This window comes from Dipodomys merriami, unplaced genomic scaffold (assembly GCF_024711535.1).
Source record: "Dipodomys merriami isolate MVZ:Mamm:240054 unplaced genomic scaffold, mDipMer1.0.p SCAF_122, whole genome shotgun sequence".
In the NCBI taxonomy this organism is placed as follows: domain Eukaryota; kingdom Metazoa; phylum Chordata; class Mammalia; order Rodentia; family Heteromyidae; genus Dipodomys; species Dipodomys merriami.
Window position 1 is genome coordinate 2,856,630 of NW_027202516.1, and position 140,107 is coordinate 2,996,736.

Sequence of the window (140,107 nt, forward strand, 5' to 3'; positions counted from 1 at the left end):
ACTTTTTTTGTATCTATTTTTAATATATATATATATATATTTATTGTAAAAACACTGTACAACGGTGTTACAGTTATGAGTAAGGTAATGAGTATACTTCCTATTGAGCATTGTTAACTCCTCCTTTGTTTTTCTCTTATGATCCCTTTCCTCCCCACCTCCCCAGCTTCTCCCTCCCTTCTCCCCCCCCCCCCCCCTGCCAGCTGTGAATTTTTTTTCCTTCTTTGCTGGTCCTGGGCCCTGTCCCTGAGCTTTTGTGATCAAGGCTAGTGCTGTACTATTTGAGCCACAGCTCCACTTCTGGCCTTTTGTGCTTAATGGAAAATGAGTCTCATAGACTTGTCTGCAAGGCTAACTTTAAACTGAGATCCTTAGGCCTCAACTTCATGAGTAGCTCAGGATTATAGGCGTGAGCCACTGGTGCCTAACCTAGGTTGGGTTATGGAGTTTATTACATCTTTGCCCAAGGCTTGACACCTAAAGTTTCAATGCTAAGAGACTGACAACAACTTCACTTTATGGAGGGAAATTCCCAGCACACTATCTTCATCTGTTACGGCAAACAAGTGTGCTGTTAGGAGGAATCATCTGAAATACAGATACTCAGTTTTGACCCGTATGAAGAAGCCAGATTCTTAGGGCTCAAGGTAACTGACTTGTTGCAAGTTGAAAATCTGGATTCATCTGCCTTCAGAGAGAGGAAATCCAGGTATTGGGGGGTTCTTGATCTTTTGATTCTTCACTGGACTTTAAGCCAACCCTGAGTGTCTCGATGTTGACGACGGTTTAGTTCAGTACAACACACTAGCCAAGGTCTCATTTCCCTGAGTCAGTGAGGGGGAATGAAAGACCTTCCCCCAACGACCGTGGAAAATGTAACCAGGCAAGCAGGAAGGAGAGCAACTGCAGGAGGCGCACCCCCGGCAGAAGGAGCACCCCTGCAGGAGGAGCACCCCTGCAGGAGCACCCCCGCAGGAGGAGCACCCCTGCAGGAGGAGCACCCCTGCAGGAGCACGCCCGCAGAAGGAGCACCCCTGCAGGAGCACCCCCGCAGAAGGAGCACCCCTGCAGAGGGAGCACCCCCGCAGAGGGAGCACCCCTGCAGGAGGGGCACCCCTGCAGGAGGGGCACCCCTGCAGAGCACCTCGGCAGAGGGAGCACCTCGGCAGAGGGAGCACCTCGGCAGAGGGAGCACCTCGGCAGAGGGAGCACCTCGGCAGAGGGAGCACCTCGGCAGAGGGAGCACCTCGGCAGAGGGAGCACCTCGGCAGAGGGAGCACCTCGGCAGAGGGAGCACCTCCGCAGAGGGAGCACCTCGGCAGAGGGAGCACCTCCGCAGGGACGCCACCCAGCCTCAGCCGCGCCCCACGGCGGGAACTCGTGTGCACGCAGAAGTGACGGCCAAGGACACCGCCCGCCCCGCGTCCGCCCCGCGTCCCCGCACACGAAGCCCGCCTTTGTCCCGCCGGCGTGGCGCGGGCTCGGCGTCCGGGGCAGGGCCCTCCTCGCCCGCGCCGCGGCTCGCCCGGCCCGGCCCCGCGCCCCGCAGCCCGCGCCCCGGGGACCTCGGGCCGCCCGCGGCCGCCGCAGCCTCCCCGGCCCGGCCCGGCCCTTCCCCGGGAGGAAGAGGCGCGGAGCGGGCGGGGGACCCCTGACCCACTTCCGGGCGCCGCCGCCTCCGTCTCGGCCCCTTCCCGGCGCGTGCGGCGGCCGGCCCGGCCCCGGGGCGTGCGGCGCGGCGCTGGCGCGGGGAAGGGGACCCCGGGCCCAGGCCGCCGCGCCCAGGCCGCCGCGCTAGGCCGCCCGGGAGGGGCGGGGCCCGCTGCGTGTCGGCCGCGGTGGAGGGAGGGGGCGGGGCCAGGAGGCGGGGCCTGGCGGGCCAGGCGCGCGGAGTGCGCGACGCGGCTGAGAAGGGGCGGGGCCGGGCCAGCCCGGCGCGTCGAGTGCGGGCCGCGGCCGGGGAGGGGGCGTGGCTTCGAGGGGCGGGACCTGAGGGCCTTCCGCGTTGAGCGCGTTCGGCGGCCGGCCGGGAAGGAGGCGGGGCCGGGCGCGCCAGCGCGCCGGGTGCGTGCGGGCCGCGGCCGAGGAGGCGGCTGCGGCCGAGGGCGGTTCCGGGCGGCGGGGCGGAGGCGGGCGGAGGAAGGGGGCGGGGCGCAGAAGTTGTTCCGCGCTGGGCGGGCGGACGGGCGGGCGGACGGGCGGGCGCGCGGCGGGGCGAGCGGGCGGCGGGCCGGCGGGCGGGCGGGCGGGCGGACGGACGGACGGACGACGCGGCCGGGGCTGGCGAAGTTTGCGCTGCGGCGGGGGAGCGCGGGTGCGGGCCCCGCCGGCCGCGCGCGCCCGCTGCCATGGCTTTCCGCAGGAGGACGAAAAGTTACCCGCTCTTCAGCCAGGAGTTCGTCATCCACAACCACGCGGACATCGGCTTCTGCCTGGTGCTGTGCGTCCTCATCGGGCTGATGTTCGAGGTGAGCCCGCGGCCCGGGGCCCGGCGCCGGCTCCGTGCGCGGCCCCGGCGGCCCGAGCCCGGGTGCGCTCCGCCGCCGCCCGGGGCCGGCCTCGAACCCGCGGCCGCCCGGCCGCTCCGGCCCCGCGCGCCCAGGGCTTCCTCCCCGGGGCCCGGCCCGACGCCGCCGCCGCCGCGTGGGGCCCGCCGGCGGGAGGGCCCCGGGCCCCGGCCCACTCCCCTCCGGGCGCCGTCCGCGGCGCCCCGGGCCGGCCTCGGCCTCTCCGCCGCAGCCTGTTGCACCCCGCGGCGGCCCTGCATCCACGTGCGGGGAAGGGGAGGCCCGCGAGGGGCCGGCAGCTGGGGGCTGCGGGGCGGCAGTGGCCCGGAGCACCGCGCTCCTCCGGGGAGGAGGAGGAGGAGGAGGAGGAGGGCTGGGGAAACTCGGGTGTGGGTTGGCCGCGGCATATCTTGTCTCCCAGCGAGATATGTGGCGGCACTCCCCTGTCTCCCGGCTCTTCGGAGGAGGCTCCTTGTCCGCTGGTCCGGAGACTTGCTTATCTGCGTCCTGGGACCCGTGTCACCACGCTGTGACCGCCTAACAGCCGGGGTGGAGATGGAGGGGCCCTTCTTCTCCCAGGCCCCCTGCCCCTTGGGTCCCTCATCTCCTGTCTAGGTCAGCTGTGATGAGCTGTCCTCTACCTGAGGACATTCTTGTGGCCGGGTCGAGGTTGGACGGGGGGCGTGCGTCGTTGGCCGAGCCTCAGGGTCTGTAGGAAATACCCTGGGACTGGGGTCTCCCCTTGCTTCTCCAGGGACCCCCCCCCACCATGGCTGTCCCAGGACAGGACTGTGTCCCACTCCCTAACCTCTGTCCCTCATCTCCCAGGAAAACTAGTTACAGCCTCAGTTTCCCCTATCAGTGCAGGAGTTGGCAGAGCCTGCCTTCCTCGCAGGGTGATTGTAAAGTTTAGCCCAGATCACAGCAACAAACGTTGTCATGCATCCTATGAACGTGAGAACCAATTTCTTGCCTCTAGAACACTGTTACTATGAAGTTAATGAGAAATCAGAGGGTTGGTTTAACCCACTCGGTATCTTTCTGTCTGTATTTACCATCCTCCACTCCAGTGCCGGACCCCTAGTCTGGAGGATATGGTTACAAAGACACATGTGTTGGCCATGAACTTCATAGCCACCAGCTTGCAGCTCGCCAAGTTTCTCACCTGGTCTGTGGCTGTCTGTTGTGCTGTAGTATTTGTTAAAGTTTTTGGCTATACCTGCTTTAGTCTGGTGCCAAGAGAGCTGCCTAGCAATTGAATTCCCCACCTCCTTCCTTTTCTGCCTTTCTTATGGAAAGCCTTGCGCTTTAAACCTTGCAACCTGTGGAAGTTGAGATGTGTTAGGAGGGAGGAGAAAGGACCCAAATGAGAAAAACAAAAAAACAACTGCTGTCCCTCCCCGCTAGGAATGGGCCAGGGAAGGTGGAAAGGCACCTCTGTTCTCAAAACACCTCTGCCCCATGGGACTTGTAGGGCTGGCATCTCCTGCGAGATGCCAGGATGGTCAGTCTGTAACATCCTGGCAGGAAGAAGGCTTTGTCTCAGATCTCCACTGGGAAGAACTCCTGCGCGTGCTGGGTGCACGGTAGCTCCTCACAGTCTATTCCTGCTGACCACCTCCGTTCAGAGATCCTCTTTGTGGGGAGGTGTGGGCATGGAACTTTGCCACCCCTCCCAAATGAGAGCAGAAACATGTAGGAACTTCAGAGGGACCAATGGTGGGGCTTAAGGGACTGGAGGGGGGAAGACTGAGTAGGTATTACTTAGGGTCTGCCACGTGCCCCCTGGAGGTGTGTGTATGTGTATACAGGGAAGCATACAGTGGAAAGGTCGGTCCAGAACCTGATGTGGGGTTTCCTAGAAGTGGGACAGAAAGAGGCGCAGGAGGAATGGGGAGAAAGAGGAAAGAAAACCATCCCAGCATCGGATCTTCTGTCTTGAGCCAGGCTAGGGCCCCTTTATTCAGAAGCTGGGTGTGGAAAGCTCAGTTATGATTCTTCCCTTCTTGGCCAGTCCTCCCTCTGGGACCCCTGCCCAGCCTTTGCCAGTGAGCTGAGCCCCATCTCCCCCAAACTGTTCAGGGCCACCTAAGCCTTGCCTCAGTGATCTCCTCTGCAGACCTTCACAGAGCTTCCTTTTCCCTCTCAGGACCTCTGGGGCTTTAGCTTTCTGTCTGGGAGATGTTGACTTTGAATTCCTTCCCTTGGGATCACTTCCTCTTGGGAATGCACATGAAAGGCTGTCTGGCCTCCACAAATCACACACACACACACACACACACACACGCACACATTTTGGTTTAGTTTTGGGCCATCCAGTTCCCAAGGCACGGGCAGGTTCTTCCCCGCAGCCTGGCTTTCTCTTCGTCCTAGGGGTATTTGGAATAGAGCTGTACTGTTCAGCCACAGCACTTGGCTAAAAAATGTCAGGAATGTGGAACTTTATTTCCCCCCCTCCTTTTCCAGCTTCTCTTTCTTAACTCTGCTTTTGGGAGAGGTGGTGCCCCAGGTTTTCTCTACCTTCAGTCCTCTCTTAGGTGGAGTGTGCCTGCGGGTCCTCCCGGTGTGGGGTGAGTTGGGGTGTTGTGTAGGTGTCACACTTGAAAGTAGCCCTCCCCTCTCCTTTCCCCTTTGCTTTCCAGTGTCCTGTGCCACGTTTCCGACTGAAACAGGCAGGGAGAGGAGTACTTTTTTCATTAGCCAATAGAGAGTGAGCAGAAGAGGCCGTCTGGAAGAAAGAGGAAGCGATTTATACACTACCTTTAAAATGTCATTTTCAGACAGAAACTTTTGTTGGTTTTCTTTCTCCCGTCTCTGCAGCTGTGAAGAAATGTTGCTGAGATTCTGAGCCTGTCAGTTGTAGGTCTGTGGTGACTTGCTTTTGCTTTTTGATTGTTTTGGAAGCAGGTTGGTTCTCCTTTGTCCAGCAGCCACCTTCTTTCCCAGCGGGACTGTGATGGACTCTGGAGGATTGTACAAATGCAAGCCCATCTCGTAGGTCACAGCCATTAGTCCACAGGGCTGGGGGCACGTTCACATCCTCCAGCTACCTGTGAAATCAACCTGTTCCCCTTGTACTGATGCTGGGGCTGCAACCCAGGGTGTGGGTGCCGTTCCTGAGCTTTCTCCCCTCAAGGCTGGTGCTTTACCATTTGAGACATAGCTCTTCTTCCAGGTTGTTGTTTTTTTTTTTGTTTTTGTTTTTTTTTTTTGCTGGTTAATTGGAGATAAGAGTCTCACAGACTTTTCTTCTCCAGCCTGGTTTGGAACCTTGATCATCAGATCTCAACCTCCTGACTAGCTGGGATGACAGGCCCAAGCCACTGGTTCCTGGCTTGGTCCTGTCTTTTAATGTTAAGTTGCAGAATGATTGTGCTTTAGCCAGGAATGGTGGCTTACACTGGCTACTGGGAGGCAGAGATAGGGGGTTCTCAGTTGGAGCCTGCTGGGGCCTCCAAGCCTGGTCTGGTGATTCCTGCCTGTGATCCCAGCAATGTGGGAGGTAAGGAGGGCCACAGTCTAAGGGTGGCTCTTGAGCAAAAAATCCCAAGAGGCCCTATCTGCAAAGTAGGACATTAGAAAGGGCGAGGGGAGGCAAAATATGGCTCAGCAGTAGAGTGTGTGCCAAGCAAGCATGAGGCTCTGAGTTCAGTCCCCAGTACTTAAAAACACACACACACACACTTTTTCTATTGTGTTAATAGAAAAAGAATGTTAATGGAACAGACATATACATGCCGATGTAAGTTGTTTTTCTGTGACTAACTTGTGATACACTTGGAAGAAGTTCATTGGATACCCCCCTGGTTGCAGTTCATTGTAAGATGACTAGTCCTCCAGAACTAGCTGTCTACTGTCTACTCTCCATGTGGGACGGTCCTGATGCTCTTCCTCCCCAGGGAACGCTGGTACAGCTGCCCCCTGCAGAGCACTGACATTCATCTTACTAGGACCCAGCCTTGAGTAGTGGGCAGGTCTTGGGGCTGCCTCTCCTCAGCTTTGTGGAGAAGTAGAGACCATGAGGAGACTGCCCTGCAAGCTAAATAGGTGCCGCTTCTCTTGCCTGCTGTTGTCTGCACCGAGTGGCTCGTTTCTCAGAGGCGGGATCCAGACTGGTCCCAACAGTGCGCCTTAGTCCTGACTGTTTGTAGAATAACATGTGTTGCTATGGTGAGAGTTTCGCTCTGGCAGGCACGAACTCTTTTTTGATCTGCTTCTTCACAGGCAGAGGCCCCAGAAATCACTCCGTTGCATAGCTGATGTACCTTGCATTCCCACCCTGATAAGTGATGAAGCCAGAGGGTTGATAAGAGCAGATTCAAGTTCCCAAATGACACAAGTGCTTTCTAATCAGCCAGAGTGCTATTAGCTGGGCTTTGGTGGGGAACTTGGCCGATCGTATCTCTGAACCTCTTTGTCCAGTGCTGTGTATCTGGTATCCATTCGTACCTAATGGTTAAAGAAAGGAGGAGGGAAAAAAAAGAAAACAGTAAAACGAACACAGTTCTTGAACAGCCCATCTTACTTCAGGAGTAGACCTTTATCTGTTTCTTTTTTACACTCGGTTACTTTGCCTTGATTTACCTGCACTGTCTCAAGTGTCCTGCCGTAGGGGAGAGCCGGGCCTAACTTATTCACAGTTGGTTGATGTTGGGAATTCATCATGTGCTTTAATGAGCTTTGCAAGGGGCTCTTCTGGATGGTGTAAGTTTCTCCTGGCTTTCCTCACTTTCTAGCACAGGAATTGGGCCTAGAGTAGAGAGCCCTGAGGCCTCTGGGCCCTCCACCCAAGCCATATTGTCTCCTGATGGCTTCATCATTTGGGTGGAGGCGTTGGCTGCATTTTACGGCTGAGAAAGGCCTTACTGTAACTGGGATGGTTTATGGAAGGTGTCATGCCCATCTAGAACTTGGCTTCAAGAGAAGAGGCTTGGCCAGGGACCATCCAGTCCACATTGAGAATCTGAGCCAAAGTAAGCATTCAGCAGTGTCTGGCTCACGTTTAGAGCTCAGACCTGATGCTTCCAGGCATGAGGAGTCTACGGAATGCAGCCCCAGGTTGCTCTTCTTTATCTGAGTAGAATCTGTTTATTACCTGGAAGTAATGTTTGGGGTCTGTTCCACATAGAGACTTTTCTGCCTGGCATAATAAAATCATTGAAATTTATGTCTCCAAGAAAGAGACCACAGGGAATGAATGACCCAGAGACAGGTCATCAGAAGTGAGCCTAGGCGAACAGACAGAGCTTTACCTACCACTGAAATTACTGCCTGCTGTTACCCTTCAGTGTCTGTCCAAGATAAGGGGCGTCTGAAGGCCCTAGGTCCACTGCCCTTATCAGGTTGATGTCCTGGTTGTCTGCAGAGCTGAGCTTCCAGAAGAGGGGAAGTTGGTTCCCTGCAGAGGGGTGGAGGTTTGCCCAGGACAGTAGAGTGAGTTTTTGGCAAAACTGGGACCATGTCTTCTGATCCATCCTTCATCCACTTCCTGAAATCTAGACTCTCTTGGAATACCAGTCTATATGTGGACGTCTTAAACTTGGTGTATCTTTCTCCAGAGCTCTATGCTTGTTATTCTGCAGCTGTTTGTTGGGTGTCTGTGCACTTGCTGTTTGCCTGTGTTGAGCCGTGGGAATGCAGAGGTGAATAAGTGGGTCCTCACCCTCAGAGAGGTCACTGCGTGCCAGCTTGAAGCTGGGTAGGAGTCAGGTCTTAAGCTTGACCCGAGTAGCCGGTGCAACCTCAGACCCTTGAGTCTAACCTGAGCCATTGCTCCTGGTTGAAGGGATGGTTTGCTTGTTTATCTATCGGTTGTGGGGCTTGAACTCTGGGCCTGGGTGCTGTCCCTGAGCTCTTCAACTCAAGGCTCTACCACTAGAGCCACAGTGCCACTTCCCATTTTCTGAATTGTTTATTGGAGATAAGAGTCTCATGGACTTTCCTGCTGGGGCTGGCTTTGAACCATGATCCTCAGATCTCAGCCTCCTTAGTAGCTAGGATTACAGGTGTGAGCTGGCATAAGGGAAGGTTTATTAAGTTGAGACTTAAAAGGTTGTGCTGTCGGGATTCAGAAAAGAGCATTGGTCACTCCTAGAGAGCTTGCCAGGCACAGCTGAAACTTTGGTGCATATATTACTTCTTAAAGGCAGTCTGCTGGAGTGACTGGGGTAAGTAACCAACATTTATTGCTCATGCAACTGGCATTTGTGCAACTCTAAGATAAGGCCCTGGCAGATTCAGCATTGGGGAGCATTTACACCCTGGCTCTTGGTAGCCATCTTTTCTTCGCATCCTCTTGGACCACAGAAATGGAAGGGAGAGAATGGGGAAGAGAAAGATTAATATCCCAGCTGTGGTGTATGTATGTGCGTGTGTCTGTCACCCCTCTCCCCTGCCCTCAGTACTGAGATTGAACCCAGGTCTTATCAGTCCAGCCAGGCCCTTTGGCTCTTAGATTTTTTTTTTTTCCGGATTTGTTGTTGTTGCTGCTGTTTTGAATTTAGGTAGAGTCTTGAGCTAGGTGCCTGGCCCTGTCTCAAACCTTGATGCTGCTAGCTCTGCCTTCTGCATAGCTGTGTACCATGCCAGGCCCTCCAGGGTCTCCGTTACAAGGACAGTAATCCCATTCATAAGGATGCTGCTCTTAGGACTGATGACTTCCTACTAATGTCATTGCATTGCAGATAGAATTTCAATCTGGGAGTTTGGGGAGTGGTGCGATGCAAACACTGTGTCCATAAGAGGCAGTGTGTGTAAGTGTGTGCACACGCATGTGCAGGCTGTTTTTAGTCCTGGCAAGCCCTTATTGATCCAGACCCTGGCGGAGGTTAGGAGAATTTGGCTGTGTGGTCTCTGAAGGTTTTAAACAGCAAGCCTCAGTGTGATCACAGCGATCCTTTTGGGTGGGTGGAGTGATGATTGTACCACTGGGGTGGGGACATGCTCCCAGGCACCCGTCCCGCCTTGGAACAGGGAGAAGACCTCCAAATGAAGCTCCAGAAATTTGCAAGGGAAGAGCATTGTTTCACATAGTTTGGAAAGGTATATAGATGTAGATAGATAGATACTCGCTCCTAGGGAACTGTTAACCTTTCTTTTTATAGGGAATTTGAAAAGTCGTATTATTTGACCTAATACCATTAGGAAGACTTGTGTGGCCGTTGAGAAGGGAGAAGAACATGTCTCCTTTGGGACCGTGGATAGAGAGAGAATTCACACCACTGCTGACCTCCATCTCTGTGGAAATACGGCCTAGGACCAGGCTCCTCAGTCAGCAGAGGTGGGCATCTGGCGGGTGAGCTTCGTACAGTGCCAGAGGAAGCGAAGTTGAGTCTCAGTGAAAGTCTGCCATGGGTTCAGAGGTGCCAGGGATGTCTGGGCACTCCTGACCTGGAAGTGCAATCCTTGCATAAATAGCCATGCTCCCAGCAGTCCCTGGAGCCCTGCAGGAAACCACAGGTCCTGTTCCACAATGCCTGGTTTCCGGCTGAGAAGAATTCCTTAGAACTTGGAGTAGAATTGAACTCTTAGACCTTCCACTTGTGCAGTTGGGAGTATGTTTTTTAGCTCACAGTCTGACTTTGTACTGGATCAACTTTTGACCTCAACGGGCAGGGAATGGCTTGTTTGTACGGATTTTGTGACTGCTGTTTGGAAGAGGGATGTTGAAGTGGAAAGGAATGGGGGATTTTCTTTTTAATAGCAGTTTTGTCTCTGGTTTGTCTGTGAAGGCTAGAACATGTGCACTTCTTCTAGAATCTTCCAAGATTCTGGAGTGGGAGCTAGGCCCTGGATTCTTTCAGTAACTTGCTGGGTGGCCTACGAAAGATGCTTTATTGCTTTGGACTGCTTCATGGGTATGTCTGTTCCCTTGGTGGGCAAGTGTAGCAGGGACCGGGAATGTGCCTGGGATTCAAGGTGCCGCAAGTAACAGGAGAGTAAGGGAAGAGCCTCTTCCAACACGCACACTGAGAGGTGCCGCTGAAGCTGTGCACTACATCACATCTTGACACCTCTCTCAACTTAAAGCTAGTGCTGTGTCACTTGGGTTACCGCTCTACTTCTGGCTTTTTGCTGGCTACAGATAAGAGCCTTTCTGATTCGTCTGTGCCACCTTTCAGACCTGCAGATCTTAATCTGCAAAGCTGGGATTTCAGGTGTGAGCCACCGATGCTTACCTTGACTTCGTTTCTTATCTGAGGTGAAGCCAGGTTTGAGCCCAAACTTGGGTTTGGCATCTACTTAGTGGAACCAAGGTTGATAAGGAGAAGATCCATTTATTAGAATTTTGTTTGGCCTAGGGATGGGGATTAACTTTCACATGTGAGGCCCTTTAGCCTCTCCAAGGCTGACCAGGGGCCGGGGAAGAGGTCATACCTACCTGGGCAGATTGGGGAAGAGGTCATACCTACCTGGGCAGATTGGGGAAGAGGTCATACCTACCTGGGCAGATTGGGGAAGAGGTCATACCTACCTGGGCAGATTGGGGAAGAGGTCATACCTACCTGGGCAGATTGGGGAAGAGGTCATACCTACCTGGGCAGATTGGGGAAGAGGTCATACCTACCTGGGCAGATTGGGGAAGAGGTCATACCTACCTGGGCAGATCGGCTCACGTCTTCTGGTCAGCCAGGTGAAGTTTTGTTACCTGCTCTCTGAATGTCTTGACACTCTGGGCTTGAGATTCTTTTTTCTTCTTTCCATATTTGATGCTATAGTAATCATATATGCACAGATGCACTTTATAGATGTGGCTTTTTTTTTTTTTTTTTTTTTGGTCAGTTGTGGGGCTTGAACTCTGGGCCCAAGTGCTGCCCCTGAGCTCTTCAGCTCAAGGCGAGCGCTCTACCACTCGAGCCACAGCGCCACTTCCAGTTTTCTGGTGGTTAATTGGAGATAAGAGTCTCACAGACTTTCCTGCCCAGTCTGGCTTTGAACCACAATCCTCAGATCTCAGCCTCCTGAATAGTTAGGAGTGAGCCACCAGTGCCCGGATTGTGGCTTGTTTTTGAGATCAGTGGTTGAGCCTAGCATCTGAATCTGGCTGTGGCACACTTCCTGTAGCACTCTGCAGACTTTGCTCACCAGTGAATAGTGCCATTTTGGTAAGTTTTCACCCTCAGCAGCCCTGGCCAGCAGTGGCATGCTTTCTTCTTCGTAATACTGGAGCAACATGTGGAGCTGTGTGGAGGTGTACCAGTATCCAATTATGTTATTCTGATGCCTAGTTTCAAGTAGGAATTGACCATTAGTTAATTCCCAAATTGATTAAGATTTTTTACTTACCTGTGCTAACTTGATACAAGGGGTAGTAGGCCCTGTTTGGCTGTTCATTGCTGTAAAGGATTTAAACTCAAGTAGTAGATAGATAATTATTTTGATGACCACGGAAAGTTCTATTAGACTGTGCTGGTGTGCAGTCACAGATAGTAAGAGGCCCTTGTGATCTGGCCATGTTAGGAAATTGTAAAAGGATGTGGATTACAGAGGTGAAGGTCATACATTGCCTTACAGCTATACTGCCCAATTCTCAATTTTGTCCTAGCAGTACCTCTTTGGCATATTATTTAAACACCTTTGTGCCTCAGTATCCTCATCAAAAAATGGAGTTAATATGAGAGATTGAGCTGAGAATACTGTAAATAAGAATATAAATAGATGGCTGGAATTGTGGCTTAGTGATAGAGTGTTTGCCTAGCATACACTTCCTCAGTACCACATAAGTAGAAAAGGCTGGAAGTAGTGCTGTGGCTCAAGTGGTAGAGTGCTAGCACTGAGCACAGAGATGCTCAGGGGCAGAGCCCAGGCCCTAAGTTCAAGCCCCAGGACTGGCCAAAAAAATAAATAAATAAAAAATAAATAAAAAAATATATACACATATAGAACATTTAGGAGTGGGGTTGGTACAAGTAATGACCCATAGACGTTACCTATGGTTATTAAAATAAAAATTAAAAATATGAATAAAAATATGTAAAGTGGATATGAACTGTGTATGAATTTTGGACTTGGGTCTCCTTTTAGTATGTCATTATATATATATATATATATATATATATATATGTATATGTATATGTATATGCAGACATTCCAAGTTCTGAAAGAATCTGAACCCAGAACACTTTATTCTACATATAGATTTTTTTGTTTTTGTTTTTGTTTTTGTTTTTTGGGTCCGGTTATGGGGCCTGAACTCTGGGCCTGGGTGCTGTCCCTCAGCTCTTCAGCTCAAGGCTAGTGCTCTACCACTGGAGCCACAGCGCCACTTCTGGCTTTTTTCTTTTTGCTTATGTGGTGCTGAGGAATCGAACCCAGGGCCTCAGGCATGCAAGGCAAACGCTCTACCACTGAGCCACCTTCCCAGCCCTCTACATATAGATTATTATAAAGATATATATCCACAGTTTGAAAGTTTCAAACATATCTGGGGTAATATGGAAAAATTTGTCTATCTGGAATGATTCATCTCCAAAAATTTCTGGGGAGTATCAGTTTTATAGCCCTGACCTGATTTACTCTATAGTCATGTTCATTATGGAAGAAAATGGAAAAGAGCGTTTTCTATATTCTTACCTCAGTCTGCGAAATACCAACACTATCCAGTCACCTGGCTTTTCAAAAATTAAAAAAAAAAACAACTTTGCAGTAAATACACTTGCTCTGTGCACAGTTCTGAGATCTGACATGGAAGCAGCTGAAATATTTATGGGTATAGCTTGCTCTGCGTGGCCATCGTTGGAGCTGGGAAGGGGAAAATGTCATGCCTCTTGGCCACTCTTCTCTGAGTTTCTTGGGTCAGGATAATGCCAGGCATGACAGTCACAGCCTTGTCAGATGATCACTGGCAGCCTCTACACCTTTAGCCTTTATCTGTAGGGGAGCGACATATAACTTGACCAGTGTTGCTGGCCTCTCCTTCTCACTTTTCCTGTTGTGGCTTACATGGCCTTAGGGGAGAGTTTGGACTGAGCTGATTCTTGCCCCTCATTCTGTAAATATCGATCACATATGTTTTTGTGAGAGCTATTCACCATGATAAGAGCAGAGGGAAAAGCACAGTGCTTTATCTCAAGGATTTTCCTTCTGTCTAGTGAGCAAGACAGAGGACCAGCAAGTACTGTCATTACAAAGGATGCTCCAATTGAGCCATCATGTTGGTCCTGTGTCTGGCACGCAGTGGTCTTCAGTAGGTACTGAGCTTCTAGCAGAGATAGGTACTTTGGGAGCCTGGGGGTGGGGCTCCTAGTTCCAGATTGGGTTGGCAGATCCTAAGGCCAGAGATAGAAATTGTGGGAGGGTAGGGGAACCTTTTTCCTGACAGGGACCACTTGGATATTTATGACATCATTTGAGGATCCTAGAAAATTATCCATACAGGCAGATGGCTGTGGGGAAGCATTGTCTGTCTGTCCTGTCTTGTATCAAATGATTCCACTGGCCTTTATATGGCTCGAGGGCTGGATGCCCCCATGATGGAGGAAGCCAGGCCTTTCCAGGAGGCAGCAGGGAACAGGGTAGAGCTGGTTGCCTGGTGGGTGCGATAGGTGTGCATGAGGCTGGTCAGGAGGCTGTGGCATCGATCCATCTAAGAAAGTCTCCCCCACCCCCCACCTGTCTCCTTCACCTCCAGCCAGAAAGCAAGCCTGGGAAACCACTGAAATCCACCCATCTGCATGCTGCCTGGTTGTTCTCCACTCTTTCCCCCATACGTTGTGGTTAATGTGACACAGGTGAGCAGTGGGGCACAGGGCTTCAGTGTGCTGGGGCACAGGCAGTTTCAGATGGAGGGAAGAACAGCTTTTCTGCAGACCTAATTATAACCCTAAGGCTACATTGATGCGTATCTTACCCTTGAACATGAATATCTTCCTATCTCATTGTCCTGTGTTGCTTTTACATGCCTTTACCACGAGGTATTCTTCAGACTTATTACAAAGCTATTTGCTTGTATGTAATGTGATTCTGGATTTTTTAGAAGGGCGGACTTTTTTTTGCTTCGGGTTGGCTTAGAACCTTAATCTTCCAGGTCTTAGCCTCCTGAGTAGCTAGGATAACAGACATTAACCACCTATTTCCAGCTATAGTGCCACATTTTTTTTTCTTTTTCTTTTTTTTTTAAATTTAATTTTATTTTATTTGAGAACATACTGTACAGAGGGGCTACAATTACATGGGCAGGATAATGCATACATTTCTTACCAAGCATTGCAGCCTCCTCCTTTGTTTACCCTTCACCTCCCTTCCCAGCCTCCCCCCTCCCCCCACCCAATTATACCCCCCTCCCCCCCCCACACCGACATTGTAAAGTTGGTTTTGACATGACATTTTGTACTTCTCATTATAGTGCCACATTTTGAACACACCGTTATCACATTCCAACCATGTCCATTATTCTCCCAAGGGACTTACTAGTATTACTTCTCTGCTACCCCTTTCTCCACTCCAGCAACCTCTTCAGTGGATCTACTTGTTCTAAACACTTCATGTAAGTGAAATCATACACTGGATGGCTTCTCTTAATGTTATGTTGTAGAGATTCATCCATGTTATAGCATATATCCGAACTTTACTCATTTTCATTACTAATCATTTCATGTGTGGAGGCCTCAGGTTTATTATGTGGCAGTCTCGTGTTATTTTGTGGAAGTATGTTTATTATGTGGACATCTCACTGTGTGGAGGTACTTTCGCTGTGTGGAGATCTCAGGTTTATTGTGTGTGAGTATTATGTTATTATGTGGAAGTCTCATGTTACTGTGCTGAAGTATTGTGTTTATTGTGGTGTGGAGGTATCATGTTTATTGTGTAGAAGTAACATTTGGTTTGTTCATTCACTGATCAGTTGATGGACATTTGAGTTACTTCTACTGGTAATACAGCTGAACATTCATTTAACAAACTTTTGAGTAGATATCATATTTCCAGTTTTCTTGGTGTACCGAGGCATGCAACTGCTGGGTCATTAAATAATTAATACAGACAAGGAGCCAGGGCTAACTTATATTGAACAGTTTGTCTTTTTTAATCTTAAGTTTTATCTCAGCGCAAGTATTATGAGTGTTGCTCATCATCCTGGCTTTCCACAGCAGTTTTTGGAGTTATTTTTGATGGATTGTGGGACATAATCATCTGTGACTCAGAGGTAAATGTCAGATGACACAATTTACCAAATACTTGCCATACACACTACGATAACTAGAGAGATGCCAAAACACACACCTTGCCCTAATGCAGTAAGTCTTTGGAATCCACCTAAATAGCCATCTGTATTGAACCAATTAGGGAACTTGTGGTATTGCCATGCAGTGGAACATCACAGCTGTTTAAAAGAAGATGAGGTCATCCTCTGTGTACTGACATCGGCTGATGTTGGAGAGAAGAGGTTACAGATTAGCATGTGCAGGAGGAGTCTGGTTTAATACAAAACTTATGTCTATGCAAAGGCAAAACTTGGCAAGAGCACAGTAGATTGTCAGCATGGGTTTCATCTCTGGTAGACAGCTTCTAGAAGATTTTAGCTTTTAATATGTTTCTTTTCAAAAAAGCTTTCTTTCTTTTTTTTAAGTAGGTGTGTATAACTTTGAAATTAATTTGACTTCCCCTAATTCTATTTCAGAAGAAAAAAAAAAAACAAAAGAAGGCAGGGCTGGGAATGTGGCTTAGTGGTAGAATGCTTGCCAAGCATGCATGAAGCCCTGGGTTCAATTCCTCAGTACCACATAAACAGAGAGAGCTGGAAGTAGCGCTGTGGTTCAAGTGGTAGAGTGCTATCCTTGAGCAAAAGAATCTCAGGGACAGTGCCCAGGCCCTGAGTTCAAGCCCCACGTCTGACAGGGGAGAAAAAAAGTCACAAGATAGAAATTACACCTGGAACAGTAGATACCAGTATTGCATCTGCATATGAAGAAATGCCAGCCGGGCACTGGTGGCTCATGCCTATAATCCTAGCTATTCAGTAGGCTGAGATCTGAGGATCTTGGGTCAAAGCCATCCCAGGCAGGAAAGCCCATGAGACTCTTATCTCTAGTAAGCCACCAAAAAACCAGAAGTGGTGCTGTGGTTCAAGTGATAGAGCACTTGCCTTGAGCTGAAGAACTGAGGGACAGTGCCCAGGCCCACAGTTCAAGATCCATGACTGAACCCCGCCCCCCCCCCCAAAAAAAAAGAAATTCCAACACATTTGTGGTAAACTTAACAATCTTACAAATTGTGAAAGGTGTAGTGAGAGAGCTTTTAGAGTCTAGGCATCAGGAATTTTTGTGAAAGAAGAATGGGCCTTGGTAGGCTCTGAGAGTAACATTTATTTATCATTTGTAGCCGTGGGTGAAAGCTGACGATGTGCATTGTTTTGAGCACTCCTTTGGTCTGAGCACTGTAACCAACCCTTTACCTGCATCCTCCTTCTCTCCTTCAGGCTTCCCAGCATCCTTTTGCATGGCATGGTGACCGTTCCCACAGTGTGACTACACAAGGGGACCCAGGCTAACGTGGTCCCGTGTGACCAGATTGCTAGAGCCAGAATTCAAAGCCACATGTCTGGCTTCACAGCCTGAGTTTTATTTTATTTATTTAGCTTAAATTTAATTTTATTTTGTATTCTGTTTTGCATTCTATTTTCTAGTCTCCTCCCCTCCCCATCCCAACCTTTCCATTTATGTTTACTTGCTTTGCAGTCCTGGCGATTGACTCAGGACATCATGCTTGCTTAGGCAATTACTCTGCCATTGGAGCCACATTGCCGTCCCTTTTCTTGCTGTTTGTTTTTCAGATTGGATCCTGTGTTTTTGCTGTGCTGGCCTCTACTTCCGAGTAGTAGGCTTGCACCCTGCCTGGCTTCTTTGCTCCACTATAGATGGGAGGAGACTAAGCCCATCCAAGGCAGCTTACTTGTCCCAGGGCACACAAAGCTATGGATTGCAGAACAGGGCATGAACCTAGTGTCCCCCTAGTAACAGGTCGTGTCTGCCACATGGACATTTTCTGAGGTGGGTTTGCTGGGGTGGACAGTGGGAAGCCCAGCAAGTTATCTGGAACTTTTCTAGGAGATTCACATGTTGTATAAACTTGTGAAAGTAGTGCCCAACTTTTCTAAGACCATCTCTTTCCAAGTGGTGTGTAGTCATATTCTGTAGGCCTCACTGTGGAAGGAGACATTAATGAGTGGAAGTTCTAGGGTGGGTTTTGGGCATGTCTCTAGCCTCGTACACCTTTTATTGAACTCGCTGCTTTAGAAGCACATGGACAATCTGGCATGAAAGTCACGTTTGCCATTTCTTTGTAGCTTTGCTTTTCTTACTTTGTTACTTTTTCTTTCTCACTTAAAAAAAATGGTTATGATAAAGGTGATGTTTGCGGGGTCACAGTTATAAGTCAGGTAAGGAGCTCATTTCTTTTTGGACAATGTCCCTCCTTCCCTTGCTCTCTCCCAGTTTTTCCCTCCGTGTAGCTTTTCTTTCAGTAAATTATGACTCACAGCTGGTAACAGTTTACCAATTAATCCTCCCCAGAGTTCTTTAACTCAAAAATTTCAACCTATATTCTGTTTCATTTCATATAGGGAAATATTACAAGCATCTGAGAACCGCCACTTTATTTATTAGGAGCGTATCATTATTGTGTTTTGAAAAAAAATGTGGCAAAAACATATGACATCAAATTGACCATCTTAAGCATTGCAAGTATATAATCAATTAGTGTTGAGTGCATTTGCATTGCAAAAGCAGTCTCCAGGACTTTTGATTGGTTACACAGATATTTATTGAGCACCTATGGGAAGACGTGCTGCTCAGTCTAAGGAAGAAGGGACAGAGAGCGCACTGGGTATAGTTGAGGGTGACTACCCCGGGTGGAATGCTGCTCCTCATGGGGTTGGATTGTTGGGGGCTTCGGGCCTGCTTCTCTGGCTTCCTGTTTAGCTGCCAGTAAAGTTTCTCACTCCGCCACTTCCTGGAATTGTACTATCTTCCTCTCAAGAGCGTTGGGGAGACCCTGAGCAGATTTTGCCTGTGAGAGATTTTGCCTGTGGCTGGGCCACGTGGCAGGGGTGGGGGCAGGGTAGGAGAAAGGCACAGCTCCAAGCCAGAACTTCACCAAACCCCAAATCAACGGTTTGCCCAAATATAGTATCCCAGACCTTCCACCCATCAAGTTTAAGCTAAATATACTATCCTTCAGCCTGCGAGCTCAGCGTCCTCTGCGGAAGACTTCTGTGATTATTCCTAAGTGCTTTCTCTCCATTTCATCTTGAAAAAAGTGACCGCGGTGATGTGGCTCCAGACACAGGCGGGTCTTACACACGTCTGTTTAATTTACAAAAACTCAGCAGATTGCAGGGATCTGGCCCAGCAGTTAAATTGCATTTGCTTTTTTTCATGGAAGAAAGTTTGTTACATTGGTTTATGCACAGGCCCTTTGACCAGAAAAAGAGGCTACAGGTTGGCTCTGTTGCCTTTGTCTCTGAGTAAGCGCTTTGCTTCTTTGTTTCTTGTTGCCATGTTGTGTGGGGCTAATAAATTGGTGATTCAGGAAGGATCTCGCTCTGTGTTACAGGCTAGCCTTGAACTCACTATGTAGCCTAGTTAAAAAGGATTCATTATTTGCTCCTTACTATGACACATACTTTCCCTCTTCACACTGTGAAGAAGACCAGCAGGTTAAATTACATGGAGATCATCTGCTTGAAATACTTTATGCCAAAGCATGACCTAACCATCGTAGTATTTTAAAAAATAATAGCCGGGCTGGGAAGGTGGCTCAGTGGTAGAGCGCTTGCCTTGCATGCATGAGGCCCTGGGTTCGATTCCTCAGCACTACATAAGCAAAAAGAAAAAAGCCGGAAGTGGCACTGTGGCTCAAATGGTAGAGTGCGAGCCTTGAGCTGAAGAGCTGAGGGACAGCGCCCAGGCCCAGAGTTCAGGCCCACGACTGGACCCCCCCCCCCAAAAATAATAATAGCCACTTTGCACTTTATGAGTCCTTGTTAAAGGTCTTAGTTTTCTAAGTGACTTTTATAAGTAGATTTCTTGTAGTCTTTTCACTTAATTTAATTTCTACTCTTTTTTTTTTTTTTTTGTCGGTAGTGGGGCTTGAACTCTGGGCCTGGGCGCTGTCCCTCAGCTCTTCAGCTCAAGGCGAGCACTCTACCACTTGAGCTACAGCGCCACTTCCGGTTTTCTGGTGGTTTATTGGAGATAGGAGTCTCACGGTCTCTCCTGCCCGGGCTGGCTTTGAACCGCGATCCTCAGATCTCAGCCTCCTGAGTAGCTAGGATTACAGGCGTGAGCCACCAGCGCCGGGCTAATTTCTACTCTTTTTTTATGCCCTGATACTATAGGTTTTCATGGTTGTGGCACAGATTGAATTCTGATTTTTTTCTCAGTTAATATTATATCTAAATATTGTGAGATAGTAACATTCTTAAAAGAGGAGATTGTTCCTGAATGCCTACTAGTAGGCATTAAAATGCTGTCATAAATCTGAATGCAATGTCATAGAACGATGTCTAAAACATAAAGTGTATGTGTATAATGTGTATGTGTGTGTGTATTTGTGTGTACATGTGTGTGTGTGTGTGTGTGGTGTGTGAAGCAGATTATGGAGTGTCACATTGATGTGAATCTCTTTCTCAAAGTTTGGATTTTTTTTTTTTTATTTTATAGAAATAACCATGGATGAGCCAGGCACCAGTGCCTCACGCCTGTAATCCTAGCTACTCAGGAGGCTGGGTGTGAGGATCGTGGTTCAAAGCCAGCCCGGGCAGGAAAGTCTGTGAGACTCTTCAATAAAAAACCACAGAAAAGGGGCTGGCAAGGTGGTTCAGTGGTAGAGTGCTTGCCTTGCATGCATGAGTCCCTGGGTTCAATTCCTCAGCACCACATAAGCAGAAAAAAAAAAAGCTGGAAGTGGTGCTGTGGCTCAAGTGGTGGAGTGCTAGCCTTGAGCTGAAGAGCTGAGGGGCAGCATCCAGGATCTGAGTTCAAGCCCCATGACTGACAAAAAAACAAACAACTCTCCCACCAAAATAAAATAAAAAATTACGGATGATGAGCAGAATGAGACCAGTGAGGGCTGAGGATGTAGTTCAGTGGCCCAGGACTTGCCTAGCGTGCAGGGAGCTCCAAATTTGATCCTCAGGGAGCAGGGATAGACAGAGGGAGGGAAGGAGGGAAGGGCAGAGCAGGGGAGGGGAGGGAAGGGAGGCATAAATAGCCCCTGCTATTGGGTGGCAGTAGAAGGTGGAGCTCTTGGTGGTCGTGGTCAGTCAGTCCATGTGCATTTGTTAAATCTAGCTTTTGTGGAGGACAGGAGAAAAAACATTGCTTAGCTAAGGGGCTGAGGTCTAGCAGACAGCGCTGAAGCTCACCAGTGATAAACAGGAGAAATGTTATGTGCTCCAGTTGACCTTTTATTTATTTTTTAATATTTATCCATTAATTTATTGCTGGTCCTGAGGCTTGAACTCTGGGCCTGGGTGCTGTCTCTGAGCTCTCTTTACATTTTACCACTTGAGCCACAACACCACTTTAGGCTTTTTCTGTGATTTAATTGGAGATTAGAGTCTCACAGACTTCTGTCTGGGTTGGCTCAGAACTGTGATCTCAGATCTTAGCCTCCTGAGTAGTTAGGATTACAGGCGTGAGCCACTGGTGCCAGGCTTTAATAGACAATTTAATCCCCTCTACTAAGCCCCTCCTCAGTTCTTCTTTCTTAGATTCTGCTCTACACCAGAAAGTTGCGAAGACTCTTGCAGAGTTGGTGAGGGCAGAGCAGGGGTTTGCACGCCAAAGCCAGCTCTTTCCCCTTGTGCCCCTGACTGTTCACCCAGGCCGGCCGGCAGCCCTTCAGGTGCAGGCGTGGTGGCTGAGGCTGAGGTCCACAGGAGGTGCCAGAAGCGAGGACAGAAGAACACATGGGAGGGAGAGCAAGAAGCAGCATTCAGGAAGTCAGAGACAACTCCTAACAAGTCTAACGCTGCAGAAGTGTTCCTGGGCCAAAGGGTGGTCGAAAGCGCCAGGAGACACAGGTTTCTTTTTACTACAGACTTTCCAGCACTTTCAACATAGTAGGAAGGAGTATTATATGTCTGTACCAACCATACTCATCACTGATCTTACAGAGTAGCTTAGAGAATAATACCAAATTATCCTTTAGGATACTCAGGGTATTTGTACTGAGTTTGTTTAAGCCAGTATCATAGTTCAGGATAGGAAGAGGGAAGGAGGCTCAGGAATGCCAGATTAAAGAGTTAGACATTGTCCCTTAAGCAGTAGGGGGCCATGGCAGGGGCTGGTGTGTGCGCGCATGTATATACATGTATACATATGTGTATATGTGTATCTGTATCTGTATTTTTCCCAGTAGTTCTAGCTAGGATGGTGTCAGGTGGCTGGGAAGGTAGGCTGAGCTCTGAGGTAGAGAATCCAGCTTCTCCCACAGGCTGGTGAAACGAGGGTCTTTTACTCTCGAGTAGCACTGGGAGCAGAAACATGGACTTGAGAAAATAGCAAAGGAAAATCCCAGCATGGGACTACAGGGACAGTGGGAGCTGCTGCACTGCAGCCTGGATGTGTGCATGCACGGAGCATTCTGTCTCCGGGGAGCTAACGTTGCTTTAGAAAGGTCTGCACAGGAAAGGTCGATTTGCCAGTCCCTGGACCAGTGATGACTGCTGGTGCAGTGATGGAGTGAGAGCTGCTGTGTCCTGGAGGCAAGTCCCTGTCTAGACGTCATGACAGAGTCTAGGGGAGCAAAGAGGAAGTTCTTCAAAAGACATCTGGCCAGGTGCCAGTGGCTCACGCTGTCATCCTAGCTCCTCAGGAGGCTGCAATCTGAGGATCGCGGTTCAAAGCCAGGCTGAGCAGGAAAGTCTGTGAGACTCTTTTTTTTTTTTTTTGGGGGTCCAGTCGTGGGGCCTGAACTCTGGGTCTGGGCGCTGTCCCTCAGCTCTTCAGCTCAAGGCTAGCGCTCTACCACTTCAGCCACAGCGCCACTTCCGGCTTTTTTCTTTTTGCTTATGTGGTGCTGAGGAATCAAACCCAGGGCCTCGTGCATGCAAGGCAAGCGCTCTACCACTGAGCCACCTTCCAAGCCCCCGTCTATGAGACTCTTATCTCCAGTGAACCACCAGAAACTGGAAGTAGCGCTGTGGCTCAAGTGGTAGAGTGCTAACCTTGAGCTGAAGAGCTGAGGGACAGCACCCAGGCCCAGAGTTCAAGCCCCCACGACCCAGACACACACACACACACACACACACACACACACACACACACACACGCATCACACACGATATCTGGTAGGGGGAGGGGAGTAGTCAGGTTGCCTGGCGGAACAGGCCCCTCACCAGCTCTCTGGCTCTGCCTCGCGTCCTCTTCTTGGTGATGATAGATGTGTAGTGGGTGTGATGTTGCTGCTGGAGGAGCAGATGACGGTCTGGGGGTGACCTTCCCATGTGTGGCCACCCAGTGTCAGGACCTGAAGTTCCGGTCTGTTCTTGACCCCTTCGCCTCTGCAGGGCAGTGGAGGACTGGTGGCCGGTCACACTGCCACAGTGCCCATGGGGCTGTCCCCCTGCATCCCTGTGCTCCAGGCCTTTGCGCAGGGAGCCAGAAGCCTCTCTCTGTAAGGCTGGAAGCAGGCCTGGCTGCCCGGCACCACTGTCCTCTCCCGTCCTCCGGGCCGGCTCCCGGCCCAGGGCCTGCTTGTCAGCGTGTAGCTTGGGTTTCCGTGTTAACGTTCCCAAATTGGGATCTCGAGGGATCAGGTGTCCTGTGCTGTCTGCTCATGCTGAGCCTCCTCAAGGCCAGCTGCAGACTTTTCAAAGGACGCTGGGTAACTGGTTTGGGAGATGCTGTGGGGGACTGAGACAGGGACAAAGAAGCCAGTTTTTAAAAGGACAAAAATAAATGAACGGCACAGCCTTGGGCCATGGCTTGGGGTGTGGTACCCAGGCATATTGACCCTCTTCCTCTTCCCTCCATGTTTTTCCACTTGTACAGCCCCCCCCATCCTTCCCAACCCCCGCAGACCCTCCTGTGTGAATCAGCCTCTGTCTCCCCTCCCTCATTATGCATTCCTTTAATCTGACCCATCTCCAGGTTGCCAGCTGGCAGAGACTCAGCAGATTCCAAGCCCCAGCTGGTGCCAGACTGTTTACACGCAGGCGGGAAGCTTGGCAGACAACGCGCCTCCAGCTGCTCAGCTGTAGGAAAAGGTGGAAAGCCATCCCCAGAGAAGTGGCCGCTTGTTTGCAGACTTTCCCTGCCCCTCAGCCACCTCCCTGGTGTGCACCCTCACTCCCGTGACTGCTCTGTGCTGAAAACCTACAGAAGAAGGCCTCTCTGTGGAGGAAAGTCAGTGGCTGGACAGCCCCTTCCCCATAGCCACCCGTCATGTAGCAGCTGAGCTCATGAAGGCGCAGATCCTGTGTGCAAATCAAGTAGGATTTAAGAGACAGCACGGAAGACCAGTTCCCAGTCGTGTGTGCGTGCATGCGTGTGTGCCTGCGTGTGTGTGTTTCTATAGCAGTAGAATGGCCAGCAGTTCACTCCACTGGCTTCCTCGCTGCACATTGAAGTCGGGAGGATCTCAGGATCTTGCATCTCATTTTTGTCATCACTAAAGTCCTTCTGGGATAAGCAGTGGGACTGCTGGCCCACACAGTGGTCTGCGCCTGAGCGAATGGGATCATCCAGTTCTGGGTGTCCTGCAGAAAGAAAACCCTTCCAGACACTAGCGGTCAGTACTATTCGTTCAGACTGAGGTGCCTGTCTGTCTGCCAGCCGCTGGCTCTGAGTGATTGCCCCAACCGTGAGCTTGGAGGGAGTCGGTACTGTAGCGAGTCTGGAAGGGCATCAGTACCAGTTCCAGGCGTGGTGGGGACGCTACCAGCAGTGAGTATGGGATGATAATCAGTACAGTGTTGAGTACCGAAGGGTATTAGTACCAAAGCGAGCCTGCAGTGGAGTAGTGCCAGCAGCTGGCATCTGTTCTCCCTCATTTTCTGTCCTTTGTCGGTGGGTCCTGTGACAAGGTTACCTCTGATCAGGTGTTGGTGTGAAGCCTTTTATATCAGGCATATGGCTACATCAGTAAGCTACCCAGAAGACAGACGGTACTGAGGACTGGTTGTGGAAGGCACCTGTAACTAACTTGGGTATGAACGTAGTTAGGGAAATGGATGGAATGCCCAGAGGGTCTGGGTCTTGAAAACATGTTTCTATGCCTGGAGGGGCTGTGGGTTGAGGGGATAGAGAAGATGTAAAGGAGAGAGAGGAGGAGCACCAGTGAGAGCTGGGGATGAAGGAATGAGGAGCACTCGGCCTTCTAGGGAGGTCTGTGGTCACACCCACTCCTAGATCTGGTTCTGGGCAGGGGGTCCAGTCATGGGCACCCTCCTCATGCCCCAGTGCTTGATTCGAGCAGAGCCGCGCTCTGTGCTGGGTCTCAGGACGGGGTTCAAGGGTTAGCCAGGCTGTAGCTGCTTCCTTTTCAAATCCTGCCTTGTGTATCTCAACAGGCAGGCAGACCCGACAGCAAAACGAAACTGCTTCTCCTGAAACGATGACTGCAGACTTTTGGACAGACATTTCCTGGGTATAATAAGAGGAATAGTGAAACACAACTATGTTAAGCTACCTACTGCCCTGATGCCTGCTGTGGCCAGAACACCCTTACCTCTTAAAGCGACAGCACATGAACTGCCTCCCATCCGCCTCCTGCCAGTTCAGATCACACACAGCAACACTTAACCCCATTTCCTTCTGGTGCCCAGGGCTCGGCACAGTCACCCCGAGGGACCAGCAGGCGTTTCCAGCGCTGCACAAATGGGTTTCTGATAACCTCGTACAGTTACATTAGTCTTTGACTGTCTGTCCAACAGGAAATTGCTTCCTTGACTGCTTCACTGGGCGAAGTGGGCCCGGCCCACTTGTCCATTAGGCAGCTGGTTAAATTCAATTGGTAAATGATAAAATGTGGGGTGGTGTTCAGAGCTTTGTGGCCAGAACAAAAGCCTTTGAAATGCGGCTGCAGTCTTTGCCTCTCTTATCTTGAGGGAAGCAGTCTTTTTTTTTTTTTTTTTTTAATCTATCTTGACTTGTGTCATTATGGGCTCCAAGTCCCAAGGGAAAATGTTCCCTCAGGAGACAAAGTCCTCTCCTTTGGGCCCCAGTAGCTTTCTGAAGGAAAGAGTGAGGGAATGAGCAAATAGAAGATGAAAGGGATCTGAGGGCTGCATTTCCCTTTTTCTTCCCTTTCTACTAGCTTGTTTGAGACTGAGGGCCACTGAGAGCTACAGCTGAGCCCCGCGGGGAGTGGAGGAGCAAGTAGCCCTGACCCGAAGTCCTGTAGGCCTTCTTAGGCCCGTCAGCCCTGTGATGGTGCTGTTCACAGCCTTGCCCTCCTCTCCGCTTGCTTGTGCTTAGTACATCACTTCCTTGGCTCAGTTCACTGCCCCCCAGAAGCCTTCCAGGGGCCACCCATGAGTCCCCTCCCCACCAGAGAGCACTAGTGGACGTTTGTTGAGTCCCTGCTGGGAGAGGACAGTGTGGTCACAGAGCTGAGTAGATGCATAACCCCGCGCCGGGGCAGGCATCTGCACTTGCCCAGCGCCTGGTCTGGCCCTGACCTGTGACGGCTTTCTAACCTCCAGACCATCTCTTTCTACATGAAAGTTCACGTCCTTCATTAGGTTTGGGTACCTTGTTCAGGTAGCTAGGTGGTTCCATTCTGGGGTTCAGTCCACTCCTGGGGCTTATTAGCTGAGCCCTATGGAGCAAGTTTCTTGAGGTCCCTTTTCTGTACAGTAGGATTAAATGAGATCATTTTTGTAAGGGAGTAGAGCAGAACCCAGCCAGTGGCAGGAGCTCGGGAAAGAGGTGGTAATATAGTCCTGGAGACCCTTGGAGCTGAGCCCTATGGAGCAAGTTTCTTGAGGTCCCTTTTCTGTACAGTAGGATTAAATGAGATCATTTTTGTAAGGGAGTAGAGCAGAACCCAGCCAGTGGCAGGAGCTCGGGAAAGAGGTGGTAATATAGTCCTGGAGACCCTTGGCGTCTGGGTATGTGGTTCCAAGGAGTTAACCATGGAAGAGAGACCTTACATGCTTATGGTAGACGGACTTGAGTTCTGTACTGCACATGCTCAGGATAGATGGACTTCAGTTCTGCACTGCACATGCTCAGGATAGGTGGACTTCAGTTCTGCACTGCACATGCTCAGGATAGGTGGACTTCAGGTCTGCACTGCACATGCTCAGGATAGATGGACTTCAGTTCTGCACTGCACATGCTCAGGATAGACGGACTTCAGTTCTGCACTGCACATGCTCAGGATAGGTGGACTTCAGTTCTGCACTGCACATGCTCAGGATAGATGGACTTCAGTTCTGCACTGCATATGCTCAGGATAGGTGGACTTCAGGTCTGTACTGCACATGCTCAGGATAGATGGACTTCAGGTCTGTACTGCACATGCTCAGGATAGGTGGACTTCAGTTCTGCACTGCACATGCTCAGGATAGATGGACTTCAGTTCTGCACTGCACATGCTCAGGATAGATGGACTTCAGTTCTGTATGGCAGAGGCTGGATTCATTTTTCTCCACAGGCTGCCCAAATTCTGTTAAAATACATGTCGCTCTTCAACAGATCTATTGTTTTCACTTTCTCCTTTGATTTAATCACACTTGCTTTTACCTTCCTTCATGGGTGCTGTTTGCATTGGGCGAAGCAGTTTCCAAACTTAAGAGCAGAAAAGCACAGGGCATAGCTATCCCATCATGGGTGACAGAGCTCAGGACCGCCGGAACTGAGAGATTATCTGCATCAACCAAGCTGTGTGGGGTGTGCAAGAGCTTACAGTGTCTGGTTTTTAAGTTTATTTTGGTTTTTATTTATTTGTCTATGACACCTGGTCAAAATCGTATGTAACAAGTCTTGGAATAAGGCAGCTTTATAGAGTTGGCGGTTACAGAAGGTAATCTATACGTGGTGTCCTGGGTGGTCCTCGTGTCCCCTGGGCCACACACATTATGTGGAATGATTATTCCTTGCATGACTGTGAGCATTATTTGAGGTCATTATGTAATGAGCCTTTGCCTTGCCCAGCTTGCAGTAAATATTCAAAAAGGCATGGTTGGTTAGGTCATCTGTACAAGGAAGGGCGGGAGTCAGACTCACTTGACTGGTGGCTCTGGGTGAGGGAAGGCTGTGGATTTTCAGTGTTAGCATTGTGCCCTGCCCACAGAAAGTGCTCAGCAAGTATTTGGGATTGAAGGATTGATTCAGTTTTTTCTTTATCCCATTTTTCTAGAGACTAGATACATTTATTGTACTATGTAAAGATATATTTCGCCGGGCACTGGTGGCCATGTCTGAATTTTAGCTGCTCAGGAGGCTAAGGTCCAGAGGATCAGGGTTTGAAGCCAGCCTTGGGCAGAAGAGTGAGAGATTCCATCTCCAAAATAACTAGAAAAACAAAAACAAAACCCACATACCAGTGGCTCACATCTGTAATCCCTGCTACTCAGGGAGCTAGAAAAACTGAGGATTGTGGTTTGAGGCCAGCCTAGGCAGAAAATCTGTGCGACTCTTATCTCCAGTCAGCTACTCAGAAAAAGCTGGAAGTGGTGCCGTGGCTTAAGTAGTAGAACACTATCCTTTAGCACAAAGAAGCTCAGGGATAGGGCAGAGGCCCTGAGTTCAAGCCCCAGGACTGGCAAAAAAAAAGCAAGGCTGGAGCATGGTTCAAGCGAGAGTCAAAGCAAGCCGGCTGAGCAAGCTTGAAGTCCGTGTTCAAATTCCATTGTCTGAAACAATAAAACAAAGACCTGTTTTTGTAAGTAAGAATGACTTACCATCCTGCTTTGTGCCTGAAGGCACACACACACACACACACACACACACCGTACACACACACCCCGTACACACACACACACACACACACACACACAGAAGGCACACACACACACACACCGTACACACACACACCGTACACACACACACCGTACACACACACACACACACACACACACACACACACACACACACACACACACACACACACACACACACACACACACACACACACACACACACACACACACACACACACACACACACACACACACACACACACACACACACACACACACACACACACACACACACCCCTGCCCCTAAAGTTCTCCTTGGTACATCTGTTTAGAGAACCAGCGTGGTGGTTGTGAGATCCAGGAAGGAGCCGGGACTCACCCAAGGGCTGAGGTGGCAGCCATGGCCGCTTCAGAGCAGGACCTTGGCTCGTGGCCAGGCGCTTATCTGTGTGTCTGTGGGTTCTGATTCCAAACGAATCAGTTGGCCAAGAGGCAGTAAAAGCTGGTAGACTGACGGGAAGCTGGAGGCCTCCTGTGGCCCTCAGGACCTCGTGTCTCTCCTTTTGAGAACCACAGAACAGTCATGCCTTATAAATCTCTCTCACTTAAAACTTGCGTTTTGACCTCCGAGCCCAGCCCAGTTCCAACACAGTGGAGCTGTGCCTGTCCCAGACACCTGGAGGGAGGGCTGTGTCTTCCTGCGAGCCCCACCTCGGTCCTGCCAGCCTGCGGGTTGGTGATGGCGGCCGTGCGCATTCAGCGATCATTTCCCTCTGTTGAGTGTGCCTAGCTCCTCCGTCAAAATGCAGGAGTCCCACAGGCTGATGACCGGACCAGGCCAGTGGAGGTTTTGAAAGCGGTCACCGCAGATCACTGTCTGCTGACCCGCATCTCTCCAAAGTGCAGAGGCACATGAAGACAGGTGGACCTGGGCCCTGCCTGGCTCAGCCCTGCTGAGGTGCCCGTGAGTTACCCTTTCATTTCCTGCAGCCTGAGGCAATGCCAGAGTTCCCCGAAGAACCCACCTTATGCTTGCTCTCCATGGCTGTCATTGGCGGCCGTCTGCCCGTCCGTAACATTAGAGCAACCTCTGTCCTGGTGCGTCCTGCTGTGGGGCTGCAGTGGCTTCAAGAACTAGGGTTGTTCCTATCTGTGACATGTCAGAGAGGCTGTTCCTATCTGTGACATACCGGAGAGGTGGTTCATTTCTGCAGTCAAGGTCTAAATATTAACTCTTAAAAGAAGTCACCTAAACCTAAAATTCTAAAGCCCCTTTTTCTGCTTCAATTTAAATTTATTTCAATTTTAGAGGATATAGTATCTTACTAGATGGCTTTAGACTAAAAGCGAAGTATTTTGTCATGTGTTTTACTAATATCCACACATAACTAGTGATCTGAACTCGCCCAGGTGATATGGGAGAAATATGCTTAAAAAACACTGATAATCTTAAAAGTTACTTAGAGTTGGGCATTATGGCTCTTTCCTATAATCCTACTTGAGAGAGAAAGCGGGGAGGGGGGAGGGAGAGAGGGAGCGGAGGAAGAGGGGGAGAATGGAGAGGAGATGGGAGGGAAGAGAAAGGAAAAGACATAAAAGTCGTATTCCCCTGAAAATTGGGCGTAACCTCCAGTGTTTTTCTGTCTGATTGAAAATTTCCTGTGCATTGCTTCAGCAGAAAGATGCAAATCAGTTTTGGGAAGGGCTTCCTGGAAACAAGACATGGCTGGGGGCAAGGGGCAGTATCCAGCCATGTCTTCAGTCAAGAGAAAACGAGGGGTACCCCACATCTGTTGTGAGATCTGGGCCATTCTGTGTTTCTGTGGGATGTGGTGTCCATGGGACAGAAGTGGTCCTGAAAAGCGTGTGTGTGTGTGACAGGCCCTCGAACCCCATCCCAGTCCGGAATGGGCATTTGGGAAGCCTCGCTGTACCCAGTGCACGTGGCCCCAGGGGCCTGGCTTTCCTGCCCAACGGACGGGAGTGAAGCACAGCCCTTGCCTCCGACGTGGAGAAGCAGCGATTCCTTACACTTGTGGAAAGACCGTGGCAAGTCTGTCAGAACAGGGGATGGCTTCTGGGAGGTGAAGATGAAGTGCAATCAGGAAGCGATGGCCACCGCCCCACACCCCATTCTTTCCATGTTATCTGTAGAACAGGGGACAGCGTTAGCACGAACTTTAGAGGCTGCCAGAGGTGATTACCTGTGGTGAATTACTGAGCAAGCACTCGATTACCTTAGCTGGCCTTATCGATGGGTGAGGAAACTGGTCCGCGGAGGTGAATACCTTGCTCAGCTCTCCCAGCTGTCCACGGCACCTGGCTGCCCTGTCCAGTTTACTCAGCTGCAGCAGCAGTTTCACTCGCATTCTTGATGAAGTTCTGTGTAAGAGTGTGAGTGTGTGTGTGTGTGTGTGTGTGTGAGAGAGAGAGAGAGAGAGAGAGAGAGGACCCTTTTGAGTCATACAGTGTCCCATGTTCTCTCTTTGCATTAGTACATGATCATTTCTGACCTTTCACCCACTGAGCTTGGCATTTAAAATGCCAAAAACTCAATAATGTTTCCTATAAACAGCCCTACAGGGATGAAAACTAACGGGAATGACATTTTTAATACGTTCCTGGTTCTCAAGCCTCTCTCTATACCCCCTTAACCGACACTCGCAGAGAGGACCTGAGTAGTTGTTTGGCCCCTGGCCTGAGGTCAGGAAAGGATTATGGAATGAACATGGGGTGTCCAAAAGGTTTTGAAACAAAGTGCACAGTGGATTTTACCATGGATGAGAAGGATCCCTCTTTGGCTACTGTGTTTTCTTTGTACCCCCTCCCCCCATTTCCTTGTCTCTGTCCTTTTCCTTCTCTTCTTCCTCCCTCCCTGGCCCACCTTCCTCCCTTGTTTATTAACGGGCATGATGAATTTAGGCGCCGATCCCTTTCTCCTCCTTCAGATGATGGTGGAAAGCTTAGAGCTGGATTTGTGGCTGACTGAGATGATGCATTTTTACACTTCAGCCCCGTGCTGGGCTCCTTCTTGCTTTTGGTACATGTTTTGCTTGTTTGTTTTTCTTCCAGTCTTTGTTGCCATTCTGTGTTACGTGCTGTTTTGTGCACATGATAAGCTTATTTGGGTATGAGTTTGTAGGAAATTAAGTTGCTTGCTGGCTTTTTTGCCTGGGAGTTGTGAGGTCTTTGGAGGCCCTGTCCCTTTCGGTGCCTCAAGTTTAACTTCTTCATCTAGGAAACGGAAAGTGAGCAAACATTTTTTAAAAAGATGCTTGGTTAGAGTTGGTATTGGGTGGAAAAATACTGGAATGTAGTATTTTTGCCTTAATTCAGGATCCTAGATCCTGTTCTCTTGGAGTTGTACTCAGAAAACATGTGTTAAGCATTCATACTTGGTTATGAAATTCTACAGCTGTCAGTAGTGAGTTCATCAAATGGGTACTTATGAGATACCTACTATTTGCCCAACATGAGAAAACAGTTACACAAAGTATGGGTGCAGGCAGGTGACAGGCCCCAGGTCAGATGACTGAACACAACTCTGGCTCTCCTGCGTGATTGCTCTGTCCATATCACGTGACAAGCATTTGTTACTGAGCCAGCTCTGTCCTTCACATCTCTGAGGCTGTGCACTGATGATCAAGGCAGAAGTGTCCCCACTTTCCTGGAGCCTAGCTTTCACACAGGAAGAGGTCCTCTACACATAAAGAGAAATTCCTTTCCTGGAGCTGCATACTTAAAGGAGAGAGTTTAATAAAGTTTTGTTTTGTTTTTAAGTCCTGGCTGGCATGGAACACACATTCAGATTTTCCCTAATACAGTCAGTCCTCTCCATCTATGGATTTGGTTTGGGGAACTTTGCTTACTTGCTAAAATTTGTTTGCACCCCCAGATCAGTACTTGGCTTCTGGTGTCATTCAAGCTGTGCACAGAGCGAGGAAGACCTCTGGTCAGCCCTCATGCATGCTCAGGCGGCGCAAGGCTGCGTGCTGCCTTCGTGTCTCCTACTGAAAACAAACCTTCTTTCTGCAGCCCATTTAGAGCCACAATGGTTGCAGTTTCGTTGGGATTTCACTGTGTTAAGGACCACCCTCCCCCCCCCCCCCCCCCCCAGGTACTCAAGTGCTAGCTAGGGCTCCTGAGAACAAGAAAGCCAGCGGTGAGACTCCGGGAGGAAGTACCTGGGTGAGGCTTGCGCTCCAATGTTGTTGGCTGTGAGTCCAGTGTGAGGAATCAGCGTCATGTAAGGTATCTCATGGAAGGACACACAAAACAAGGGTATTCTTGATTTGTTGGTGAAACGTGAGGAGTGGCCCTGCACGTCTCCTTGGTGCAGGGTTCCAGCGTTCTCTCAGGGTTTCCCCTCAGCGGTGACTTCCTGGGCATGACTCCCGTGAATAACGAGAATCGACTGTGTGTGCAGGAATGGAGTAATGCGTCTCTGTGGAGCCCACACATCCAGTGCCTGTCTTCCTGGGGAAAGAGCGTTGTGTGGTTCCCAGATGCAGCTGCACATTGTGGTGCGCCGAGAGCTGCACAAGATGCTGCTCGCCCGAGGCTGTGGCTTACTTGGCTGGAGCATGGCTTGGGCATAGAGATTCTAAAAAAAGCTTTATTGTTGTTATGAAATTGATGCGCAGAGGGCAGTCAGGTAAAGAGTGCATTTCTTTGGGGACAATGTCACCCCTTCCCTCACTGTCTCCCAGTTTTCCCCTCCCATCACCACCTACCAGTTGTATAGTTCATTTTCAACATAGTGTCCAGTGAGTGCCATTGCTGTATGTGTTCGCCCTTTGCCCTCCATTTGTGTGCTTCGAAGCTTCTCCAGGGACTCTAGTTGCACCCAGGTTGACCGCTGGTTCTTTGTGCATTAATTTACAGTGTTTCTTGGCAATGGTTCCTAGCCAGCTCTCTGCCAGCACACGCAGCTGATGACCCCTGCACTCCAGGGCCAGACAGAAACCACAGCCAGACCCCACCTCCCCTGCAGGTTTGAGGCACGGATGAGCATCGTTTCGAGCTTACTGAGGAAGCCCCGCACCTAGGGGAGGGTAGCCAGTGGCGTAGGAAGAGAAACTCTTCTTCTTGTCACCAAAACTGACCCCATGATGTCCTGCCTGTGTGCACACGCACTTGGGGAAAGGCATTTCCCACAGGAACCCCAGGGCTCCTTGGAAGAGGAGAGTAGCTGTCAGATAGCCAGCGCCCTGCAGAGCCACCGCTGACCCCCAGAAGACAGGTGTAAAACCAGGCCTGCTGCCACATGCCCGGAATCCTAGCATGAGAAGGCTAAGGTGGGGATTCCGACTCTGAGGTCAGCTTGGGCCACATAGAGAGCCCCGTCTCAAAAAAAAGACACGTGGATTTCCTGAATGACACCAAGGAGAGGAGACATAGTGGGGTACAGTAAATGCTTTCTGTCCGCCTCCGCCTGATACCACACATCTCTCTCCTTCCTTCTCCCCATTCCTTTTAGCTCTCCTGGTCTTTCCTCCGGGCGTTGGGTGTGTGAAGACAAAGCTGAACAAGTGTTAAGAATGGGTCAGGGTTAGTCGCTGGAGAGAATCGGAGGGCAGCCATTGCGCTTCTGTGGCCTGCAGGGGCTCTGGCTGAGCTAAATTCAGCAGAGCTGGGCAGGGCTGGAGGGCCAGTGCTGGCACCCAGGGCCCGCCCACTAGGGACTGGGACAGGGACAGCTGAGCGGAGCAGACCTGGCCTTTGGTTTTTCATCTGACTCAGTGAGTGGTTACCGAGCACTTACAGGAGGGCATAAGAGGGTGAACGAATGGCCCTGCCTTCGAGGACTGGGAGCTGACAAGCAGTGAGCGGCTGTGTAGAAAAGGTTCCGTGGCAGAGGACGGATGGCCTGCGTCCAGTGAGGGAGGGGTCCCTGCTGGACTGGCATGTAAAGGAAGGGGATTCTGATAGACACATTCCAGGTTGGGCTGTAGGAGGGGGCTCCAAAAAGAGAGGGGAAGGACCCCCCCCCCAAAGGAAGGGAATGGAGGATTTTGGTGCAAACCATACACATCTATTCTCAAGAACAGGGGAAAGTACAGTACGAGAAGTTGGGCTGGAGGAGAGGTTGAGAATGCTGGACAAGGTCTTAAGAGATCAAATTAGAAGGACTTGGGGTGGGAAGGGGGAAAGACCTGTGTGTTTCCTCCACCTCCTCCTGCCTGGTGTCATTTGGGGTTTTCCCCTTGAGCTTGATTGGACATGTTCCAAGCGTTAGCACGAATACATGGACGCTTCCTCATGACCACTGCTTGCGGGAGTGTCAGGTCTTGCTGACTGGAGAGGCCCTTTCTCTTGGCAGGGGAGGCTGAGGGAAGTCACTCCCCAGGCTCTGTCCAGAGGGGGAGGGGCTCTCCGGCAGCATCCGCTTCCCCGGGCTGCTCTGCCCCCTCCTCCCCACGCGCCTCCTTTTGACTTCCACGTTTGGAGGACAACAAGGAAGCTCGCGTTGGTGGGGTGTCTCAGAGGCCCCCTGGGGGAGGACTTCCTCCTCACCCGTCCTTCATGCTCTGCCCAGGGCAGTGTGGGCGTGGTGCTTGGCCCCCGCTGCACACCTGGGATGCTGTGAACAGCACTGACGTGGGATCAGTTCCAGCTGAGGTGCTGCGGATAGATACCCCCGATTTTATGCTCACGCTGTGAGATCACTTGCGCATGGCTGTGTGGCTAGCAGAACTAGTATTTGAAAACCTGAGCAGTTGATGATTCTGAGTCTACACTTCAAATCTCCATTTTTTTCCCATCCCTCTCTTCTGGGCGGCTGTGTCACTAGTGAGTTGTCTGTTGATCACCAGGTAACAGCCCCAAGTTTTCCTTTTCACAATGAGACTAAAAAAGGCAGCTTTCAAAATAAACAGCCCTGCGAGGTGCAGTTCTCCCTACCCACAAAGGACAGGTATGAAATTGGCAGCTGGAGTTCTCTGTTTCGGAAGCTCCAGGTGTACACGGGGGCTGCGTCCACACTGCAGGCACCTGAAGTACTGGGGGAACCTCAGCCTGGATCCTTACCCTTGAAAAGGACTGTGACCCCATTTTCCTCAGTGCTGGGTGCTAGAGCTAAATCGCCACTTAAATGAGTGAATGAAGGAATGAATGCATGATGGGTAGATCCATTCCATTCCCTTTGCTTGCTTGTCAGTCTGCCAAGCCTAGATTATTTGCAGGGCATACAAATCTAGATACCATGCGGGCCTCAGGTTGTATTTTGTTTCGTTGTTTTTGGTTTTTGTACTGGGAGTGGGGCTGAAGCAGACTCTGGTGTTGTTGTTTTGTTTCTTTGTTTTTCTGATGTGGCAAAAAAAGTAAACTAGAACTTTCCCCTTTGTTTTCCAGGTCACAGCCAAGACTGCCTTCCTATTTATTTTACCTCAGTATAATGTTAGTGTGCCTGCAGCAGGTAAGAAAGGCCGAGCTGCCTCCCCGTCCTGCGAGCCCTGAAGGACCGGCAAACTCTCCTTGGCGACCTTTGGGTGTTTAAGCTCAGCGTCCAGTGGCCTCCCTGGTTGGGGTAGCTGTGCTGTTCACTAAAGACCACCAGGGTGTCGAGCGAGCAGGGCCTCCGGCTGGAGTTTTCCAGGGTGGGACTGGTGGATTCTGCTCTCGGAAACGCCTCCCGGCCTGGGTAAGGCTGCGATAGAGTCCACGCCTGGTGGGAGAAGGGTTCCGTTACTTTAGAAAGGAAAGATAAAGTATTGTTAAACAGTCTCTGTGTTGTTTAAATCTTGCCATTTGGGGATGTTGGCAATATGACGAGCAAATACTGGAGAGAGACAACGAATTAGAGGAGCTGCTTAGTTTGTACTCAGCTCCTTAATCATCAACCCAGTGTGGTAATATTTGATTTGTAGGAACTGGAGGAAAGTAAACTTCTCATGGGGAAAAGAAAACACTTTACAAAAGCAGTCTGTTACAGCTCTCCCCCACAATCTCTTTAGGGCCAGAAGGGCTTAGAAGTGTATCGTTGTTGTTGTTGTATAACCAGGATAAATAAATTCTGACTTCTGAGCTTTCTTCTTTATAGAGTATATAACTTACTTAATTCAGTGTTTAAAATTGAATTTTGGTCGAGTAGCGACCGTCTCCGCACAAAGCGTTCTGTGGCCTGCTCCACTGAGGTTTTCAGATCGAGGGAAGATAGTGGCCAGGCTTGCGTGTGAGGGCTGTGTTTGCTGTAACTCCCTTTGACCCTGCTCTCTGCCCTCTGCCCTCTGCCCCGCAGTGCCCGCACTTGGGCTGCTGTGGCGTAAGTACCTCCGGCTGAGTGGCTTATGTGACAGAAAAGTAATGTCTGGCCATTTGGAGGCTGGCTGGCAGTGTGAGGTTAAGGGACACAGGCTGTGCTGCCTGTGAAAGGCTTCCGGCCTCGCGCTGGCTTTGGAGGCAGTACCCACATCAGCCTTCCATGGCGCGCTCTGCGTGAGGGTTCAGTCTGGGTCCACCTTCCCCAGCTCTCCTGTGGCCTTTCTCATCTTCACTAACTACGTCTGTGAATACCGTTTCTGAATGGTCACCTCTTAGGGTGACTTCAACCTCGGCACCTCCAGCTGTAAATGAACGATCTTCCTGCATTGCAGTCTACAAAACGAAGCTCCAAGCAAAAGCTTAAACCTGGTAGTGGTGCTCATGCAGAGCCCTTTGCTGGCTTGAAGGTCAGCAGTGATAGGATAAAGCACAAGGTGCCTCTTTTCACTAAACCTTGTTTCCGCTTGCTCTCCAGTGGGATTGCCAGAATTGCTTTGTTGTTGTTGTTGTTGTTTTTTATTTTCTTTCTTTTTTTTTTTTTTTTTTTTTGTCGGTCGTGGGGCTTGAACTCTGAGCCTGGGCGCTGTCCCTCAGCTCTTCAGCTCAAGGCGAGCGCTCTACTACTTGAGCTACAGCGCCACTTCCGGTTTTCTGGTGGTTTATTGGAGATAGGAGTCTCACGGTCTCTCCTGCCCGGGCTGGCTTTGAACCGCGATCCTCAGATCTCAGCCTCCTGAGTAGCTAGGATGACAGGCGTGAGCCACCGGCGCCCGGCTGTTGTTGTTTTTTGTAGCATAAGTATACCTCAAGATATGCACGGGACATAATTCTAACAAATTACTCATTGTTTATCTGAAATTCAAATGTTAACCTGTTGGGCTTTATCTGGTAACCATCCATCCACCCTGCCAGCTCTGGCAGACTGAAATGTCTGTTTTCTGATCTTACCATTAGACCCGTGGAGTCTTCTTTCTGATTCAAATGGTGCTATGATCAGAAATACATAGGGACCACAGAGGCACTGTATAGAGACCCAGAGGCACACTCAGGCCTGCAGGCCTCTATTCTGGTGTGGAACAGGTGAGCCCCAGGCACCAAGCACTTATGCACAGGGTTGTTTGGGTTGGACTTCTAATACGCTGAATTATCTTAGGCAGACCACGAGCACCCTGGGCCCTTCCCTCCTCTACACAATGGGCAGTGGTGGTCTCCACCTGCACGGTTTGTAAGGACAGGGACCCTGGAGGAGTTCTCTGAACGGCCCATGACTCAGACCAGGACCATTGGCAGGACTAGACCTTGTGAGAAATATGCCTGGGGCCCGTCCCCAGCGCACCGAACCCTCCAGCTCAGAGAACACCTGTCAGGCCCATTTGGGGTTTCAAATAATCCTGTTTCTAAGAAGCTCAGAAGTAAGCTCAGGAGACCTACTATCCTCAGCAACTCATTTGTATGTTTCTATCCAGTTCCAGTGTAGAGTTATTTGGTGGGGACGAAGGGAGTATCGGTGGGTAAATTCAGTATCCAGCTGGGGCCACAGCGCCCTGAGAAGCTGTGGCACGTTTATAACACAGCCTGGGCAGGAGTGGAGACTGAAGGCTCCGTGCTGTAGCTGCACCCCAGAGCTTTAAACGGGCTGAGGTGGGCAGAGCTCTCTCCAGAGGAAGGTTTTGTTCTGCAGGGGTCTGAGCGGACAGAGTTCGGCTCCCGGCTGCCCTGGTCTCAGACGCTTTATCACCGCATCTGCTCTGTGGTGTTTTTTCAGTCGGAGGTGGAAAGCTGGAGAACGTCCTTCACCGTAGCTTGGCTGTGGTTCTCCTGGCCTCTTCTAGGATAAGATGCCCTGCCAGTATAAAGCCAGCCTCATTCATCTGAGGCCTTTGCTGGGCCTCCTCTGCAGGCAGGAATTACTGTTGTCTCCTGCTTACGCCATACTGAAAGATTGTTGTCACGCAACAACTGAGCCCCTCTTTGTAAGATGAGGGACCACCGTGGCTCTGGAGAACGAAGCGACCGTGATTGTAGATGAAAGCTACCCCACCTGGACCTGTGTCTGTTTTAGCTGGAAGCGAGTTAAGATGGGGCCAGTCCTGGCCCTTCCCCTCTGCCGCTCTGGGAAGCGGGGTATTCCACAGCGCCTGGGCTGTGCAATACACAGTCTGTGTGATTTGAAGGAAGCGGAGTGGCCTGATGAAGAGTCATGGGCCTGGCATCCACAGGCCTGGCCTTTCCCTGTGGGCACAGCTCCTGCTTGTCTGAGCCCCAGCTGCTATGTCAGTAAACGGGTAATACGCAGGATTACAGGGAAGACTAATGAAGTTGCTCAGCAACTGTGCTCAATATATGGCATGGCCAGTAAATGGTGGCTTAGAAGTGTGTGTGTGTGCACGCACGCGCGTGCATGCTTGTGCCAGTCCTTGGGCTTGAACTTGGGGCTTGAGCACTGTCCCTGAACTCCTCTGCTCAAGACTAGTGCTCTACAACTTGAGCCACAGCTCTACTTCCAGTTTTTTGGGTAGTTGGAAATAAGAGTCCCACAGATTTTCCTACCTGGGCTGGCTTTGAATTGTGATTCTCAGATGTCAGCCTCCTGAGTAGTTAGGATTACTGGTATGAGCCATCAGTGCCCGGCTGCCATTTGTGTTTTGATAACATGTTATATACATAGCTTGAAGAGAATTTTATACAGTACTTTTATTATGCTTTTTGTGTGTGTGTGCTGATACTGGGGCTTAAACTCAGGGTCTAGGCAATCTCTTAGCTTTTTTGCTCAAGGCTGGTGCTCTATCACTGGAGCCACAGCTTCACTTCAGTTTTTTTTGCTGGCTAATTGGAGATAAGAGTCTCACAGACTTTCCTGCCCAGGCTGGCTTTGAACCGCAATCCTCAGATCTCAGCCTCCTGAGTAGCTAGGATTACAGGCGTGAGCCAGCAGTGCCTGACCCATGCTTGTGTTTGAACTGCAGCCTGTCACATGAGCTCAGGTATAGAATTTTCTCATTTGTGGTTTCATATTGCTTAAAATATTGCTTAAAATATTTTGGATTTTGAGCCTTTCAGAGTTTGGATTTTCAGAATAGAGTTGTTCAACCTGTACATTTATAGTTCATTTACTAGTTTCCTGTAGTTTAAAATAACAGCATTGTTTTTTTTTGCTAGAAACAATGCTGTAGTAGAAAGCCTTGTTCATGGGTTATTTCATCTGTGGTGAGTGCTAGCTACAAGATGAATTCCCAAAGCAGAACTGTGCATTGCAGGGTCCATGTGTTTGTAATCTCAACAGAAATTGCCGAACAGCTCCAAAGACGCAGTACTCTATATCTTCAGTCCCCTGACAGTGTGAGAGCCCCATTCCCCATCCGGGGGTAGGTGGTTTGGGGTGGAGAGCGAACCAAAAGTGGAAGAGTAGATGAAGAGTGGAAGAGTGGATGAAGACTGGATGAAGACAAAGAGTAGATGGATGGATGAAGAGTGGATGAAGAGTGGAAGAGTGGATAAAGACTGGATGAAGACAAAGAGTAGATGGATGGATGAAGAGTGGATGAGTGGATGAAGACAAAGAGTAGATGGATGGATGAAGAGTGAATGAGTGAAGAGTGGATGAGTGGATAAAGAGTGAATGAGTGGATGAAGAGTGGAAGAAGAGTAGATGAAGAGTGGATGAGTGGATGAAGAGTGAATGAGTGGATGAAGAGTGGATGAAGAGTGGAAGAAGAGTAGATGAAGAGTGGATGGATGACGAGTGAATGAGTGGATGAAGAGTGGAAAAAGTATGGAAGAAGAGAGGAAGAAGAGTGGATGAAGAGTGAAGAGTAGATGAAGCATGAGTGGATGAAGACTTGAGTAATCACCAGCCTTTCAGGTTTTGCCCAGGTGATAGCTAGGAAATGGTATTTCAGCGCCATCTTAATTTACATTTCTGTTCTGTGTAAGCCCAAGCATGTTTTGCGATGTGTAAAAGCCATCTGTGTATCCTTTTTGTGTATTTTGTCTGTTCATACCGTTTGCCCCATTTTTCTGATGATTGTTATTCTTTTTATCCTTGTATTCTAGGAGTTTTTTTTTTTAAATAGCAAGTTAACTGTCTCTAATCTAAATTGGGAATCTTTTTTTCAGGTGATGATTTAAATTTTTTATTTAATTTGTAATTTGTAATCATTTAATGTTTTTCTTTTTGAAGGGGTGGTTGGGTAGGGTAGGGAGGAGAGCTGGGACTCTAAGCCAGGGCCTCCCTTCTGCTAGCAGATACTTCACTGAAGAGCATCAGCCCTGGCCCCATTTACCTCTTGGTTTTGTTCACAGCAATTTTTATTTATTTTTTTGTCGGTCGTGGGGCCTGAACTCTGGGCCTGGGCCCTGTCCCTGAGCTCTTCAGCTCAAGGCTAGTGCTCTTCCACTTGAGCCACAGTGCCAGTTCCTCCCAGCAATTTTTTGTGTCTTTGTTTTGAATTGATACATGGTATAAAAGACTTGAAATAATAGAGAAACAGCCTTGTCAGCACCGAAACCTGTGGAAGTCCATTTCACAAATGCAGGTCCGGGTTAGGAAAGAACTGGCGGAGGGGGGATTGAAGGATGACAGGGGCCTCATGCCAGGACTCGAGTGGATCCTGAGGAGCAGACTGGACAGCAGCGTGCGTGAACGGCAGGGTCAGGAGCGGAGCCAAGACTGCACAGTGTGTTTGGGCAGGACAGGGCTGTGGACAGGCAGGCAGGAGGAGCTGCTGGCAGGTGACGTCAAAAGCAAGGATGTCCTGTCCCTAGAGGCGTGGTCACGGACAATGTCAAAAGAGCCAAGGCTCTTGCTCGTGCTCTTTTAAATTGACCTCAGGCAGACGGAGAAGTATCGCCGTTGATAGATGTGGAAGGGGGAGGATTATTATTGAGGGTGCTTGCTTCCAGACTAGGTTGTTCTGCGCTCAGTGAACACAAGTGTGTTGAGCAGTTGTGTAGGAGGAAGACTCTCATAGGGTTTGGTGTTGGAAAGGGGTCTGGGCCGCCCTCCGGACATTGCAGATCGGTGGCTCTGGTCACGGTTGGCCTGTCAGCGTGTTTTCTTTGGACTGGGTAGTGTTGGCTCATGCCGTGTTTTGAACAATTTTGAATTAGTCACTAATATTTAAAAATCCTACGGTTTTTTTTTTTTTTTTTTTTTTGGTAAAGATTTCTCTATTTGCTTCCAAAATACCAGGAATCGGCCCGCCAGGGGCCTTACTTCTCCCCCCACAGCCCCCAAGACACGCGCTCAGGAGGTTTCCACGGCCGCCACTCCTCTGAGTGTGTCCCTGGGGCTGAGACAGCCAGGCGCTCACCGCTGATCCCAGTGTAAGCTGCTGCATTTCTCCTCGGAGCTAAACAAGAAGCGGTCACGTCTTCCGCTTGTTTCTCTCTCGAAGTGGAGATGTGAAAGGCTGGCTAAGGGAGTGACGGGTGGGAAGACCAGCAGATACAGTGTGCGGCGCGTGACCTGCTCCGCTGGGGCTTGCAGCGGAGGGCTGTGCCCAGGGCACGGTGCCCCTGGCGGCCTCCCCCCATCCCTGCCGCCTCGTGCTGACTTTCCCTTCTGTGTGTGTTTGTTGTGGTATTGTGGGAGGAGGGTCTCTCTCACTAAATCCTTTTGTGATTGGCCCGGTTCCCCCAATGTAAGGTCGGGATGGAGTCCGCGTGGTTGCCTGTGCAGCCTCAATCTCCCAGTCTCCCTGCCTCAGCCGCTGCCTTCACTCTTGTCTCGATGAGTAGGATCCCACACCAGTGGGAGCCTACAGTTTCTGTCTTTGTATTTTCCTCATGATTAGAGATGGTAAGCTGCCGTTCCTTGGCCAGCTGTATCACTTCTTTAGGGGTGGGGAGGAGTCTATTCAAGTCTGTGACACAGTTTTTAAAGGTTGTTGTTTTTCCTGTTGAGTTGGCAGTGGTGGCTCTTTAAGTACAGGAGGATTTGGTATGCCCCGCTCAGCTCTGAAATGGCAGGGTCTGTGTGTACCACTCACCGCTGCCTCCCAGCCCCAGCCTAGAGCCTGCGCACAGCACGCAGGTGAGCAGCCAAGTATGCTGCGCCCAGTAGTGAGGGAATTGAGGAGGGTGCTTGTCCATGCATGGGTCTTTTTGTCTGTGTGCTAGGCATTGAACCCAGGGCCACGCACATGCCAGGCAAGTTCTCTGCCACTCAGCCCCGTGCCTAGCCCCCACATGGTCATTATTGTTTCAAGAAGAACTTGAAGCAATGGTCTTCTCTTTGGAACTGTAGCATTGGAAATAAAGAAAGGCAGATAACCCCCAGAAAGCATTAGAATGTTTAAGGTGAAGTATTAACAAGTACTTTTCTTTTTTTGGGGGGGGGAGGGGTCTGGTCATGGGGCCTGAACTCTGGGCCTGGGCGCTGTCCCTCAGCTCTTGAGCTCAAGGCTAGCGCTCTACCACTTGAGCCACAGCGCCACTTCCGGCTTTTTTCTTTTTGCTTATGTGGTGCTGAGGAATCGAACCCAGGGCCTCATGCATGCAAGGCAAGCGCTCTACCACTGAGCCACCTTCCCAGCCCAGTATTAACAAGTACTGTTTCACCAATTTAGACTATACTTCCTTGGCTGAGTATAACATCCCATTTTGCCTAATAACAATGGCCTTGAGGATAAAATCTGCATGTGTTTAGCTATTAAAATAATATGTGCAGCCCTCTAGTGAGTCTCTTATGAAGAAGGCAGGGAAAATGTGATTCTGGCCTTGCAGATGGTGAGTGCGATTGGAGGCTGGATTGTTCCTGTGTTTCTCCCTCACGCTGTCTCTTCTCAGTCTGCAGTGCTTGGTTCCCACCAATAACTCAGCCGCCACGCCTCATCTGTCCTCCCTCCTGAGCAGGCCTCCTCCACCTTTCCCCTGTCTCTTCCTACCTGAATGCAGGTCCTGGGTGGTCCCTCACCTGGGTGACAGGGTCAGCTCTGAGGCAGATGCCTTACCTCCAGGACTGCCCCTGTGTGCTGCTAAGTAAACCTTCCAGAATACAAGTTGCATCATTTTCCTGTTTCATTAGGATTCTTCCAAGTGTCCAAGTTGCCCTCAGGGTAGAGGCCACACCCTCTCGGGTGGCACCCGGCTGTCCCAGCCCCATGCAGCCTTTTCCCTGCGCCCTGGGCAGACAATGCTGCCTCAGACGATGCGGGCTCCATCGCCCGCCCATCCCCTGTTCCTGCCTCCCCTTCTCCGTGGCCAGCGGCCCCACTCCCTCTCCCTCACCTCGGCCGCCTGGGGCCAGCCAGCCTCTCAACCCTCCTGCTGGACGTTCATCTCCACGCTCGCTCCCACCCGGAGCCCAGGGCTTCTCACGGAGGAGGTGTCTGTGGGAAGGAGCCAGGGGAGGGAAGGGTAAAGTTTGTCTGGCTTAGCAGCTCCTATTCTCGGTGCTCTTGACACTGTGAGCCACGCTGCTGCCTCAGTCCAGGGTGGCTGGGGTTAGGGGTGACTCCAGAGTGACCCAGTTCTGCCTGCTGGGTTCCCCGGCCTACCTCTGGAAATAGCTCATAACGGAGGGATGACTCGCACGGGGACTGCACCGCGCCGCTGGAAGGGCAGCCGCGTGTCTGAGAGGAGAGGAGGGTGCTTACAGCGTGCATGGCTCTTGCGGCCTGGGGCCAGCTCGCCACTGCACAGGGAAGAGGAGGCCATAGTGGTAGAGTTTCAGGAAACTTCGATAGCTAGGATTCCCCCTAATTTATTACTATTTTTTGATACATCCACCCATTTCCAGATGCTTACTCTAAGTGGTAGGCACTGCAGTAGCATCTGGCGTGTAAAGCCGAACAGCAAAGTGAATAGCAAACTCATACACAGCACCGCACGGCGCCTGCCACTTACTGTTCTCACCTTGACCCTTACAACCGTAACTCCTCTGCCTCTCACAGCAGCCCTGTATCCCAGGGGCTGTTAGCATCGCTTTACAAATGAGGAGAGTGGGGCACAGAGCATGGGGTCGCAGAGATCCCCCCCCAGTTGTAATGAGCAGTAAAGTACAGATCGGTGACGCAGCCTCAGGCAGTGTGAATGCTGAGTCCACAGGGAACTCGCACGCCGGGCTTCCTGGGTGAGGTGCGGGTGTAAGGGAGGAGGAGACGGAGGCATAATCGAGGCGGTTCACTTGTCCTCAGTCCACACATGGCAGAGTGGCCCAGGGTCCTTACGCTGTGCTCTCCAGGGTGGCACCCTTCGTTCTCCACAGCTCTCCCCGTGGGTACATCCAAGGACCACGTCCAGGGCTTGGATAGGATGCCAGGGCCAAGGCGGTCTGCTAAGTCTGGGGCTCCAGCAAACGGGGAACATTGGATCAGATCTCCTGTTTCCCGTCGTTTTCCTGTGGGTTCTGGGAGTGCTGACGGAAGCCTCTGACCCCGCAGACAGTGAGACGGTGCAGTACCACTACGGCCCGAAGGACCTGGTCACCGTCCTGTTCTACATCTTCATTGCCATCATCCTGCACGCTGTGGTTCAGGAGTACATCTTAGATGTAAGTGACGGCTGGCTTCGGAGGTGAGCTAGCGCTGGGCCTAGCTCCGAGTCGCATGCCGCCTAGTGTGTACCTCCTGCTGACCGGACTTGGGACAGCAGTCTCACGTGGGTAGAAAGCTGTTGAAATAGGACAGACCAGCATCTTTCTGGGTCTGTTAGACATAGGTTGGCCGGGGGGTCGTGTTCTTTAGATGTAGGTTAAGACTTTAATCTTGTGGGTTTTGTAAAGTGTCTGTCTGGAGCTAAGCCGCAGGTTCACACAGTAGGCTTACGCTACACGGCGTGGAGGATAGCCTGGCTCCAACGTTTGCCAGTGTCTGCATTTTCGAGGGGTGGAAACGGGGGACTGAAATCTGCCCAGTAGGCATGTTCTCACACCTCAGGTAATAGATGGGGTTTTCTTTTCTTCCTTAGAAAATCAGCAGACGGCTCCATCTCTCCAAGGTCAAGCACGGCAAGTTCAACGAGTCCGGACAGCTGCTTGTCTTTCATGTCAGCTCGGCGCTGTGGTGCTTCTACGTGGCGCTGACGGTGAGTAGCCTTCAGGCCTGCGGCAGGCTTCTCCCTGAGCCTCCGCGCTGTCCCTCACATCGCCGACACCGGGACTGTGAATTGCTGGTAGGGAAGAAAAAGAGGAAGGGTCAGGTGTCTTAGAACTGAAATTCTATGCCATGTTTACTAGCTGGAGGGAGTGATTGGATGGGAAGTAAACACTTTCAGAGTCCTCTGACACTATAGTAAGGATCCGGTGCATGCATAGAGTGCTGTGTTTTGTGTTTGCAGGCCCTTTGCAAATGCAGGCCCATCAGGTAAACTTGGCGTTAATTCTGGTACCTGTGCTGGGGATGAGAAGAGTTTCAAGCTCTGTTTCATAGTTTGTCCACAGCCAAGTGCGAAGGTGGCTTGAATTTGGAGGTCTGACTCCCACTGTGCATTAGCCAGGTCTTCGCTGTTGTGAGTGAAGGAGGAAGGGTTTCCTTTTGGTTCACGGTTTTACGGGTCTCAATCCCTGGGCAGCTGGTTATTTGCTTTGGGCCTGCTGTGAGGTCGGAACTACATGTCTTGAGAGCTTGTGGTAGAGCCAAGCTGCTCACCGAATGACAGGCAGGAAGCAGAGGGAAACAGACAGGAAAGGACCAGAGACCAAAGACACGCTGACAGGCAAGCCCCAGTGACCTCCTTCCTCCAGCCAGGCCCCACGTCCCAGTTTCTACCACCTCCCAGACGCTATCAGATGATGAACTCATCCTTGCACTAATCCGGGAATGAGGTCAGAGCTCTGTGAGCTGCTCACTTCCCCGAAGTGAACATTTCTTATCTCTGAAGATTGCATCAAACACAGGAGTCTTGCGGGACATTTCACATGAAGTCGTAACAAAGGCCAGCACACTTTCCATTTTGCAGAAAGTAAACACGAGGCCAGCCTCTTTCCCGCACAGCAGATCTCCCCAGGAGTCCCCCCCCCACACACACACCCCTGGGACCAGAAGTCCTCCCGACCTCCTGCTCTGCAGCAGGACTCTTAATCTGAAACCACCTTTGACGGGCCACATTCCTTGGACTAAAGAAATGTAGGAGGGGGCTGGGAAGGTGGCTCAGTGGTAAAGCGCTTGCCTTGCATGCATGAGGCCCTGGGTTCGATTCCTCAGCACCACATAAGCAAAAAGCTGGAAGTGGCGCTGTGGCTCAAGTGGTAGAGCGCTAGCCTTGAGCTGAAGAACTGAGGAACAGCACCCAGGCCCAGAGTTCAGGCCCCACAACCGGACCCAAAAAAAAAAAAAAAAAAGAAATGTAGGAGGTCCTTCAAGGTCATTGGAAGGAGACCCTTTCTGTTAGTGACACCCACCCTCACCTGAAGCCCCTCCCATCTTAAAATTGGGTCTCCCATGGCCTGGGAAGTTCAGTAGCCCTGTGCCGTCTTTGAGATTTCCCTCCCTTGGTGGCTGCCAGGCTGACGATGGATGGAGTGGTGTCACTCCCGTCAGAGACGCTTAACCCAGAGCCCAGTGCGGGGCACAGGCCTCTCAGCAGGAGTCCACGTAGCTTCTGTACACTGCCTTTATTCCACTACCATTTCATGCCAGAGCAGACTTGCTGAAGGACTGAAAACTTCGTCCCCTCCCCCCGGGGTGTTTCGCTTCTAGGGGACAGACCCACGGCGTGATTGGGGTCCCCTGCCCTGGTGCGGCACAGCGGAGTTTCCGCCTCTGCCCTCAGGCCTTTACAAAGGGCTACCATTTCTAAGTCAGGTAATGAGTACGTTTCTTTTTGGACAATGCCATCCTTTCCTTTGCTTTCTCCCAGTTTTTCCCTCCCTCCCCGACCACAACTCGTATAGTTCATTTTCCGCAGGAGTTAGTTGTTGTTGTTGTTGTTGTTTTCCCAGTCAGTCGTGGGGGGCCTGAACTCTGGGCCTGGGCGCTGTCCCTCAGCTCTTCAGCTCAAGGCTAGCACTCTACCACTTGAGCCACAGCGCCACTTCCGGCTTTTTTCTTTTTGCTTATGTGGTGCTGAGGAATCGAACCCAGGGCCTCATGCATGCAAGGCAAGCGCTCTACCACTGAGCCACCTCCCAGCCCCAGGAGTTAGTTTTTGTGAAGGAAGAAAGCCAGCAGTTTCTTGCTCATGGTTTTCTGTCATGCTGTGAGAGCGTCTTCTCTTGGACTGTCCCGCTTCACCAGCAGGGCCGGTCGGGTCTGCCTGCGGCGCCTTACCTCCTCGCCACCCCCACTCCAGCGGCCTCCTCTCGGGAAGGTCACCCCCAGGGGACGTTGAGAACACGCTTCTGGCCGCTGGGTGCTGGTGGCTCACACCTGTAAGCCTAAAGGAAGCTGAAATTTGAGGCTCACAGTTTGAGTCCCCATGAGACTCCTATCTCCAATAAACTATTCAAAAAAGCCTGAGAGTGGTGCTGTCACTCAAGTGGTAGAGTGCTGGCCTTGAGCACAAAGCGGCTCAGAGACAGCGCCCCGGCCTTAAGTTCAAGCCCCAGGACTCGCGAGAAAAAAAAAGAACGTTCCTGGCACTTAGTGGGTAAAGGTGGGCGGAGCTGGTGCCTCCCTGTGTACACCATTCCCCCAGCCAGGGGGCTCAGGCCGCCCTCCTCCCCGCCTCCCCCCTCAGGGGCAAGTTTCCATGCGGCTCCCCCACCCCACCCATCATCTGCGCAGCCAGATGGCTGTTAAACTGAATCCTGCCCTCTCTCTCCACTTAAAGCCAGGCCCCTCACAGCTGTGGAAACGTTCTCTTCCTCCTACATGTGACCCGGGCCCCACGGCCGTGCTGGTCTCATGCGAAAGGACACAGCCCCGCTGTTCTGGCCTTTGCCTCTCGCTGCCCGGCTATTCCTCCTCCTGGGCTTTGTGTGGCCCGCTCCTTCCTGCCCTCCACGCTGCTCTTCTCTGGCTCACGTGTGTGCTCTCTCTGGCCCTCCCTCCGGACCCCGGGCTGCCCGTGGTAGGCACTGCACTCCGTGCCGATCCTCTGCGCTCTGCCTGGCATGGTCTGAGCCCCCCTGAGTCTTGGCAGGGAAGATGACCCCCAAGCCACACATGCATCTTCTTTTTCTAGCTTTCCACAGATTTTTTTTTTCAGTAATGAATTGATGGTTTCCCTAAGCATCACGGATGATCATTATTTAAAGAAGTAATACAGAACAGCTTTTTATCAAAAAGGAAGCAAAAGTGTATCCCAAGCCTCAGCTGTTGGGAATTCCAGTTGCCTTTGTGTGTTGGATGCAGATGATTTTCTTGGCCTCTATTCAGGTGTAGCACTGGGAGTGTAGCTAGACCCTCCGGTGAGTGTCTGAGCATGCCCGCCTCTCACTTTTAGTCTGTCTTTGATATATTATCCAGTGTTCAAGGAAGGGAGGAAAAACAAACAAGGCCAACAACAGGACCTCGCGTGGAGGATGAGGGTGGACAGGCCTTTGGACTTTCCTCTGTGGTGTCGGTCTTCGAGTTTTAGAACCTAAAGTCCACTGGACGGCAGTGGCTTTGGGGTGGTTTGTAGGTGTGGTTGTTCCTGGTGAGCAAATGATGCAGGGATGTCCGAGGCTAGGTAGCAGCTGCTGCTTTTCCTTCTGGATTCCACTGGGGTTTTGTGGTTCTTTCTGTTTATGCACTAGAAGAGGAGATTGCTGGGGAAGCAGACGGATCTGCCATGCGTGGAGAGTTTGCTTAGCTCCTGGGTCGATTTGGAGATTCCACAGAGAACAAAGGATTTCAAGAGCCCCAGCGCCCCCCCCCCCCCCACAAGCCATCTGCTGGAGCCTGTCCGTGGCGGGGACTGAAGGGCTCCAGTGCAGGCTGTGCTGAGCTTGCCCTGGAACTCAGGTGCCTTGGCATGCCTGAGCTCGGAGGCCGCCAGTCCCGGCCCTCCCTCAGACAGCTGCCCCGACCGAGGGCTGGAAAAGGCTGTTCTCAGAGCAGTGAGTCATTTTTCCTCTGGCTCCTCTGCTCCCCGCTCTCCTCCCACTCCTCCAGTCCCCGTGGACCAGACATTCACAAGCAGGCAGCATTTTTCTGGGAGTCTTCTTGGCTCTCTGTTCCAAAATCCTGACCTCTTTGTCTCCTAAGTGAAGAGGCCACGCCGAGAGGGCCCTGTGTAAAGTCTCCAGACCATGCAGACAGTACCGTGTTCAGCTGCTGCTTCTCTTGGCCAGTCCTTTTATTTTGGTGGGGGGGGGGGGGGGAAGGCCGGAAAGGCCTCTTCCTCCTCAGTCCCACAAGTCCTATTTTTCTTGCCCAATACATTGCTGCTTCCTGTAGGAAGGGCGTCCCTTGGAATGAGACGGCCTTTCAGAAGACCAGGTGTCCCTGTGTCTGGCATCAGAGATCTCACGCGGGCCGATAATCCGAGTGCTCGGGAGGGAAGGGGGAACAGAGGGTAGCGATGTGAGTGTCTAGAGCTCACTGCCACCTCTACCCGCTCTACTGATCGAAAGTGTGACCTCTTTCCAATCTAATAGTCCCCATGCCTGCCCTGGTCCCTGTATCTTGCTCCTGGGTGCTGAGCCAGGCTGAAACACATGCTGACAGGTCAGAGGGCATTTAGTAACTTGAGGGTCGTGGGTCAGTCAGCAGTTGGAAATACAGCTGCAGATCCAAGAGACAGTAGCCTAGAGTGCCTCCCACTAAACCAAGCCGAGCTCATTCTCCGAAGCAATGAAGCCTGCTCTCAGTGCCAGGGTGAACTGTGGAGGGGCCCAGCGGGTTTTCCAGCTTTCTCAAACAACTTGCCTGAAGTCCTAAGACCAAGGGGTTGGTGGCTCAGCTCACATTGCAGCTGTCTACTGGAAAACCATCTCACTTCCGGAAATTGCTCCTATCCATTACCTCATTGCTCAGACTTCTCTAAGAGGTAGATATGGGCCCCACTTTATTCTAAAGAGAAGTGGGTAGAGCATTCTCATGGCTGGAATGTGCTTTGGTGATAGAGTTCAACACACACAAAGCTGGGGTTTGAGCTCTACCACTGAGAGGAAACGAAAACAAGAACTTTCCTAAAGCCTTCATCATCCATCCATCCACCCCTTACTTTTTGTTCCTTCATTCATTCAACTAATACCTTCTCATTGGACCCATGTGTCAGTTGACTCTTGCTGGAGCTGATGTTTCTCCTCATCTTGCATTGTAAGCTCGGGTCTACATCTCCAGGTTTTATCCTTGGGGGGTGGGGGGCGTGGGGTATGTCCCCAGTGTATCTGGGAACACACTGGCCCACATCACTGTTAATACTGACTTAGTAACCAGTGGTTACTGGGCCACACAGGTGTTCCTTGAGCTCCAGATGCTTTTGAGGGAAAAGCTGGTGCTGCGAGTTTTTACAGTACATGTCTGTTTTCGCGCTGGGCTTTGCTGAGCAGACTTCTTTCCTTTCCTGTGTTGGTCAGCAGATACTTTCCACACACCTCTGAGATTGCATCTCCTCCAGGGTCTTGATTTGATACTAGGGTCTTGGGTTCCACCCCTGGCCTCAAGATTGATGCCTTCTGGGCTGCCACCATGTCATCATTTTGGCCCCTTCCTTACCATGAGCTCAGCTTTGCATTGGAATAGTTGAGGTTACGTCGTCCATTGCTCACAGAGCTGAGTCCCGCTCACCCGAGGCAGAGAGCACGGCAAGCAGGAGCCCTGGTGTGGCGGAGCCAGCGACAGTGGCTCTGCTGGGCGCTGGAATCCCGCCAGTGGCTCCCGCCTGCCCGCTAGTGTGACAGCTAACGCAGACTTTGGACTTTGCTCACGGGCTGGGGTTCTGTAAGCATCTCTCCTGCATATGACCGGTGCTGCCCTGTAGCCATCTCGCCTGTCCCCACGTCCCTCGCTCAAGGACGGACTCTGACCCCCGTGTTACAGGGGCCCCAGTGGGGGCTCAGGGAGGTGGCTTAACCTGCTCCGTGGGGCAGCTGGGTCATAAAGACTCGCCGTCACAGTCTTCAGGCCCCGGGGCCGGGCACCATGCACCGCATCATGATACTTACGCAAGTGCGTGATTCCCCTCACCGAGCGCCATCTGTTCTTAACGTGTCCTGATCTTCTGTCCAACAGGTGGGGGCCGGGCGCCTCCTGGACCTGCCCGGGACCCCGGCGCGTGGCACCCGAGTGTCTCTAAATGCCCTCTCCTCTCCCCCACTGCAGGAAGGATACCTGACCAACCCGAGAAGCCTCTGGGAGGACTACCCGCACGTGCACCTCTCGTGAGTACCGGGCGACTCAGTCCCCACGGGATTCTCTTCCCAGAATATGTCCAGAGTGCCCGGGCCAGCCGGCCTGAGGACCGTCATGCCCCGGGCCCGTGAGGCCCCGGAGGGACGGTCAGGCTTCTGTCTGGGACCAGAGAAACCTGAAACGAAAAGGCCATCCGCACGAGCTCCTTGCAGAGGTAGACGGCGGACGCAAAGCAGACAACTCAGAAAAAACTGTCTGGCTTTGTGTCTTCCTGGCGACGCACTTGAGGGCAGAGCACATCCTCCCTGCGGTCTACTGCTGCTGACGCTGGCTGGCTGGGGGCGGGGGTCCCCTGCCCCTGGTGCTGCCTGGGCCTGGGCCTGGGTCTGGGTCTGGGTCTCGGGAGGCCCCTTCGCCTCTAGGCAGAGCCTCGGTAGCAGAGCTCCTCGCCGCACAGCCGTCCGGTGCTCAGTGTACTGGCTTGCGGCTTGGGATCCTCTTCCTCCCGAGCTTCCCGTGCCCCGGGAGGCCACTGAGTGTGCCCGCTCCGCTCCCCGCTGGCCGGCACGCTGCCAGCCTCTCCCGCGCCCCCCGGCCGGCCGGGCCCTTCCCTCCCCAGCCTGACGAGCTCCTGAGAGGACATTTTGCCCCGTCCCCACCCGTGTGACCTGCTCCCTTGTCTGCAGCTTCCAGGTGAAGTTCTTCTACCTTTGCCAGATGGCCTACTGGCTGCACGCACTGCCAGAGCTCTACTTCCAGAAGGTGCGCAAGGTGAGCGCGCCCCTTCCCGGCCTCCCCTGCTGTTCCCTCCCCTTCCTCTGGCCCTTGTGCCCAGGTTGCCGCAGCTCATGTCCAGTCTGGAGTGGGCCCTGTAGACGCGCCGCGCACACGCGCGTGAGCCTTGGCGTGAGGGTCGATCTCTTGCCTCCCCCACGGCCTGTGGCTCTGGTGGTTCCCGCCGTCTCACCTCTCCATCTTTTACAAGCACTTTCCTTCTGAGTCGCTTCCAGAGCCTTCTTCCCCAGCCCCACACGCTGCCCCCCGACACCCAGTGCCGCCTCCTCCTGGCACTTCCGTGCCCAGCCGCCCAGCCCCAACGGGGGTGGAGGGGCACAGCCCGCATCCCCAGCTGGGAATAGGCCCACTCATTGTCTTCCATCTTGTCCTCAGGAGGAAATTCCCCGGCAGCTCCAGTCCATCTGTCTGTACCTGGTCCACATAGCTGGAGCGTACCTCTTGAAGTGAGTGAGACCCGTCACTGCTCAGGTTTCTTCGCCTGTGTGCGCCATGCATCTGTCCGCACTGCTACTTGCCTAGCGGCGGCAGGCACTTAATAGACCGTCTCTGTGCACGGGAAGAATTGAGAATGCCAAGAGGGACACCAGTAAGGAAGAGGGACACCAGTAAGGAAGAGGAACACCAGTAAGGACGGTTTACTGTGATAAGCATTGTGATGAGGAATGGACCCCAAGCCCTGGGAAGGCTGGTGACCTCAACCCAAGACACATCTTCCGGCAGATGTGAAGCTCCGGGGCTCCTTGTCTGTCCTTGGTTCTGGTAGCGTGGTGTGGTGTGCCCGAGCGAGGCTCGCTGAGGGGGCGGGCAGGCACAGGCACCCGACCAGACAGGCCCTGTGAACAGCCGGGGAGGTGTCCTAAAGGCAGCCAGCCAGGTGTAGTGATGAGCCAGTCCGCATGGAGCAGTGGAGACGCTAAGGCTGACTCTCCTCCCCAGCCTGAGCCGCCTGGGCCTGCTGCTGCTGCTCCTGCAGTACTCCACCGAGTTCCTCTTCCACATGGCCCGACTCTTCTACTTCGCAGATGAGAACAACGAGAAGCTGTAAGTGGGGCTGTGGAGGATGGGGGGGAGGGGGGCTCCTGACCTCCCCCAGACCTGGCCAGTGGAGGCCCGGCTGGGGTGTCAGCTGCTCACTTGTCTGCTGGGGGCAGAAGTTACTGTCTTCTTCTAGATCGCCCTGGAGCAGCCTCCCGGGGCCTGGCCGGTCCTCTCTCCTCTCAGGGTGGGTCTGGAGAAGGGTAGACGTTCCTGCAGGCCTCGCCCGTCTCTGCCCCTGCTCACAGGTTCAGCGCGTGGGCCGCTGTGTTCGGCATCACGCGCCTCTGCATCCTCACCCTCGCCGTGCTGGCCATCGGCTTCGGACTGGCTCGTGTGGAAAACCAGGCATTTGACCCTGAGAAGGGGAACTTCAACACCTTGCTCTGCAGGTGGGTCAAGCAGAAGCGGGGCGGGGTGTGGGGGATGGTCCATGGCTCCAAGCACTGCCAGCCCTCTTGAACTTGGCCTACCTTCCATGAGGGTCAGGAGGCAGCCAGCCCCGTGAGCCCCCCACGCTTCGTTCCTTAGCTAGAGAGCTGTGGGTGTGTGGTGAGAAGTGGGGGGACCAGCCTGCTGTCCCTGCCCAACCCTGCACTCCTGGTTCGCCAGATGGCAGTGGGAATCTCAGTCCCAGTGTCGGGCAGCCACTGCCTTTGTGTGGCTTATGTCATCCTGTGTGAGCATTGCTTATCCAGTCTTGCACTTGATCCTGACAGCCACATGGGGACTCTCAAAACTGTCCTCCACAGCTAGGCCAGTGGCCTACCCTGCCATTAAGAAAAATAGCAAAAGGGCTGGGAAGGTGGTTCAGTGGTAGAGTGCTCGCCTCGCATGCATGAGGCCCTGGGTTCGATTCCTCAGCACCACATACACAGAAAAAGCCAGAAGTAACACTGTGGCTCAAGTGGTAGAGCACTTGCCTTGAGCTGAAGAGCTGAGGGACAGCGCCCAGGCCCAGAGTTCAAGCTCCACCACCGGCAAAAAAAAAAAAAAAAAAAAAAAAAAGGCAAGCGAAGGAGCCACGTGTTTCCCTGAGTGCATGGAGCAGAGGGTGTGGGGTTCAGCTAGGGTTGCTCTGCTTCAAGTGGAGTACTAGAGGACAGCCGCTCGCTCGCTCAGTGGTGTCAGCGAGATCGTCCTTCGCTTCTTTTGAATTGCCCTAATACTTGGGTGCGCGTTGGCCTCCCCCGTGCTGTGCTGTGGAGGGGACGCTGCATTCCCGGGCTGGGGAGCACTGGGGCCGTGGAGCGGCCTCTGCCTCCTCCCCTGGCGCCCGCTCAGGCGTGGCGTGCTGGCCCGAGCAACGCAGGACGCACTCCCTGCTGGGCGGCGTTGGGAAGAGGGCCCGGGCCGCGGAGCCCCGCCACGAGCCCCCTGTGCTCCCCGCAGGCTCTGTGTGCTGCTGTTGGTGTGTGCTGCCCAGGCCTGGCTCATGTGGCGATTCATCCACTCCCAGCTGCGGCACTGGCGGGAGCACTGGAACGAGCAGAATGCCAAGCGGAGAGTTCCAGCGGCCTCCAGGCTGCCAGCCAGGCTGCTCAAGAGGGAATCTGGTGAGTGCCAGGGCCTGCAGCAGGGAGGCGCGGCCGAGGCCTGTCTGGAAGGGTGGGCAAGATCCAGGCCAGCCCGAGGGCCTCCACGGCCCTCCTGCATCCTGCGGCTCCTCCTTCCTTCCTGACTGCTCCTCTCCGCCTGCCCGCCCCGCCGCCCGCCCGGGGCTCCTGCCTTGACGCGTGGCTGGGCCTGAGCCAGAGTCAAGAGTGGGCAGGGCCAACCCCGAGCGGCTGCCTGGCCACTGCGGGGCGGGGTCACGATGGGTGGGGACCTCTGGCGGCCAGCCTGTCCTCCGGGTGGCTTCTGGTGCCCAGCCAAGTCCTGCCACCGCCGCCGCCCACAGCCAGGCCGCAGAGCGGCCGCGTCCTCACCTGCCCTCGCTGCCCTGGCGGAGCTGCTCGGCGACAGCGCGGGGAGGGGCGAGAGCGGGCGTGGGACCCCCACTTCCTCCCGCGGCGACCCCTCTCCCTGACTCTCCTGCCTTCAGCCCGCGCTGCTCCGCCAGGGCGCGTGTGGCGGAGGCTGTGATGGCGGTGGGGTGGGGGAGGGGTGGGGAGGGGCAGAGGTGGCGTGGGGACGGGTGACGAGGTGCTTCCGCCTTGATTTTGTCCCAGGACACACGTGTGGTCCCACAGCCTCCCGCCCTCCAACCCCCAATCCTGGGAGTTGCTGCACACACGGGTGCCCCTCCAGAACCCAGCGGGAAGCGCGGGCTGAGGTGGCACCCGGGAGGTCCCAGCCTGTTCCTGGGCTCCCCAGACACCCCTCCGAAAGAACTGAGAACAGCACCTCAGAGGGGCCACTTGCCCAAGACACTGGGAGGGCAGGGGAGCCTGGCGCCCCCACCGCCTCCTTGGTCTCGCCTGGTCCCTGCAGAAACGCCACGAGTGTGTGTCTCTCCACTCCCCAGGTTACCATGAAAATGGAGTCGTGAAGGCAGAGAACGGAACCTCCCCACGGACTAAGAAACTCAAGTCTCCCTAAGGCCAAAGTGCTGCGACCAGGAGTCCTCTGGGTGTGGGTCTCGGGAGCGAGGGCCGGCCACTGCCCCGCCCACCCGCCGCACCTCCACCGCAGAACCTCCTGTCTTCAGACGGGGGCTTCTCTCTCACTCCTCGGCTTTCTCTTCTTTTTCTTCTTCTATAAACCGTTCTCAATAAAGCCAAAAATCTCCCTCTCTCGCTCAGTCGGGCCACCTCTGCCTTGCCTCTGTCCTGTGTGAGTTTTCTCCTCGCAGCCTGGATTTCCCATGGAAACTTTCTCTGTCCTCTTCTTCCACTTCCTCCATGGCTGCTGCTTTTCCTCCTCATTCGCACGTGCAGTTTTTCTCTGTGTGATTCTTACGATGGACGGGCGCGGAGACCGCGGTCCTGGCCGTCGATCGCCGGTCTGTTGCTCTGCAGCCCACCCCGAGGCGCCGCGCCACACCACGCCTCACCTCGGCCGGGCACCTCGGCCCGGCACCTCGGCCGGGCACCTCGGCCGGGCGCCTCGGCCCGGCACGTCCTCGTGCGGATGGCAGGAGCAGCAGAGGCCGGCCCTCTTGGATCATCGTCTTCTTGGTGCTGATAGACTGATGAGATGCATGATTCCAGTTCTCTGCCTGGCGCCCCGAGGCACAGCCTCCACCCTCGGGCATGCCTGGACACAGCAGCTCGGCCGAGAAAGGACAGTGTTAACCCCGCTGGTCCCGCGGCTCCCCACAGCTCACAGAGCAGCGCCCCGAAACCAGCCTCCCGCGCTCAGAGGACACGTCTTCCCACGTCTAAAGCAAGAGCAAAGTGCTGAGCAGTAGGCTGGTCCAGAAAGATGACGCTCTGGGGGTGCTGCGGGAGCCAGGCTGGGCTTGTCCTAAGCCATGCCAGTTGCCCCTGCATCAGCCGCTCACAGAGCCCGCGCCCCCACGAGCCGCTCACCAGTGCCTGCGCCCCCGCCAGCTGCTCACAGAGCCCGCGCCCCTGCCAGCTGTTCACAGAGCCCGGGCCCCCGCCAGCTGTTCACAGAGCCCGCGCCCCCGCCAGCTGTTCACAGAGCCCGGGCCCCCGCCAGCTGTTCACAGAGCCCGGGCCCCCGCCAGCTGTTCACAGAGCCCGGGCCCGCCCTCCACTCGCTGTTTTCAAGTCCACCCAGCCAGCCCTGCCCACAGCCAGCTTGCTACCTTGTCTTCATCTCTGTATGCTGCAGAAACACGAAGCCTCACAGGATCAGCCCCTCGCCTGTCCCCCAGCATCCCAGGGACGGTCACCTGCACCTTCCCTTGGACCTCGCTCTTCGGGTGTTCTTTACACATCTCCGTCTGACAGCAGGTGACTCTGTGTGTCTCCTGCTTGGAAGAGCAGACGTGGTGTGTCCACGCGAGTCCGGAGGCCCCTCCACCTGGAGGCAGGGATGCCAGGCCCTTGTGCAGCCGGTGAGGGCTTCCGGAAGGGGGAGGGCGCGGAAGAACTGGCTATGCTGAGGCGAAAGCAGCGGTTCTGGTGGCGCAGGTGTGTTCATGTCGCCTGTACCTTGTTCTGTTTCTGACGTCATAAAGCCCAGACCTTGGGCCTTGACCCACGAGACAGCAATGCTCTTTTCTCCAGGGCAGTTTCCCCCAAGCGGAGGGCATGTCTTCACACACCACTGTAGAATCTCTGCTTTATTAGGAGAAAGCGTGAAGAGTTGGCCAGAGGGGAGTGGACTACAGGGCTGAGCATGTGTGTCCCTCCCTCGCTTCCCTCCCTCTCTCCCTCTCCTTCCCCCTGGGAGGGCACAGCAGAGCTGACCTGGAACCCCCCGCCCCCCCCCGCAGCTGCTTTACCCTGATAGAGGCTGAATCGTGCCCGCTCCTTGCCCTGCCCAGGGCTCGTGGAGGGCTCATGCCCACCAGCCACCTTGGTCCCAGACCCCCCTTCCTCCCCAGGTAACCTGGGTTTCCCCCTGGGGTCTTCCGTGCCAGCTCCGCGCAGGGGGCCTCTCCCCTGGGGTCTCGTGGGGGCTGGTGTCTGGGACCCCGTGGCGTGGTCCCTGTGTAGGTGTGTCTTGCTCTGTCCCCGGTCCCTTGGTGCCCTCCAGGATGTGGCCGCGTGTTCATTGAGTCTCCCGTTGGCTTTCCACTGCCGACGGCTGGTTCTGGCTTAGATGGGTGTTGGGGACCCGGTGACGGGTCAGCTCAGAAGGAGCGGTTTGTCCTGTGCTGGGAGTTAGTAAGATCTTGTTAAAAGAAAAAAGCCCATGGGGCTGGGAAGGTGGCTCAGTGGTAGAGCGCTTGCCTTGCATGCCTGAGGCCCTGGGTTCGATTCCTCAGCACCACATAAGCAAAAAGAAAAAAGCCTGGAGTGGCGCTGTGGCTCAGGTGGTAGAGCGCTAGCCTTGAGCTAAAGAGCTGAGGGACAGCGCCCAGAGTTCAGGCCCCACGACTGGACCAAAAAAAACCAAAAAAAGAAAAAAGCCCACGACCAGGAGTAAGGCTGGAATCTCCACCGCCCGGGGGCCACCCCGTGCCTGCGCTGCGTCTCGTAGCCGAGCTGTGCTGGAGGTGGGCAGCAGCTGCTTCTAGGGACCCTTGGGGCATGGCGGTGGCCTCGTGCTAGTCCCGCGCTTTGACCATCGTCGTGCAGTCTCCCATCTCCACACAGTGCCAAGCCCCGTGCCAGGACCAGCCGCCCGCTCTCGAGTGTGAGAGCCTGGCTGGCTTGGCACCATGGGCCCAGAGCAGACGACACTAATCTACCTCAGCAGCCCCTGCCCCTCCGCGCCCCCCCCCCCGGCGGTGCACCTGGGTGCGGATGCCAGCGGGGGGGGGGAGGGGCAGGAGGCCCTGTTCATGGGTGGAGGGGGGTCACTGCTGCCTGTGCTCTAGAGAGTGAGTGAGGGGAAGGTTTTTACCCTCCCCTCCGGGCTCTGATAGCTGTGCTGTAAATAAGCTAAGGAAGGGGCAGTTCTGGGGGAGCAGGCGGAGCAGGGAGGGGCCGGCTGTCTTCCAGTCTAGTCGGTCCTAGCCCAGCACATGTCCCTGGCCACCAGTCCCAAGCGGTTGCTGAGAACCTGGCCTCCTCCTGTTCCCGGCAGAATTTGCACAGCTGGAAGCCACATGATACCTGTGCTCACTCTGGCCACTGTCCCACGCTTCTCCTGACGTCCTGGGACACTGGGCCGGGCACCCGGTGTAGGGGTGTGCGGGGTGCGCTTCTGGCTTCCTTTGGGCTCTTCATTCTCAGTCCTAGGCCTTTCCAAGTGGCAGATGAGAAAATGGCGGAGGCCAAGTGCCTGGCCTCCAGAAAGTACAGAACATAGATCCAGACGGCATAGGGGCTCCAGCTGCGCTGGTGGCTGGGCCTGGGTGGGAAGGGAGAGGGGAGTCGGGACGCAGCTTCCTCCCCTTCGAAGGGTCTCGGTGTCCCAGGTGGCTGTGTCATATCTGCAGGAGGGCCGAGCCTGGCGGGGCCCTGCACGGCGGGGCGGGCGTCCTGTGCTCAGCGCGCCTGGTTCTCTTGGTGTAACAAGTGCCTTCCGCGGCCGCGGCCTTCCCTTGTGCTGTGTTGCAGGCTGCCAGCAGGCCCGGGCTGCCACCCTTCAGTGAATAGGAAAGGGACACAGATGGGCAACTCCACCTCGTGTCCTGACACCCCCCCCCCCATGCGCGCACAGCCTGGGCGCAGCGGCTGCTCCCTTCCTTCTGTTTTTCATGCTGTCTTCTTGCCTGGCCGGGGTGGTTAGGGAAGCCTGTGAGATGGCTTGCCCGCAGACACCTGGGCCTCAAGGGTACCCAGTGCGCATGCTCCCCGGCCTCTTCCGGCCTCCTCTCCCTTCCCCACCCTACATCCTGGATTCCATGCAGAAGGCACCCTGCGCTAGCCTCTTCCCATCCATTCTGCCTCCTGTGTGACAGAGGGCCTGGGCCGCGGTGGACGGCCACGTCTCCCAAGCCAGGGTCACCTTGTGTGGGCAGCAGCTCCCCCCACCCCGGCCTTCCAGGCTGTGCAATAACCCTCCAGCCAGTGGTCTTTCCCACGGGCCTGTCTGTCACCTGCGGTGCCCTGCAGTGGGAGAGGGGACGGGGGGGAGTTGTCACACGCCAGCCCCTTCCCTAGGTTGCTGCCATTATCCTGACCCTGGCTGGTTCTGTGGCCCTCTTGTAAAGCATGTAGAATCTTAGAAGTCTTACGTTTTGTGTTTTGTTTTTGTTATTGTTTTAAAATCGGTTGGAAAAGAAGAGAACCATCCACAGATGGGATGTCGGGTGGTGTCTAGGAGTGAGACAGGTCGTGATGTCCGTGGCGACACCATCACTGAGTGCATTCCAGAGTTCCTGGGAGAGGAGGAGGAGGAGGTTTTCCTGTCCCTCAACAGGACGGGCTGTGGGAGTGCCACCCCGGGGCTGGTCACACCAGTGGAGTGCTGGAACTAAACCTCTCTGTTCAGATCCTCTGTTTAAACTGGGCGGAGGCTGCCGGTGCCCTGAGCAACTCATAATGCAAATGTACACAAATTGTTTTCTACTTTAGCCTGTTCTTGTTATGGACCAAATTTTAACAAGAAACTCAAGGAAAATTTGTACCTGCCGTATTTATGCTTTTGTGTAAAAGGGTTTGGGGGAGGGGTGTCTTTTTACTTTCTGTGAACTTTTTTCAAAGTCCTTTTACCACTTTCTTGTCTGGTTTTAAAAACAAATTACAGTTTTGTATGGATTTTTTAAAATGTACATTTTGAAAAAAATGATCAAATATTTTCTCAAATACCTGAATAAAAGGCATAGAATTATCCATCTTAACTGTCTCTACAATTCCTTGACATGCTTTTATATGATGTATTTTAGTTTGCATACTTCATGTTCTCTTACTAAAATTTTTCACTAGTCATTTATTTTTCTCCCTTCTCCCTCTCCCTTTTTCTCCCCTCCCCGCTCTCCTCCCCCTGTACTGGTGCTTGAACTCACAGCCTCACATTCTCACTTGAGCCATAGCTCTACTTGTGGCTGTTTGCCCAGGTGTGAGCCACCTGCACCCAACTTCATTTCTAAAATTTCTTGACACACAGTTGTCCATGCTAGCGATGTGACTCGGGGAACTGGACGGAAGGACAGAGAGCGATCTTGACCTGACAGTAAAGTGGGAAAAGGACCTTGCTCGTGGGGCCTGCGCAGGGCAGTTCGGGAGGAAGCCCTCCTGTTTGATGGCTGCTAGCGTGTGATGCCATTTAGCTTGCAGAAGGGGCTGTGCGTGCAAGGCCCCAGGGGTGTGGTGTGTGCTGACTGGAAGATGTCCCAGAATTAGTAACAAGGGCGGCAGAGGGCATTGCTGATGTCATGGAGCTGGCCAGCGGAGACCCAGTGGCAGCTTGTCCGATGGCACAGGAGAGGAGTAAGTTACAGGTGGCAGTCACCCCCAGCTGGGAATCGGCTGTTTGCCTGAGGTGGCGGTGAGTGGTCCTGGCAGATGGCGGGCTCTGGTGTGGGCTTGGGCTGGAGTCGTGCTCGGCGGGGCTCTGCCTGGTGACCGCTAGCTGCGAACCGTCAGCCTGTTTCTCAGGGATGGTGAGTGGAGAGTCAGCGGCTGGGATCCTGGTCCAGGTGATGCGGTCAGTGAGTTGGTTCTTAAGTGAGCACGCCTGTGTGCAGCTAGTGTTCAAGAACCACGGGCCCGCAATTCTCTAGAGGCGTGCACATAGTGACATTTTCACCTGTTGGTCCCCTGTACCCTTAAAGCCTATAGGACCCACGCGCCAATCACGAGGCCCTCTAGCGGTGCTGCACGCTGGGTCCAGGCAGGGCTGAGAAGTGGTTAGCAGGCAGATGTTATTAGCCGCTAAGCCACCTGCCTCCTATCAGCCTTGGACGCAACCTCAGCGGGGCGCCGTGGCCGTGGCTACCGTGGGACCTCCGCTGTACGCGCAGATGACACTGCTTCACGTCCCCAGAGGCTGTTTTGAGAGGATGGGTATTTCTTCTCGCAGAGCGTGGTGCTGGTGGCACCCCTGCCTGTGCAGGCCAGCCACCGTGGTGGGAGACGCTGAAGGGCTGCGTGTAGGGTTATGCTGGGAACGTGATTTGTGTGAAGTAACAGGTGGAGCAGTGTGGGCACTGCCCAGGAGCGGCCGCGGTCCACCGGGCACCTCAAGCCGGTGATGGTGCTGTCCCGTCTCAGTGTGGAAGGTGGCGCAGGGTGAGGGGGGAGTGGACAGCCAGCATGGGGAGCAGGTGAGCCTTGCCGGCCTTTGGCGACTGGTAAGTCACAGTGGGCTACCAGCACTTGGATCTTGAGGGTGAGTAGAATGTTGGTTCAGTGAGAGCTCACGGTGGGCCAGGAAGGACTAGTGTCTAGTTCAGGTGTGGAGGCAGGGAAAAGCCAGGTGTCCGTTGGAAGGCAGTCAGGCCAAAAGATGCTCTCTTATTCTGGGGAGGGTCAGCTTCCCCCCCCCCTTCAGCCTTCAAATGATTGGGTGGAGCTCACCTACTCCAAGAAGGCCAGTGTGCTTTACTTCGTCTGACCGGTTCAAATGTCACTCTCATCCATGAAACCTGCCCACCCCATGGCACAATCAAGGTGATATAAAATCAGTCATCAAAACACACCTACCACCGCAAGTAAGGTACAAACTTAGGTCCTACAGAAAGCAAATTAATGTAGACTTCAGGACAGTGAGCATTAGAGCAAAAAATACGTTTATATGTCACCAGAGCACTGCAAATGCCTTTGGAAGCATGCAGGGTGGGCTTCAAGTGTAGCATCAGTGTTGAATGTCTGTATGTCACCAGCCCATCAATTTGAGAAAATACGAATGAAGCTGCAGTAGTCAATCTTGCTGTCTCCGTGAGAGCACATCTTGATTAACTGTGGAAGGAATGAGAGGCCATACCATTCTGTGGGCTTTACTTCAGCTCAACTACAGAGCAACCTTGTGTGTCACCATCCCCAACTTCACCTTCTACATCCCAGCAAGTTTGGATGGGAGACCTTTCCCCCGTCCCCTCGTGGAACCAAAGCTGGGCAGAGTACGTGGCCTGCCCAAGCTTCTAGGACTAACAGCCATATGTACGGGGCATTGCCATTTTTCTAAGCACTATCATTGTCTTGATACTCAAATACAAGAGTTGTCTACCAGGAAATAAGACTTAAATAACAGGCTTCCGTTATCGTAGCCTAATAGAATCTAGCTGGGTGACTGCCGCAATCATCAGTCTAGGAGCTGCAGACCTGCCTTGCTCACGGCCGGTCCTTGTCTCATTTCCCACTGGCTGCCGTCCCCTCCCACGGCCTGAAGACAAGCAGTGAGGCCTGCTGCCAGGCCAAGGGGCTGGCTCGCATCGCCTCCCTCCTGAAGAGGTCTGCGGAACCCCGCTGCCCTCAGTTGGGCCTCGACGGGGAGGCTTTGTTCTAGCGTGCAAGGCAATCCTGGCCAGTGCGGTTTGCCGTCAAGGAAAGGCATGGCCCTCCTTAACTCCCTCAAGAAAACTCTAGAAGAAAAATCTATCGTGCCTTCTCCCCATTTGCAATGGGCTTGAAGGCAGGTATCAGAAGCTCTTCCTTGCTGGCCCTCCCGACGGGCTAAGGTAGGTGTCGGCCATCAACGTAACGAGGGTCCCTCCTGGGCAGCTGCCCTGCGTCAGCCCCAGCGTGCCGGCCTATCAACCACGCTATGCCGCCCAGTTCCCAACCTGCTTGAAGAGATGCCCTGCTGTGACAGAGAAGGCTGGCATCGCTAGAACCAAGGGGAACGGCACCGCGGGGCGCGCCAGGGGATGTGAAAGGCGACGGGCCAGCCTCTGCTGGCAGCCCCGCGGGCAGCGCTCACTGACCTCTTTGACCAAGTAGTCATCTACCGGGATGTCCAAAGACGTGCAGATCTTGAAGAACAGCTCTTTGTCTACACACCCTGTGCCCTGCGTGTCATGCTTGTGAAACTCTTCGCAGATGCTGTCTTTGCCCGGGTGGTCTTTCAGTTGCTTCTGGAGTGTTTCTATTAATGCTTCCATTTTTTGTGGGTTGAATTCCTCTCTAGCTTGCTCACTGTAGAGCAAGGGAAGAAATGACTGGGCATGGTGGTTTTTTGTTTTTGTTTTTGTCAGTTATGGGGCTTGAACCCTGGGGTCTGGGCGCTGTCCCTCAGCAATTCAGCTCAAGGCTAGTGCTCTACCACTTGAGCCACAGCACCACTTCTGGTTTTCTGGTGGTTAATTGGAGAGAAGAGTCTCATGGATGTTCCTGCCCCAGCTGGCTTTGAACCACAATCCTCAGATGTCAGCCTCCTGAGTAGCTAGGATTGCAGGTGTGAGCCACCGGCACCCGGCACTGAGATGACTCATCTCATCTCAGTGTCTGGTATGAAAATACATGCACGATGCAAAACAGCCCACTTCCCCATCTCCCAGCCCACCCACATCCCTGGCACCTGCCCTCTCCTGCAGCATTCTCCTCCTGGTCCACTTCAACCCACCAGCCAGGCAAGCCCTATGAACACATGCCAGATCTTGCCACACCTCTACTCAGAAACTCCGCAGATCTGTTTCATTCTTTCCCGGGACCCGGCGGGTCCTGTAGGACCTGGCCCTTGTTAGTCCTTGTGGGGAAACCTTCACAGTCCCGTTCCTCTCCTCCGTCTGTCACCCTCACCTGTCTCTCCTTGCCAATGTGGGTGCTCTAGGCTGGTTTACCATGGCCCAGGGCATTTGCCTTCACCATTCTCATTTGCGACTCCTTTCCCTTCAAGTGTGTGCTCCAGGCCACCGCACCTGAGTTTCCCAACCCATTGCCGCCCTCCAGAGTCCCTGGGCACCCAACTGGGCTCCACCGCCAGGGCAGGGGTCACCCCACAGGCTGTCTTGTTTGCTTCTGTGTGTCCTGACTACCGCCCGCTGCTGAAGGGAACTCACAGAGGGCTGTGACTACTTGACATTCGATCACTGCTGGCTAGACTCTACACCACTGCTCAGCATGCTGAGCCCAGGGGACACTGTGTACGTGGGGAGCGAAACCGGAAGTGGAAAATGTGGTAATCCACATGTGATTGCTAAGCATGCCTTCCTAAATATCTTGCACATCTCAGAGTCAAAAAGGACCCTAAGGCAGTCCAACCTACTTTTCCACGACGGGAGCGGAGGCCTCCTGCTTCTGTGTGTGGCCCTGGATGGACGCCAGGGCTTCCTGGGTGTACTGGGCGGCGTTGCTCTCCATGTACTTCAGCACATACTCGTCTGTGTCCAGGATGGTGAACCGGTGCCCAAACACTCGGGAGAGGGGAGGAGCACCCTTAGTTTAATGATGTTTCTCTCATGCAGTCAGAAGTAAAATGCTATCAACCTTACAATGATACACCACAGAATGTTCTCAAGTTACACAAATTATTATGTTTTCTTCTCTCAAGAAAGTTCGTGTCAGCCTCTAACAAAGGCAACCAAATCAGTGCCAACATTTCAGAGTTTCATTGATAAGGAAGGCAATTCAGATACTAATCCAAGTATGTAAGCCTATTAGCTCTATCTCAGCTGTGATGCAATCTAACAAACAGCTGGCATTCAGCTGTGCTGAGACTTACCATCGATGACCGCCCCAATGTAGAAGTCACTAGGGCTGTAGTAAACGGGGCTGTCCGCAGTAGAGTTGGGCTTAATAATTCGAGTCCTGCCAAGGTACTTGCCCCCAATGATACCAGAATTTCGAACAGGAGGCTCAAAGATACTAATCATATCAGTGGCCAGAAAATAAGAGAAGATGAACCGGCGCTCTTTGTCTTCTGCAATGGGGGATTCCTAAAAGGGTGAAGGAAAAAGCGCATGAAGGCCTGGTCCGCACATGACCTGTCCAGGGGGCAGGTAACCAACGGACGTGATGGCAAACTGGGCCGTCTGACACAAACCAGCACGGCTGGGGACCCGCGGGGGCCCGGAGGGACGGGCAAGCCTCTTCCTCTAAGAACTGCCCTAACTCAAGTCAACTCCACTGTGGTTCCTTGTGGGAATGTAGGCCAACATGTTACATTGTCCAGTTCTCATCTCTTCTCTCAGACAGAGGTCTGTTTTTGGACTTTAAACACATTGAGTTCAACCCTGTGAAGGCAATGTGCAGTCCTGGCACACGAGGCACTTCCGGGGTGCGCTCTGCCCAGGCACAGTTGAATACCATTCCGTTGACCCCATACTCTCCTTCATGGACTTTAGGCAAGGGCTTGTTTTTAAAAAACAAACCCATTCATATACACAATTTAAAAATAAGATTTAAGGCAGAAGGAATGAGAAATGTAAAATCTCAAACTTGAAAGTTATTCTCAAAAGCGATCTTTTTTTTGGGGTCCGGTCGTGGGGACTGAACTCTGGGCCTGGGCACTGTCCCTCTGCTCTTCAGCTCAAGGCTAGCACTCTACCACTTGAGCCATAGCACCACTTCCGGCTTTTTTCTTTTTGCTTATGTGGTGCTGAGGAATTGAACCCAGGGCCTCAGGCATGCAAGGCAAGCGCTCTACCACTGAGCCACCTTCCCAGCCCCTCAAAAGCAATCTTATAAAGAAACCTGGAGTGAATCACGGGCCTGGCAGAGTGAATTGCTAAGCCTCGTTGCAGACACGTTGTTCCTCACTGAAATACCGCATGATGAAAATAAACTATTTTTCTATTTTGTAATAACTTATCGAGCTCATAAAACAGTGCTCGTGTACAAACTCAGAGTTTCCAAAACATGTCCTGGGTTTCTGTTATATTCAGTTTCCTAAGGATGCACTCAAATAAACGGTGAAATGCGGAGATGATCTGATCTTTCTTTTTGGTACCGCTGTTCTCACTATTTTGTCTTCTCACAGTGTGAACTGCGCTATGCAGGTTGTGCAGGGTCTGCTCTTACTAGGATGTCAGAAATACACTAAGGCTGGATCTACAGCAGGCAAGGGCGTCCAAAGCACAGCAGCAGCCCCGGGCCCTGCCCCACTTCACAACCAGTCCATCCCACAGATGGGCACTGGAATCTAAGTTTAGCTTACGGGATAGCTGCTACCTAACTCTTTTGATGGCTGGGGCCAGATCTAGGGTGAGGAATGGACAATTGAGGGCCAGGTGCAGATCTAGGGGAGGCCCGGAGAGAATGCTGACAGGAGAAGTGGGTCTCACCAGGGCAGCCAGGTAGCGGAGCACTTTGTTGTCATTTATCAGCATTTTAACAATGTCTTTTCTGGGAGGCTTCGGAATGAGAGCAAAGCAATTCTGAATGGAATCTTCAACTAGCCCGTAGCCATTATATGGAGGCAATTCCTTAAAAAAAAAAAAATACAGGAAGCAAGAGGTGAAGCAGATGCTGTTTGTATTCAAATGAATTCTTTAAAAAAAAACCTAGAAAACACTTATTCAAATATTTCTATATACCCAAATATAACCAGAAAAATAACATATTGCTTATTATTCCGTTTCTTTATGATTTTACCCTTGTTCACAGGTCATATGAGAGTCTCTGTTTCTTCACACAGGGAAAGCACTGGGTGTTGTGAACAGATCGAGACACTGCATCGTCATTCTATTCCTTGGCTGTCAGTGGACAGAGGTCCCCTCCCATGCCGGCAGGCTATTCGCATCCGCTCTTGTGAACCACTCTGTTTACCTACGCTTCTCCTGCTTTTTACTGGGTATACACAGGAATTCCTTTTTTCTTTTCCTTTCATTTCTACCTAAAAGCATTTTTTCCACCATTACCTGCTTCACAGGGGGTGGTTCTTTCTTGCTCACGTCAATACGTGGTAAATCTATGATTCCAAATTTCTCTTTGTAGTACTGGCGAGTGAACGGGTCACAGTCGTAGATGAAGAAAGTTCTCCCAAGGATGGTGAGTGTCTTTCCGACAATGAAGTCTTTGGCCGTGTACCACTCCAGCACCTCTTGATCAGAGATCTCCAGCACACACTGGGGGAAGTTCTCTAATGAAGACGGAGTAGGGGGAAGAGAAGGAGTGAGTGTAGAAAGCCTGGCACACAAGAGCGAGGTATTCGTGAGAACTTGGGGAGTGCAGTTTTCTGTTCCAGTCAAGGGTCAGCTTTTCCCTGGCATTCCCACAAAAAATATAAGGCCATGTGACAGGGCCAGCTGCTTTCTGTAAAATCTTCTGCTAGTTAGCTAGAACTATAACTATGAATCACTAAGCTTGGCAGAATTAATGCTTAGAAGCAATTATTATAGGAGGACAAATGTCCCTCCATAAGACATAGAAGAGCCTAAGGTCTAGGAAGGATTTAAAGTATTTGCTTCAATTTCCCATCTACTGAAGCATTCATCCAACAATCATTAATGTCTACCCACACACCATCCTGTTAACACTGGGCTCACAACAAGTTCCCGTCTTCATGAAGAAAAGCTGCATAGTTAATGGCTGCACTTCAGGAGTAGTCACTGGCATTAGGACAGTAGGGCCCATCCTGGAGGCCAGCAGCAGGGATGGTTAATGGGAGATTATAATAACCCACTGTGTGAGAGCGGATGCGAGCACGAGTTGCAGTTTTACCACAGTGTTTGGTCAGAACTAATGGTTAGCATGTGTCAGGTTGACTTCCCGCAGCTTTGCTTCCGCAGGCATCCTCCACGCACCAGAGGTTGGATGCAGAAGCCTGGCAACACAGAAAATGAGAGGCAGCCTGGTTCTTTTCTAACCTGTCTGCTAAGAGGAGAAATAGAAAAAGACTGAAGTTTTCTACACCAGAAATGAAGGCTCGGTCGCCGGTCTTTGTAGTTGTTTTTTTTTTTTTTTTTATGATACAAACAGAAAAAGTGTGTGTGTATATATATATATAATATATATAATATATATATACATACACACACACACACACACACATATATATATATGAGGTATTCTGTAGTATTTAACACATGTGTGTGTTCTCTATTGACCACATAAGGTTAACATGTCTGGCTCTTGAATATACATTATTTCTTTGTGGCAAAACATTTAAAATCCTTTTATCTCACTTTGTGAAATACACAATGCATAATTGTTTCCTGTCAAGTGTAAGAGTGTACCAGAACTTATTTCTACCTAATTCCAAGTTGTCACTCACCTCTAATTCATGGACATGCGGTGTTTCACACCTCCCATGTTTTATCATCTTCACTGTAGAGATCTCTCACTTCTTTCTTAAACTTAGTACTAGCTATTTTAATTTTTGTATTTGATTTCTCATTCAGATAATTAGCTGTTAGCATACAGCAATGCAACTGATGGCTGTATATTTATCTTGTATTTTGCAACTTTGCTGAATTCATTGACCAGGGTTTTCTCTGTCTTCTTGGAAGTTCTAGGGACTAAAACCAGGGCCTCGCACATGACAGGTAAGCACTCTCCCAGTGCAGCTGTGCTCCTCACTCTCATTTATTCGTTTTTTAGTGTGTTGTATTTTTGTTGTTGTTGTTGTTGTTTTTGGGGTCGGGTCGTGGGGCCTGAACTCTGGGCCTGGGCGCTGTCCCTCAGCTCTTCAGCTCAAGGCTAGAGCTCTACTACTTGAGCCACAGCGCCACTTCCGGCTTTTTTCTTTTTGCTTATGTGGTGCTGAGGAATCGAACCCAGGGCCTCATGCATGCAAGGCAAGCGCTCTACCACTGAGCCAGCTTCCCAGCTGTTGTGGTTTTTTTTGATGCTGGGGGGGGCGTTGCTATATATAAGAGCGTGTCATCTGAAAGCGATGACTATTGGACTTTCTTTTTAAGAACCTTTCATTTCTTTACTTTGCCTGAAATAGACCTTCCATGACTGCAAAAATGGATATCATTGTCTTGTATCAGGTCTTTAAAGAGAAAGGTTTCAGCTTTTTCCCATTCAGTATAATGTTAGCTAGGGTCTTATTATAAATTACCTTTGTTATGTGGAGATACATTCCTTAAGTACCTTATATGTTTAGTGTCTTTCTTATAAAGGGATGTTGAATCTAATGACATGCCTTTGAGATGAATGTATGATTCTTGTCCTTCATTCTGCTGCTGTGGTGTATCTCTTTCCTTGATTTCTATGTGTTGAACCATTCTCCTATTCCTAGGATGAATCCACTTGTCTTTGTAAATAATGGTTTTAGTGTGATATTGGATTCAATCTGCTAGTTCAATTTTGAGAATGTTTTTGTCAATCATGATGCTTGAACTTGGGGCCAGGGTGTTGTCCCTGAGTTCTTTTGCTCAAGGATAGTGCTCTACCACCATGAGCCACAGCTTAAAGTTTTTGAGCGGTTACTTGGAGATAAGAGTCTCATAGACTTTTCTTCCCTGGGCTGGCTTCCAGCTGCGATCCTTAGATCTCAGCCTCCTGAGTAGCTAGGATTACAGGTGTGAGCTACCAGTGCTTGGCTGATTTTTTAAAAGAATTTTTATATCTATGTTCATCAAAGGTATTGGCCTGTGGCTTTCATTTTTGGCTTTGTCCTTGTCGTGGTATCAGGAAAGGTAATGATTAGCATAATAGAATATGTTGAAGAATCTCTTCTTCTTCACTTTCTTTTTGAATAATTTAGCAAGAATTATTTTTTATTTTTCTAGTGGTACTGAGGATTAAACTGAAGACACTGCATTTGTGAGGGAAACATTCTACCATTTGAGCAATGTCTCCAGATCCTTTTGATTTTGGTTTGCTTCTCAGGCTTTCTTTATGCAGGCCAGTCTCAGACCTCAATCATCTGACCTCCATTTCCAGTCAGCTGGGACCCAAGATGTGTACTATGATCATGCCCAGCTTGTTAAGATAAAGACTTGGTTGGGAATGTGGCTTAGTGGTAGTGGGCTTGCTTAGCATACATGAATCCCTGAATTTGATTCCTCAGTACCATATAAACAGAAAAGGACTGAAGTGGTGCTACGGTTCAAGTGGTAGAGTGCGAAAGAAGCTCAGGGACAGTGCCCAGGCCCTGAGTTCAGGCCCGAGTACTGGCAAAAAGTAAAAAATATAAAGCCTCATTAAATTTTGTTCAGGCTGGCCTATCTCTATCTCTACCTATTACGCCTATCTCTGCCTCCCAAGCATCTGGGATTATAAGAATGGATCACCCAGAGTGGCCTATTTATAAATGTTTGGTAAAACTTAGCAGTGAAGCTGGCTAGTTATGGAATATTCTTTAATAGAAGACTTTATTATTATTGATTCAAACTTGATCTTTGCTATTAGTTCAAGTTTCCTGTGATTCACTTGTGGAAAGATGTGCGTAACAGAAAGTTGGTCCACTTCTTCTAAGTTAACCAATTTCTGACATTGAGTTGGTCATAGTAATGGCCAACAGTCATTTATATCTCTCTGATATGCAATATAATGTCTCCCTTTTCTTCTCTGATCTTATTTGAATCTTCTTTCTTTTCTTAGTCTTGCTAAGCACTTGGTAGTTTCACATTATGTAAATGCTACTGCATTGTCTCACTTTTTTTTTTTTTTTTTTTTTTTTGTCGGTCGTGGGGCTTGAACTCTGGGCCTGGGCGCTGTCCCTCAGCTCTTCAGCTCAAGGCGAGCGCTCTACCACTTGAGCTACAGCGCCACTTCCGGTTTTCTGGTGGTTTATTGGAGATAGGAGTCTCACGGTCTCTCCTGCCCGGGCTGGCTTTGAACCGCAATCCTCACATCTCAGCCTCCTGAGTAGCTAAGATTACAGGCGTGAGCCACCAGCGCCCGGCAGTCTCACTTATTTTTCTGTATACACAGACCTGTATTTCTAAGATTTGCTTTGTGTACACCTTGTTTGCTGTTTCTAACTCCTGTATATTAATCAATACCTTTACCACATTATCCACTCTAACAGTAATAAAGCCTCCAACTCTTTGCCCACAATAAAATTGCATTTTGAAAAAAATTAAGCACTACAACAGCATGTGTGAGTCAGCTGGATTTGGTCTTCAGCCCAGCCAAATTGGGCTATAGCGTGTTAATCTAGACAAACTGTGCTCAAAGGAGTTTTTCTGGTTCCCTCCAAAAGTTAAACTGCATAGAAACTAGCTATTTAGTAGACAGAGGAGGTGAGAAGCAAAGTTAGATTATCATACAGAAATCCCTAGGCTACACCCTTAAGTGAAAACACACTTGTTTGAAAGCACCTTTTAAACTAACTGTAGATTAGTAAATTGTGTCGGAATAGAAGCCAGATTTTACTTTTCTTTCAAGTCAGTTCCTGCTGCTGCCTTTGTGTCATTCTCCTCTCTAGCAGCTCGTCTGAGAGGTGTGCCTGGTCCAAGACAGGTTTTAAAGAAGGGAAGTTGTATGAAAAGCACCTGGAACATCACTGGAGACTCCCAAGGGCAAAGGTAACTCCCTTGAGATCCTCTAAACATCCCAAGCAGCAGGGATACTGGGAGGGAACATACTTGCGTCTTTCACCAGCACCTTGGGCATGCGTTGACGATTCATCAGGAGTGGGAAGGGATCTCTCCCGTCGTTCCGCTCATGCACCTCTCGGATCTCCACGGTGTCATCCATGAGATAGTAGTGAATGACATAGGTGCGACACTCACCAAACATGCTGTCGGTATCATCCCAGATGGCATAGAATCGAAGAACCTTGGTGGAATCCAAAGGAAGACTTAAGCCAGACTCCCAGAACCAGAGGGAACCTGGCCTGATGAAAAGATTAGCTGGAAAGCCTGAAATCCTCTCAGCCCACAAGCAAACCTTCACCAAATTTCACTAAAGATACCGAAACACCTGAGATTCTGTATCAGATACCAAAGCTGGAAAAAACAATGTAAGCTTTATAGGTTTGTGGTAAGAAAGAACTTACTTTGACCCAAAACATTAGTCACTCAACAGAAACTGAATTAGAAGGACAAGGGAGTTCTTTATAAGGTAGTTCATGAGGATGAACAGAGATTCATGGTAAGTAATGGTGTATATATAACCGGCATGGTTATATATAGTCTTTTTTTCTAGTTGTACTAGGAAACATTGTCTAAATAGTATCAATATAATCTTTAAAAATGAAGTAGTAGTAGTTATATGATTGAATAAAAATATCTTTAGAAGGCCATGCTAGCATAAGGTGAAATTTTGTTGTTGTTGGTGGTGGTCATGGGGCTTGAACTCTGAGCCTGAGTGCTGTCCCTGAGCTCTTCAGCTCAAGGCTAGCACTCTACCACTTGAGCCACAGAGCTACTTCCAGTTTTCTGGTGGTTAACTGGAGTTAAGAGTCTCACGGACTTTCCTTCCCAGGCTGGCTTTGAACCGTGATCCTCAATCTCACCCTCCTGAGTAGCTAGGATTACAGGTGTGAACCACTGATACCTGGCATGTGGTGAAAAATTTTGAAGTAAAAGATGTTATCTTTCTAGGGGACAAAGAGCAGCAGAGATAGAGTAAAGGTGATCTCCATCTTCTCTTTTACCCTCCAGTAGGAAAGAAGATGCTATCTGTGTACACAACATCAGCTCGCAAGAGGGAGAATTAGGAAGGTTGGATCAGGGTTAGAAAATGTTTCCGACATTCTTTACACCAACATTAACATAACACCAAACAAGAAAGCAATTCAGTGGGTTTCTGTGAAGCCATTTTAACATTAGTTAATTATTAAAGACTTAAATGTAGACAGTGAAAAACATGTTTCAAACAGTTATCAGTGTAGCTCGTGTACACGCATGTGTCACGCACCTGTTTGTCGAAGGTTAGGAACTGTTTGAGCTGATCAAAGTCGGAAGGGGTGACGTACTTCCGCAGAGGCTGTTTCCGGAGTTCAATGTACGGGTCCAGAGCCATCTTCTCTGGCGGATTTAATTCTATTCCTTGGCTCTCCAAAAAATCCTAAATATTTCAAAATAAATATCCATTTTTAAGGGCTTCTTTTCACTTTGGCTGCACTGGGACTGGAACTCAGTCACTTTTCAAATAAGATCTTGGGGTGTTGCCCAGGGCGGGCTGGGCTGCAGTTTCTCAGGAGTACCTCGTGTAGCAGGGGTGGGGTGGTGGGCACACACTGCCATGTGCCAGCTAATTGGTTAAGTTCTTGCAGCTGGGCATGGTGGCTCAAACTTGCAATACAAGCTCCATGGGAGGCAGAGGTCAAGGGGATCAGGTATGAGACCAGACTAGGCATAAAAGTTGGTGCGACTCCATCTCCACCACTGGCTAGATACAGCGGAGCATGGCTGTGAGCCCTGCTATAAAGGAAATACAGTGACTGCACAGAGTGCATGCCTGTCAGCCCCAGTGGTCATCCCAGTGACACAGAGAAGCACAAGTAGGAGGACTCTACCTTGAGAAAAGGGCCTGCAGCCATGGTTCAAGTGGTAGGGCACATACCTGGCAAGTACAAGGCCATGAGTTCAATCCCAAAACAAAAACAAAAACAATCCGCACAAAATGCCCTGGAATTACCATCTTCTCTGGCCCTCAAGTAGTTGGGATTACAAGTGTGAAAAAGTGTGAACACTATCATCTTAGAGTTTATTACAGTACAGATAGATTGATGATATAAAAATACATTTACTAAATTTTATGTCGTTGCTCAAATTAGTCTTCGGTTTGCAGCTTCTTGATGTATGGAAATAGTATCTTCAAGTTAATACAGCTCTATAAGGCAGATAGTAATTTATAATTATGTTAAGCATTCTATGTGATAAAATTGCTACATATGCTGGGCACTGGTAGCTCACCTCTGTAATCCTAGATTCACAGTAGGCTGAGAGCTGAGGATCATGGTTTGAAGAAAACCCAGGCAGGAAAATCTATGAGACTGTTCTCTCCAATTTTTTTTTTTTTTTTTTTTTTTTTTTTAGTCAGTTGGGGTCTGAACTCTGGCCCTGGGCGCTGTCCCTCAGCTCTTCAGCTCAAGGCTAGAGTTCTATCACTTGAGCCACAGTGCCACTTCGGGGATTTTCTGCTTATGTGGTGCTGAGGAATCGAACCCAGGGCCTCTTGCATGCAAGGTAAGTGCTCTACCATTGAGCCAGCTTCCCAGCCCTTGTTCTCTCCAATTTACCACCAAAAAGCCAGAAATGGAGCTGTGACTCAAGTGGTAGAGTACCAGCCTTGAAGGTCAGGGACAATGTCCAGGCCCTAAGGTCAAGCCCCCAAACCAACACACACACACACACACACACACACACACACACACACACACACACACACACACACACACACACACACACACACACACACACACACACACACACACACACACACACACACACACACACCTAGATCTGTTAAGGTAGCTGGAAAATATGATGGTAATAAGATGCAAATAAGAATTGGGTATTTGCTAGGCTTGCTTCAATACCGGAATCTAGCCAAATTTCAAACAACATGTAGTTCATGTTTGCTAGGGGACCAACCGCACAATGTCAGGGTAAGCTGAAGTCCTATTCCTAACTCCTAAACTCACTTAAGTTCTTCCCCTAACTGAAAAGAAAGCATGTCCACTGGCTACTTCATTTTATTTTTTCGGTTATGGGGCTTGAATTTAGGTCCTACGCTCTGTCCCTGAGAAATTTTGCTCAAAGCTAGTGCTCTACCACTTTGAGCCACAGTGCCTCTTCCGGTTTTCTGGTGATTAACTGGAGATAGATGGGAGTCTCTTGGACTTTCCTGCCTGGGCTAGGCTTTGAACTGCGATCCTCAGCCTCCTGAGTAGCTAGGATTATAGGCGTGAGCCACTGGCGCAAGGCTCCATGCTGGCTATTTTAAACTAGGATGTTTCGGCATGAGAGGAAAGCTAAACCAAGTGCTCAGATCTCAGCAGAAAAATCCAAGGAAGGTATCCGCATTTGACCACATCTCCAAATTTATTTTGCTAATGACAAATTATTTTCAGAGTCACATTTTGTTTGGGGGAGGGGTCAAACTAAGGGTTTTTAATTTGACTTTCTAGGCAAGCACTCTAACACTCTGCCACACCTCTAGCCCTTTGTGGTTCAGTTGTTTTTCAGATCGGTTTTACCTGGGCTGGCTCTGGACTACCACATACCTACCTTCGCCTCCTTTCTCTCCTGGCCAGGCATAGTGGGGCATTCCTGTAATCTCAGCTATAGTAAGTATAGGAACCGCTATTAAAACTTCTATTAAAACTATCCAGCCAGAGTTTATGACTAGCAACAAAATTTTTCCTTGAAAGGATTAGTATATAGAATTATTGAAGTCAGGCACCTGTGGCTCAGCCTATAATCCTAGCTACTCAGGAGGCTGGGATCTGAGGATCATAGTTCAAAGCCAGCCCAGGGAAGGAAAGTCTGTGAGACTCCTATCGCCAATAAACCGGAAGTGGTGCTGTGGCTCAAGTGGTAGAGAGCTCACCTTGAGCTGAAGAGCTGAGGGACAGAGCCCAGGCCCAGAGTTCAAGCCCCATGACCGACAAAAAAAAAAAAAATAGAATTATTGACAGACATCCAGTGAGCCTCAACTTAAGGAGACACTTCCTGAGAGTAGAAAAGATGGCAGCTGGTAGATCTCATCTGCACCCCCCACCCCCACCCCCGTGTGCGTTGCGGGACTCCGGCACCGTCAGGTCACAGTCGGGACTGTCCAGTCTCAGGCATTCCAAGCCCTGGGATTGACCTGTGTCAAAGCATCGAGCAGTCTTCCTCATCCCTGGATGCTGTAAGCCCTGTGACAGGACCTCCTGACCTTTCTTACCAGTGTGACTACTTGTGAGTAAGGTAACTCTGCAACAGTGCTACTCCATAGGGTGACACGAGGTCTCACACACACACACACACACACACACACACACACACTTAACAAGCAGTTTACACAGGACAGATTCCCAGTGCCCTCCTCGGGCCCCCCACAGGCCGGAGCCATGCCTCAGATCCCAGGAGTCGCCCAAGTGCGTGCTGTACCTGTGTGAACCGGTCACAGTCAACGAGGCGGAAAGTTTTGCCATAAATGGTGATGTTGATTCCTCGGTTGAGGTCCTTCCAGTGGTAGTGTTCTCCCACGTCGTTCTTGGCCAGCCGCTGGCGTTTGATGAGCTTGCCCTGAGGGATCCCAGAGTTCTCCACGATGGGTTCCATGACAGACATGCTGTCATCTTCTAGGTAGTAGTAAATCTTCACCTGGCGGATTCTGTAGTGCTCCTCCATTGACATGGGGACTTCCTCTTGGAAATATGCCTCGAATTTCAGAACCTGCATTGCACAAGGGAGGCAGCAATGGTGTCATCTGAAACTTGGTAGGCATCCTCCTGAAGAGATGCCAACCTTGTCATCCTCTCAGTCAAGAGATGGAAACCGAACACTCCCCAGGGCAAATGTATTCTGCTACCTCCTATTTTTATATGACCTGCAAGCTAAGAATGTTTTTGTACATCTTTAAATGGTTGAAAAAGTTGGAGGAAGAAGGATGTTTCGGAAGTTGTGAGCATCATAGAGAAATTGTATGAACACATGAAAATGAAATTCAGATTTCAGTACTTACCAGTTGTGTAAATATTTAATACGTATTAGTTGCTGCTCCTCCGTTCTTTGGGTGACAGGGATAGGTTGCTACTGTGGATTGTATTCAATCCAGATGGACTGAGCCTTAGTGCCCAATGTGACTGTAACTGGGACATGAGGAGTTTGGGAAGTAGTTCAGGTTCAATGATGTCTTAAGGTGGGGCCAAGTCTAATAGGACTGGTGACCTTGTTGAAGAGGACACACAGGAGTAAAGACCACGTGAGGACATTATGTGAAGGTGGCTCTCTGCCAGACAGAGTTATTGGCTGGATGTTTGATTAGAGTTTGGGCTTCTAGCCTCCAGACTGTTAAAGAAATAAATGTCTATAAAATACCCGAGTCGGAGGTATTTTAATTTTTTGTGTCAGCCCTGGGGCTTGGACTCTGGGCTGGGTGCTATCCTTGAGCCTCTTTGTGTTCTACCACTTCAGCCACAGCGCCTCTTCCAAAGTCTGAGGTATTTTATGCCAGACTCACACTGCTGCAATGCTCAACACATTGTCTGTTTAGCTCTGACAGAGAAGTGCGCAGATATCTTCTGTAAATAGCGTGTGTACATTACACTAGTCCTTGCATGTACATTGTACTTTTCTAGCTTTGTCTTGATATAAAAAATCCCTCACTAGCTTTTGAAGAGAATAAAAAAGAAGGACAACACAATGACTTCTGGTTTTGAAGTGAAAACAAAAGCTCCAGGTTGTTAATTTAGAAGCAGAGTCCCTTATGAGAAATATTAATGACACATTCATCTAATAGGCTTTATATGAGCATCTCTGAATCACCAAACCACCAGTAAGTGGCAGAGAGAATGTAAATGCCCTGGCTGTTCTCAGAAACACACATGTTACATAGAGAAAGCCGTTAGGCCTCTGAAAAATATCTGCAGCAATACCAGGTCAATTAAAATTAAAAAGGAAAAAAACACTAGGGTTAGATTCAGGCAGCTGATCTATGTCTAATCAGTGTACTTCTAAGACACAATTACACAGAAAAGCCATTTGGAAATTCAAATCCACAAGATGAATTACACTGGAGTTTTTTTTTTTTTTTGGGGGGGGTGTCCGGTCGTGGGGCCTGAACTCTGGGCCTGGGCGCTGTCCCTCAGCTCTTCAGCTCAAGGCTAGCACTCTTACCACTTGAGCCACAGCCCCACCTCCGGCTTTTTTCTTTTTGCTTATGTGGTGCTGAGGAATCGAACCCAGGGCCTCTGGCTTGCAAGGCAAGCGCTCTACCACTGAGCCACCTTCCCAGCCCTTTACACTGGCGTTTCTTAAAGTATCACCAGTGACATCTTCTTAGTAGATACTCATGGATAAGGAAAAACAAGAAGCATGTGCAAATGTCAAAAGATGGGAATAAAGCAAGTCACACTTTGAAGGTGGAAGGGAACATGAGAAATGAGCAGATAGCCTGGCTCCAGTGGCTCATGCCTGTAATCCCAGGCAAGCAGGAGGCTGAAAGTTGAGCATCGTGATTCCAAGCCAGCCTGGGCAGCTGTGAGACTTTTATCTCCAATTGAATCACAGAAAAAGCTGGAAGTGGTGCTATGGCTCAAGTGGTAGAGCATTAGCCTTGAGCAAAAGGAGCTGGGGGCAGTGCCCAGACCCAGAGTTCAAGCTTCAGGACCAGAGGTGGGGAGAAAAGGCAGTGGTTGGGGCCGGGGCGGGGGGGGGGGGGGGGAGGGAAGAGGGGCACAGATATTTAGTGTTGTCAATATAAATGTCCCTGAAAAACAGCTTGTATAGTTCAGTGACAGGTCCTGGGAAAGAAAGGGAGGGGGTGAGGGAGTGAGAAAGTGAGAGAGGGAGGAAGTAGAGAGAAAGAGAGAAAGAGAAAAAGGAGGGATGGAGAGGGGGAGAAAGGGAAAAGGAGAGAGAAGCAGAAATAAAAATGCAAATGAAGATTAACTTGTGGAGACAGTCTGGAGAAAATGGACAGAAGGTGAAGCCATCACTTCATGATGGTATTCTGTATTTCATAGAGATTACTTAGCAAATATTTCAGAACATACTGCTTTGAAAAATCAGAAAACACAGAGCAAAATACATGCAGTATGAATCTAAGAATTTAGGGTCCATCCAATTTTTCTTTTAAGTGTATTAGGAAAATATGCCAGGGACGCCTACCGGGAATTATTTTTTTCTGTAATCAGCTTTCTGACTAGAGAAAGCCTCTTTTAAAGTCCAAGTTCAGCTATTTATGATTGAGGGTTGAGGCATTTGGACAGTTTTCTGCTCAGAGGTCTCTAGAAATCTTGAGCTCTACCATCAGCCATCTGGATTGAAGAACTCCCCTAAAATTCCAGGCGATACCTTTTTGTCAAAAGCCACATGTGCGGGAATAAAGTCTGGAGGCGGGGGATGCTTTGGTTGGCCGTAAGTTAGGATTGGTGCTTTGTTGGCCATCTCATCCAGCTCAGCCTGGGATGGCTGGTTAGACTGGAGCTGGTCCCCGCCTATCCCCATGGCTGGACGTCGAATAACCGCATAGCCATTCCTGTAGTCCAGTGTCTGGCATCGATGGAAGCTTGTTTTCTGAAGAAAAGAAGGATGTGTTAATCACATCATTCTAATATTTGTTAGGTCAAAGAGCTTTCCAAAATCTTTTAACTTAATCCTTTACTTATAGACAAGGGTCCGTGTTTAAACTAACACATTTGGACAGGATAAGAAGGGATACATAGGAGCTACCTGAGTTTAAGATGCTGACTTGCTCTGTAATGCCCAATTTAGCTACCAAGTCACATGAGATCAGAGTCTACAGTGTTCTCTCATCAATTGATCTTTTCTTTTTGATCATACTAGAGTTTGAACACAGGGCCTCAGGCTTGCTAAGGCAAGTGCTCTACCACTTGAGCTACTTCACCAGCCCCTTTTTGCATAGGTTACGGTAGTTCAGGCTGGCCAGGACTGTGATCCTCCTATTTGCACTTCCTCATATCACTCCTGGACTGCGATCCCTGTTTGTACTTACATCACTGAATGACAGGAACACACAACTGACAAGCTATCAGTTATGATGGAAGCTCACAAACTAATTTTTTTTGTCCTGGCTGGTCTTGAATAGAGATCTCCATTTTTAAACTCCCAAGTAGCTAAGATTATAAGCTTAATAACCGTGCCCAAATCCATCTATACTGTTAATTATTAGCTAGTCTTCCCATCTCATCTTCCCTTTCTTCCCTTTTTATCTTCTCTGGTGGCCATGAAGCCTAAGAAGTCTGTTCTACAAATGAAAGCTCTTATAGGGGCTGGGAAGGTGGCTCAGTGGGGCTGGGAAGGTGGCTTAGTGGTAGAGTACTATCCTCAAGCTGAAGAGCTGAGGGGCAGCGCCCAGGCCCAGAGTTCAAGTCCCATGATCCACCAAAAAAAAAAGTTCTTGTGGTTATAATGACATTAACACATTCATATAACTTTGGAGACTAGATAGCATATATTTAAAATCTTGACTCTAATAATTCTACCTTGACCATTTTTAAGGACATACTCTAAAATTATGAAGCTGCCCAATGTCAATGGTATTTATGATGGTAAAACATTGGAAATAATCTAAAAGACAAATATATAAAGACATGAGTAAATAGTAGAAATCTTACTAATGGACTATTATCCAGTCAGTAAAACAATGATTTTTTTAAAGAGTATTTAACAGCTGGCCAGTGTTTGATGTGAAAGGACCAAAAAACATATAAAATGAAATGTACAATTATAAGCATGCAAAAAAATCATATGCACAAAAGCAGGGTCAATTCAAAGCATGTCTTCTATAAAATTAAAATTTTTTTTTTATTATCTTGAAGTAGTTGTACAAAAGGAGTTGCCATTTAACAAAACAGTATATGAATACGTTTTGGTCCATGTCACTTCTTTTATATTATACATTTCTGAATTGTGGGTTTTTTTGTTTTTTGTTTTGTTGGTTGTAGCACTTGCACTCTGGGTCTGGGCGCTGTTCCTTAGCTCTTCAGCTCAAGGCTAGTGCTCTACCACTTGAGCCACAGTGCCACTTCTGGTTTTCTGGAATTTATTGTAGATTAAGAGTCTACTTTCTGGGGCTGGGAAGGTGGCTCAGTGGTAGAGTGCTTGCCTTGCATGCATGAGGCCCTGGGTTCGATTCCTCAGCACCACATAAGCAGAAAAAGCCAGAAGTGGAGCTGTGGCTCAAGTGGTAGAGCACTAGCCTTGAGCTGAAGAGCTGAGGGACAGTGCCCAGGCCCGGAGTTCAGGCCCCATGACTGGCAAAAAAAAAAGAGTCTACTTTCTTGGACTGTCTTTTTTCTTTTTTTTTTTTATTGTGAAAATACTGTACAGAGGGGTTACAATTACATGGGCAAGATAATGAGTACATTTCTTATCAAGCATTGTAGCCTCCTCTTTCTTGGATTTCTTTCCCAGGCTGACTTTGAACCTTGGTCCTAGATCTCAGCCTCCTAAGTAGCTAGGATTACAGGTGTGAGCCACCCACACCCAGCTGTGGTTTTTTTTTTTTTATAGTGAGTATATTTTTATTAGTAGTTGAAAGAAATTAAACCAAGAGTTAAAAAGAAAATTAGAAAAAAAAGCAAATTAGAGGTAATTTTTTTCTGTCCTTTGTAATTTGGAATTACTTTCAAAACTTTATGCAGCGATTATAGCTACATGTGTAACTTAGAATTAGGCATAAAAGCTCACACCTGTAAATATTAGCTACTAAGGAAGCTGAGGTCTGAGGATTGCAGTTCAAAGGCAGCCTGGGCAAGAAAGTCTGCGAGACTCATATCTCCAATAAACCACTGGAAGTAGTAGAGCGCTCGCCTTGAGCTGAAGAGCTGAGGGACAGCACCCAAGCCAAGAGTTCAAGTCCCACAACTAATATAAAAAAATCATAAAATATATTTGATGAGAAAAAAGTAGACTTATTGGCCTCCCTCCCAATTTCTTTGTGCCCACCCTAGCAATTTTCAAGATCTGTACCAAAGGTACACTAGAACGAACTTCTTTGGCTGAAAAAGTTATGGGCTGTGGGACTCTTTAAAGCCCGAGGTGTGTTTTAGGGGCACAAGGGAGTGTAGAGGAGCTGCTTTGGGCACTGAATATTGAAGGCAATAAAATAGGCCGGGCTGACATTCTTGCAGAGTAACTTCTATAGCTTCAAGTTCTCCTGTCTCTAAAGACAGAAGCAATGTCAGCAGTTGCTGTAATTTTTTTTTTTTTTTTTTTTTTTTTTTTTTTTTTGTCGGTCGTGGGGCTTGAACTCTGGGCCTGGGCGCTGTCCCTCAGCTCTTCAGCTCAAGGCGAGCGCTCTACCACTTGAGCTACAGCGCCACTTCCGGTTTTCTGGTGGTTTATTGGAGATAGGAGTCTCACGGTCTCTCCTGCCCGGGCTGGCTTTGAACCGCGATCCTCAGATCTCAGCCTCCTGAGTAGCTAGGATTACAGGCGTGAGCCACCAGCGCCCGGCTAGTTGCTGTAATTTTTTTCTCGAGTTTTACCTAAGGAAAACACAATTGAAAATACTTAAAATTGGGGCTGGGAAGGTGGCTCAGTGGTAGAGCGCTTGCCTTGCATGCATGAGGCCCTGGGTTCGATTCCTCAGCACCATATAAGCAAAAAAAAAAAAAAAAAAAAAAAACCAGAAGTGGCGCTGTGATCTAGTGGTAGAGCACTAGCCTTGAGCTGAAGAGCTGAGGGACAGTGCCCAGGCCCAGAGTTCAGGCCCCACGACCCGACCCCCCCCAAAATAAAATAAAATACTTAAGATTGAGGAAAGGAACAAAACCCAAACTGAGCCAGGCACCTGTGGCTCCCACCGGTCACTCTAGCTACTCAGGAGGCCGAGACCTTGAGGACTGCTGTTCAAAGACAGCTCAGGCACAAACCTCCACTAGACTCTTGGCTCTACCTAACCAACAAAAAGGCAGAAGTGGAGCTGTGGCACATGTGGGAGAGCACCAGACTTGAGAGAAAAAGTTAAAGGGCAGCGCCTAGGTCCTGAGTTCAAGCCCCAGGACGGGTGCGTACACACAGAAAGCAGGGGCACACACACACAAATAAGACACTAAAACCAAACAACAACAAAAACCGTGGAAAGGAGGGACTGGGTGGAACCAAGCACACACAAGAGGGAAATGGGGCTGGACATGGAGGTCACTGGCCTGGGGTCGAAGAGAGGGGGTCTTGGGGACAGAGATGGGCCTGGGGAGGACGACGGTGGGGGCTGCCTGGGCGGAAGGACGCAGACCCAGGGGGCGCAGAGGAGGGGGGGGAGGAGGAGGAGGAGGCGGGGGGGGGGGTTGGAGGAGGAGGCGGGGGGAGGGTTGGCGGAGGAGGAGGGGGGGGAGGAGGAGGAGGATGGAGGGAGGGGGGAGGAGGCCGGGAGGAGGAGGAGGCGGGGGGGGGGGGGTTGGAGGAGGAGGCCAGGAGGAGGAGGAGGAGGCAGGGGGGGGTTGGCGGAGGAGGAGGCCGGGGGGAGGAGGAGGAGGAGGCGGGGGGGGGGGTTGGCGGAGGAGGAGGGGGGGGAGGAGGAGGAGGATGGAGGGAGGGGGGAGGAGGCCGGGAGGAGGAGGAGGAGGCCGGGGGGGGGTTGGAGGAGGAGGCCGGGGGGAGGAGGAGGAGGAGGCCGAGGAGGATGGAGGGAGTGGAGGCCGGGGGGGGGGGGTTGGAGGAGGAGGCCGGGGGGAGGAGGAGGAGGCCGGGGGGGGCGTTGGAGGAGGAGGCCGAGGAGGATGGAGGGAGTGGGGAGGAAGGGAGGAGAAGGAGGAGGCCGGAGGAGGAGAAGGAGGAGGTGGCGGCGGCGGCCCGGGGGCGGCCCGGGGGAGGCGCACGGAGGACCGGGGACTCGCGGCTCCGGGCCGGAGCGGCGGGCGGGGTCGGCGGGGTCGGGCACCGTCCTCACCGTGGAGTCCTTAAAGGACGAGCCCGGCAGAAGAGGCAGGCCATGCACGGGGTTGGACACCATCGCTGCGGCTGCTGCCGCCGCCACCTGGGTCCGGCTTTGTCCCTTCCGGTTGCCCGGGAGACGGGCGGCGTCCTCCGTCCGTTCCAGGCGCCATGGTAACGCCGCCCGCCGCCCGCCGCCCGCCACCCGCAGCGCGTCGCAGCCAGCGCGGCAGACACCTCTGCGCAGGCGCCGCCCGCGCGTTCTCGCGTTAGGTGGTTACGCGATGGCGATTGGGCGGTGGGCGTGGCCGGCGTGGCCCCGCCCCCGCGGCTTGGAGAAACGTCCTGGCGGGAACCGCTCGCTGGAGCGCGGTCTTTCCGCCCGCGGGTCGGCGGTGTGGCCCGGCGTTGCTGGCCCCGCGACCGGGGCTGCAGCTTCTCCTTGGGTGTGCTTCCGTCCCTCGGGGCGCCCGGACCTGTGCGTGCTGGGGACCCCGGCCCGGCCCTGCGCTGGGCCTCGCACCCCCTCCCTCCCCCATTCCCCCTCCCCCGGCCCTGCCCTGGACCTCGCACCCCCTCCCTCCCCCATTCCCCCTCCCCGGCCCTGCGCTGGGCCTCGCACCCCCTCCCTCCCCATTCCCCCTCCCCGGCCCTGCCCTGGACCTCGCACCCCCTCCCTCCCCCATTCCCCCTCCCCGGCCCTGCGCTGGGCCTCGCACCCCCCTCCCCCAATCCCTCTCCCCCGGCCCTGCCCTGGGCCTCGCACCCCCCTCCCTCCCCATTCCCCCCCCCCCCCCGTCCTGCCCTGGGCCTCGCACCCCCTCCCTCCCCATTCCCCCTCCCCCGGCCCTGCCCTGGACCTCGCACCCCTCCTCCCTCCCCCATTCCCCCTCCCCCGGCCCTGCCCTGGGCCTCGCATCCCCCCGCCCCCCCCCCCCCCCGCCCGGCAGCTCGGGGCTCAGCACCCGGTCGGGGCCTCCCCGCGGCCCCCCTGTCCCCACTGAAGACTGGGGAGCTCCTGGAGCACGCGTGTCTCGCACGCTGGGTGTGTGCCCGAACCACAACTTCTTCCAAGAGTAAGACTAGGTCGTGAACAAGAAGTAAGTGCCCCGAAATTCTGTCAGGACATACCAGTTTCACAGTGGCTAAGCAGCCCAGTTGGTCTTAAAGCCAGGGTCCTGCCACCGTCATACCCAACTGCATTTGTACTTAAAAAAAAAAAGTGTAGATTATTTTCCCTTAAAAATGTAATCCTGTTCGTGCAATTTTCAGAGGAAAAAAGAAATAGAATGGTTTGACATCAACACAAAAGCAAAGGAACTCTGGTGCCCAAAGAGTTGGATCTAAAGTGTGTCCTAGGAGTCTGATTTTTCTAACAGGTGTTTTGGGCCAGCCAGTTTAGGTCCATAGTAAGCCTGAAAGAGAATGCAGATCTCAGTGTCATGAAGCGCTTGCAGCCAACACAGACAATCATTTTTTTTTTTTTTGGTCGGTCGTGGGGCTTGAACTCTGGGCCTGGGCGCTATCCCTCAGCTCTTCAGCTCAAGGCGAGCGCTTTATTGGAGATAGGAGTCTCACAGTCTTTCCTGCCCGGGCTGGCTTTGAACCGCGATCCTCAGATCTCAGCCTCCTGAGTAGCTAGGATTACAGGCGTGAGCCACCAGCGCCCGGCACAGACAATCATTTTTATTGCTGTTTGTCAGAACAAATCCTGTCGGTTTCACTAATTGGCATGAAGCTCAGGGGGCCCGGGACATGAATGCAGTGGTGGCAAAGCAGTTATTGGTGACTGTTGGCCACACTTTGCCCAGAGAGTTTGTTTTCCACTAACTCCTAGCCTCCTATTTAAGCCCCCCCCCCCCATTTCTTCTTTTTTTTTTTTTTTGTCAGTCATGGAGCCTGAACACTGGGCCTGGGCACTGTCCCTCAGCTCTTCAGCTCAAGGCTAGTGCTCTACCACTTGAGCCACAGTGCCACTTCTGGCCTTTTTCTGCTTGCTTAGTGCTAAGGAATCGAACCTCATGCATGCAAGGCAAGCACTCAACCACTGAACACCTTCCCTCCCCCCTCCCCATTTCATTTTGTGCTGCATTACCTGAATGTTAACTCAGGAATGGAAAACATTGAATGGATTAGCATTGTTGAAAACTTTTAAAGACTCTGTCTGTCCATTGTATTATATCATAGCCACTAAAGTAGGGTGGGAATGAGCTATGCAGGGAATTAGTCAAAATGACAAGCTCAAGATGTCACTTCCCTCCTCCTCATTGTTAGCTAAATCACTGATAACTATGGTAAGTATAACACTGATAACTATAATGTTTGTGGACCTCACAGCCAGACAAACTTGGCCTTAGAGTTGCATTATAATAAAAGTTAATTCCATGACACAAAGACACATTTGGAGGAGCCATTCTTGTCTCACTGTCTGGCTGCTGTTGGACTGGGGCTGGAGGGGTGGGAAAGGGTGAGTCATACCTAAACCTATTGTTCCTTGTGGCATCTGTTTCTATTTGAGTAGTGACTTCTGCCCAGATATATTTCTTTCCCAGAAGAGTATACTAGTTTTAAATGGTTAATGAACTATTTTTTAACTAGTTTTGGACCACAGATAGTTGAAAATGGATGAAGTAAACTTGATGTGTAGCCTCATAAAAGTGCTATTGTCTCAGAGGAAGGGAATCTGAGCAGTTGTGTTTTTCTGCCGGTCCTGGGACTTGAACTCACAGCGTGAGTGCTGTCCTGGAGCTTCTTTTGCTCAAACCTAGTGCTTGCTCCACATATCTATTGCTGGCTTTTTGGTGGTTAATTGGAGATTAGTGTCTTACGGACTTTCCTTCCCCGGGCTGGCTTTGAACCGTGATCCGTAGATCTCTGCCTCCTGAGTAGCTAGGATTACAGTGTGAGCTAGGTGACTGCCTGGCTAGGTGACTGTTTTGTCTCTTCTGAAACTCATGTTGAAACTTGATAGCCATTGTGATGCTGTTGGAAGGTGAGATCTTTAAGAGCTGACTGCACTGGTGAATAGCTTGACTTTGTCTGAAAAGGCATTTTTCACAGGATTAAATTAGTGAGATTGGATTGTTATAAAGTAGGGTAGCATGCTCTTCCTCTCCCACTGTTTTCCTAAGTGCTTGGTTAGTGTCTAGAAATGAGAACGATATCTTTAGATTTTGGGGGAGAGAGGGGAGCTGTTCCTAAATTACATTTTCCTTTCAATTTTAAACTTCTTCAAGTTCATATAATGTCAGTAAGGAAAGAAGCTCCTATGTTCATTCAATTCTGGTGGTTAAGAATATGGTCTTTGGTGCCTTGAGCTGAAGAGCACAGGAACAGCGCCCAGGCCCAGCGTTCAAGCCCCACGACCAACAAAAAAAAAGAAAAGAAAAGAAAAAAGAATAGGGTCTTTGGATACCAACAAGACCTGAAATTCCATTGCCTGATTAATAATCAGGTAGTCTGGGTACATGTACTTTTGATTTATGTGTTTCCTCCCTTGTGAAACAGAGTATTAGTATGATCTACCTTAGTATTTGCTATGAAAGTTAGTAAAACAGCAAAGTTAGGAAAGCTAGGAAAACAGTTCAGCTTAGTACCTGACAAGCACTGTGTAGGAAATGGTGAAAATTGTGACTTGTTTGTAGACTTTGTCCTGGGATTGTCATTCCACTTCTTCCCGGAGCATTACCCAGAACACACACCAGTGTCCCCAGAACGAGGAAATCATCCGGTGAATGATCAGGTAGGGTGCTGCCATCCCCAGACCGGTCATCTGGAAGGCAGAGTCTATGGGGCCAGACCCACAACTAGAATAACTTTAATAACCTACTTTTGTGTAGGGGACTTTACTGCTTGGGCTGGCTTTGAATCTGGATCATCAGATCTCAGCCTCCTGAGTAGCTAGGATTATAGGCATGAGCTACCAGTGCCTGGTGAAACCGAATTTTAATATGCAGTTATTCATTCATATAGGTTGACAGCTATTCATTTCCTTGGTCAGAATTCCTCCCTGCAATGCCCTTTGCTGTGAATGTCAAAGCCTTAAGCAATCTGCCTTCACCTTCTGTTACTGTTCAGGTGGCTTCCTTGCTGTTCCTGGCATGCTTTGGTCTCAAGGCCTTTCTGTTTTCCCCCTGTACCTGGAGAGAAACACAGCTGACTTCTGCACCCCTCTTTCCGTGTCCCTCCCTGGTCCTGTTTAAAATTGAACTCCCACAGCCCTCCAGCCGGCCCCCTTTTCTGCTCTCTGTTTCTGTTTCTGCTTCAGGGCAGCGGGTCTGCGTGTTGTATCATCACTGCATCCTGGTGCTTAGGCAGGAGCCCACTCCCTCGCATTGCTCACTGTGGAATGGTTCTCAGTGAATCCGTGCGCTCTAGTCCAAGAGGCTGGCTGGGTCTCCGTGAAGGCCTTTCTAAGAAAACACGTTCTTCCCTTGGGTCTTGATTTAGAAAAGGCATCGCATGCAGTTCTTTCAACATGAGAGAGAATGTGTTGTTGGCTTAGTTTTGTGCATTCATATTTCAGCCACAGCATCATCAAATTACCTCCATCATACAGCGTCTGAGAGTAGTGTAATGTAACTATCATGGTATTCCTATAAATTGAACAAAAGACTGTTGATTTCGTACTTTATAAAGTGAAAGTACTAGATAACAAAAATTTAATTCCTAATTTCTGGTGGTGCAGGATGCATTGCATGGGCCTGCTAATTTACTTTTTGTGATTAATCATGGTCTTTTTTCTTTTTAGTGTACAAAGGAATTTCCCTAGGTCTTTTACATATGCACATATTGTACATTGATCAGATTAACCCCCCTATTGTTGTCTTTTTTCCATGAACAATATTTTGACAAAAGCTTATTTTTTCCCCTAAGGAGGATTTTATTGTAATGATGGCCTATGGATTATCTTTTCTTCCTAGTTTGCTAGATTTCAATAGGCATTTATGGCCTTAAATGAGAATCAAGACTTTTCTACTAATTTACCAAGTCTATATAACTTTATTTTTGCAAGTCCTGGGGCTTGAACTGTAGGCCTGGGTGCTATTTCTAGGCTCTTTTTGCCCAAGGTTAGCACTGTACTATTTGAGCCACAGCACTACTTCCAGCTTTTTCTGTGATGAATTGGAGTTTGCCAGGCACTGGTGGCTCTAGCCTTTAATCCTAGCTATTCAAGAGGCCAAGATATAAAGTTCATGGTTCAAAGCCAGCCTGGTCAGAAAAGTCTGTGAGACTCTTATCTCCAATTAACCACTCAAAAACAGGGAATGGAGCTATGGCTCAAAGTGATAGAGCACTAGCCTTGAGCAAAAGAGGTCAGAGACAGGGCCCAGGCCCTGAGTTCAAGCCCCACAACTGACCCTCCCCCACCCCCTAAAAAAGTCTCATGGACTTTTCTGCTGGGGCTGGCTTCAAACTGAGATCCTCAGATCTCAACCTCCTGAGTAGCTAGGATTACAGGCGTGAACCACTGGTGCTCGGCTCACACATAACTCTTGTAAGACAGAGGAACATTTTTTAAAATCTCATCTTCAAATTCTTATTTCTTGTCAGAATGCAAAGGAGAAGTAAATGTTTGAGGAACTGACAATCTAGAGAAGGATGAGAGGGAGGATTTAGGATTAGGCAAGATTATCTAGACTCCATGCCTTTCTCATCCTAGGGTTCAAAGGCGTTTTCAAGAAGCTGACTCTTGGAGGGGCCTGACTTTGTACTGTAGGCCAATAATGGACAGTGGACCTTTGTGGCTCTGAGAAGGCTTTGTACTACAAGAATGCTTTATTTGGCATCAACCATAGATAGGGTATTGGAGTAAAGTCACTTTAACTTCAAAATAAAAACTTGGCCATTTGTGGGGTATTTAGGATCAAAAGTTAGATTATGTAAAACTGCACATAGTAGAGTAAAAATGTTATTAACTGTAAAGGACTCAGAAGGTATTTCTGATTAATGTTTTTGATTATAAATGTTTCTGATTAGCTGATCCTCATCTGAAGGAAAATGAGTATAGACAATAGACATTACAACAAATATGACTTCAAACGAGTCACTCTACCTTTCTAGTGTTTCCTAAGGCAGTGGAAATCTTTTGGGTTTACTTACTTCATAGTCATTTAGAAGCTCAAAAATGGATTTGGAAATGATTGGGAAAGCAGTGCATGATAAAACCTGAGATGTTATCCTGTAGCCTTTGATTTGGTCATGGTCTTCTGGGGTCTTTGATCACTAGCACTTTCCCTTCAACTGTACTCTTCCCTCAGTTATACTCCCAAAGTTAATATGTACATAAACTTAGTTCAGTTCCATAAAATATAAGGGACATTTTTGTTTGTTTTGGGTTGATTGGGTGGTCTTTTAAAGCAGTATAACATGCTGCTTCTAACATAAAATCAAGAGATTTTTAAGGAACCAAATGTAGGACTTTTTACTACATCCTATTCCTGAAGGATGAGACTTTCTACACCAAAGAAATCTATGCTGCTTGGGGAAACTTCGGGCTCCCTTTGTTGACTCTAAGGTTCCCAAGATCTGAAGTTAAAACCACCATAGGACAGTGGAGAGGGTTGGAGGAGCCGGTAGTTGAGATATCTTTAAAATGACTATCCGATGAAGATGCGTCCAGCTTCTGTCCTTGTGGAAGGTTCTGGTTCAAAACAGGTTCCAGATTCCCCAGGCTATTTGGTGATGAGGCTGTGATTAGAAAGAGAAGTTTGTCGTGAACCCCAGGGGATAGATGCAGTCCTCACGTAGACTTCAGACTCTGCCTGTGGATTTTACCTGTCCTCACTCCAGAAGATAAATCTTCATAGTTAATATGGTACCTGCCACCAATAGGTGCTCAGTAGGTTTTTTTGTTTTTGTTTTTTTTTGGTGTACTGGGACTTGAACTCATGGGCACTGGGCACTGTCCCTTACCTTTTCTGCTCAACTATAGTTCTCTACCAATTGAGTCATATCTCCACTTAAAGATTTTTTTTTTTTTGTCATTAACTGGAGATTAAAAGTCTCTTGGACTTTCTTGCACAAGCTGGCTTTGAACTGTGATCATCAGATCTCAGCCTTGTGAGTAGCTAGGATTACAGGCACGAACCACCAGTGTTCAGCTTTCAGTAGATTCTTGAAGAATGGCTAAGCGAGTAACTGAAACTAGAAACTACCTATGGCCTCTGATGGTGGTAACCATAGAAATGCTGGGTTTTGTTTACTATTTTTCATGAGGATACTGTAGCCTACCATAGTATGATCTCAGTGAATCACCATTTGTGCAACTATTCAAATCTGAAAGTGAAATCTGAAAAGGTAGTAAGGACAGCTACAAAATCATTTAGTTCACAGAAGTCACACTTTGCAACATAGGCATGCTTGTTACAATAGAATACAGTATATAGGCTTGTTACATTAGAATTATAATTTGTAAGTTTTAGATATCAAAGTAAGCAATTTCTTTTAAATTGCTAGAGATATGACTCACATGCTAGACTGCCTGCCTACCAGCCATGAGTTCAAAGCCCAATACTGCAATTTTTTTTTTTGGGGGGGGGGTCCATTCGTGGGGCCTGAACTCTGGGCCTCGGCACTGTCCCTCAGCTCTTCAGCTCAAGGCTAGCGCTCTCCCACTTGAGCCAGCGCTCTCCCACTTGAGCCACAGCGCCACTTCTGGCTTTTTTCTTTTTGCTTATGTGGTGCTGAGGAATTGAACCCAGGACCTCAGGCATGCAAGGCAAGCGCTCTACCACTGAGCCATCTTCCCAGCCCCAATACTGCAATTTTTAAAAGAAAAATTGAAATCTTTATTGTCTGTGAAAGTAAAAGTATTTAATCATTCAGAATGAAATCCTTAGAGAAATCAATTCCATAGCTTTTTAGAGAGATTTGTTCAGCTCACAAGTAGGGATGAGGGTGTTATATATTGAGAATTTCATTATAGAAAGGTTGTATTTTTTTTTTTTTGGGGGTCCGGTTGTGGGTCCTGAACTCTGGGCCTGGGCGCTTTCCCTCAGCTCTTCAGCTCAAGGCTAGCGCTCTACCACTTGAGCCACAGCGCCACTTCCGGCTTTTTTCTTTTTGCTTATGTGGTGCTGAGGAATCGAACCCAGGGCCTCAGGCATGCAAGGCAAGCACTCTACGGCTGAGCCACCTTCCCAGCCCCGAAAGGTTGTATTTTTATGCTTTTATACTTTCCTGTTTCTGGATGGATGTGAAATATCCTGGCCTTCTGACAGTGTAAAACCTAGTGCCTTGTCAAAGAAGGTAGCTGCTGCTTTAAACTGTTCACACCACAGAAATCCATGTACAAAATCCACTTAATGGTATTTATATAAACATATTTATAGAGACAAAAATAGCTCCACTTTTTCTTTACCAAGCAATCAAGCAAAAACACAATACAATTAGTGGACAGAAGCCTTGGAAATGCTGTATTGGCGCCATCTGGAGGATACATTTGGAACTTGTACACTAACAGAAGACTTTCAAAAATTTAGGGCTGGGATGTAGCTCAGTGGCAAAGCGCTTGCCTAGCAAGTGCAACGTCCTGGGTTCGATCCCCAGTACCAAAAAAGAAAAGACAAAAAAAATACAGTTAAAAAAAAACCCAAACAAAAATTTAGGTACAATTTATGAAATGGTGGGCAACAAAGGCAGGAATAGACTATTTTCGTTTCAGAGTTTTGAACCCTTATTATTTCGCACTTCTGATATATAACTCTAGAATATTTCTTTTAAGATACTTTCAGCCAGAATTGGGAATGAACTAAGATCTTAAGAGCATTAACATCAGTTCATTGCACAGGGTGCAAGCCTATAATCCCAGCCACTTTGGGAGGCAGAGGTAGGAGGATCTCAAGTTCCAGAACAGCTGGTGTGACAACAAAGACACATCTCAAAAAAAAGTACAGGTTAGGAAGAAGTAAGCAGGAGAGAAACAGGCAAAGGTGTGTCCTCAACTTGCTATGTTTTGAGTGGCCTCAGCTGGGCGCCCGTGGCTCACGCCTGTACTCCTCACTACTCAGGAGGCTGAGATCTTAGGATCACGGTTCAAAGCCAGCCTGGGCAGGAACATCCATCAGACTCTTATCTCCAATAAAACCCACTAGAAAACTGGAAGTGGCGCTGTGGCTTAAGTGGTAGAGCACACACTTTGAGCTGAAGAGCGCAAGGACAGTGCCCAGGCCCAGAATTCAAGCCTCACAACCGACCAAAAAAAAAAAAAGGGAGAGTGGCCTCATACAAATCCATTAGAATTTCCATTTGCCAGATGTGACTGATAGCTTGGCTTATCAAAGGCATTTTTACACTAACATGATGAAGTTCTTAATTAAAAGAGGATGAGAGGAATGGATAACTAGAATTTCTAGTAGAAGCCAATTGTAGAGGAGGTTATTGTGGATTAAGCCATTCCTTTTATGAAATTCTTAATTGCTCTTTTCTATTTATTTTATTTTATTTGGTTGTGGGGCTTGAACTCTGGGCCTAGGTGCTGTATTTTTTTTTGGGGGGGGGGGTCCAGTCGTGGGGCCTGAACTCTGGGCCTGGGCACTTTTCCTCAGCTCTTCAGCTCAAGGCTAGCACTCTACCACTTGAGCCACAGCACCACTTCCGGCTTTTTTCTTTTTGCTTATGTGGTGCTGAGGAATCAAACCCAGGGCCTCAGGCATGCAAGGCAAGTGCTCTACCACTGAGCCACCTTCCCAGCCCCTGATATACTCATTTTAATGACATGGCTTTTAAAGGAGTATTAACCCCTCAAACATCTGAATAGTTAAACATCATCTATACTTCCCATCTTTATACATTTATAATTAGATGCTGATATTTTGAGAGCATATCATAGTCCTTTAGCTCAGTGACTCTAAATAATCTCATAAAATACCTTTTTCTGGGACTGGGAAGGTGGCTCAGTGGTAGAGCGCTTGCCTTGCATATTATAATTGTATCATTCTGTTGATTTCGAACTTGACTAGTTGCCATACCATAGAAAAGCATTGTGAATCAGCTGACTGTTGTAAGCAAGAGTTGGGGGGTGTATGTCACTTCTGTTAATGCAACAATTGTGTTCTCTTAGACTGGGAAAGCTTATATGTCCACTGTTGCCAAAAGATTTCCATATAGCACACACACCCAAATGGCCCTAGTAATGCGTAGGTCAGTCTGTGACCACGTGGGTTTGTGTGAAGTACACCTGTCACAGATATGGCAGGGGTGTGTCACCTTCTGATTTAAGTGATCTCTCTACCTCCAAATGCTTTTCCTCTGGCTCCTTATATAATGTTCATAAGGGGAGGAAGAAAAGCCATGCTCCCAGGAGAAAGTTCCTCTGAGTGCCTTTTTCTCTTTTGCCTAGCTAAAATTTCTGATTACTCTTTGTTGACACTTCTACCTCACACATCTCAGTGAATCTCACCGGAGCAGGTACTGTTTTCACAATATATCATTACAGACAGTGCATAAATAGAATCTTTGTCTAATCGCAAGGTTGGAGAATTCAGTGTCTGCAGAACATTTACAAGAACACATCGAGGGCTCCAAGGCCAATCATTAGTTCAACTGGGTGAGGATCATTTTTTTCTTCAGAGACTTCTTGTTTGGGTAAAATCCTGCTAATTGAAGGCTAGGGACCCAGACTTGCCATATGAGTGTAACTGCCAGTCTCATTATGTGTGGTTTAGCTCCAGTCACACAGCCTTTAGCTAGTCTAGCCTCTTGCAGGCAAGAAGCTTCTTTCCATTGATCCCCAAATCTGCTGGGACCTGGGCAAGCCTGGGTCAATCCTAAAGAGAGCTGCCAATTCCCATGGGCACAGAATCAGTCTTTGGGATGACCTTTCCATAGCAGAAGAATCTGGTTAACAAAGCAGCAGTGAAGAGCACCACATAGATGGCTTTGTTCCCTAGCAACTTTAAGGTTAACATTAACCCTTCTGCAGCTAATAGGTTTACTCGTTTGAGGACCCCTGACCTAGCCTTTTTATTTGCTACAAATTCAAGCACATCATTTCTTTTTTGTAACAAAGCTTGTGTTTATTCAGAATTTAAAAAAGCCATACTGCTTATTTCACAGTAAGCCTTTATTTTCTTTTTGGCCTCCCCCCTTATTTTTTTTGTGTGTTTTTTTTTTAAATTTCTTTTTCTCGGTAGGGCAAGATGGCCATGAAGGAACAATGCAGCTCAAAGGGAAGGAATACAGCAATCAGTCAGAGAGAGGAAGTACACAGATCCTCACTGACGGATGGGTGGGCCCACAGCAGACCCCTCCACCCCCAACAGACCCCTTCACCCTCATGGAGTTAAAAGATTCAGCCTACACTCCCCATTCTTATGTGGACATCTCTTAACCATTTCTCAAAACCCAAAGATTTTCCTTCCTATGTATTGTTGAGGGCCCTCATAGGAGTTGACGCAGATTGGCGGCCACCTGAGCCCAGGTGGCTGGGTGCTGTACTCTCTAATCCACAGCCATGACCCAGGAAGGAAAGTCACATCTTGGGGGTGAAGCCCACGTAGCTGATTCTTTTAAAATAAGCTAAGGGGGAGGGGGAGGCATTTCCCTTCCTCATTCAGAGCTGACACCTGTGAATTTGAACCAGGAGAAGACACGTGAAAGATACTTCATAAAAATTTCAGCCAAGGGCTGGGAAGATGGCTCAGTGGTAGAGCACTTGCCTTGCATGCCTGAGGCCCTGGGTTTGATTCCTCAGCACCACATAAGCAAAAAGAAAAAAGTCGGAAGTGGCGCTGTGGCTCAAGTGGTAGAGCGCTAGCCTTGAGCTGAAGAACTGAGGGACAGCGCCCAGGCCCAGAGTTCAGGCCCCACGACCAGACCAAAAAAAAAAATTAAAAAAAAAAAAAAAAAAAAAAAATTTCAGCCAAAAATATAAAAAAAAAATGTAGAATCGATTTTCCTTAAAGACGATTAGAAAAAAAAAAGCCCCTATTTTTTTTAACTTGCAATCTGCCTGCCAAACAGGATTTTTTTTTTTTTTGATGTTCATCTGCTTCTGTTAATCCTCAGTTGAAGCCACTGTCATGTTTCTGACAGAACATACATCCTTTCTAAAAGACACCTCAGACACAGGCGGGGTGGGGCCTTCGGGAAACCCAACCCAAAGCAGAAGCAGAGACCTTAAGAACCAACTGTGTGTGGTAATTACAAATAAATTAACCAAGCACAGAATGGCTTGGTGTTCAGATGGCATTTTGTGTTCTTCAGGGGAGATAAGAAATGGGACAGCGCACGTGGGAAGAAACCACCCTTTGTTTTTGGTCATGAGAAACTGGTCTTGGAATCAGGGCGCACCTTGCAGACAGTTCATTTAGATCTTCTTGTGAATCTTTTCAACTTTTACAAACAACCATCCAGATCATTCCTCAGGTCATCTAGCAAATGCTTGGCTGATTCTAAATTGTTCTCATTGGTTTCAATTTTGACTGAGTAAAAGACCAAGCTGTCTACGGCATTCCTGAGCAGCTTCAAGCCTGACTCCACATGACTCACTGAGGATTTCAGGTTATCTAGAGACACATCAAGCAGAAGGTGCAGTCTCTGCAAGCCACATTTGGGACCTTTAGGTTTACCTTGAGAAGCTCCCGGCATAAGCAGGACCTCACGGAGAAGGTGGTAAAGCAAGGAAAAAGTGAGATCAACCACATCAGTGAAGTCCTACAGAAGCTACAGAACGAGAGCCTCCAAGACCTCTCAGAGGTCATCCGCGTGGTGAAAGATGCCCTCAAGCAGGACTTCACGTCCCTGGAGAACATGGTGGAGGAGTGGCTGACAGAGCCATCAAGGACAACATTGCCATCTTCAGCGAAGTCTAGAAGAGGAGCCAGAAGGAAATTAATGATGTCAGGGCAAAGGTCGCCTCTTTGGAAGAATCCAAGGGGTACAAGCAGCAGCTGAAGGCCCTAAAGGAAGCGGTGGAGGACATACAGACCGCTGTGAGGTCCAGGGACCGGCATGGAGGCCCTGCGGAGCTTGCGCAGATCAGAGTCTGACGTCTACACAGAGGTGTGGGAACTGGTGAGTCTCAAACAGGAGCAGCAGGCGTTTAAGGAGACGGTAGACGCGGCGCATGCCGCCCTGCAGCCCTTTCTGAGAAACTCTTCCAATCTGAGGAGTCCACTTCCTGCCTCCCCCAGCAGATCAGGAGGCCAGAAGAAGAGCTATGTCTGCTGAAGACTGAGGCTTAGAGGCCCCAGGAAAATGGTGATTTCTGAAGCTTCCATGCCTTCCATGCACTCCAGAAGAAGAACCAGGGACTGGACTCCAGGCTCCAGAGTATTGAGGATGGAGTCCATTCGGTTCAGGTGGCTTCTATGCGCCAGAGAGCCTAGAGTCACTCCTAGAGCCAGGAGCACCAACAGTGCCTGGATGTGCTCCAGGGATGCGTGGAAGGCCTGGGGTCCTCCCCGGGGGCAGACAAGGACGCCCTGCCTGGCCCTCTACAGTGATGTGGAGGGCCTGAAGAGGAGTGTGGGCGAGTTGCCCAGCACCGTGGAGTCACTGCAGGAGGTGCAGGAGCAGCTGCAATCGCTGCTCAGCCAGGACCAGGTCCAGGCTCCCGTCTACCTCCTCAGGAGAATTTTTGGTGGTAGTGGTTGTTTGTCGGGCTCAAATTCAGTGCCTAGGTGCTGTCTCTGGGCTTTTACCGCTCAAGGCTAGTGCTCTATCACTTTGAGCCACAGCTCCACTTTGGGTTTTCGGGTGGTTAACTGGAGATAAGAGTCTCACGGAGTTGCTTGCCTGGGTTGGCTTAGACCCGCCGTCCTTAGGTCTCTCCTGCCTTGGTAGCTAAGATTACAGGTGTGAGCCACCAGCACCTGGCAGCTTAGAGAATGTAAGCGACCTATTCAAAGCCTTAAACCAAGCTATCAAAATGTATGGGCAGACCTCACTGCTTTGACTCTTGTTCTAGCTGGTTCACTGTGCCATTGTAAAAGAAAGACCATTGATAATGAGCGAATGAAGGCTGAGGGATCTCCCAGGCCTGCCTCAGGAGCACTATCCAGCACCTCTCCACCACACCCCCGAAGACCTTATTCCATTTGCTAGGATGGGCATTCCCAGTTTGTGGTAGTAACACATAAGTAGTTAATCTAGCTAAAAATTATTGTGCAGAGGACTTTCAAAACATTTCCAAACAAAAACTTCCAATTCAGACCACTGAGAACTGTCACACAGCTTTATCTTTTATCTCTCTTACAAACACCCACCTGTCTTTCTACAAAAGTATTTATTTAGCTCCAAGATCTAAATGCGAAAATTTTCCTTCTGATTACGAAAGTCCTGATTTCCACCAATGATATTCCTCATGACGGGTGAACATGCACTGGCCCCCCCTCATAACCTCCAGTCCTCCTACCTCTAACCCCTCTCTCTCTTAGTGTACTCACCCCAATTGACCTCATCCATGGCCCGTCCACCACAGACCTGACCCAGTGCCAGCCATTTCACTCTAATCGTAGGCGGCACGCCTTGCCCTCTACCCGCCATACCTGGCTGGGTTGACTTGCTTAGGCCTCACCTTGATCCCATGGAATTGTCCTTTGTACAGTCTATGCTATGGCAAGTCATAACAGATTTTTGAGGTCATTGTGACTTCATGCCTTTCAACCTCAACCAAGCTTCCTCTGCTCTAGAAGTTTCTATTATTGGTATGGCCAAGCTCAAAGACACAGGCCTTGAAATTAACAGTGAAATTTCTAATCTCCCTCCCCCAACACTTCTTTCAAAAGTCCTGTTATTAAATCTTTACCTTTTTAAAGAAATCACAATTTATCTAGAACCTGTTTCCCTTTTGGGGGGCATAGGATGCAGTGATATTTGAACTCAGCGGTAAAGAGAAGTTGCTATCATTAGCACTGTATGTTAGAAGAAACTCGAGTTATGGGTGGCTCCCTATGACCTTAATAATTAAAGCCTTAGCTTGGAGAGAGTTGAAAACAGCATGTTCTGAATGGCTGCTAGTGTAGCTTGAGAATCCTTGGCCGGAGGATGGAAATCTAGAAGGAGCTGCCATCCATCCATAGACTATGTTAATCTCCTCTTTAAGTTCAGTGGGAGGAAGAAGGGGAAGATACTTTCCTAATCCAAAATAAAGATTCATGCTTGATATCTTCCTTCCTTTTTTTGTTGTTGGTTGTGGGGCTTGAACTCAGGGCCTGGGTGCTATCCCTGAGCTCTTTTGCTTAAGGCTAGTGCTCTACCACTCTGAGCCATAGCTCCACTTCTGATTTCTGGTGGTTAATTGGAGATAGTCTCATGGACTTTCCTGCCTGGGCTGGCTTTGAATCACAATCTTCAGACCTCAGCCTCCTGAGTAGCTAGGATTACAGGTGTGAGCCACCAGTAGCTGGCCATATATTTCTTTAAAAATCTTTAAAAAAAATTAGAGCTACAAAAGTGAGGATAAAAAAATAGGTAGAAAGTTTAGTTTAAAGAATCCAATGGAGGGGCTGAGAAGGTGGCTCAGTGGTAGAGTGCTTACCTTGCATGCATGAGGCCCTGGGTTTGATCTCTGTGCCCTTGGCATCCTGGAGCCCCTTCCCCGGCTTTGCTCCAACTTTGTCTTACACACTACAGCTGACTTGTGACCTACTATTTTCTTTTACTTTTCTTACTGTCCTGAAATAACGCATAACACAAAATTTGATGTAATATAAGCACTTTATAGTTCAGTAGTGTTAAATAAATGCACGTGATCGTGCAACCAATTTCTGAAACACTTTTCATCTTGGAAAACTATATCCATTAAACAATAACCTCTTCCCCCTCCTAGAAGACTACTTTGTCTTTCTAGACAATATAAGGACTTTATATCCTTGGAATGATAGAGCACTTGTCTGTGGACTGACATCTCACAGCATATTTCGCCCTCCTCCTCCCTCATGTAATGGCGTGTTTCAGAGATTATTTCTGAAGTCTTAATACTATTCCAATGTTTGAATGTACTACATTTTGTCTGCTCATTCATCTGTCAATGAACAGCTGGATTGCATCTTTTGGCTGTTGGAATAAAAGGTGCTGTGAGCAGGGTGAATGGATATGTCTTGAAGACAGCTTTCAGTTTGACAAGTACATGCATATCCAGAGTGGAGTCATTGGATCATACGGAAATTCCCTTTTTAATCTTTTTTTTTTTTTTTTGAGAAACCACCATACTGTTTTTTCCACAGTAGCTGCAACCTTTATTTCAGTAATAGACAAATGTCTTAATTTTCCCACATCCTTATCAATATTTATTTTGTTTTTATTAGTACATATTTGTTTTTATTTATTATGTCTGTATCCTGTTCTTTGTAGCCTCCCTGAGGGATGCAAGTAAAGGTCCCATTTGTAAAGAAATCTTTGTCTGTTCTGCTCATTGTTATATCTTCTGCACCTAGAATAGCACTTGGCATATAGGAAATATGTTCCTGGTAAACAATCATTGTAAATGAATAAATGGATAAAAGAAAGATACATAGAAGTAGACTGGCTTTGACTGCAGTGCATTTATATTTTTACACAAAATGTAGAGCACATGCCTGTGTGAAGGCGTGAGGATTGTGAGTTCTAGGCCAACCCAGACTACACAGCAAGAACCTTTCTAAAGAGGAGGAAAGGAGATGAGAGAATTCAGAGAAAGGAGTAAAGAGAGAAGAGGAGGAGGAAGGGCGAAGAGAGGAAGAAGGAAGGGAGGGAGGCAGACAAGTGAAGGGACCAATGAACAAATTTAGGAAGAAATTATTTCTTTAACAAATATTTGGTGAGTATCTACTACATGCTATTTTTTTTTTGTCGGTCGTGGGGCTTGAACTCTGGGGCTTGGGCGCTGTCCCTCAGCTCTTCCGCTCAAGGCCAGCACTCTACTGCTTGAGCCACAGTGCCACTTCTGGTTTTCTAGTGGTTTATTGGAGATAAGAGTCTCACGGACTTTCCTTTCCCGGGCTGGCTTTGAACTGTGATCCTCAGATCTCAGCCTCCAGAGTAGCTAGGATTACAAGCATGAGCCACCGGCGCCCAGCATGCTATTCTTATATTTATTGTTATTCAGAAATCTGAAGCAGATAGAATTTGTGTGTTTGTAGAGTGCCAGAAAATTTGTAGAATGGAGAGTCTGAAATACACAGGAAAGTTAGTTATTATCCAGAATGGGTTACTATATTGAATGCCTACTTGGTATCCGTACTTACCTATCACAGAGATACTTCAAATGAACATTTCACAGAGAACTGAGCTTCCCCTACTAACCTATTTCTGTCCTGTGCTCCTCAGGACTGAGCCAATGGCTACCCTCAGGTACTGGAGCCGGAAAGCAGAGATGTAATTTTTCCCTGACACTTTCCAGCGGGCACACACCATTAGTGTGAAGCACTTATTCTATGCTAAGCACAGTCTAGGTTTATTCATGTATTCATTTCACTGAACTAGATGGAATCTGCTTTTAGCTATGCTAAAGATGAGAAAATAGGTTGTCTTTTGCACAAAGTCACTAAAACAGAAGATGATGGAAGGGCTAGGAATAATCTGTGCCTAGGCAGTCTGGCTCCAGAGCCCACTCTCTAAACTTTTGTGCTATTTGGGAAAGGCTTTCTGTTTGAACCTCATTTATTGGAACTCATTGTAAATGTCTGAGTCCACTTTCTTACATGGATAAGTGAATATCATTTAGATAATTCACAATGGTCTGGGTCTTTTGTCTCTTTCCTGCAGCATGGTTAATGGAGGGGCCAGCAGTTGAGAAAACTGGATGATAAATTTAGGGCCTTAATGGGAAGTTGCATGTAAAAGTTCCAGTGGCACAGGATGTTTTTTCTCCAAAATGGAATGTCAGTAAGAGTTTAATGAAGATTGTGCTTAAAGCTTTATTGTAATAGATAGTGATTAATATCAACAAGGCCCATCCAATATAAACACCATTTAAAAACAGACAACTTTTTCTTTGAGGTTGTATTGGTCTTAGAGGCAAAGTGAGCCAGACCGTCCAGCCCTACTCCTATTAATTGAAGCACATACTTAAAACCAAACCACAAGCTTTCTGGCACCAGCAGTACCATCTGTAAATTGAGAATAACAAAGTTTCACAAGCTAGAATTTCTGAATAAAAGTGGATTGAAGCCAGATGCTGATGGCCTATGCCTGTAATCCCAGCTATTCAGGATGCTGAGATTTCAGTTCAAAGCCAGCCCAGGCAGGGAAGTCCAAGAGACTCTATTCCAATAAACAACTAGAAAACTGGAAGTGGTAGAGTACTATCCTTGAGCTGAAGAGCTGAGGTACAGCACCCAGGCCCAGAGTTCAAGCCCCACAACTGACCCCCCCCCCAAAAAATGGAATCTGCTTACTGTATAAACTCAATTTACTAAAGATTATTACAGGTTCAGGAAGTGTTATTTTGGGTTTTAAGCCTTTTTGGTGTCTGATAGCCAATATTTTATGCTTGCCATCAAATTAACATTCCAAAAAATATATTTTTGTGTCTCCAAAGTGCTTTTAGTACTTTAGTATCAGCAGGAAACTACTGAGGCAGCTCACAAGTCATATGTGCTAAGAGGCAGACACACACTCAGCATTACCAGATCATTTCCATCACTCTCGACAGGACTGGCCGCTCTACTGACAAGTTGGGTTCATTCCCCAACTTGCTGCTGTTCAGTCACACCCACCAGACCTCCCTTCCCGAGAATCCAGATACGTTAGCTTTCCCAAATAACAAATGGATGATTATCTTTGCCTTCTAATGTGATGTCACAAAAGATACAGAATATAAAGAAAAACAGTAAGCCCCAAATGATTTCAACTGAGGCATGACTTGCAGATCAACATTACTAGATAAAACTGAACCATTAATAGAGGGGCTCTAAATTTTACCTTAACTTTTAAAAATCCCTTAAATAGTTGGCAAAATATCTCTGCCCATCCTTGCTTTTAAATCAGAGCATTCTACAAAGTGCCTAGGTTTGACTTTTCCTTGAATACTCTGCCCATTAAAACAGCAACAAAAGCCATGTGCCATGTGCTGGTGGCTCACGCCTGTAATCCTAGCTACTCAGGAGGCTGAGATCTAAGGATCACGGTTCAAAGCCAGCACAGGCAGGAAAACCTGTGAGACTCTCATCTCCCATGAACCACCAGGAAACGAAGTGGTGCTGTGGCTCAAGTGGTAGAGCACTCATCTTGAGCTGACAGCATCCAGACCCAGAGTTCAAGCCCCATGACTGACAAAACAAAATAGCAACAAAAGAAAACCACCCTTGACCACAAACAGCCTGCTGACCAGCCTTCCTCTGACAGCCAGGCCTGGAGCAGCCTGTGCAGCGCCTGCCTGCAAGCACAGCTCATCAGTTGGAAACCATTTCTGGTGATTACAGATTGACCCAAATTCTTCTACTGCACATTATACTAGGCATAATAGTCATAAATACATAGAAGTCTTCAGTCAAGGAAGTCTGTTAATACCATCAAATTTCTTCAAAAGTAAAGAGAACAATGATGTCAGCTGCAAATGAGTTAGCTGTAAGCACTGCTTTTGTTAATTTGCTCATCATTAAAATACAGTGAATCTAAATTTAGCTTAATACAATAGCTATCTCCAATCTGGAACTCTTTGAGGACAGGCTCTGAGTTTTGATTTCCTTTTATTCCCCTTGGGCAGTGCATTAAGCATTCCTTTTCTACACACAAAAGAATGGCTTTATTCTTAACCCACCACCCCAACTGAGCTGAAGCTACCCACTTTGAGCTGAAATCTTCCATGAACCATCAGCGGTTAAAATACCTTCTCGTCCTGCTTGTCAAGGTTTGTCATCCTTGAAGGGATCCTTCCCTTTCCTTTTTCTGAGTCTTAGTCAAAGAGGACAACCCCTCCAGCTAAGGACATAATGGGATTGTAGGCAAATGGCTCCTGTTAAAGTTAGTGAGGGAAAGGCTTTACGAAAACCCCTTAGTTAGGAAATGGTACATACAGACCTTGCCAGCCCTACTGCTTGCTAAGGGGTTCCTGGGGTAATGCAGTAAGGGGCATTTAGACCTGGCCTAGGCCTCAGGGTTGGGACTGATAAACAGTGTGTGCCACAGCTTCTTGAAGAGGACAAACTCAAGAGGAAGTAGTGGTACAGAGACATAATTTGCCATCTCTTGCTTACTCCCACTCTACAGCACTAAGTAACTTGCATGCTAGTGTTTTCCCACTAGATTCCCCTCCCCCCAGAAGTTGTATCATTAACAGAAACTATTTGAAAATATCAGCAATATCAAATACAGGAAATATATGTTCCCTCCCAAAGACATTGACCAAGATCTTTATTGTCATGTCCCATGCAGAGATTTCTGGGCTTTTCTTCATCTGTACCATGGGTTAGGGGATTAAGGAGCTGTCAGCTGTCTTCTGTCAGTGAACCTGGGGCAGAAATGAAGGAGGAAAAGAAGGTTCAAAAATCACGGAAATGTTAGTGATTCCCAAGGACACAGGAAAACATTAAGAAGAGCTGATGTGATGCCTTGTTAGTAAGAAAAATGGAGAAATGATTTCTTGAACTAGCAAAACTGCATTGTTGTTTGGTTGTTCTTTTTTTTTTTGCCAATCCTGGGGCTTGAATTCAGGGCCTAGGTACTGTCCCTGAGCCTCTCTAGAGGTGCTCAAGGTTAGCTCTCTACCACTTGAGCCACAGTGCCACTTCCAGCCTTTTCTGTTTATGTGGTACGGAGGAATCGAACCCAGGGCTTCATGAATGCTAGGCGAGTACTCTACCACTGAGCCATATTCCCAGCCCTGCTCTGGTCTTAAAATTGTGATGGACCAGGTGGATACTTATGAGGCAGAGGACACGGTTCCTTTCACAGTTGAACTGATCTCTCCTGTAAGAGCTTGAACGTGGAGTGGAGGCAGGGCAGCCAGGTCAGATCTCTGAGAGCACGGATAGGCTCCCAAGACGGTTTTTGTTGCTAGACAACTGGCTCCCAGGTGAGGAGAGCACCGCTGGCAGTAAAAGCAGACGTAGCAGGCAAGAGGTCTTAGAAAGGCAAGGGAGAAAAGGCACCCTGGGATTCTGGAGACATAAACACAATTAGCTGTGCTAGAAACACTGGGAAGGCTCTGTGGGAAGACTGGCTCCTTTTACCAAGAAAGAAACTAAAGAAAAATTCTTAAAAGAAACCTTTTAGTTCCCTTGAGAGCTGTAGCCCACGAGTGTCACGCTGCCTGCTAAGCCCCTTCCCACTGTGGCCCTCTCACCCACCGCAGACGCTTCACCATCATGGGTCAAATGCTGTATCACTTTCCTGCTTAAATGGCATCTGTTAATATTTCAAGCTGGTCCTTTCTTTCCTGGAGATGACAGCGTGGCCATTTCACAGGCATTATGTTCCTATGTACTAAATAAACCCAAAGGTCAGCCATGCTCACGACGGAATCTACAGAAGTCAATAGTCAGGGCTGCAAGATGTTTCTTCTGTCCACATCTCCAGTGATTGGCTCAGCTTCAGCAGAGGGCAGCTGTCTGCACTGTTTCACAGGGCAGGCTCTGCCACGTACAAGTTGGGTGACCCAGGCATGCCCTTCATCCTCCGTCTGCCTCCTTGTCTTCATCAGTAAGACACTGTAATGTGCCTCACTACCAGGGCTGTTGAAAAGTTTAAAACTGAACAACGTTCTGACATTTTTCACAAATAATGACATCTAAGATTTGCTTCAAAATAATATGAAGTATCTATAGAAGTTGGCCAAAAGTCAATTATTCAAACTAGACGAGCATCTAGGGATTTATTATACATTTTGTCTACTTTTGTCTGTTTGCAAATTCCTATAATGAGAGTGAGACAAAGAGACAACGAGGACAGATACTACAGTAGACTTGTAAACACACATGTTCAGTAAATGTAATTTGTTTTAGCTCATTCCCGAAACATGCAGAGAGGAAATATTAAATATTTTCTTTCAGCCTGAGGCCTCACTCAGCCAGCTGTCCAACTCAGAGCTGCGCTTCCTGCCTTCAGGGAGGGGCGCATTCTGTCATCCGAGATGCCGTGAAATTGAATCCACCCATCTGAAGCTCCTGTGTATATGTGACAAGCTGTTGCCCTCCTATTTACAGGTAGCCTAAGCCTCGTTTTGGCCTGATGGTTTTAGTCCAGGTAGCAGCATTTTCCCATCTTTTCATTTCATCCATAAACTTTTCATTTCTCCATAACAGCAGGATTACATTTTTGCTCATCATCCCACCCGTATTTAGCGTAGACCTTGGCCATTAATATTTGACGCCCGAGTCAGTGACTGGACCATGTATCCTTTGGTGTGCAAGCCACTGGGAAGTCTGTCTAGATCTCAGTGCAGAAGAGTTAATGTTCAGGTTTCTTTTCTGCCAAGACTACCCAAGCCACACCGTGAATTCCACTGATTACAGCATTAGTTATCACCTGGACAAGCTTCCACAGGTTAGTGTGAGCAGCAGAGGGCAGAAGACTCCAGCCATATACCCAAAGAAACAGTGAAAACTACAGGTACTGGGGCTCTTTCCCTCCTACTTCAGTGTAAGAAACAGGAACGTCTTCAATTTAAGAAATAGACTACTACTGAGGCAACAGAGTACACAAGTTAAAATTCTGTGTTAGCAGAGCCCACTCTGCTCTTTGGGCAGATAACCACCTGTGTGCCTGTTTCCTCATCTGTGGAAGGAAGCTAATACTACTCATCTTACAGGGTTTCCTGAGAGGCTGGAGAAGAAATGTAAGTACACAGTCAATGGCAGTCACTTCACAGTAATGAAACGTGACCACATCCCCCTCACAGTCCCTTTCTTCTCATAGTATCTGCTACATCAGAAGAGCAGGAAGGTGTAGCCATCGTAAGCCCTGGGCTTAAGTCCCTCAATCTGCCGTTTTCTTGCTGTGACCATGACACATTTCTTATGACCTGTAATTTTAAGTTGGAAATCATTTATTTAAAAAAAATCAATATGGTAATATCTGTTGTCTATTATTCATAGGATGAAACGAAGTTGTATTTGACAAGGGATATAAAAGCACTTTGAAAGCTGTCTAGCTGACGTACACACAAATATTGAGCCAGGTGAGATTATCAATATTAAACACTGCCACGTCTTAAACCATGGTTTTCAAACTTTTCCATGTCACCACCACTAAAGCACAAGTTGGACAAAAGAGAACTTAGGTTATTTTTTTTTGGGGGGGGCCTAAACTCTGGGTCTAGGTGCTGTCCCTCAGCTCTTCAGCTCAAGGCTAGCACTCTACCACTTGAGCCACAGCACCCACTTCCGGCTTTTTTCTTATGTGGTGCTGAGGAATTGAACCCAGGGCCTCCAGCATGCAAGGCAAGTGCTCTACCACTGAGCCACCTTCCCAGCCCCGAGAACTTAGGTTATTTTTATAGTTTTAATTTTGTTCTCTTTTCTTTCTGCTTTCTATTCACTTACTTTTTTTTTTGAGACAAGACTTTGTAGTCCAGCCTGACCTGGAAGTCACTGTCCAGCTCACACAGGTCTTGAACTCATAATTCTCCTGCTGGCCTCTGAAGTTCTAGGATTATAGGCCTACACCATCATGCCCAGATCTTTTTGTCTTTTTTTTTTTTCTTGTCACACAAGCCATTAATTTCACAAGGCAGTCATCCCTGACCTTCAGCTCTCATTGACATCAGAATCATCTGAGATTTTTTTTTTTTTTTTTTTGGTTGGTTGTGGGTCTTGAACTGGGCACAGCCTGGGAAGGTCCCTCAGCTCTTCAGTTCAAGGCTTAGCACTCTACCACTTGAGCCACAGCACCACTTCCAGTTTTATAGTGATTTATTGGAGAGAAGAGTCTCATGGACTTTCCTGCCCGGGCTGGCTTTGAACCGGATCCTCAGATCTCAGCCTCCTTAGTAGCTAGGATTACAGGTGTGAGCCACCAGGGCCAGGCCTGAGAAGATTTTTAAAGAAAATCAGATTCCCAGGTCTTACTGAGATTCAGAATCAGTGGTCTGGGGTAGTTGAAGCTGGGACAGCCCTAGATGAGTCTATTGTACAACCGGACTAACCACAGGGTAAGTGGTTTCAAGAAACCATTGTTATTTATATCCTTGTCTGCTAAACACGTTGCACCAGCCTGGAATGTGTCCCATCTCCACCCCTCCTTAGCCCTCCCAGTGCCTGCTTGTGCTGTGGCTTGTTCACTCATGTGGCTCCATTGAGAATACATGTGACTTGACTAGTGTATTCATTTTAGGGCATGAAAATAAGAGGCTAAACAGCTTTATGCTATATAACCTGGCAAAAATGGGGAATATGAAGAAACAGAAGACAGGCAATGTGTGTGACCTGGAGTCAGTCCTAAAGGAGAAGTGGATTTTCAGAAATCATTCTCTTACACTTGCTTCCATATAAATCCTCTCATATCAAAACTCAAGCACTAGGAACCACCTACATATGGGGTGTGTGCGCGCACGTGCCTGTGTGAAGTCTCTTGTTCACTTTGCTTTCTGTAAATTCTGCAGTAATAAAATGGCTTAGCAAAGAAGTATCAAGGAGAAAGACTTTCTCCAGCCAAGTATGCCATAAGGTGCCACAATAAAGCAATGGTTTTCTTCAGCACATATACTAGAGTCTATAGATTGGACGGATGGCTGCGCTTTTGTTGTGTGAATCTCAGCTAAGGCTCCTGTGTGGCCAGCTGGTGGCCAGCTGATGACGCTGTTGAGATGGGGAGGGACTATCTAAAGGAGGAGGTAGGAAGCCCTTCAGGGGGCCTGGTCTTCCCGCCCCTCTGCTTGCAGTCACCAGGGGGTGAGCACTGCACACGCCACAGCCACATCTTCCCCGCCATGTGGTCCTCTGGATTGCCTCACCCTGGGCCAAGCAACAGGACTTAGTGACTGGGCAGACGCCTCTGAAATTATAAAGCCTGAATAAATCACTTTTCTTGATTATCTCAGAAACATCGTCACAGTGTTTTGGAGTAATTACTGTCCCATCTGAACAAATACAACCCTGAAAATGTGCACCTGTGCACAGATATACATCGAACAAACCTCTAGTGGAGTCTCCTTTCAGAACTACCTGTCCTTCAAGACAGTTTTCTTGGCTTTTTTTTTTTTTTAATTCTTTTGTCGGTCATGGGGCTTGAACTCAGGGCCTGGATGTTGTCCTTGAGTTTTTTCACTCAAGGCTAGCGCTTTACTGCTTTAACTGGTATCACTTCAGATTTTCTGGTGGTTAATTGGAGATAAGAGTCTCATGGGGATTTATCTGCCTGGGCTGGCTTCAAACTGCCACCCTCAGATCTCAGCCTCCTGAATAGCTGGGACTACAGGTGTGAGCTAGTTGTCTTGGCATTAATGGGCATATTTACTACTGTCACCTCATCTTCCACCCTCCAAACCCAGGCTGGGCCCACCTGCTATGGTTTGGCTCTTGCCAATTCAGCAATTTTGTTGCCTACTCTGAAGGTAACTCCAAAGCAAGCTAATTCTCCAAAATCATTCTCAACAATGACAGCATCACCAGAATTAGTGCACAGCTTGCCAAGAGAAAGCTTCTGAAGGGGAGAAATACTCATTTGAATGTATAAACACTCGCCTGGTTACTTTAACAGTTGAATACAGAATTGGAAGCATCAGCTAGCTTTATGTCCAAGGGGCCAGATCTGCTGCTGCAATGATGCAGGTTTTTCATGCAAGGTTCTGGGACTCTAATAAGCACTATACACCCCTTCATGCAGCAAAGCTGTCCTGAAATGGTCTTTATAAAATGAACACATTGCCCTACCACTAGCTTGAATGATTACTGGAGAGATTTTCTTTTTTAAGGGAAAAAAATGAGCAAGACTCAACAAATGCTAGTCGGCAAAATTGTCCTGGTAGGGAGCTCATCTGGGTGAGTGTGAGAAGCCAGGGCGTATGTGTGTGTGTGTGGGGGGGGGACCTCCCATAGGGAGATTCCCTTGGGATTTGCAGGCCCTGGGCTTCCCGAATTGCTTCTTCCAGCAAAGAAAACAGTTACTGTGGACAACCAGCACTATAGGAGGAGCTGGTGGTCAGCGGTGATAACTGATGGTTGGCAGGAATGGCAGGAAAACGAGCTGCTCATTTGCTGGTGGTGTGTAGACAGCACCAGCTTCCACCCCAGGAGGGAAGGCGACTTCAAGGTCAGCCCGGCAGCCCTCGGTAATGGTAACGGTAACGGTAACGGTAACGGTAACGGGCAGCCCTCGGTAACGGCCTTCTTTTCAGGATGGGCCTGAAGTCCCCTGCCGGAAGGACCTCGGTCAGGGTTTGCGGGCCGTGCGTGTGTGCATGCGCACACGTGTGTGTGTGTGTGTGTGTGTGTGTGTGTGTGTGTGTGCGCGCGCGCATGGACCACAGCCAGCGTGTTAGGGGGCCGGAACAGCGGGTTTGTGGGCCGTGCGTGTGCGCACGCGTGAGTGTGCACGCGCGCGTACACGCGTTGCTGACTTTGCTCCAGCCTGGCTCCGGTGGCACAGGAGCACACAGCACCCGAGGACGCACCTCCACCGGTGGGTGGTGCCCCGACTTCCCCGGGGCCGGGGCTGGCCTGGGAGCACGAGCCCCTCCAAGCGTCCACAGCCGTCCTCAGGGCCGGGGTCCGGGGTGCGGCTGAGACCCCGCGCCCGCCCACTGGCGCGCCCGCTTTCAGCACGACTCTGCGCGGGGCCACAGCCCGGGGCTCCCCTCCCAGATGCCCCGCGGGCACCCTCCCCTCCCCTCTCCGGACACCCCCTCCCCTCCGGACACCCTCTCCTCTCCCCTCCTAGGTACCCCTCCCCTCCCCTCCTCGGACACCCCCTTCTTCCGGGCCTGCGTCCACCGGGCACCTCCCTGGAGGGCGCCCCGAGAACGCAGCCTGCCGCTTCCTTTCCTCGACGCCCCCTCCGGGTACAGCCCTGGCTCCCCGGCTCCCCAGCTCCTACCTCCCCAGCTCCCCACCTCGCCAGCTGCCCACCTCCCCGGCTCCCCCCCCACCTGCTCCCCCCACCTCCCCGGCTCCCCCCACCTCCCCGGCTCCCCCCCCACCTGCTCCCCCCACCTCCCCGGCTCCCCCCCACCTCCCCTGCTCCCCCCACCTCCCCGGCTCCCCTGCTCCTACCTCCCCGGCTCCCCCCCACCTCCCCGGCTCCCCCCACCTCCCCGGCTCCTCTGCTCCTACCTCCCCGGCTCCCCACCTCCCCGGCTCCCCACCTCCCCGGCTCCCCCCCACCTCCCCGGCTCCCCCCACCTCCCCGGCTCCTCTGCTCCTACCTCCCCCCCTCCCCAGCTCCCCGGCTCCCCCCCTCCCCGGCTCCCCCCCTCCCCGGCTCCCCCCCTCCCCGGCTCCCCACCTCCCCGGCTCCCCCCCTCCCCGGCTCCCCACCTCCCCGGCTCCCCCCCTCGCCGGCTCCCCGGCTCCCACCTCCCCTGTTCCCACCTCCGCGCTGGACTCGCCAGCAGGAGCCGCCAAGCCCGGCCCGCGCCCGCGTCTGCAGCCCGCAACCGAGACCTGCTCGGGCGGCGGGCGAAGACCTGGGCGGGCCTGGAGGGCGGGCGGGCCGGGCACTGGGCTCCGCCCCTCCAGGCCCGGGCGGGACGCGGCCCCTCCGCTCCGCTCAGGGCTCCTTTCAACTGCGAGCCCGGCCCAGCCACAAGACCACCCCGGGGAGCCGGGGGCCGGCCGGCCTCCGTGTCGGGGCTAGTCCGCGTGACTCCCCGCGAGGGCCGGGCCGCGGGCTGGGTGCGGCCGCCCCGCCCCGCCCCGCCCCCTCAGCCGTGGCCCCGCGGCGCAGGCGCAGGGGCTCCCGGGCGGGACGGCGGGCTCGGGACGGCCCCCACGGCGTCGGCCGACACCCGCGGCACCCCGCCCCCGCCGGGAGCACCGCCACGCCCCGGGTGCCCAGTCCGGGAACCAGGGTGTGGACGGGAGCCGCCGGCCGCCGGGGGCCGTGCCTGGCTCGCGCGCCCCCCACGCTCCCACACACTCACACTTTAGTATGAGGAAGCACGTGTGCTTCTCAAACCGACCCCTGGACCCTTTCCCGGGGGCAGTGGCCCCGAGTCCGGGCCTGAGCCAGGACGGGTGAGCCTGCGCCCCTGGGCCGCGTGCGGTTAACGGGGCTCTGCTCGGTTCCCACGCAGCCAGGCCCCCCCTCTGCGGTGCGGTCACAGCCCGCTTGCGTCTGGGGCAGCAGCGCGGCAGGATGCTCTGCTAACCCGAGAAGCTGTCAGAGCCCGGCCCGCGAGGGGCGGGGAGGCCACGCCCACTTCCCTGGGTGTAACACTCAGCTCCCCCCGCGGGAGGCCACGCCCACTTCCCTGGGTGTAACACTCAGCTCCTCCCCCCGCGGGAGGCCACGCCCACTCACCTGGGTGCAACATTCAGCCCTCCCCCCGCGGGGAGGCCACGCCCACTCACCTGGGTGCAACACTCAGCCCTCCCCCCCGCGGGGAGGCCACGCCCACCCACCTGGGTGCAACACTCAGCCCCCCCCCCCACGGCGGGAGGCCACGCCCACTCACCTGGGTGCAACACTCAGCCCTCCCCCCCGCGGGAGGCCACGCCCACTCACCTGGGTGCAACACTCAGCCCTCCCCCCGCGGGGAGGCCACGCCCACTTCCCTGGGTGTAACACTCAGCTCCCCCCCCCGCGGGAGGCCACGCCCACTTCCCTGGGTGTAACACTCAGCTCCCCCCCCCGCGGGAGGCCACGCCCACTCACCTGGGTGCAACACTCAGCCCTCCCCCCTGCGGAGAGTGATAGAGCCATAATTGCTAAACTTCCTATGTTTAGGTGATGCGGGAAGACAGAACAGTGAACCTTACCATAACATGCAGAAATGAAAATATGACTTTGGTTAAACCATTTGCCTGCAACATGTTGGTATATATAGATATCAACATGTGTAGTATGAAACTGTTGTGCCCTAAAAGACTTTTTTAAGACCTACTTGTGAAAACTTAAATATCTCATCTCAGAAAGACTGAGGGTCATTAATTTCTTTACTGTCTTAGTGACGGAAAGAAGACTGGAAGGATGAACTGGAAATTAGCTCATCCCAAGGTTGGAACACAGTGACTGGTAATTAATTTAACCTTTCCTTGCTTCAGGATCCTTCTGTGTGACATGGAAATACTTATGTTGCCTATTTAATCTAGTTACTGATAGAATTAGGTGACAGGACATAATATACAGTTAGCATTGTGGATTTTGCATAGTGAGGGCTTGATAAATGTAGGCAAAAGGCAATGTTTTGGTTTAAGTGGTGGTTTGTGGATCTTTGTTACAATAATTTCTGCTTGGAGAACACATAATGTTTTGGTGGACTATACAGGAAGAATCTGAGTCAACTTGAATATATATATATATATATATATATATATATATATATATATATATATGTATATATATCTCCTAAAGTCAAATCTGTTATTGCTTGGCATCTGTCATCAGAGCGCTATCCACCTTGGCTGTTCTATTATAGATCCCCGGCCAACTGAACACCTGGGTAGAATAATCATGATACTAATTGCACCTACGGGATGCTAAAGAACTGTGATTGAACCAGGTTAAATCTAAGTAAGAGGAATGGTTTTCTTGTATTGTGTGTCTACTTTGCATCATTTCATGGTGGAATGGTTGAGGGTCACTAATATTTATTGAATTTCCATCTGGAATTGTTCACCGTATACCAGGTTCTTAAAAACTGCTTTTGCTAAAAAGCACAGACTACTTAGGCTCACAAATCAACTAGCATCAGGCAAAAGCTAAGTGTACCCGCCATTATTTTATGTCTGAGTTCTCTCCTGAAGTCACTTTATATCTCTATCTTGGATTCCAGGGAGAAGCAGACAGGAAGGACTGGACCACCGTGCAGGTATCAATGACTCTTCCTGTAACACGGGTGCCTCTCGACAATCCTCTCAGATTCGGGACTAGAGAAGGAATGTCACTTGAACTTACCCAGATGGAAAACTAAGGCTTGAATATCAGGACTTCTTCACACCCTTAGGTAGTGTGTGTCAGTATGCCCAGCAGTCTAGAGCTTATTTTAGTCCATCCTCTATTGTCAATGATCCTCTAAGGATCATTAGCAAGGCACAGATCAACCTCTGCTGAACTGCTGGGGTGGGGTGGGCATAGGCTAAGAACATCCTGAAGGGACAGAGTGTTCTTTCTGTCTTCCACTCTTTAGGCTCTCTCAGGGAGAGCATCTTGGCTCTCAGTTTGCTCTTAGGATGGAAAGATGAAAATGGCAATCTTGGGCAAGTTGAGTAACGATTGCATTATTCATGCTTGATTCTGGCCTGGGTTCAGGGTTTTAATGACAAAAAAAAAATCAATGCAACATTTGACCAGTTTAATTCAACACATGTTTACTGAGTCTGTTTTCATTGTGTAGAGGTAAGCCAAGGAGCCAAAGCTGGCCTGTCCATGTACCCATCTGGAAAGCCTCTTGCGTGGGAGATGAGATCTAGCTAAAGCAGCCCAGAGTGCTCCACTAGGACCCCTGGTGTACCTCTCAGGGACCTGGGTGTGGGCAAAGTGGTGAGTTTGGTTAAGGGTAGATGACCTTCCATCAAATGAGGTCAGCATCTTGGGCTGTTCCTCTTTTCGATACTTACATATCTATGCATCAAGATGGACTATATAGACCACATAATGCAGAGACATATGCAGTCTGTCATTCTAAGGTTTAATAAAATGCAAAAGGTAATAGTGTAACATTACCTATGTTTTTAAAAAAGATATGTATATCATATATATAACACATATATACATGTAATACATGTATGTTTAAATATATTTTAAAATAAGAAAAGTAAAAGTTGTGCATTCATAATATTTCTAGAATTTAATTCTCCTTTTCACAATTTTCAAAATATGCTTAATAAATACTTAAACGAATGGCTGTTGTTCATTGCTCCATGCCAACGTGTAATTCAAATGGGCTATAATTAATTTGTAACAAATTATGGGGCAGAGACAATGAAGTAAATTTTAGCAATTGTAGTGGTGTGTGGGATGCTTTGTGAGCACCCTGTGTTTATAAGCTCATAACAACAACAAATAATATTTATTGTTCCAATTGGATATTCACACAGCTACCCTGTAACGGCAACCGTAAGCTGCCAGTGCCACTCAGCCCTCAGTGGCCTAGCAAGAGCTGGCGGCAGGGACGTCAGCTCTGTGCCCACAGTTCCAGGAGCCTGCGTTGCTTAGAGGGACACCGAGCGGTTAATGGGCACAACTGGCTCCCTTCCTCCCGTGTCCCATTTAACACACGGTCAAGGCCTCTTAACCCCTCTTTTAAATCAGAGCTCAAAGACACTTACGCCAACTCACGCATTTCTTACTGAGATTTTGTTCAGCAAAGGGGAGGGTGGGGCTTAGCTGCTTCAAATTCTCTCTCTTCCCTTTTAGACAAATCCAATTATCCCTAACCCCACTCCATTTGTGGTGAGGGGGTCAATACATTGTTTAGATCAGAAAGGAAGCGCTCTATTAGGATGCCTGGGGACACTAGAGGGCCACCAGGCTATTATTCAATATGCAATGTTCTATTGTTCATCCTTTGGTCTATCTAGAAAATATTTCTTGAAAACTCTTTCAGTGCTCTAAGTCCTTTGCTGAAGGCTGAGGTCAGAGGTGCAGGTGGCAGAGGTGAAGTGAGCTCCCATCTAAGGGAGCACACAGTGTGATACCAGCGGGGGTGTGAGGAGACCCGCAGACAGTGCCCACTCTCAGCTCTCCTGGGTGTTCAGTGTTGAAAGGATCAGCAAACAGGTCCTGGGTGAACTGGGGGAGGAGGCATCGAAAACGCAGGAAGTGGGGCACAAACTCCTCCAGGCCACTTGCAGGAAACGTCAGCCGTGAGTGTGTTGGAAACCTGTGGATGCAGCCCCCGCTCACCCCCAAAGTGGAGGAGGAGAGGGTTTACCCACAAGCAAGTCATTTTACTGTTGATTACTTAACCATACACAGGGAATATAAACAAATATAAACATCATCCTGTGGTCTCCAGTGGCCTGTCCTGAGTCATAAACTCCTCACTCAGGTGAACAGTGTTCATGAACAGCTCTTCTCTCTTCCATTCACCCCTCTAGTTCCTCAAATTAGCACCAACATTTAGCATCATTTCATACAGTGTAAGTCAGGTAGGTGAACCATCTTCCTTCTTTTTCCTCTTAGGTAAGTTTCCGTGCTTCTGCTGGGCTCCAAGTACAGTGAACTGAGCTCAGGGTCGGGTACCTAGCAGAGCTGGATCACTGGGTCTTCCATGAGGTCTCATTTAGATATGCATTTGAAAGGCATTTGAAAGGTGTTAGAACAGAAGACCTTCTGCCAACTTGCTTGCCTTAGGGAGTACTCTAAGGAGTGAAACCGCTGACCTCCGTTGGGGGTGGAGATCGGATCATGTTGAGGCCCTCAGGCCATTGTATTTATCAGTCTCCATTCTGCGGGAACCACTGCAGTCCTCAGGTGTTAGGTTACTTGCTGTGGGAGATGAAAATGTGTAAGGAGGGAGCTCCCTTGGGGAGATGTTTTGTCTTTGAAAGTTCTGGCTGACAGCCTGGCTAGGGCCGTGAGAAATGGGGATAAGGAGACCATGGGCAGTGGCTCTCACCACGTAGACTAGAGGTGAGGAGAGCTTGGAGGACAGCGAAGGTGTTGTGACTTGGAGGAGCAAGTCCAGAGGAGCTCCAAAGGCAAACTCAGTAGCTCTTGGTGACTAGTTGGAGGGTTGGACCCTCTTACCTGTGCATTCCCATAGAACACTGTTAGAATATATGTGCATATATGTAAGTACTGGGGTTTGAACTCAGGATTCACACTTCCTAGGATGCTCTGTTGTTGAGTCACATATCCAGCCCCTGTGTGCGCCACTTACTTCTGAGTTAGTCTTGATTCCTGACTGTGACCTGCCTGTTTTGTTTCCAGTTGCAGTGGGGATGACAGACACCTGCCACCACACCCAGCTTCTCTGCTGAGATAAAACCTCCAGGACTTTTCTGCTATGGCTGGCCAGGGACCGTGAGCCTTCCAGACTTAATCTTACGGATGTGAACTACTGATGCCTGGTAAATAAAATTTTGCTGTTATTAAAGTCTCCTGCATACTTCCCTGAAGGATGAGAATGTATGAATATCGAACCCAGCTATATTTCTAGCACATTGCTCAGTGCCTGATAAAGAAAGATCTTTTCACAAGATTATGGATAAGAGGATGAATGAATGACATAAAGAGTAAGCCCTACATAAAGGCCCAAGATACTGGTGGCTAGGGAAGCTGTCAAGGGAGGAGGTGAAGGAAGAAGTGGAGGTTTGAGTCTCAGAGTGGTTTCATTTTGATCATGCTGGGTTTGAGGTATAGATGGGATCTCTGGCTCCAGTTGGGTCCCAGGAGACAGTCTTAGACCGCTGTAATAGATTAGGAAGTTGTCAGCGAATGGGTGGGCATTCATAGCACAGAGTAGGTAGAACAAATATATAGGGAGAAACCAATGGCATAATGGACAGAGAAGTCCTTTTTATCCAGAAGGCTGGTAGCTTTTGATTTTCTCCTTATTTTTATTTTTACTGGCATATCATTCACATGACATAAAATATCATTTTAAAGTATATGATTACGTAGTTTTTAGTCACTTTACAAATAACAATTTGATATCCTTATATGATTTTGTGCACTTATTCAGCTTATTAAAAACTAAAATAAAAGAAATTATGTCACTCTTTGGTAGAAGAGAAACAAGGGAACTGTTTGGTAGCGCCCAGATGTGTTGGAGTGGAGACTGCGGGTCTTTCTGAGCCTCACCGTGGCCATGCTACCTCCTTGGTAGACACCAGTATGTCCAGAATGCGGGGTCTCATTTTATTTATTCTTTCAATGCCTGTATTTCTCAATTCTAAAAGTCTCAGGTCGGCCTTATGTTTAGGATCCTGTTCTGATGATTCATTTTAATAGAAGTTCTTTAAAAACACTGTTTCCTTTAGCTTGTAAACCAACATTTTGTGGACCTTAGTTGTATAAATTTTTTTTTTTGTCGGTGGTGGGGCTTGAACTCTGGGCTATCCCTCAGCTCTTCAGTTCAAGGCAAGCACTCTACCACCGCTTGAGCCACAGCACCACTTGTGGTTTTCTAGTGGTTTATTGGAGATAAGAGTCTCACGAACTTTCCTGCCCGGACTGGCTTTGAACCGTGATCCTCAGATCACGGTTAGGATTACAGGCGTGAGCCACCAGCGTCTGGCTTAGTTGTCTAAATTTTTAAATAAGGCTTTAAACTCAATGGCCAATAGAGTAGTCTCCAGCTCTGTGTGCTGATGCTGGGTTTATGTTTGTTGGTTTGTTTTGAGAGGGATCTTTCTATGTCACCCAGACTGGTCTTGAACTCCTGGGTTCAGTAAGCCTCCTGCTGCAGCCTCCCAAGTAGTTCAGATTTCAGGCACATGGCACCATGCCAAGCTTCATTTATTTTAAAATAAATGTCATTGGAGTATTTCATACTCCAAATAATGAAGATGGCTTTGGTGTATGACAGTGAATAAAGAAAGAATATAGGGCTGGGAAGGTGGCTCAGTGGTAGAGTGCTTGCCCTGTATACACGAGGCCCTGGGTTCGATTCCTCAGCACCACATAAGCAGAAAAAGCCAGAAGTGGTGCTGTGGCTCAACTGGTAAAGCGCTAGCCTTGAGTTGAAGAGCTGAGGGACAGAGCCTAGGCCCAGAGTTCAAGCCCCATGACCGACAAAAAAGAAAAAGAATATTTTAAAAGCCATCTTCCCTAGACCTCATAGGCTCTCTACCAATACCTTCCACTCTCTTCCTAACTTAGCACAGAGAGAAGCAGGTGGCTAACCAGATGGATACAGGCCAGGAAAATTTTCTATTGGGGTTGGTTTTAGGTCAGAGATATATTTTGGAGGCTCATCAAAGCATGCAATGAAAAGCTTGGAAAAGAGCTGAACTTTAAACCTCTCAGCTTCTCAGAGATTTTTGTTTTGATCTTTGCAGCACATAAAATAGAAAATTATAGTGCCAATAGTTTTTCTTCCCTTTCTAAAATTAACAGACTATTGAAGGGCTGGAAGGATAATGAAAACCCGTATTTCTTTTGGTCTTCAGACACCTGTGGGAAGGAAAGCAGTCGAGACACTGTACTTCACTCACTACAGGGCGGGTGAATGACCAGTGCAATCATCTCTGCAGCTCTGCTCCTCTGCCTCATGCATGTGTCTACATCTTTCTATTCGTAATGTCCAGTGAGTAGGGTGGCGCATTCCAAAGCCTGGCTTCTACTCTGTCAAAGTAACTGAATGCTGTGGACAGGAACTGTGGATTTTAAGACAGATGTTGCTATGAATCCAACACTAATGAACATTCAGCTTACTTCAGAATGCACTGGTTCTCCGGGGCCCTTTGCTCCAGATGCAGGCATCATAATTTTATGATTTGATTGTTTTTCTTTAAAGTTTTAGAATAAATGGATTGTTTCACTGAAGTATAGTTAATCTATACTTTTTAAACATTTGTTTGATTGTTTTTTTTTTTTGTTGTTTTTTTTTTGGTCGGCCGTGGGGCTTGAACTCTGGGCCTGGGCGCTGTCTCTCAGCTCTTCAGCTCAAGGCAAGCGCTCTACCACTTGAGCTACAGTGCCACTTCCTACTTTTTAAACATTTGAACAAAATATAATTTCCGTGCCCTCTTCACAATATGTGAGATAATATTTTCAAATGGAATGGCAAAGTTGCATGCTTCTACTTATTACTACTGGTTTTGGGAGACTTGCATGTCTCTTAAATTTCTCTTCCTTTGTGTCTTAACTGAAAGGGCAATTATTCTTTCTTTGTAAACCAAAGTACCAAAACCTTCTCCATGCTTGCTGTATCTCCTCAGATACTGTCCTGCTTACCTCCATATAATTTCGTACTCCCTCCCACCCCTTCCAAAGGTGACACTTTTAGGTCTGATTTTCCCTTTGAAATGTCTCATTTTCTTTTTTCTTTTCTTTTTTGTTTTTTGTTGGTCGTGGGGCTTGAACTCTGGGCCTGGGCGCTGTCCCTCAGCTCTTCAGCTCAAGGCGAGTGATCTACCACTTGAGCTACAGCGCCACTTCCGGTTTTCTCGTGGTTTATTGGAGATAGGAGTCTCACTGTCTCTCCTGCCCCGGGTTGGCTTTGAACCACGATCCTCAGATCTCAGCCTCCTGAGTAGCTAGGATTACAGGCGTGAGCCACCAGTGTCCGGCTCATTTTCACTTTTTTTTCTTTGTCCTTTTGTACTCTTCCCTGAGTACTCTCTCCTCAATTTGTTCTACAAGGGCTTTAGCCAGATTAACCTTGCTAAAGTGTGACTTTTATATCATCTCTCCTTTACTCAAAAGCCACCTAGGACCTCTTTGTCCCCAGATGAAGCACGGCTTTCTTCCTGTGCTCGTCAAGGCCCTGCAGGCCTGTGCACCAAGGCCAGATGCACCTGATTGCACCTGCTCCTCCAGTACACCCATCTGGCCCTCAGGCCTCTCTTGTGGGCACGCCAAGAACCAGGCCATTGTAGCCACATCTCCCTGCAGGTGACAGTGCCCACGCTGACCCGCAGTCATCCCTAAGAATCCAGCTGTGGATACTCAGCCTTCTTACGTTCCATGTATATAGTGGCATAGTATTTGCACATTTTCAGGTAAATTTGAAATCATCTCTAGATAGTGTATAATACCCTACCAGGCAAGGTACTGTGAAAATACTTAGTCTAGCAGATGAGGTCTTTTCAGGGAAATGTCTGGACTGGGGTGGGAAGGGGAAGGTGGCTGGAGTTTGGTTGTCTCAATTGTTCTGGAATGCTTCAGGCACTTTACTTTTCTCTCCCCATCTCTTGGCCTCTCTACATCTACCCATATACCATGACCACCACCAATGGTTGACATTTATTTAGTGCTTCTACATGCCAGGCACTTTTCTCAACATATGTGTGTGTACATGGGTGTGTGCGTGTGTGCCTTTAAAGTAACTTCTTTTTTATTTTTATTTTGGTTTCAGTCCTTGGGCTTGAACTCAGGGCCTGGGCACTGTCCCTGAGCTTTTGCTCAAGTCTAGCATTCTACCACTGGAGTCACAGCTCTACTTCCAGCTTATTTTTCTGATTAATTAGAGATAAGAGTCTCACAGACTTTTCTGCCCAGGCTGGCTTCAAACTGAGATCCTCAGATCTCAGCCTCCCGAGTCACTGGGAGGCTGGCTGAAGCCGCTGGCACTTGGCCTTTCTCAACATTTTATGTTTCTTATAGCTTCAGTGAGTACCTAAACATTCTTTGAGATGGCTATTCTACCCTAACTTGAAAGAGGAGGAAACTGAGGCACAGTGACTGAGTCAATTGCTTATAGTCAAGCAGCCAGCATAGCCAACTTTGGCCTGGTGCTTGAAGCCCTAGAGAACAACAACTTGGAGGTATTCTGACACACCACAGGTGATACCAGTCCTCTGGACTTCAGCAAGCCTATCCCTGCAGAGTGCTCCTTAAGCTTTCTTAGCAGCTGGGGGCATAGATTTTGTGACCTCTAAGCTTGCATGGCTTTTGATAGAATGTGGAAGTACTGACAGTGGATATGTAGAGTGCCTAAAACACCCTATCAACAACAGGTTTTGCAATGTATGTTGTTTTTGAATATAGATACACACTATTTAGGACATATTAGAAATGCTTATTATGGGTTTGTATGATACGTTTGATTACTTTTTGGCCCCTGGGGTCATAGAGCAATGGAAGGATTGCATACACTTTGTAATCTCTTTGTTTTTCACTGTCCTCCTGCAAACTTTGGCTTCCAGGGCGCCCCCTAGTGGCCATTTAGCCTTGGCAATTGGCATGGGTCCCTTAAGGGTTAAATTGGAAAGACAACAGATAGGAAAGCAAGAGTAAGAAAACCACAGGCACACTACTGTGGGAGTTTCTGTGTGCATCTTCCTTTTGCATCAGAAGTGCGGGGGTGGATAGACACTGGCTCCGCTAGCCCGGGCTGTGCATGAGGTTTATGTGAACGTCACTGTTTTTTCTTTCGAAGCACCTGTACCAATGGTTCTTTTGGGGCAGTTTGGAGGTGCGAGAGACAAGCAATGAATGGTGCTTCCTTTGCTTAATGATCTCATGTTCTCTGTTAAATATGTATAGCCTTCATGGCAGAAGATAAGGACATTAGAGTAAATTGGGTCTTTATCAAGGACCTGGCAGGATCCATTCATTAAATGAAATTTGTCTTTGTTTAGTCTCTAAATTTACCCCAGACTTGTGGAATGCTGCTACAGTAGAGCAGATTTACTAGAGAATTTCTTTTTTTTTTTTTTTGCCAGTCGTGGACCTGAACTCTGGGCCTAGGCGCTGTCTCTCAGCTCTTCAGCTCAAGGCAAGCGCTCTACCGCTTGAGCCACAGCGCCACTTCCAGCTTTTTCTGCTTATGTGGTGCAGAGGAATTGAACCCAGGGCTTCATGCATGCAAGGCAAGAACTCTACCACTGAGCCATCTCCTCAGCCCCTTACTAGAGAATTTCTAACTCAGTTTCCTCCTGCTACTTATGTGGAAATTGAAGCCCAGAAAAAAAAAATGTGTGTAAGTTTTAGGCTGTTACTCATTTGGACTTTCTACTGCAAATGACTTTGGAATTTATACTGCAAGTAAGCTTTTTTTTTCCTTTTTCTTTTTTCTGTCAGTCGTGGAGTCTGACCTCTGTACCTGGATGCTATCCCTGAGCTCTTCAGCTCAAGGCTAGTGCTCTATCACTTGAACCACAGCGCAGCGCCACTTCAGTCTTTTTCTGCTTATGTGGTGCTGAGGAATCGAACCTAGGGCCTCATGCATGCTAGGCAAGCGCTCTACCACTGAGCCACCTTCCCAGCCCCAGCTTCCTGGTTCTTTTAGTGCTAGTGTCAAGATATTATCAGTGGTGCGTTGATATGTTCATAAAATGACTTGTGATAAGCTGATAGAGATATTGTTAATAAGTATATTGTTAATATGTGTTAATAAGTAACTATCCCTTACTATATAATTGCAGAATCTCATTTTGGAATTTAACTTTGTACTTGATTATGCCAACTGATAGCTCGTTTTTAGTATGGATTTTTTTCCCCACTAGGATGGCATAAAACACATAGTAATGATGAACTGAATGACAGCTAGAAAAAAATATATATATAATCATACAAATAAGTAGCATACATATTTGTTTAGACATTTTATACTTGGGGAATTTATTACCACAGTGAGACTTGCAGAGCTTCACACATGAGCTAATCATTGATAGAAATTTCAGATACAGCGGGGTACTGGTGGCTCAGGCCTGTAAACCTAGCTACTCAGGAGACTGAGATCTGAGGATTACGGTTCAAAGCCATCCGGGGCAGGTAAATCCGTGAGACTCTTATCTCCAATAAACCACTAGAAAACCAGAAGTGGCGCTGTGGCTCAAGTGGGAGAGCACTCACCTTGTGCAACAACAGCGCCCAAACCCAGAGTTCAAGCCCCACGACCAACCAAAAGAAAAGAAATTTCAGATACAGGACTAACAAATGCTTTTATCTCAAAATCTGGTTTTTTAGTTTCTGTTTCAGTAAGAGAAAAAACATGCAGGAGCATTGGGCATGTTCTTTATTGTGTATTGAGTAGTTACATGGGTGACCTAGGTTAAAAAAATCATTTCAGATGGGAAGGTGGCTCAGTGGTAGAGTGCTTGCCTTGCATGCATGAGGACCTGGGTTCGATTCTTCAGCACCACATAAGCAGAAAAAGCTGGAAGTGGTGCTGTGGCTCAAGTGGTTGAGGGCTAACCTTGAGCTGAAGAGCTGAGGGACAGCGCCCAGGCCCAGAGTTAAGGCCCACAACCGACAAAAAAAAAAAAAAAAAAAAAGATTTGTGCATTTTACTATATGTAAATCACACCAAAAACAAACTAAAGTGTAATACAAATAACTGTGAGGTATCAACTGCAAGCGCAGTTGGACATGCAATTTGTCTCTCAAGTATAATTTCAGGTTTGCTAGGCAGCATTTTTAATTATTGACTGATGATCAGTTACTTTGCACTTTCTCTCCTGTTAATTTTTCAGTGAGCTTAATTACTTTAAATGATCTAGTGGTCTTTCCGTAAAGCGAGAGACCCTTTGCAATGAAGGCAGGTGGTATCCACATCCAGGCTGTGGGCAGTACAGAGGGGAGCTCCCAGGGGCACAGACACTGGGCCCCGTCCCCCCTTTTCCATTCTCCGTGCCCAGATATCAGGCAACGTTATTCACATGGGGTCTTGAACTGAATAATTTCCTCCTAAGGTCCTCCAATTCTACTTTCTGCCCCAGGGACTTTTAACCCCTTCCCCTCATACCGTTGGAGGGCAGTTATGATTTGCTTTCATGTTTTTACCCTCCTGCGTTGTAAAGCTCCATTTCGTAATGCTTAGGCCACTTTGAGCTGAGTCCAGCCGCCAAGCTAATTTGGACGCCAGCAAGAGAGGTAACCAACTGCAGCTTAGAAGAAACACGAATTTACCAACAGCTGGGAAAGAGGCCGGACTACAACTCCCAGAAGGCAACGCGTCCCCGTGGCTGAAGGCCCCGCCTCCGAGCAGGGGCGGGGCGGGGCGGGGAGGGAGAAACTGCAGGCATCGGAAAACCCTGGCGAGAAGAGCCGCCCACTCGGACGCTCAAGTTCCGGCTAAAGGTGTTAACCAATCGCCATGCGGGCCCGCTCCTCGAGTGCCCGCCTCTTCCGGGAGGTCCGCTCTGGTGGCGGGAAAAGTTGTGAAGTTTTCGCGCCAAGGCGGAGCTGCGGCCCGGGTTCCTCCGCGCGGCTCTGCGAGTGGCGGTCCTGAGGTGGCGGGCATGGCGGGCACCGTGGTGCTGGACGACGTGGAGCTGCGGGAGGCGCAGCGAGACTACCTGGACTTCTTGGATGACGAGGTGAGCGGGCGTCGCGGCGCTGCCCTGGCCGCTCCCCCGGACCCGAGGGCTCGGGCCTGGGCGCGCGGCCGCCCGGCCCCCTAGCGCCCTGCGGCGCCGTCCAGCCCCGGGCCCCGGCCTCCGCCCGGCCTCCGCCCGGCCCCCCAGCGCCCTGCGGCGCTGCCCAGCCCCGGGACCCGGCCTCCGCCCGGCCCCCCAGCGCCCTGCGGCGCCTCCTCGGCCCCGGGACTCCGACCTCCGAATGTGCTCGCCCGCGCTCTGCGCCCGGTGCCGAACGAGGCGACTTCCGGTGCCGGGTAGACCGGGCAGGGACTGGGGTCCCCGTGGGCGAGCGTCGGGGAAGCTTGATAAGCCAAAGCGGTTTGGGCACGAATGAGAGAAGGTCGTTCGCGGCTCATTCTTACTTCTATTTAAGCATCCAGAACGTGCTGGGAGGAGTGATACCGTCAAGGAAAGACATACCCATTTCCATTGGTCACTCAGTCCCTGTGCGTGGGTATGGATGGATGTATTATGTGCCAGTACTGGGGCTTGAACTGAGGGCTGGGTGCTGTCCTTTAGCTGTTGGTGTTCTACCGCTTGAGCCACAGTTCCCACTTCTGACTTTTTGATGGTTAATTGGAACTGAGTCTCTTGTACTCTCTTGCACTGTCCCTGCTGGCTTCCAACCAAGATCCTTAGATCTCAGCCTCTTGAGTAGCTAGGATTACGGGCGTGGAGCCACAGTGCCTGGCCTAAATGTACATGTTAGCAAGTTTTTTGAGCTCATTTTCATGTCCCATTAAGGCAGTGCCAGTGCTGAGGGCTGTGGATGAAGGTGGGGGTGATGGCATGGGCCCTGTAGTTATTATACTCTCCAGTAGAGGGCGAAGGTGAGTCAAGAACTGGTTAAGGCACACCGGGATTGAGCTGTTCCCAGGGTTCACTTACATATCCTCACCCTCACCAAGAGCTGCTTCTGATTGGACACATTTTTGAGTTTGTGGCTGTTGTTTTGTAGGAAGACCAAGGAATTTACCAGAGTAAAGTTCGAGAGCTGATCAGTGACAACCAATACCGGCTAATTGTCAATGTTAATGACCTGCGAAGGAAAAACGAGAAGAGGGCTAACCGGTGAGTCCACAGGCCAGTCAGCATCCTGTCACCGACAGACTGCCCACCTCCCTGGCGGTCAGATTGGAAAGTCTACGCGGGAGGGGACCTCATTAAAATGTGGTTAACCTAGAAGCCCTCATTGCCTTCTCTGCTCCTATACTTTATTTAGTTTTTAATTTGTTATTTTCAAAAGGAGATGGTTCACTTTTCTTCTCCATCCAGTGTTTAGTTGAATCTAATATTCATATCTTTGATAAATTAGTCTGCAGAACTGAAGACCAAAATCAAGGCTTTGCACTCACTAGGCAAGTCCTCTTCCCCAACCCCTGAAGCTGTATTTTTTTTACCATGATGATCTAAGAGTGGTTATTTCTATCGTGAGGGTTCATTTTCTTGAGTTCTACCTGCTCTGCCTAATTATTCTTTCTTTTGACCCCTGCAGCCTCCTGAGCAATGCCTTTGAGGAGCTGGTTGCCTTCCAGCGAGCCTTAAAAGATTTTGTGGCCTCCATCGATGCTACCTATGCCAAGCAGTATGAGGAGTTCTACATAGGACTGGAGGGCAGCTTTGGCTCTAAGCACGTCTCTCCTCGGACCCTTACTTCCTGCTTCCTCAGCTGCGTAGTCTGCGTGGAGGGCATTGTCACTAAATGTGCGTGGGTTAAAGGGGCACTAAGGAAGTGGAGGTGGGTTAGGCTTAGTCAGGAGAGCCTTACAACTCAGATGGCTTCAGAGAGGCAGGGTGTTGAAATTACATGGCAAAACTTGTGCAAGTTCACTGTGTCCATGTAAGTGACTGTGTGTTGGCAGAAGGAGGATTCTGCTGAGAGCTGATGGCAGTTTCATTTCCAACCGTGAATGACTGATTTTTAGTAACAATCAGTGGTACTTAGCATCTGACTTGGATATGGTGATGTTCTGTATGTAGATATAAAAATTATATATGGCAAGTGTTATGCAATAGCTTAATATGGTTGGGAGAACATCAGATTTGGAGCTCATGGATTTAGATGTCACTTCTGTTATTTACTTGTTTGGTGACTTTGTGTGCACATTTTTCATTCCAAGGCTCTCTAGTTCGGCCCAAAGTTGTTCGCAGTGTCCACTACTGCCCTGCTACCAAGAAGACTATAGAGCGGCGCTACTCCGACCTCACCACCCTTGTGGCCTTTCCATCTAGCTCTGTCTACCCCACCAAGGTGAAGGTCATGAAACAACTGGGCTTCCTTAGGGGTTGGAGTCAGAATGATTTTTAATCCAAGTTATTGTGTAATTCTGAAGTCTTTGTTTTAGAAGTAAGCAGGATGGAAAGTAAGGATTAGTCCAAAGGAAAGATTGATTGCCAGTTTAATGTGGAAACTTCACAAATATTTTTTTTCCAGTCCTGGGGCTTGAACTCAGGGCTGGGTGCTGTCCCTGAGCATCTTTTGCTCAAGGCTAGCACATTCCCAGCCTTGTGTTTTTTTTTTTTAAAGAATACTTTAGCTGTGCAATGGTTGTTCATACTTGTAATTCTAGCTACTCAGGAGACTGAGATCCGAGGATTGTAATTTGAAGCCAACTAGGGCAGGAAAGTCCATGTGACTCTTTAATTCCAGTTAACTACCAAAAAACTGGAAGTGAAGCTGTGGCTAAAATGACAGAGCAATAGTCTTGAGCGAAAAAGCTCAGGTACAGTGCCTGGGCCTTGAGTTCAAGCTCCAGGGACCAGTGCAAAAAGTGAAAAAAAGTGTAGCAAAGCAATTTTATGGTTTAAAAAAAAAGTAAAATGAAGTAGTTTACTTTTGTGACATAGTGTTGCTCTGTGATTTCACTGTGGATTTGAGAGAAGACTGGTACACGGAGGGCTGCCTTTATGTGTCCAGATTGACCTGACTGAAGGATGATGTGAGGCTTCCTTTGTAAGACAGACGATTATTAAAACTGATTACTTGAGTCTAAATCAGTTTGTCAGAGAATCTCCTCCTCCTGTCAGATTTTCAGAGCAATCATATCCAGTATGGAGGACAAGATAGGAATTATACCCAGTCTTGTCTTTGACTTTGCCAGCTGATGGAGAAATCAAACACATAGACACCTGAAACAAGCATAGATTAGCTTCAGAATCACCAAGTCTACCTCCAGATGTCATGATCAGCTCTGCTTGTTGAACTGCTTTTGTTCAGCCTTATATTTTGAGTTAGTCCTACTGTTTTTCTTACATTAGGGTAGAGTATCCATTTAGAGGCAGCTTAATTTAGATACTTTGTAATACTGCCTGCTACTTTGTAATACCGCCTCTTAGGAGTAGTGCTGCTGAGAGCCTTGTAGAGAATGGCTTTGGGTGCTGCCTCAGCGTGTAAGCATGTGTGCAGCTTCAGTAGGGGAGTAAGAACCCCCACTTCCATGTTAATGTTTCCCTTTCCATCTGACCATGTATTGTACTCTCCATTAGATAGACTGTTACCAGACCAGAAATGAGGCTGGAGAATGGAGAAGATACTTGGTTTCAGTTTTGTTTCTAGATACCAAAATTCCATGAAGCCATTTCTCAGTCATGTTGCTCATGCCCAATGGGTGTGCCATTTTAAACACAAAACTAAATTAACTATTTTTCTGTGTGCCTCTTTTCAGGATGAGGAGAACAATCCTCTCGAGACGGAATATGGCCTTTCTGTCTATAAGGACCACCAGACCATCACTATCCAGGAGATGCCAGAGAAGGCCCCCGCGGGACAGCTGCCCCGCTCCGTGGATGTCATTCTAGATGATGACTTGGTGGATAAGGTGAAGCCTGGTGACCGAATCCAGGTGGTGGGGACCTACCGCTGCCTTCCTGGCAAGAAGGAAGGTTACACCTCAGGGACCTTCAGGTATGGGCTCTGGTTTCCGGCGAGCAGTTTCTATTCCTAGCAGTATATTCTTGGTCTAGTTGGCTAGTTGGCTGTATGGGGGCTTGAACTCAGCGCCTGCTTTTTGTACTCAAGCTAGCACTCTACCACTTGAGTCACAGCTCTACTTTCTGCTCTTTGGTGATTAATTGAAGATAAGAATCTTACAGACTTGCCTTCCTGGGCTGCCTTCAAACCATAGTCCTCGATCTCCGCCACCTGAGTATCTGTGACTACAGGTGTGAGCTGCCGGCGCCTGGCTTAGTTGGATGTATTTCAAAGAGTTCTAACCATTGCGGGAAGCACCTGTCTGTGCAGTGGATGCCTCCTAAGTCTCTGTCCTTTCACGTGGAACTGGTGACATTTACTGTCTTAGGCTGAGGGCAGGAGTGGTTAGTGACGTGATACAGTGTTATGGCTCATCTAGAAGCCTCTCACTTATTCCTATTCCTTCTCCCAACTTGTGTGTGTCAGCAGGAGATAAATAAGTGACAGAAGGAGACATCGTCATCCTCTTGAGGTCATTGACAGAGAGAGTTGATTGTTCGTTTCAGCACAGCCCCCGCTGGCTTCCATTTTGCCCTCATTTGCTTGTCTGGCTCTTGTCTTTGTCCCAGGACTGTTCTGATTGCCTGCAATGTGAAGCAAATGAGCAAGGACATTCAGCCCTCATTCTCTGCGGAGGACATAGCCAAGATCAAGAAGTTCAGTAAAACGCGTTCCAAGGTCTGGGCATTGTTGGGGATTTAAGGCTGGGAAAGGATTTGAAGAGTTTGGGTTCTGGCTGTATTTATGTTTGAGCTAGAAGATGATGATGAGATGATGATGATGATGATGATGATGATGATGATGATGATGATGATGATGGTGATTACGATGATTACCTTCTGTGAAATGTTGGTTGCTGGCTTCATCCAGTTTTGTTCCAACCAGAAGTAAAAGGTTTTCCATTTGATCTGTCATCTGTTGTGGTGCCTGCTGGGTTGATTGTGAACCCAGTATGAGAGTGGGAGTTAGGCTTTCTGTTTACCGTGGAGTGGGCTGGGACAGGATGGCGGGTCAGTGCACCAGTCTTAAGTGTAGGGGAAGAGTGATACATTAGTAGTTGATTTAAGTGCGATTGTCTCTGTTTTAGTTCTCCATTTCATTTTTTTCCTGTCCTTTTTTCTTTTTAAAGACAGGATTTCGGGGAGTGGGGGGAAAGACAGGATTTGCACACTAAGAATTGAACATGTGATAAAAGTTACTGCCAAAGGATAATACATTCATAATAAATCCCAAATGTTTTGAACTTTGCCACCCCCTTTTTTTTTTTTTTTTGCAAACCCAGGGTCTGTGTATGCTAGGCTAACACTTTACCACTGAGTTACATCCCAGCTTGTTCTTTTTTCTTTTTTTTTGCTTGGTTGTGGGGCCTGAACTCTGGGCCTGGGCACTTCAGCTCAAGGCTAGCTAGCACTCTACCACTTGAGCCACAGCGCCACTTCCGGCTTTTTATGCTTATAGGGTGATGAAGAGTCAAACCCAAGGCCTCATGCATACGAGGCAAGCACTTTACCACTGAGCCGCCTTCCCCAGCCCCTTGTTCTTTTTTCTTGAAGAATAAGCCTTGAAACAAACTTTGGGATCTAGGCTATGTCTTCACCTGCTCTGATACGTGTTCTGATGTGTGGTTTATTGTAGAGCAGGAGCTTCTGCCGTAAAGTACAGTGTTTGGGTTTGTGTAGTTCACGCTCCACAGAAAGAAGTCCCTGAGTGTCACTAAGTTTTTCACTCCATTGGTTCTCCTCCAGGACATCTTTGACCAGCTGGCGCGGTCGCTGGCTCCAAGTATCCACGGGCACGACTATGTCAAGAAGGCAATCCTCTGCTTGCTCTTGGGAGGGGTAGAACGGGACCTTGAAAATGGCAGCCACATCCGTGGGGACATCAACATTCTCCTGATAGGTATGGTGGCACACTAGACTAAAGCCAATCATCTCCCCAAGTGTGGAGAGATGGGGCAGCTAAGACTGTAGTGTGCAAGCTTGTGCCTTGTGTAACTGGTCACACTTTAGTCCCATCCTGGGTCAAGGCTACAGTGGATCTTATTCTTGATTTATAATACCTAAAATGCCCCAGTTGATTATATTCTTGTGAAATGGTTGGAGAAAGTCAAGGAAATAATATTTAACAATCAATGATTGTACGTCTGTATCATTCTGAGAAGTATGCTGGAAGAATAGAACTTGGTGGCTGGGGAGAAAGGGAAGGAATTTCCTAGAGTCATCACTGACCTGTCCATAGGAGACCCATCTGTCGCCAAGTCTCAGCTTCTGCGGTATGTGCTGTGCACTGCACCCCGGGCCATTCCTACCACCGGCCGAGGCTCCTCTGGAGTGGGGTTGACAGCTGCTGTTACCACAGACCAGGAAACAGGTACGGCCCAGTGGGAGACTGAGCAGAGTCTTTGAACGTGCTGTGGGTACAGGCTGTGTGTGGAAGATACATTTGGAAGGCTGATGGGGCCACGTTGTATAAGTCAGGGTATCCTGCAATAGTAGATGAATTATTTAAGTCTCCGTATGATCTTTTGATAAAAGTCAGGGCTACCTAGAATGTGATTTGAAAGCCTTTCCAAAGAGAAAGCTTAGTACATTACAAGGGAAATGAAAATGAAGATTAGACAGCTTCATGAACAGAGGAAAGACTTGAAGACCAGTGAGAAGTAGAAGTCTAATTGGTTGTCACTTGAGGGTGAGGTGAAGAAAAGGGCTTTCCAAAGCTTGCTTGGTAGATGCTAGCTCTAGGGGTAAAAGTGGGACAGACAGTTGTGCAGGCTGGAGTTTAGATGGTGATGCTCTAGGATTTCCTTCAGTCTCCAGCAGCCATCTCTTGTATGCTGCAGTGAGAGATGCCTAACAAGGAGGCCAGAGTCCTCCCTTCCCCGTCCTTCGACCCTGACCACAGCAGGCATTTTCACTTCCCCTCTCCCCAGGGGAGCGCCGTCTGGAAGCAGGGGCCATGGTCCTGGCCGACCGTGGCGTGGTTTGCATTGATGAATTTGACAAGATGTCTGACATGGATCGCACAGCCATCCATGAGGTGATGGAGCAGGGCCGGGTGACCATTGCCAAGGCTGGCATCCACGCGCGTCTGAATGCCCGCTGCAGTGTTCTGGCAGCTGCCAATCCCGTGTATGGCAGGGTGAGTGGAATCAGGTTCTTGATCATTGTCCCTGCCCCTCTTGGGTTTTACCTTATCACTGGCTGAGAGTGTGGGGAAACACAACCGGTCAGACTAACCTAAGCCCGCTTCTGAATTACTGCACTTGGCTCATAGTGGCAAAGTACCACCATGATGACACAGAACCCTCTGGAAAGTGAGTTATTTAAAAAAAATTCTCTAAAATGGGAAAGAGTATTCGTTTTCTTAAATCCCAGGGATGTGCTGGATCCCTAAGCTGTTAGGATTCATAATGACCCGTGAGACATTTATTGAGATTTTTTTACTTATTATCTTCTGCGTAAGAGACTCCAGGGTCTGAACTTTAGACCTATTGGTGTGTCTCTATATTGACAACAGGTATGGGAGGTGGATCATTTCAGATTCCATCCTGCATTGAGACTAAGAAGATCTCAGTTGAGCTTGGGAAGGAGGGGGGCAGAACTTGAGAGCCACACTCAGCCTATAAGAGGCTCCTGTATGCGGAGGTTGGCTTCTGAGTTAGCTCAGGCTGCTTGAGCTTCAGCCAGCTTGTGAGTGGAAGAGATGGTTTATAGATTTTAAAGGCTGTAACATACGTTGTTTTTTTGCTGCTTCTTGTCTGTTGTGTTCTCTGTGGTCTGGTCTCCCATTCTTGTCTGTTGTGTTCTCTGTGGTCTGGTCTCCCATTCCACTCCCAGATTTGACGTGGCTTCATGCCGTGCCTGCTGTTGATGTTGTCCGCTTTCTTTCTGTGTTCCCAGTACGATCAGTACAAGACCCCCATGGAAAACATCGGGCTGCAGGACTCACTGCTGTCCCGATTTGATTTGCTCTTCATCATGCTGGATCAGATGGATCCTGAGCAGGATCGGGAGATCTCAGACCATGTCCTCAGGATGCACCGTTACAGGGCCCCCGGGGAGCAGGATGGTGATGGTGAGGCCCTGGGACAGTGAGGGTGGCCAGCGGAAGGGGTCCTGACTGCCCGGCCCGGCGGGGCATGGGTGTTGGGTGTCTGGGGTGATGCTGCAGATGCCCTCACCTGCCCCAGAGAATGTTTGGGTTCTAGAGTGCCTTTGGCCAACTCAGTGGGCCAGGTAGTTCCGCCTGCTTACTTCCACCTGCTTCCCCATAGGTTCTCCACAGCTGTTACCTTCTGGGTGTGGTCTTCCTGTGCTGGAGAGGCATCTTCCCTTGGGTTCCCCTCTTTCTCACTCCCCTTTCTCAACTTGGCTTTACCAGCCCTGCCCTTGGGAAGCGCTGTGGAGATCCTGGCCACCGACGATCCCAACTTCAGCCTGGACGACCATCAAGACACCCAGGTTTACGAGAAGCATGACAATCTGCTGCATGGGACCAAGAAGAAAAAGTGAGCATTTCTTGTCCCACGCGAGGGAGCCTGCAGTTTGTGTCTTGTTAGAATGCAGCACTCTGCTCAGGCCAAGGAGCCATAACCCTGGGGGCCACTTCTCCTTTGTTCTCATGTATACTCTGTCTTGGCTGATTGTCTTGGAAATGTTTGTGGGTGACTCAGCTCAGGGTCAGATCTTTTCCTAAAATAGAAACTGACACCTTCCCAGCAGATGGTGTGTGTGAAGTCTTCCTCATACCTGGCATTGTGGTATAGCACTCAACAGAGACTCGGCCAGTGGGTTTGGCTAAAAGAAACTTGGGAGCAGCTGTTCAAGGCCATAGGAATCCTGGGGCACAGTGAGAAGCATTTGTACAGTGAACTAGACAATACCTAATTTTCTTCTTACACAACCCAACTTAGAAATACTACCTCAAATTAGTATGAGCAGGTGGAAGGGCTTTGTGTGTGTTCCACGGAAGCGGTCATTGTGAGGGGCCTGTGGTGAGGTGCGGTGGGGAAAGGGCATTCAATGTGTATGGCCCAGGGAGAAGATGGTGAGCGCGGCGTTCATGAAGAAGTACATCCACGTGGCCAAGATCATCAAGCCGGTCCTGACCCAGGAGTCAGCTGCCTACCTTGCCGAGGAGTACTCGCGCCTGCGCAGCCAGGACAGCATGAGCACCGACACCGCGCGGGTGAGGGCCCGAGGGGAGCGTGGACGGGGTTTGGAGGGGATGCTGGGCAGGAGTCCCTGCTCTCCCAGAGTGTGGCAGCACTGTGATCCTTCCCGGTCTCTGCACACTTCCCTCTCTGCTAGTGCCTGTGGACTCTATTTTAGTCATTTCCTTCTCCAAAGGAAAGTGAAGTAAGGACTCCAGCAGTCACAGGTACAGGTTCCTCATTCAGGGAACACGAGAGGCTTCTGGGAACCCACCTTGACCCTGTTCTTACCCACAGTGAGAAAAGACAGGAACTGTCCTCAGAGAGCTTAGATTAGAGAAGGAGAGGCCGAATGTAGGTACAGAGATCATACGTATTTATTAATTACCCATCTATCTATCTATATGGGCCTCATGTGGTTCTTATAAAGGAATGAATGTGAAAAGCTGAGTGCAGATGAAGACAGTTGCTATGTTTAGCATTCCTTGGAGGAGTGTGGCTGTCAGGGAAGAGGTCCCAGACTGTGATGTTAATACACTGTTTTCGACAAATCAGTGAGTTGAACATTTGTGATGGTTATGCTAAGCAGTTTCTGGTAACACAATATAGTTTGCCCTTGAACTCTTGAGGCTAGTATAGCTCACATACGATTTTATAGCAGGAAGTCCCATGCTCAAAGTCCTCATCCGGTGACACAGACTTTCTTGTTTGGATTTAGATAGGATCCTAGGCCTTCTACTCTAGCCTCGTGCCTACTTTGTCTTCTGCTAGAACCGTTTGCTCCTGTGACCATGTGCTCAAAACACTACTGCATGGGAATTTTAGAATAAAATTCTTATAAATTCTTTTTTTTTTTTTTTGGTCCAATCGTGGGGCCTGAACTCTGGGCCTGGGCGCTGTCCTTCAGCTCTTCAGCTCAAGGCTAGCACGCTACCACTTGAGCCATAGCACCACTTCTGGCTCTTTTTTTTTCTGCTTATGTGGTGCTGAGGAATTGAACCCAGGGCCTCAGGCATGCAAAGCAAGCGCTCTACCACTGAGCCACCTTCCCAGCCCCAAAGGGTTGGTTTTTTTTAACTGTATTTTTTTTGTCTTTTCTTTTTTGATACTGGGGATCGAACCCAGGACGTTGCACTTGCTAGGCAAGCGCTTTGCCACTGAGCTACATCCCAGCCCTTATAAATTCTTTAGAATAATATTATTGGGCATAAATTTGCTCTTCGTCAACTTTTACCCATGACTTTGAATTTTGTTCTCTAAAGATTACATAATGCTTGTCTTCATATTAAACTCCTCTCTTTCTGTATTTCTCTCCCCATGAACGGTTCTGGGTTGTTAAAAGCCCTCTAATGAAGCCAGCAACTGAGCATAATTCACTATTTTAGCTGTGGTCTTGGTGGATTTGGGTTTTTTAGCTCTGCTAGTACAGGCTAAGATTTCTACATTAAATGGCATCTTCAGTGAAAACTGGCCTTTGAATATTTGTATGTACTTCCTGGAGTATTTGGTGGTAGTCTACCAGATACTGGAAGAAATTCTGTCTTGTTTTCTTTCCCAGACATCTCCAGTTACAGCGAGAACCCTGGAAACTCTGATTCGGTTGTCCACAGCCCATGCAAAGGCCCGCATGAGCAAGACCGTGGACTTGGAGGACGCGGAGGAAGCTGTGGAGCTGGTCCAGTATGCGTACTTCAAGAAGGTGAGCCTTGGAAGTAGAGCTGGCCCTCAGGTGCTAGTGTGCCAGCCCTGAGTGAAAAAGCTAAGGGATAGTGCCCCAGATCTGAGTTTAAGCCCAGTATTGGCACACACAGACACACACATACACAGACACACATAGTTTATTTCTGTTGGTAGCTTACATTTACTCACATTTATATTCCCAGTTACCCAGGAGGCTGAGATCTGAGGATTGTGGTTCAAAGCAAGCCTGGGACGGAAAGTATGAGATTCTTTATAGAGTTGTGGCTAAAGAAGTAGAGCATCAGCCTTGAACTCAAAAGCTTGGGCTCAGGCCCTGAGTTCAAGCCCTAGTATTGGCACAAAAAAGATGAAGGGGCGCCTCGCCTCCCCTTTCCTCCTTTTTTTCCTGTCTTTCCCTTCATGTAATGCATTAGTCCTTGGTGCAAGTATACCTAACATGTTTTTCCTGATTTTTTTTTCCTCTTGCTAGTTTGGAGTTTGTGTTAAATTTTCATTAAACATTTCAATTACAAAGAAATAATTTTCTGTAACCAGAATGGTTTGGACTTTTACCTTCATTTGCTTTTTATTTCAGCCAACATTTATTGAGTACCTACTATGTGAAAGGCCTTCCAGCATTTGGAAGGACGAGCGCCACCCTCTGCTGGCCATTGGTCCTAGGGCAGGGTTGGTAGGCCATCAGAACTGCTGATGATGTGGAAGGGGTTCTTTGTTCTGTTCACACATCACCCATGCCTACCTTCGGTCTAGGTCCTGGAGAAGGAGAAGAAACGTAAGAAGCGAAGTGAAGATGAATCAGAGACCGGAGATGAAGAAGAAAAAAGCCAGGAGGACCAAAGGCAGAAGAGGAAGAGGTGAGGCAGAGTGGTTACTAGAAAGCCCTGTTTGCTGGGAGAGAGTAGAGGGCACTGTGCTGCTGGGTGACAGTGGGTTTTCCGGGAATCTGCAGGGTTCCGGGACAGGGCCTGAGCACAGGCGGGAGGGAACGAGCCCCAGCTGTGTCTAGAGTGATGCTTTCTGTCACATCTGTGGATAGGCCAAATGGCAGTAAACCCACTCATTCCACCTTTGGGATATACACCTTTGTGCTGGGCCTGAGCCCTGTCCTGTGCATTTTTGCTCAAGGCTAGCACTCTATACCACTTGAGCCACAGCTCTGCTTGTGGCTTTTTTGGTAGTTAATTGGAGATAATTGTCTTATAGGCTGGCTTCGAACATCAATCCTCAAGTCTCAGCCTCCTGAGTAGCTACGATTATAGGCATGAGCCACTGATGCTTGCAATACTTTTTTTTTTTTCCCCTTCCTTGTGCCCGTGTCTGAATTTTAGGAGTAATAGGGAAAAGCATTGGGAAACAGCCTGTTTGCATTCTAGCTAGGAAATGACTCAGCCTGCATGGTTGGTGTAAGCCTCGGCCTAGACTTCACTTTGATTGTGGATAGTTCTGTTTCTTTCTCTGTGGCATGATGCTGCTGCCGAGAACTTTCCTTTTCCCTAACTACGGTGTGTATTTTAGGAGGAAGACTCGTCAGTCAGGTGCCAAGGACGGGGACTCCTATGACCCCTATGACTTCAGTGACACAGAGGAGGAGATGCCCCAGGGTGAGTGAGCGTTGCGGGTGCAGCAGAGGTCTTCTTCCTTTGACTCCGTATCTTCCTAGTTGCCCTTTGCACATTGACTTCTGCTTAGGGGCCTGTGTGCAGGGGCTTGCCGCAAGAACTCCCTTCTCCACACACTGTGATCTTTTGTCAAAATCTGCTCTAAGTACTCCAGATAACGTATGTTGAGGGCCCTCCTGCCTGACTCATTTTTTTCAGAGAGGGTTGGTTGGTTGGTTGGTTGGGAGTTTCTGGTGTCATTTGCTTTTGAACTCAAGTCCTGGTACTTGCTAGGCAGATGCTCTACCCCTGGAGCCCCCAGCTCCAGACTCAATTCCTCTATATCCAAAAGGGATTTCCTTTTGGATATCCCTGTCTCTCCGGGCCTCTAAGAACCGAGGGAGACAGGAGCACTCTCAGGCTCAGAGAGGGGTGAGGGGTGGGGAAGATTGCCTCTCTGGTGATAGCGGCAGTGTTCACCTCCATCTTCTCATCCGTGCTCTGTCGATCCTCTGAAGTACACACTCCGAAGACAGCAGACTCACAGGAGACCAAGGAGTCCCAGAAGGAGTCCAGCGAGTCTCAGGAGACTGCGGAATCCCAGAAGATGAAGTTGGAAGAGTCCAGGTGAATGGGGATGTGGCTCCGGCTGAGGGAGGACCAGCTCTGCTATTGTAACGCTTACCAACAGTGTTTTAAGAAATGCTTGTATGCCAAGTGGAATGTGGAACTTACAGGACAGTTGGGAGAATCATATGGAGAACTCCACCCAGAATCCCACATTGCTCAGTTTGCTTCTCGAATTCTCTCTTTGTGGGAGGTTGATTATATCCTCAAGGGGTCAGGACATAAGGGTAAAATTTGTCTTTTTATACCTTTGGATTCTTTTCAATAGGATACTTTTTCTTTTTTCAAAATGATCATTTGTTTTTTAGTGAATTTTTGCTAGAGTTTGAGGAAACATTTTTTTCTGTAAACTTATAGTTTACTGGTCCCCAAAGAAACCCCATAGATAAGGTTAGCTTTTCTTTTTAATATATCTGGAACTCAGTGCAGTATGTTCAAAAAAATGAGAAAAATCTTGAGAAGTGTTTAGGGGAGGCTATGATAATCAATTGTAATTGCTCCTCCAGAAACAACTCTGTCTAAAGTGCTTTATCTTCTCATGGACTTCACTCTTAGTGGTAACAGGTTTTCCCTAGTATGGAAGTGTCAACATCTTTTCGATCAGTTTAGTTTTGGTGGTTCCATATGGCCACTGTTTCCATTGGAGCCTTCCTCAGTGTGTCATATTCATGTTAAATATAGGGAGTGAGGTCCTGGAAGCAGGCACTTTAAAATCCATCGTAAGTGCTGGTGAATTGGCCTCCAAGATGGTGGGATTGGAAGTGTACAGCAACTTTAAAGGCCTCAAGGCTAGGCACCAGTGCTCATTGCCTCTCATTCTAATTACTCGGGAGGCTGAGATCTGAGGATTAAGATTCGAAGTTAGTTCAGAGAGACAAATCCTAGAGACTCTTCCATTTAACTAACAGAAAAACCAGAAGTGGGGGTGTGGCTCAAGCGGTAGAGAGCCAGCCTTGAGCGAGAAGCTAAACAAGAGCGTGAGTTCAAACCCCAGTACTGGCACGCACGCACGCACGCACGCACGCACGCACGCACGCACACACACACACACACACACACACACACACACACACCTCTTTTAATTTTTCTTAACTGTACTGGAGTTGAACTCAGGGCCTCGTGCTCTCTAGGAAAGGTGCTCTGTTACTGACCCACACCTTTGTCATCTTTTTTTTGCTTCCTGCCTGGGTGCATGCTTGGATTGCCGTCTGCCTGTATTGGAGGTCTTGTAGTTTGGATGACTGGTGTGTGGCACCATACTCAACTATCATTTAAGAAGGGAGTCTCACAAACTTTGCTGCCCAGGCTGTCCTCAAACCACTGACCTCCCAGTCTCAGCCTCCCAAGTAGCTAGGATTACAGCATGAATCTCTGGCTCCACGTTGCCCTCTAATTTTCAAATGATGTTACTTCCTAATATGCAGGCATCGATATAGTACAGTAGGTTAGCTTTAACTTAGGCACAGGTGGGGGGGGAAGGGAGGAGTTGCGTGGCCTTTACTAAGGTTTTCCTAGTATGGGTTTGGCTGCGTTTGGGTTGACTTAACTCCTGTACCCTTTTCCTGTCTTGGGCAGGCTGAAGGCTTTCAAGGTGGCCCTCCTGGACGTGTTCCGGGAAGCTCACGCCCAGTCTGTGGGCATGAACCTCCTCACAGAATCTGTCAACCGCGACCGAGAAGAGCCCTTCTCCCCCGAGGAGATCCAGGCTGCTCTGGATAGAATGCAGGATGACAACCAG

General features: G+C 49.4%; 3 protein-coding genes, 1 long non-coding RNA gene and 1 pseudogene across 16 annotated transcripts in view; 3 read left to right on the forward strand and 2 right to left on the reverse strand.

The window, feature by feature from the left end:
* Positions 1-2,265: 2,265 nt before the first annotated feature.
* Positions 2,266-56,379, forward strand: Tram2 (translocation associated membrane protein 2). Of its 2 annotated transcripts, none has more exons than XM_070017304.1 (11): positions 2,266-2,468; positions 35,731-35,794; positions 45,024-45,133; positions 45,550-45,666; positions 51,774-51,832; positions 52,490-52,574; positions 52,974-53,044; positions 53,538-53,642; positions 53,885-54,028; positions 55,029-55,192; positions 56,104-56,379. In XM_070017304.1, exons 1-11 carry the CDS (start codon positions 2,349-2,351, stop codon positions 56,175-56,177), a joined length of 1,113 nt encoding a protein of 370 aa, XP_069873405.1. In that variant the 5' UTR covers positions 2,266-2,348; the 3' UTR covers positions 56,178-56,379. The 2 variants fall into 2 exon arrangements, with proteins under 2 accessions (XP_069873405.1, XP_069873406.1); XM_070017305.1 differs by having other exon boundaries at positions 55,096-55,192.
* Positions 45,629-84,580, reverse strand: Efhc1 (EF-hand domain containing 1). Of its 2 annotated transcripts, none has more exons than XM_070017302.1 (11): positions 84,398-84,580; positions 79,837-80,058; positions 76,927-77,214; positions 73,742-73,891; positions 72,466-72,658; positions 67,843-68,063; positions 67,267-67,407; positions 65,706-65,919; positions 65,250-65,397; positions 59,273-59,745; positions 45,629-45,750 (listed from the first exon to the last, which is right to left on the reverse strand). In XM_070017302.1, exons 1-11 carry the CDS (start codon positions 84,458-84,460, stop codon positions 45,629-45,631), a joined length of 2,235 nt encoding a protein of 744 aa, XP_069873403.1. In that variant the 5' UTR covers positions 84,461-84,580. The 2 variants fall into 2 exon arrangements, with proteins under 2 accessions (XP_069873403.1, XP_069873404.1); XM_070017303.1 differs by lacking the exons at positions 45,629-45,750; positions 59,273-59,745 and adding exons at positions 62,819-63,004; positions 63,970-64,180 and having other exon boundaries at positions 84,398-84,574.
* A 3,797-nt stretch (positions 84,581-88,377) lies between these two features.
* On the reverse strand, positions 88,378-98,887 carry LOC138823709 (uncharacterized). Its single transcript, XR_011370886.1, has 4 exons — positions 98,772-98,887; positions 90,484-91,071; positions 88,724-88,976; positions 88,378-88,520 (listed from the first exon to the last, which is right to left on the reverse strand). It is a non-coding gene; the product is annotated as an uncharacterized lncRNA (long non-coding RNA).
* LOC138823710 (cytoskeleton-associated protein 4 pseudogene) lies at positions 91,506-97,973 on the forward strand (annotated as a pseudogene).
* Positions 98,888-110,798: 11,911 nt separating the features above from the next.
* Positions 110,799-140,107, forward strand: part of Mcm3 (minichromosome maintenance complex component 3) — a 29,851-nt gene continuing 542 nt past the window's right edge. The window contains exons 1-22 of one of the 11 annotated variants that reach the window (XM_070017308.1): positions 110,799-110,865; positions 113,352-113,418; positions 114,179-114,349; positions 114,740-114,885; positions 117,280-117,419; positions 124,781-125,279; positions 126,280-126,392; positions 126,817-127,025; positions 127,442-127,572; positions 128,987-129,225; positions 129,861-129,969; positions 131,037-131,190; positions 131,530-131,661; positions 132,221-132,429; positions 133,191-133,365; positions 133,672-133,798; positions 134,328-134,478; positions 136,002-136,142; positions 136,895-136,998; positions 137,660-137,745; positions 138,261-138,369; positions 139,945-140,107. The exon at positions 139,945-140,107 is cut by the window's right edge and continues 542 nt beyond it. In XM_070017308.1, coding sequence (XP_069873409.1) covers positions 125,202-125,279; positions 126,280-126,392; positions 126,817-127,025; positions 127,442-127,572; positions 128,987-129,225; positions 129,861-129,969; positions 131,037-131,190; positions 131,530-131,661; positions 132,221-132,429; positions 133,191-133,365; positions 133,672-133,798; positions 134,328-134,478; positions 136,002-136,142; positions 136,895-136,998; positions 137,660-137,745; positions 138,261-138,369; positions 139,945-140,107 — 2,430 coding nt within the window. In that variant the 5' untranslated portion in view covers positions 110,799-110,865; positions 113,352-113,418; positions 114,179-114,349; ... (1 more) ...; positions 117,280-117,419; positions 124,781-125,201. Of the gene's footprint in view, positions 110,866-111,102; positions 111,124-111,154; positions 111,245-112,395; positions 112,419-113,351; positions 113,419-114,178; positions 114,350-114,739; positions 114,886-116,798; positions 116,980-117,028; positions 117,141-117,279; positions 117,420-122,983; positions 123,004-124,780; positions 125,280-126,279; positions 126,393-126,816; positions 127,026-127,441; positions 127,573-128,986; positions 129,226-129,860; positions 129,970-131,036; positions 131,191-131,529; positions 131,662-132,220; positions 132,430-133,190; positions 133,366-133,671; positions 133,799-134,327; positions 134,479-136,001; positions 136,143-136,894; positions 136,999-137,659; positions 137,746-138,260; positions 138,370-139,944 lie in introns of those variants that run through there. The other 10 variants (XM_070017313.1, XM_070017306.1, XM_070017314.1 and 7 more) reach the window with 10 other exon arrangements.

Coding starts and splice junctions, on each gene's coding strand:
- Efhc1 (XM_070017302.1), bottom strand. CDS start 84,460: ATGGTGTCCAACCCCGTGCATGGCCTGCCTCTTCTGCCGGGCTCGTCC. Junction 67,408..67,842: donor AACCACCCCCTGTGAAGCAG/GTAATGGTGGAA, acceptor TTTTTTTTTAAG/GAATTGCCTCCATATAATGG. Junction 59,746..65,249: donor TCCGCTCCCGTCGTGGAAAA/GTAGGTTGGACT, acceptor TATTCACTGAAG/GGTGGCAGCCCGGGCCTGCT.
- Tram2 (XM_070017304.1), top strand. CDS start 2,349: ATGGCTTTCCGCAGGAGGACGAAAAGTTACCCGCTCTTCAGCCAGGAG. Junction 45,667..51,773: donor GCTTCTACGTGGCGCTGACG/GTGAGTAGCCTT, acceptor CCCCCACTGCAG/GAAGGATACCTGACCAACCC. Junction 52,575..52,973: donor ACTTCCAGAAGGTGCGCAAG/GTGAGCGCGCCC, acceptor TCTTGTCCTCAG/GAGGAAATTCCCCGGCAGCT.